Source organism: Bos grunniens, chromosome 6 (assembly GCF_055505025.1).
Source record: "Bos grunniens cultivar Pamir isolate PY7600 chromosome 6, Bosgru_T2T1.0, whole genome shotgun sequence".
In the NCBI taxonomy this organism is placed as follows: Eukaryota; Metazoa; Chordata; class Mammalia; order Artiodactyla; family Bovidae; genus Bos; species Bos grunniens.
In genome coordinates this window covers 8,792,951-8,936,280 of record NC_141170.1, presented here as the reverse complement: position 1 = coordinate 8,936,280, position 143,330 = coordinate 8,792,951, and the positions used below count along the sequence as shown (strand labels likewise).

The following is a 143,330-nucleotide window of genomic DNA, read 5'->3' as shown; positions in this document are numbered from 1 at the left end:
ACATATGCAATATAGAGATACGTAGTCTTTTCCACAGTTCTGAATACGTAAGCAGTGCTTTTCAACAGAGATAATGTAAATTAATTCCATTTATTGCAACACCCAAGACTATTTATTTCTATGCCAATCTACTTGTTCTTTACTAAATAATCCATCTCTAGGAATCTAACGGGCTTCCCTGGTGACTCAGATGGTAAAGAATCTGCCTGCAATGCAGGAGACCTGGCTTTGATCCCTGGGTTGGGAAGATCCCCTGGAAGAGGGCATGGCAACCCACTCCAGTATTCTTGCTGGGAGAACCTCAATGGACGGAAGAGCCTGGTGAGCTATGGTCCATGGGGCCGTAAACAGTCGGACACAACTGAGAGAGTAAGTACGCAGCACAATTATCCTATTAACATTATTTTCAATTTTATGATTGAGAATAAAGGCATATAGAAGCTCAGGTGAGAGTGACAGGTGGCTCACTGTGCAGAGAGAAGGGGTGAGAATTATTTCAAACTCATTTGTACAAAGAAAGAGGACAGGTACTCTGCTGAAGGAGCAGGACAGCTTCATTTCAGGTTTCATATTTGACAGGTAAACTTGGGAGAACAGCCTAGGCGAACCAATGGCAAAAACATAAAAACCTCCAAGATAATGATGGACTTATCATGTGGTCTCGGAAAAGACAATGAGTGGAACAAAGGCCCCAGGCCCAGTTCATGAGTCCAGGGCTTCCTTCTGTCCTGGGCCAGACACACTATGAAATGTGTCATACAGGCATAGAAAACAGCACATATGACAAGAAAGCTTACACTTAACCATACCACGTATGCCATTTCTTCTTGTCTCCCTCTATCCATGAAGGTGGGACTCTAGAAGTCAATGTGAGTTCAGGGCATGTGAGCATGTGCAAAGCAAGCCCATACAGCCCAACCAGGCCCATAAAAGCCAGGAAATGAACAAGTTCAAGTTCTCATAGTGTGTTAATGTGCCCACAAATGTACCTACTTTATGCATTTAACAGCTCATGTAGCAATGAAAAACTCCATGTAGAACACATAGCTGGCTGTGCTGAGGTGGGGTAATTAATATGCCTCTATGTGCTCCTTAATTGTTTCGTTCCCTGTATTTTTGGTTACTGTAACACTCTGCAAACTTTCATATAAATAGTTTCTATTTTATACGGAATTCCATGTAAAAGAACCAAGGGGGCAATGGCAAATAAGGGAAAATTCTAATGGTATTCTTGCTAAATGTCATTAGCTCGATAGCCTACACTTTTAAAATTTTCTATAAACTGCCAATATATTGACAAAACTTTCAGTTCTAGCATGGCCACTCAGCCAGCTGATAGTGGAATTAACCAGACAAAAAGAAGGGTTCCAAATCTGTTGAAATTACCATTTTATATTTTCAGTCATGTATCAGCCAAGCCATCTTTGCAAAAGAGCCAGATATCAAGCTTGACATTTTTAAGTCCAAACATGTTTGAGTTGTCAGTTTGGAAACTGGGGAAGCCTGGGATAAAGAGCTGAATTTTACAGTTTTCACTATTACTAGTGAGGTCTGGGTTTGGGTTGTTTTTCTAGGAGAACCCAAAGGCCACTGAAGATGTTTTTCCATCAATTTTTCATAAGCATTTAAACTTAAAGGGGAAAAAAAAAAAAGGTGGCAAGGTGGAAGACATGGTTTTCTTTGGAGGAAGGAAATTAGAAGTCACCGCAAATAATTCACCTGGATAGGTAAAGGGGAGGAAACACTGTTTGCTTGCGAATCTGTGACAACTTCATTGCCTTCAACCCCAGGGAGGGGCAGAGCCTCTCGCTTCATTTCAGACGGGCACGGAAAGGGCTTTGAGGAGGGAACTGCGGAGGGGGACGTTCCAGGTGTGGGCTCAGATCAAGTCTTCGCCCGCGGCCTCCGCAGGTGGCTCGCCTTGGCTGCAAGGCCGGGCGCAAACCCGACTGCCTGGAAAGCCTGACGTGACCCTCGCCGAGGCGGGCAGGAAGCGACGCTCCTGTTCTCATCGACTTGACTACAGCGGGGCCCAGTTTGCTCCTGTTCCTCAGGTTAGAAAGAAACAAAGTGAAGTCGCTCAGTCCTGTCCGCCCCTTTGTGACCCCGTGGACTGGAGCCCATCAGGCTCCTCCCTCCATGGGATTCTCCAGGCAAGAATACTGGAGTGGGTTGCTATTTCCTTCTCCAGGGGATCTTCCTGACCCAGGGATCGAACCCGGGTCTCCCTCATGGCAGGCAGATGCCTTACCCTCTGAGCCTAAACCGGCGCCAAGACCCAAAGTAGGGAAAATTTGACCCCCTCCAAGCTCCCCAGCCGCTTGATCACCCTCCCAGTTGGCAAAGGCCACGTCGCTCGCTGGACTGGGTCTGCAAAGATGCTCGTCTAAGTGCTCTGAGGTACCCCCATCCCGCAAAGCCTCAGTGGGGTCCCCAACCCCGTAGCCTCAACCGCACCAAGGCGGCCTGGAGGTACCGAGGATTCGGGGCAGAGGCGCGCGTGGCGCATCGGAGCTACAGGCGCACCGCAGCGCGGCGGCCTTGCTGGGGGAATAGGCTTAAACGCAGAGTTCTGGTCCCAGGCCTGACTTCACTGCTTCGCTCGCTGTCCCTTCCTCGAGCGCAGGTCTTTGACCGCCCCTGTGTCCCCAGTGCCCTCGGAGTCGAGGGTCCGAGGACAGGCCGATCCAGCCGAGGCCAGACTTCACCCCCCTCGCTTCTCCGCCCCGCAGGGCTGGCGTCTCCCTGTGAGGTCCCTGAACCGCGTGTACTGGGACCACCCGAGGGGTAAAAACAGATCCTGTCTCGCCCCCTCCCTCAGCCAGTTCCGGCCCTCAGGAAAACCAAGCACACTCCCCACTAAATGTTTACGCCTGCTGAAGTTGGAGGCAGGTTGGGCCTCGGACACCGATTGCAGCTTTTTTGTTACAGCTGTGTCCTTCTCCAGCTTCTCGACGAGGGGACATTCTCAGGTTTGTCTTAAGAGAAGGACCCGCTGCACCAAGAGGCCTGTTGGTACCCAAGGCCCCAGGAAGAAGCCACACGGAGGGGCGGGGGGCTCTCTCCGCATCCGGGCGGCGTCGGGTCGGCTCTGCGCTGCTGAGATTTGGGAGACTGACCCCTCGAGCTCCGAGTCCTAAACCGATTTCCCCCTCCACCTGCACCCCCAGCCGGGGCCTTGGACCCCCGGCGGTCCTGCGAACGCGGCTGCTGTTGCCGGGGTGGGGGAGGAGGGGTGGGGAAGGAGGGGCCCCACAGAGAGGGCAGAGGCAGATTACAGCCAGCTTCGCCCTGCTGAGACCCCCGCCAAGGGGGAGGTAGCCCGGGGGAGAGGGGGCCACTGGCTGGCCCGTACCTGCGCCTCTGGGCCAGGTGACCTCGCGAAGGGTCGGGGGCACCTCTCGACCCAACTCCTCCCAAACCACAGCTGCGCCTGCGGCCCCGGCCCCCATTGCATGCCACCCGCGTCCAGCCTCCGCCCCTAGCCCGGTTCCACTCCTTTCACGCCCGGCCTCAGCCACTCCCCACGCCTGCCACCCAGGCCAGCCGCTCCAGCCAGTCGCCCAGGATCCGATTCTCGGCCTGATTCTTTCTGTCCGCGGAGCCCGGGAAAATGATGGGATTATCTCATCCCCGCTCCAATCTCCCGATTTGAGCGCGCCGCTGGCCTCTAGCACCCCGGACCGGCCCAGGGTTGGGGGTCGCGGATTGAAGAAACTGTGAGTCCGCGGTGAGTCCCGGGGTAGCCTTTGGATGGGAGTTCTCAAAACATACTACTGACTCAGCGTCCTCTTCCCTCCAGGCCGAGACCTGCCTCACAGACCCACATGCTTCTCTGGGGAAGGAAGGACTCGGGTAATTGAAGGATGCATTAGGCTAACGGCCCTCTGACCATCGCCGAGGCCACCTGGACAGCAGGGGAGAAGACCACGACAAAGTGGCCTGGACTCTGTTCCCGGCCGGGTTTTTCTCTGCAGTTCTATTTGCATCATCGGTTAGGCGAGAATAACAATGCCTCCTTTCCCACCAATATTCAGAGAAGCCTACCGACGTCGGCCACCATTCTGGCCCCCGGCGACACAGGAAAAAGTAGAGAGGCGGCGTGGTTAGGGACATGAGTTGTCAAGGTTCAAAATCCGAGTTCCATTACTTGGTTACCTGTAGCACCTCAAAGAAATGCATTGCTTTGTATCTCAGTCCTCTTCACTGTAAATTCGGGATGATGAGGTTCCATCCATACCTCACAGAACAGATGTGACAAATGTTTTAACGGCCAGAAGTAGATAGCTTGTCATGATGACAAGGAAAGCTCAACAAATCATGAGCCGTCCCTCTCCTTGACCTTTCAAAATGCAACGTGATGTCCACCGGTCTTGCCAACAACCTTTCGGTAAGTTTCAGAGCAAATGGATGCAGACGTAGACGCACCGAGGAACCCGCAGCAAGCTGGGCGCTGAGCGGATGCCAACCCTCAGCCCCTGCCTACAGGACCAGAAAGCCCAAAGCACAGAGGCCTTGCTCACTCTCCCAGGCCTCGCAGTTCTGCCTATGAGTCAAGGCGATCCCCTAGGGCTCCGACCACAGGGCGTGGACAAGATGCCCCAGAACTAACCGCCGGTGCAGGCGCAGAGCGCACGAGTGGAGCTGCGCACTGTTCCCCCAAGCCTTCCCCCGGCGCGGGGCACTGGGGAGCCGCCGAGCAAGCGCCAAGAGACCCGCGTTGCGTCTCTTCTGAAATCTAGCCCTAGAACAGGTTTCCACCTGAGACTCCAATAGGAAAGGTCTCCAAACCTCAGGATGTCCTTAGGGAAATGCACAGAAGTCGCACGCACCATGGGCCTTGCAAAACTTCTTCCGGGAGGGCTTTAAAATGCATAGAATAGATCCCAGAAGGTCCTACTTAGGCCGTTTTATTTCAGGCATTTATGATCTGACTTAATAATAGGGGTTCCATTTTTCCAGTACTGCTTGCTAGGCACATCGCCAAGCATTTTACATGCTTTAATTCTAAATCTGCAAAATAGGCGCTGAAGCCTCTGAGCCTTTTAGCATCTTGCAGACACGCTGTAAGTGGTCTGTGTGTGTGTGTGTGTGTGTGTGTCCGATTTTGGCGATCCCGTGGACTGTAGCCTGCCAGGCTCCTCTGTCTATGGGATTTCCCAGGCAAGAATACTGGAGTGGGTTGCTATTCCCTTCTCCAGAAGTGGTCTATAAGATCTAGTAAGTAATCAGGATTTCTGATCAAGATTGTCTTCTAGAAGAAGAGTTTGTGAACCCCAAATGAATTCTGCCCTTCTCCTGGCATTTTAGGAAGGACTAAGCAGCAAGTCCCTCTACTTAATCAGACTTTAATCTGCCCTATCTGCCCCACCCACAGACCTGAGATGAGAACACTAGCTTAGCATTCTGTTCTCTTTGAATGGTCTGAGCAGCAAAGGGCACTCAGTCTCTCTTCCAGCGCATCACAAGCACACATCCAGTCTAGGTCAGGAGCCTGCCTGTTCTGCCAGAACAGCTTTAAGGCAATCTTCCAAAGCCCCTGGACCCTGTTAGAAAATTCTAGAGTCTCTGCTAAGTGAAAATCATCGTTATCCTCCTTGCAGAGGTGAGAGCTGGCTCAATGAGGCTGTGACTGGAGCAAGACCACCCACCTGTGAGTGGTCTTGTCAGCCTGGAGTTCAGATTTACCCCTAAAGTCCTTGGCCTTGAGCTGAGGGGTCACAGCCAGGTACCAGAGTATTCACCAGTTACGTTGTCTCCCTCTATGCTGGCAGTGTCTGTAAGGCAGCTTATATACCAACAAGGAATAAGAGCTAACAACGTTGAATTCTTATTGTCAGGCAGTGAGATAAATATTTTATACCTGTCTTTTAAAACACATTTTACAAAGAAGAAACTGATGCACAAATAGATTAAAGCCACCTGCCTAAGTGGCAGAGCTGAAATTGATATCCAGCGGTTTGGAAAGACCACCATCCAACTGCCCTTCTAGGCAATACTTGAAGCATCTCTTTGCAGATGTCTTTAGGCCCCATTGGTCTGTGATAGCTTATTTGTTAGTTTGCATGCATGCTAAGTTACTTCCGTCATGTCTGACTTCTTGCGATCTTATGGGCTGCAGCCCTCTAGGCTCCTCTGTCATGGGATTCTCCAGGCAAGAATACTGGAGTAGGTTGCCATGGTCTCTTCCAGGGGATCTTCCCAACCCAGGGATACAGCCCACGTCTCTTATATCTCCTGCATTGGCAGGCAGGTTCTTTACCACTAGCGCCACCTGGGAAGTCCATTTGTTTGTTTAAATCCAGGCAAAGACCTGAGAATCCTTCCCATGAGAGCCCTGGTGTCTTTGAAAACAGCTAACATATACTGGTAGCTTATTATACACCAGACACCAGAGACTAAGTACTTATGATTGAGTACCAGGCACTATTCTAAGCCATTTACAAGTTTCTTTACCATCTGAGCCACCAGGGCAGCCCAAAACACTTTCACAAATATCCTTTCGTTTGCACCCTCTGTTGAGAAGCGGGGTTGAGGAGCAATCTGTTGCTCTTTCATGTTTAGCAAGGAAGGGAAACCCAGAATTTCTGTCGAGGTGACCACTCGGGCTTCCAGCTGACCAAGGGCGTGAGCAAGGCTTCCTAGTTTATCCTGATAGCTAACTGTCTTCGACTTCCTTCTGTGGAAGCCTGCAACTTACCTGTATCTTAGAAAAACCTATTCTCAAGACATTTCTTTTTAATCACCAAAGGCGGACATCGAAGTAGGGTGGGTTAGGTATGGTGGAGAAGACAGTTGCTTTAGCATTTACACCCTACGGCTTCCCTGGGTGTCTCCGAAGACGCTGAGATGGAGACATCAATCGACGCTTTGGTAAGGACAGAGCGTGGTCCCAACAGACCTTGGATGCGGGAAAAGGGGCCCTGAGGGGTTGGATCCAAGGGGCGGGGGTGGGGGCCACGGGGCAGATGCCATCGAGATGCGCCGTGCTGAGCCATATGCGCCAGGGCCGGCTGTCTGTCTCCTGTCCTGGATGGCAGAGACCCACACCCAGAGTTCAGACCTCGGCGAGTGATTGCTCTTCTCCGGTTCTCAGTTCCCGGGGTGGGTGCCTGGCCTGGTTGACCCTGCTGGGTCGTCGCTGCTTCTGCACAAGGAGCTGCGTGCTTGGATGTGCAAACCCACGTGGTCACTCGCAGAGCGGACTTCACGGGGAGGGCGCCCGGGAGACTGCGCCCCTACCACCCTCGCCTCAGGGCCCCATACAGACGACAGAAAACCCTCAGGGGTTCACCGACAGAAAGCCTTTAGGAGTTCACCGCTCCCTCAAGGGAAGCTCGAGGCTTCCTTGACTGATCGGGGTGCGCCCCTTGGCACTGGCTGCGTTCCCCCACCCGCCACCATGGGAGTTGGCACCGGGGCTTCTCAGGCAGAGTGGGACAGGGTCCCTGCGAGGGTCCCCCGTGCCTAGACAGAGGGCCTCCCTAACCCCTCAGCCATTTCCGGAGGTGGGCATTTTCACCCTCTTCTTACAGAGGATGGTGAATCTGAGGTTCTGTGACGAATTCCCAAGGCAGGATTAGTAAATTCTGAGCAGACACTCCCTGCGCCCCGTGGACAATCGTACTTCTCTAGAACAAAGCGCACGGGCAGCTGTTAGGCCCCGTAGGTGTGCATGACCAACAGTTGTCACTGTGAAGCCCTGAGGGGGTTCTACCTGTTCCCTTATCTAGCCTCAGACCTGCTCTTGGAGTGGGGATTGTGGAAGGCGAAGAGGAAGTGACTCCTGAAGCAGGCTGGAGAGTGTTGGCTCATACGGAGGTTCCCTGCCAGGGCTCCCAGCCTCAAAAGTATGCAAGACCTGCGAGAGGACGTGGGAGTCTTGGCTTCAGCTCTTTGCCTGCTGGCCTCAACCTCCTCACACCTATGGTGGATGACTGGTCAAGGCACCTTGGTAAGAAGTTCAGAGCAGGGGTACTGGGCCCAATTCCACCTCCACCAGCGCTGTGATCTTGAGCAACTTACTTAACCTCTCTGTGCCTCAACTATTTCCTCTGCCCCAGCTCTCATCAGTTTCACCTCACAAGTTTTGCCTCACCCATGGTTTTGAGGCTTACAAGTAAAGGGACCAACCAGGTCTCCCTTTCCACGGCTGGTAAACTCCAGGAATGGTTCTGAGAAAAGTTGAGCCTACCATAATCAGTCGTGAGATCTTAAGACAACCCTGCCCTCCCCTCTTTGCCCCCTCTGCGTTCCCATCTGTAAAACGGGTCCCTGAAAACACATCAGTCTCCCAGGTCCCTTCCAAGTTCCGGCTTTTGTCGTTGGCGACTGAGCATCTCATGTTAGCGGGAGTGACCGGAAGGCCAAGCCGCCAGCAGAGACCCATCCATCCATCCCTAGGACCACTCCTGCTCCCCCACCCTCACTTTGGGTGCGGCTGAGGGGGCGGGGTGGAAGCACCAACCGCAGATCTCGGCTGGAGCAGGGAAGGGAGGACTGAGGGGCCCAGAGTTCCTGCTGCCACATATGGTCTGTGGATTTAGGTGTCAAAAACCGGAGAATTAGAAATGGTAATTTTCCGTCATTATGGCTGAAATGCGATCTGTCACAACAACTGGAACATGTCTCCCGGCTAGCGAAAATAATGTTCATGATTAGGAATCATTACGCATGTCAAGCCGAGTCCATTAAGTTGTAGGGAGAAATTAGCCTTGACGGGCGGAATCGAACTACAAATATACAGGCCTCGCCTTCGGGAGGCCGAGCTGCGGCCCCTGGGAAGAAGCCGGCCAGAGAGAGGTGTTTTCTTAATAGGAAACTGCCCAGAGAATTAATACCCCTTTCTTCATTCCCTGTGGGACTCCGCCTCCTCTGCCCACCACCAAGACCCCACCCTAGGAGTGGGACTGGGGCATGTGGATGTCCCAGGCAGTAGCTGGAAGCTTTGAAGTCCTATAGGTCCCCTGGGTGAGCTCCCTACAAGCTTTGTGACCCTGCCCTAGTCACTTGACCCTCCTGAACTTTGCTCCCTCATCTGTTAAGGAGAGATAATCCCACCCACTTCATGGGATTCTCCTGAGGATGAAATGAGATCAAATATGGCCAGAGCTGAGCAGCAGAGCCCCTTTGGACCCATGTGGCCCCTTTTCTCTTTCTGGAGTGCCCTGTCTCTGTTGCCGGGGACCCTGCTCACGGGGGCTGCAGTTGTGTGTTCAGAGGGGTTGGGGATCAGGGTTGAGTGACTGGTACTGAGAAGCTCTTGCCAATCAGGCCCTGAGAAAGGAAGAGAGGGAGGGCTGAATTCACAGCAACTGCTGTGCTTTCTGTACATCTTATCCACCTCTCCCCCTTCACAATATGGGAACGCAGAGGAAAAGGGGTGTGGAGTCTTCCACCCTGCTTATGGGGCCTGGGCCAGCCATCAGCCCACAAGGATCTATGATGTGTCAGGAACCACACTGTCACCAAGGAGAAGAACAAAGTAAATGGAGCCTGGATTAAGAAGGCTTCCTCCTCTACTGGCTGTGTCTCAGACCCCTCTGGAGTCAAAAAGGCAATTTACTATCCCCCTGATGCTTCCTTTAGGGACTTCCCAGGTGGCTTCGTAGTAAAGAATCCTCCTGTCAATGCAGAAGATTCAGGTTCAATCCCTCGGACGATCCCCTGGAGGGGGAAATAGCAACCCACTCCAGTATTCTTGCCTGGAAAGAGCTCATGGACAGAGGAGCCTGGTGGGCTACAGTTCATGCGGTCACAAAGAGGTCAGACAGGACTGAGTGCAAGCACCTATGTGCAATGCTTCCTTAATAAGGAGTTTGGGGAAAATTATTCCCTTTCTGTGGGTGGAAAGGAAAGGGGGAAAGACCAGGGAGAGGCTAGGAAGGCTGATTTCTGTTCAGCCTCCACCCTCATCACCACTGAGAACTTGTTTTGTGCCAGCACCAACTCCAAGGGCTTTGACTACGTCATCTTCTTTTTCTCCCAGCAAACCCATGTCCCATTGTTCCGATGGGGAAAATGAGAGCCAGAGGTTAGGGGACTCGTCCAAAGGTCAAGCATGAAGTGGGGAAAAAGCAAACGCTACAGCCAAGGCTGGCCGGGCCGCCAAAGCCTTAACACCAGGCTGCTATTTTGACCCGCACAGCCAAGGCCAGCTAACCACCCCGTATCTGGTTCTTTTCTCCTCCGCTGCTGGGTGCACGAATCCCGCCTCTTAGAAAGTGAAATGAGCTAAGCAGCATCAACCATCCAGCCCGGCGCTGGACATCGCTTACCCTCCCCTCATTTTCCTCCTCTGTAGGTGGGATCCTCATCACCGCGACTCTGCGGTGGGGAAGGGAACGGAAATGTGGCCGTCGCTGAGTGGTTTTGGAGCCAGACAATCTAGTTCGAACCCCAGCTCTGCCAGCGAGAGCCGCAGCATAGAGGTCGATCTCCAACGTCGGCGGAGCAGCCATCGAGCTCCGAGGAGGGATGAATGAAATAATTCACGGAAAGCACTTAAGGACAACGATTAAGCGCAAACTGATCAGACGCTAAATAAAGCGCGGGTACCGGGGTGGTGAATGCCCACGCAGGCTTGGAGGGCTCCTGTCGAGGAAGGCGAAGTGGCACGCCACCCCCCACCCCCGCCCGTGCTCCTCCAGAAACTTCTTGGCGTCTCCAGCCTCTCCGAGTGCGGGTGATTGGGACCCGGAGGCGCCCTCGGCGGCGCCTCCCAGACCCTCCCGCCGGCCTCCCGAGAAGGAGCGTGTGTTTAAAAGAGCGCTTAGAGCTCTCGGCCTGGTCGCCGCACCCGCAAAAAGGCTCAGTGAAGGACTGAAAAGAAGAGCCAGAGACTTGGCCCAGAATAGAGACCCTCTGATGGAGTCACGGAGGCAGCAACCCGGCCCTACGTCGGGCCTCGCCGAGAGCGCGCTTCCACACACTTGACACGCCAGTGACCTCCCTGGACTGGCCTCCCAAATAACACCCGGCACTCGCCCGCATGAACCCACAGCCCGCTGTATGGTCCTCTTGGCACTTTTATCTCTGTCTCCCACTAGATGGTCAACTCCACCAGGGCGGGGCCGTTTTGCCCTGTTACGCCAGCGCAGAGCAGGCACCTAACAAATAAACCTGAGTATCTGAAAAAATGAATAAAGGAGGACAAAACAGAGGGGAACAAGAAGGTCAGACAGCCTTTCCACAACAAAGATTTTCCTCGTCACCACCACTACCTCAAAACTCTGTTTAGGGCTCCCCTGGAGCTTTCTTTTGAGGTCCTTCCCTGGCTGAGCACCTGGGAAGGTAGGACTCCAGCTGGCCTTCTTGTGTATCTTGCCGCCATCTCCCCTACCTGTTCTGGGGGCTTATTCTCAGGACTGACCCACCGGAAGGCACAACACTGGCCTCCCACAAACACGGGGTACCAGCATGGTGTGGAAAACAGTTGCCACTAATCAATAAACAGTGCACATCTTAGGAAAGAATTATATCTAAAGAAACGCTTCTGCAGGTAAGTTCTTGTGCAGAAGGAATCCTCTGGAAAGCAGATTTCTTTTCTGAACCCTAAAAGTCTCCGAATTGAATTTATTTAAAAACTATAGTTGCAGTGTTAAAGGATGCAGAGAACCTCTTGTCTCAGAGATTCCCAGTTGGGGTTGACCGTTCTCACTCCTTTGGTGATTTTTACAATCTTTCAACATTCCCTGCCTGCCCCTTACCATCACCATAATTATTTTTAATGCTAAATGTCCTTTTATTAACTTTGCAAAACTTACTGAACTTTTCCTAGCACCTACTACCTAGGAAGTACAGGGTTTTTAAATTATTCTACGGCTGCCAAGGGTGGGATGGGGGGGTGATGATTCATATTTTCAGCACTGAAGCTTAAGCTGGATCTTCATGAAGGGCCGGGTTCCAAATCCACATTCTGTTCCTACAGGATTTTTCAGGCGGAAGCTCTCTGTCTTCTCTTCTTGTTCAGTCGCTAAGTCATGTCCGACTTTTTGCAACCCTGTGGACTGCAGCAGGCCAGGCTTCCCTGTCCTTCACTATCTCCCAAAGTTTGCTCCCCAGCTTAGCTGAGCCCTTCTGAACTCACCACCTTCTCCCACTCCCGCGCCTTCTCATGCAACCAGAACAGTCTTGAGACTCAACAGAAGTGGCCCAGAGAATCCATACTGGAAACATGAGTTGCAAGACAGCAGGAATCTAAAACGTTGGTGTGCTTACCGCGTGCCAGGCCCTGAGTTGGGAATCCAAAGACCTAGGGCAGTCGCTGGAAGGGGCAATCCCAGCTAGGAGACTGCCAGCTGTGCGGGAGGCCTGTCACCCCTCTGAGTCTGGAGAAGCCTCTCTGCCCAGAGTCGCTGAGGGTTCAGTCCTGCCATCTGACACACCGCCGCCCCAGGGTCTTGGCACAAGCCCGGCCTGGGTCTCAGCGCCCTGCCGGCTAGCAGCGGGCCCTCTCCATTCACAGCGTCTGTCCAATTCCAAAATTGGACCACCAGCAGCCCTCCCATATAAATCAGAGACGGGGAACGTTTATTCAGGGCCATGGTTCGCTCAGCCCTTAACTGGTCAGATTATATGTGCACTTGATGGGCTTTTAAAGAGGATCAAAACTGAGGTTGATGCGCTTCGTGGAGTTTGCTGTCGGCCACGCGGGCTGCCCAAGCGCCGGGAAGAACCTTGAGCCTGAGGCGAAATAACCTGACCCCCGAGGCACGCCCGGATCTCACACTCAGCCCTTCCTCAGGGCCTGCGCCGGACCAGCCGGGAGAAAAGAATTTGCCGAAGCTCGGGAAAGCTCCGCTGACCCTATTGATCTGTGCGCGCGTGCTCCTGTGACCAAGCACTCAAAGTCCGAGGTGCGAGTAGGGTGTGGGCGGGACAGGCAAGGAGAAACCCAGGATCTCGGTCCTCACTCATCGGTCCTGCCAGTTCGTACGTCCTGAACGACGAGGAGCGAGACTCCGCCCTGGGCGTTTAGTGCCACTGCGGGCCCTTCCTCCTTGGGGTCACGACACCAAGGGCCCAGTATCACTTATCCTCTCGTCCAGGGATACGGACCGGGACAGGGGGACAGATTTGGGATTTTTTTTTAATCGAAACGCGGCGGGGAGCGTTGCTAGGGAAAGGCCTGAGATCGCCTGAGACCTGGAAGGAGAGCGCTTCAGCGCCGGGGGAGGTCTTCCGTGAGCCCACCTTATCGCTCACCTGCCCTGTGTCCGCGTATCTCTTCTCCACTCTTTCTCACCACCTGTCTCTGCGTCTATAGTTTCGTTTCCCACGGTCCGCAGGGGCCAAAGACACGTCGCTCAGCTTCTCCCGGAGAGAGGAGGGACAGTGTCCCGGGCCTCCTTAAGGAGGAGGGATTCCCGGAAGTCAGTCACCCTGGTGACACCCGCACACCGAGTCCAGGATGCGCCGGCCCCCGCCAGCGGGAATACCAGCGATACCCGAGCAGGGAGGAACGCCAATCCCATCAGCACCCTTTGCAAAAACACAGCAGAAACGTGAGAAAGCAGGACCAACCCTCAGATCTGCCGGTCCTTCGAAGCTGTGGGCACAATTCAGGGTCAGAGCTAGGGTCACTCGAGCTCCCTTGCGCCCTCTGACCCTAGGCAACCCCTGTACCCTCCGATAGGCGCGGTCTTGCTAAGGGCGCGCAGCAAGGCGTGGACCAGTCGGGGACGCCCAAGTCCGGAGTTGGCACTGTGGGCCCCATCCGGCCAGCACTCCCCCCGCCCCCACCCAATCAGACCCCAGGTACCCAGAGCGGCAGCACCGGTGCGTGCTGCTATGCTTGTCCGTGCGTAAAAATCCCGACCGCCCAGCTCCGCCACGCCGCCGAGGGAGGCCTCGGAACACACAAGGGAAACCATTCAAAAATGTTAATAAGCTTATTAAAATAAGCGGCTTTACTGGCTCTTGTTTTACAGCGTGCCGCCCACCCTTGCTTTCTGGTGGACCACGGCAGAGAAAACACTTGCGCCATTAATTTTTTTTTTTTTTTTTTTCCTTAACACGTTGCGTTTTCCACCCAAGGATATGGGACTCGCTGGAGCTCAGCGCGGCCACAGAAGCGGAATGGCCGCAGATCTCCTCTCTCCCAAGCTTGGTGGGTGGGGAGAAATCTTCGCAGCAGAAAAGGCTGGACTTTTCAAAAGAGCTGACCACCCAGGCCGGGACAGCAGATAAAGGAGGCCCAAAGATAATGACCTTGGGGAGGCCCAGATTCTTCAAACTCCCTCCCCGAGGGGAAGAAACCCTGCTCCCAAAGGGGATGGCAGTTATTTACGGTAAAATATAAAAAGGCTTTGTCCTTCCTTCTACTTCTAGCTGTGGGTGAGTGTAGACCCTAAAGGCTATCCAGAAGCCTGAAGGAGCATCTCACAACTTTCTTTTCTCTATTTAATTTTTGAAATAGAGATTCAGAGAAAAGAAATTAATTTCATATGACTCAAGGGAGTGGCAGAGCTGCTTCTCACCTGTGGACTCCAGGTCGGAAGGAGAATCACTTTAAGCATCTATGAGGCGCAGGGTGGAGAGAGAAGCCCTCACCTTGTGCATCCCACACCTCCAGGACCCTGGTTGCCCTAGGTGCCGGGGCGCGGGTCCAAGTCCTAGGGAGGGTGGCTCAGCCCGAGGCCTGAAAATGTGGCTGCGGAAGGCACCCGGCCTGGATTCACCAACAAGCCCCGAGGCCTGGAGCAGCCCTTAAGCTGGATCCTCACGCCAGAATCTAAAGCTGCAATTGCAGAAACAGCAGGGAAGGCTGCAGGCGCTCGCTGGAGACGTGAGGCCTGTGCAGAGACCACGAGCTCTTGGCTCCGAGGGCGCATTAACGGCTGGGCTGCGGGCCGCACCCGGGACTGCGGGCGGGGCGCGGAACGAGAGAACCCCAGCGCCTGTAGTGGGGCGCGTGGGGCAGATCGCGGGCCTCGCCCGGGGGGAGTGTGTCACGCTCACTCACTCAGACTTGGAGGGAACGTGGAACCCAGCACCGAGCTTACCTCTCCAGAGGCTCCGGGGCGACGCCCCTATTCCCGCAGCTACCGAATGTTCCCTTTGAACTTAACATTCCAGCAGGAACAGAGAGGTGCTGTTCGCCAGTGCCGAGGTGCCGGGTCAGCTCCGGGCCGGTCCGAAGCCACGCTCCGGCCTTTCCCTGCCCGACTCCAAGCCAGAAAACTGCAACGGGAGCTGCCGCTTCGGGAGGGGTGCGGGGCCGCGGAATCAGCTGCCCAGTTCCTACGAATTGCCCTAAAAATGGGCTTTTTGATGCTTCCTTCCTTCCTAGGAAGTACAACTTCAGATACATCTAACAGGTTTGAAATAAGTTCATCGTTCTCCTTAACCTGGACTCCACACCAGACCACCTGGATTGTAATTTTAAAAACACAAATAAATACTCTAATAATTTGAACAACCCAATTTGTGTTGAATAACTTATATGTGTGACTACAGGGGGAAAAAACCCTAATTTATTACATGATGTAACCATTTACAATATAACACTTTTCTTTTTTGCAATCCTGTTTTGGCGTTTCTTCATTGCAAAAACATATTTATCAGGAGACTCCAAAACTGGAGGAGGTCCAGGGTCTCTACCCGTCTGTGGGCCCCTTCCCTGAGCACCACAGAGCACTCGGAACCCTGCGGAGGGTGCAGGAGTTCAAGTAAGATTGTTGCAGATCAGCCAACTCAGCATTGCCCAGAAGTTCATAAAAATATAATAATGGCAACAATAATAGCAGGTCCACACCAGCTGCACGGTGCTTAATGGATTTCAAAGCACACCCAGCCTCTTGTGAACCAACCACACCCGAGGCCAAACCTGGGGGATGCTGGCTCTGACTGCTGAAGGACAATTCACCCTGCTACCTTGAATCCTAAAATACACTTCTGAGCTTTGAATGACGCTGACTTGGCCTCTTGACGATCTGTGACTTTGGGAGGGTCAGTTTCCCCCTCTTTGAGCCTCAGTTTCCCCATCTGCAAAATGGGGAGGTGATGTCCACCCAGCTAAAAGGCGGCCTCGGGGAACTACTAGTGGAGGACGGGATGCAGGAAGCACTTATTCAATAATGATGCCCTGGACAAAAGGACTAGAATTAGAGGAATTGTTATGATTGTTGCTTCTGGTGTTGTGACTGTTTGGCTGCTCCTCCCAGCCGATACTCTTGCTTCCTTAGTGGCTCTGGGTGTGGCCTGACTTCTTCAGCAGCCTTGCAACACCCACAAGCGCCTGAATTTGCCCTGCCCACCCTCAGCGCTTTAAAGCTTTTGCTGTGCCCAGGCAGCTCGGTGTGGTTCCTAATGAAGCCTGTTAGCAGCGGGGAGCTGGTGGCCCGAAAGCCTGAAGCCCTGCAGTGCCTGCAGAGGCCTGAGCCCCAGCTCAGGTCTGTCTCCCTCCCTTCCTCATCCTCTGAGCCCAAGGGCTTCTCAGCCACTGCCCTGGTTGCCAGGAATGTGTGATTCTTCCAGCTTTCCCCAAGGCAAGAGACTTTCTATAAGGCAAGGTGAACTCCATGGAAAGCCAGATTCCAGCTTTCTTCTGGTGATGAAAGGCAAGTGGAGGCCATTGGAGTCCTCGCCGCGTGGACATCTGCAGGCCTGGGACGAGGTCCTGCCCCTGTGGGATGCTGGTGTGACTCTACCACGCTCGGCCAGTTTCCTGCTCCCCCAAACGCCACTCCTCCTCCGGCCCAGCCTCTTGGGGTTCAGGCATGACTACCATGACTCTCATTGATATAGACATTCGGTCGTAGCGTTTGAACTCTCCTCATCTTCTCCAGTGAAGTCAGATTCCCCGTCTTTTGCTAAAGTGGAGAAGTGGGGATTCGCCAAGGCCTGGGAACCCTTTATTTTCTGAAAAGCAATCCATCCCCAAACTCTCTCTACTGTTTGGAGATACTCTTGGGGGTCTGGGAACCCCGCGAATCAATCATTCGTCTGAGTGAGATGTTGCTTGGGACTGCCATAGTCAACAGGTCCTGGAGTTCAGGTTAAACACACATGTACACACTCACCAGTGACATCTAGTAGCCTACCATCCCAAATTTGCAGCCCTGAGCAAGATTTGTAGACCCAGCCTGATCCCTTGGGACTGATTTCAGCACAGGTCACAGAATGTTCTGCCTGCTTACCCAGCCACAGCTCCCATCTAAGTGTGTGGGTCAAACCCAGTGGTCTTTTTGCCAGCTCTGAAATTCACTAAAGGCTGAAAAGGACTGAGAAAGGTGAAGTCAAAAGGCTCCCGAACTCCAGCGACAGCTCTTGACGACCAGGCCCTGGCGAGGCCCAGAGGGTTCGGCAGGGCCCAGGGTCACAGGGAGTGGATGAGGGAAGATGCACTTGGACAGGAAGTAGGGCAGGCAGAAAGCAAGACTGACTTTCTCGCCTTTAAAGAAAGGGCCAGGGTGGGAGTCGAGAAGGAAAGGAAATAAAGTAATTCCGAAAATCTCCAACAGAAAAGCCGCGTCTGCGGCCTGGGGCCCAGGTAAAGACATCCATCTTGGGTCGTGAAATGTGGTGGGAAATTGTCGGAGGGCGGGCTGGACCCGGAGGCCGCCTCCGGCTCCTGGAATCAGATCTTACGGCCTCGCGCCAACACCAGCGGCGGGGCAGCTCAGAGTGAAACTGCAACAATTCGGGTCAAACTGAATTCGTTTGAGTCAGGTTTCCCAGGCGACTCGAGCCAGCCCAGTAGAACCGGCCCAGGCCAGGAGCCCCAAGGGGCTCAAGGAAGGGAAGGGGGCGACCCCGCCTGCCTAAGAGATCCCCAGTCCTCTGGACTCCAAATTCGCCAGGATGGAGAACAAAGTACAATCTCAGGACGTGGCCACAAACTACTGAGGTTTTCAGAAGGAGGGGGAAAAAAAACCTCCCCTCCTCTCCCAAGATCTCTGGAGAGCAGAGAGGAGATTCTAGCATTATCGGAAATGTTCTAATTTTATGTAAGGAAAAGGCATTCGGGATTAATGACGCGATTAAAATGGAATTTTAAAAGGTATCAAAAAGAAACCAAATGACCGACGGAACCCTTTGGAAGGGAGCCGGACTTGGGGGCCAGGGCGTGCATATGCTGAGGCCGTTTGCTTTTTCCTTGGCGTCTCCCCATTTCCAGAAGCAGGAATTGTTTTTGTAAAACCTTCCTTGGGAATCGCTGGCACCGCCGGGAGAGGGGTGGCAGAAGCCGAGGCTTGTGGGTGCCTAGGTCAGAGGGTCAGAGGCTGGGAAAGACCTCGGGCAGGGGAGGACAGCGCGCTGGCCTACCCGCTCCGGGTGAAATTGAAAGCTAGCCTGGCCTGGGTTTCAGTGTTTTCCCAGCTGGGCCTCGGACTGAAGGCCTCGGCGCCTGCAGTGTGGCATTAACTCTTCCTGACTCGCCCCGAACCCGACGTGAGGGGCGCGTAGTGGTGAGCGGTTGGCACCGGTGAGTCCTTGGCATCTGGAGAGTTATTCTGGGGAACGCTGGCTGGGCGCAGTTCATCTCTAAAATGGGGCAATTAAATAAGCAAAGTCGCCCTGCCCATCCTCTGCTCCCACGGTGGGCTTCTTTGCACAGCAAATGAAGACGTGTCCTTGGGGGAGTGAGTGGGAACGCTTTGGGATAAGGTGCAGAGTCATTTGCACCCGGCAGGGGTCAAAGTGCAGGAGACACCTTTTTAGCTCTTCCTTCACCCCTAATCGGTTCAGAATTCCAGCGAGAGTTTTTGCTAGCCTAGTCTGGAAACGAAATAATAATAGGATCACTTGGAGCAAACTCTCAGAAAATTGAAAGCAGAGAGGATACTGGCAGGTGGACAAGTGAACAGGTGGGATTGGGGGTGGGGGCATGGAAATTGGCAGCGGGTTCAGCTCTGGAGAAGGGAATGGCAATGGCAGCCCACTCCAGTATTCTTTCCTGGAGACTTCCATGGACAGAGGAGCCTGGCGGGCTACAGTCCCTGGGGTCGCCAAGAGTTGGACAGAACTGAGCGGCTTTCATTCAACTCGGGACGCTTCCTAGACTCTGACATACTAGTGCCCACGGAGGAGGCGGGGGGGGGGGGGCGGGGGAAGGGGAATCTTAGGCATTTGCTCCGGATTCACTGGGATTCCTCTGTGACTCCTGCTAAGTCCCAGAAATAGCGATTCCCTGAGCCGTGCGGGTTTAAACCCTTCCTGGAGGTGAGGAGCCAGGTGGCTTCTGTGGTGGGGGAGAGGACTCCTGGAGAGGACTGAATGGGAGACTGAGCCCACGATACCGGTTCCCCCAAAGCCAGACAGAGAGAGGCTCAGAGAACACATGGCGTCCAGGAGGGCATGTTAAACTAAAAGTTTATAAATTAAAAGGGGAAAAAAATACAACGAATAGAGCTTCCAAATTTCACAAATCTTTTTAAAGTTAATACTCTAGTTGAGTGCACAATGCCCTTAAGGAGGCGACAAGCGGCGAGGCTGACAGGGTCACCTGTCTTAGGGACAGGGATGGGAGAACCCGGGTCCGGAGGCAGGAGTCGCAGAGGGTGGAGAGGATATTCACATTGAATACAAAAATAACGGTCATTTGAATACAAACAACTGCAAAGTGCTACAAGTTTTAACCTCCTTAAAAAGAGAGAGAGAGAAAGAAAAAGAAAGGAAAGTTCTGTGGACTCCTGGTTTGCTCTCTCTCCTGGTTCAGGGGCTTCCAGGAGCTGCCTGGGTTGGTCGCAGCCCCGGGACTCCGAGACGGAAGACACCGGGCCATGCCCTGCTCAGTGCCCAGAGGCTCCCTTCCATACATTCAGCACCCAATCAGGCGCCCCCACCCAAGCTGCGACAGCGGGGAGGGATGGGGCAGAGGGCCGGCAAACCAAGCACTTCACGGTTCAATGAACCCCTAGCCTGGGGCTCCTTGGGGACTGCCCGTGTTCCGTACCCCTTTGTAACAAATGCGATTTCCAAAAATAATAGATATGTAGATATACATAGATCGGTAGCATGGATACCATGAACTAGTGTGGCCTAGCGCACGAAGCTCCCGCAGGCCTGACATGCTGGGATTCAGGCTTCCGTGGTCTCCAGGAGCTCTCTCCGCTCTGGGAAACGCCATCCCCAGGCAGACACAACCCAAATCCAACAGTGCGGTGGTAATAAATAGTGTCCGAGGGCTTCCCAGCAGGTGGGGACGAGGGGACGCCGGGTCCCTAGGCCATAGGATGCCTCTGTTCCAACTAGAAAAAAAGGCGCCCCCCTCTGGGTAGACCCCATCCCTGCGGCCAGGGCGCACGTCCTAGCGAGAGCAGCCGAGCTGGATTTCATCCTCCACCTGCCGCCCCCTCGGCGGGGCGCCCCTGTACCGGGCACAACCCTGCAGGGCCATCGGCGCCCGTCCGGAGCTGGGGCACTGGGATCCTTCGCGGCCTCACCGCAGGCCGGCTCACTGGGTGCCCGCGGCGGCCGCGCACGTGGAGAGCGCCCAGCCGGGGAGGCAGTAATAAGGGTAATAGTAGGAGGGCTGCAGGGGCAACAGCGAGGGTGGTCGCAGCACCTCTCCGGGCAGGTACTGTCTCTGATCGTCGCGGACCAGCACCTTCACCGCCACCTTCTTGGCGGCGGGCGCCGAGGCCAGCAGGTCGGCAGCCATCTGCCGGCGCTTGGTCTTGTAGCGACGGTTCTGGAACCAGATCTTCACCTGCGTCTCAGTGAGCTTCAGCGACGCGGCCAGGTCTGCGCGCTCCGGCCCGGACAGGTAGCGCTGGTGGTTGAAGCGGCGCTCCAGCTCGAAGACCTGCGCGTGCGAGAAGGCGGCGCGCGAACGCTTCTTGCGGGGCTTGGGCGCAGCGGGCCCCTCCTCCTCCTCCGCGCCGCCCGCCGGCCTGCCGCCGCCACCGCCGCTGCACAGCGTGGGCACGCGTGCGCCTCCCGGGCCAACCCCGTCGTCCTCGGCCCTCGGGCTGCGGTCGCCTGCGGACCCGGTGGGAACAGAAACAAGACAGTGTCAGCGCCGCCGAGGAGTGAGGTCCGGCCTCAACCGCTGGCGTGGGGGTTGGGGCTTGGGTTGGGAGGCGGATATACACTTTGATCCCGCCGGAGTGGTGGGGTGGGCCTGGAAGCCACGGTCCGGGAGGCGAGTCTTAAAACTCTGCCCCATTCGCTTCCTGCTTCTCTCTAGGCTTGTGAGCCGGCAAGGAACTCAGCCGCTGTATCAACGCTGTGCGGCCAAGATCCAGCTCCCTGCCTTCTCTGAGCTCCTCCGGGCTCTTCTCAGCAAATGGGGACATCGGGTCTGAGCGTCCCCCAAAACCTTCTCCGCTCTCAGTCCTAGAACCCCGGGACACTCTCCCTGGGTTCACCCGCCACCTCGCGCGCGCACACGCATCACACGCGGGCTGCGGCAACAGGCTACTGTCAAGGACGTGGGTAGGTTTCTCCCTCGCCCTTCGAAAGGATATAAAAGGAAGGCTGGGGATTGAGGGGTGTCCCCGCTTCGAATCCTTAGACCCTAATCCGATGCCTGCTCCTGGGTCCCTTCCTTGCTCCCCCCGGCTGCACCCTAGCAGAGGTCCAGCACTCTGGCCTGCAGCAGATACTGTTCGATTGGAGCCAACGCTGAGGCCTACACCGTCCAACCGAAAGGGAACGCACGGGGGTCTTTCTGACCAAAGCGCGTCCCGGCTCGTGGCTGAGGAGGGCCCTCTCCCTTTTGGGTCTGGGATGACCTAAATCGAGCCCGGCTGCCTTCTGCTGGCTGCGGGGTTACTCCAGCTCTTGGGTCTTCAGCCCAGCGCAGCTCTCTCTAGCCTGGGGTCTAAGAAAGCTACATAAACCCTCTTCCCAAAGCTCTGGCTTGGTTGGGTTCCGGCCCACTTGAATGTTATCCCTTGCTACCTATCTTTGAGCTGCCCGGTCCAGGCTCTGGGACCTCAGGCTGGGAGCATCTCTGATCTCTGGGCCTTGGAGAAGGAAATGGCAACCCACTCCAGTATTCTTGCCTGGAGGATCCCATGGACAGAGGAGCCTGGCGGGCTACAGTCCGTGGGGTCATAAAGAGTCCAACAGGACTTCAAAGAATAAACAATAACTGCTCTGTGGGCCAGGCCCAGGGTACTGGCTCCCCAAGGTCTCTGGTTCGCTGCCTCTTCCCTTTCCTTGATTTTGGGGATTTGGAGACAGACTCAACCCAAGGCACTGGCGATGGACTCAAGGCTAGGATGCAGTGGTTCCCTCCCACCCGGTTCTAAAGCACACTGCCCGAGATCGTCGTCTGAAACTTCACCCCATCCGCCCTCTCTGGGGTTCAGTGGCTGGAGGGTTAGAGCAGCCCTCGCCAGCGCGCGGAGCTAAGGGTCTTGGCCAACGCGGGGGGCCCAGGGCGCGGGGTGCTCACAGCGCGCCCACCTCACTCTGCGCGGTTGCCCTCCTTGCCCAGCCCCTCAGCCCGGCCCCCTTTCCCAGCGAAGCCTTGGCCGAACCTGAGACGCTGGCCGACATCTCACTGTCGCTCCGGCCTGCGGCTTCCTCCTCCAGGTCCTTGGCGGCGGGCAGCTCGCAGACCGGCTGGCCGAGGCCCAGGGTCGCCCCTGCACGGCAGGCGCCGCTGGCCCCCGGCGGCTCCGCGCAGCGCCGGCCGCCCTCGTTCTCCTCGCTCAGCGCCGAGTCCGAGTCCCAGCCGCCCGGGCTCTCCGCGGTCCGCCCCGCAGCCGTTCTGGTCCCCGCAGGCGACGCCAGCAGAGAGTCCTCGGCGCCCCCCAGCGCGCCCGCGTCTGTCTCCCCAAAAAGTCGCCAGCAACAGACAGCGGGCGCCGAAGCCACTGCCACCGCTGTGCCCCCGGGTACCGAGCGCCCCTCGGTCGCGGGCAGCCCGCCGCGCTCCTCTTTCTTGTTGAGGATCGCCTGGATGGAGAAGGGCGTCAAGGTGTTGGCGCCGCGCACAGCCATCAGCGCCGCGGGCCGGAGCGGCCGGGCGGGCGGGCGGCTGGGGCGCGCGGGCAGCTCCGAGCTGGATGGAGCGCGCGGGGGCCTCTGCAGCGCGAGTGAGCCCGGCGCGCGCGCGCGAGGCCCCTGCAGCCCACTCCTGCGCTGCCTAGCAGCCTCCGCCCCCCACGGGCCCCGGATCAGCGCCGACCCTCACCCCCACTTCCGAGGCCCACCCCACCCGGAGACCCCCCCTCCCCCCCAATCCAGCGCCAGAAGTTCTCCTTTTCGCAGCTCGGCTGGATTAATCTCCCTTAGGGGTGGGCCGGGGTCTGGCCCTCGGAGGACTTGGAGTGGGGAGGGGAGGATCGGCGAGGCCCCCCTCCGCGGCTGCAGTCCCCTCTCCAGCGCCTCCGCGGCGCACGGCCCGAGTCACTTTTTCTTTGCGCCTCTGGTCTCTTCCTTCCCCGCCTGCAGGATTTCGCTCCTCGGATCGTCGTCTCCGAGCCCTGCTGGGCCGGCTCTTCCGGAGCCCACCCCCGGCGGCGAAGGCGGCGGCGGCGACGGCCTCAGGATTCCGAGAGGCGCGGGGCACCTTGTTACCCCCGTCCCGGTTTTATCTGTTTCTTCTCTCTTTCCTTCCCCAGCGTTCCACCGTCCACCCCCCCTCCCGCCCGGGTGTCATTCCTCACTGCTGAGTGACAGCATCAGGCCACGCCCCTTCGGGGGGCGGTCCCGGGCCTTCCCGACCGCCCATTGGTTGGGTCCTCCTGGGCGACGTTGACTTGAACCGACAAAACTGGGCACGTTGCTCAGAGAAAGTCAGGGTCTGACTTAACCCCTTTTCTCCCAAGTCTGGTCCTCGAAGCATCATACTCTAGCCGCAGGGACGCTCAGCCACCTAGACCACGGCTTCTTACCTATTCTGGCACTTTTATGGAACGCGCGATATTTAGTTGAGTCCGATCTGGGAGAGAAACCCAAGTTAACGCAGTTCCTTAAGTCGTGCGCTTATTTTCTGTTCTCTAGGGAGGTTTATAGATTCGAAGAATAAATTGCTGCTTCTTTTCCCCTTCCAGTTTCGCGGCTTCCTCACGGCTCATTCTTTTCTCTGAAATAATGAATGAACCAAAAGTCACTCTAGAAATAGTTTTCTTTCCTCACCGGATTGTATTTGATTCAGTTTCTGGAGAGGCATGAAAAAAGAAAAGATGGGACAGATAGAGCTAAAGTCAGACAAGAAATTGGAGGGCATCTTTGGGAGTTTCTGGAAATTCAGCGATCATTTCCCTGGGCGGTCAATACTGAATGTACTTGAAGTTTGTACAATTTTACACGAGGAATAAAATTGAAGCTTTCTGTTTGTTCTTGAAATATTCTGCTACTTGTGAGTTGAAAAACATTTTTGTTTAAAAGAATATCTGGGAATTACCAAAGTAGAGATCCTGAACAGATGACTTTAATGCTGTTTTTAAAAATGAGTAGTGAATTGTTTTATGTAGTAGAAGCCAGGCTAAGAAACACAAATATTGTGGGTATGTCAAAACATTTGTTACTCTATTTTCATTATTAATTTTTAAATAAATACTTTACTCAAGGAACACACTTCATTGTTTTCTATAAATTTTTGCGGGAGGTTTAAAACCAAATACACAATTTGAACCATTAAATAAGCTTAAAGAGCTGTGATTTTAATTCAGTGATTTTAATTTAATTGAAATTGCTGGGATTGGTATTTTTGGTACTACTAAAACAAATAACATCCGCCCTTGTTAGCTTTCTTTTTTTGTGGTTCTTGTTCTGCACCGCAGGATGAAATCCACACACTGGTAGTTTGCAGGGCCAGTGGAGGGCTTCGAAGCATCTATACTTTGCAGCATTTCAGCCACGTGACGCTCTCTCGCATCCCAAACACACTCCAGTGCAGATCCTGTGGTGTTTGGGGAGGGAAGGGAGAAGAAAACCTTACCCTTGGAGAGGTCATTGCCCTTTAGTAGTACTATACGACTACTTCAGTTTTCTGGGAAAGGTGTTTCAATTTGGTGTCCGTTGGCGGCAAGTGTAAGGAACAGGACTCTCTTCAGGCCCCGAGGAAAACAGAACAGAAGGCACACGATGTTTCAAAAGAAAACCATTCTTTCCTTCCTCTCGCTGACCTTGATTTACCCTTTAAGTTACGCCCCCCCTCCCACCACCTTAGACAATTTGTTGTTCCTCTCTGGGGCGAGTTGAGGAGGAGATGGACAAGAGTGGCCCAGAAGCAGAGAAGCGAGCAGGTGTGAACTCTGTGTCGCAGACAACCATCCCTTTATGGGGTTAGGACTTGATGGAGACAAACACGCAGAGATGCTGGGGGGTTGAATGACCGAGTGTTAGAGTGAGTTTGGGAGCTATACAAAGACTTACTTGAATATATAACCACCTCTTGGTTCCCCCGCTCCCAATGTTTTTTTAAAGAGCCCCAAATCAAAGTAGCATATACCCCGTGCCACAGGCTTGGGTAGAGATTTTTCAAAGCTTAGAAAGTTGTAGTTCGGTGACTTTGAGCTGCCTGTTTTGTTTGTTTGTTTTTTGGTGTGTGCCCGGGGTATAAGAGTCTTCAGGAAGCGCGCAGCGAGGGACCGAGTCATCTCGGGCCACTGCGGCGGCCAGTTAACCTTTAGGTCTAGGGAATGCCTGCAGGCAGGGCCGGGAGTGTTGGCGGAGAGGAAGCTCGCGGGTCTGGAACTACAAATAGAAGCTGATGGTGGGGTTTGGTGGGAACCAGGAGGCTTTGGGGGCCGGTGAGCTGAGCTGGACGGATGCATAGAGGTTTCCCGGGTACATGCCCTGCAGAATCAAGGCCGGCGAGTGATGAGGGGTGTATGGCGAGGGCGCAGCAAGTCAGCGCTTGTCGCTGCGCTGGAGACTGGGGGACCAGGGCGCGTCGGCGCGGGCTCACAGGGGCCCCGCTCGCAGCCCAGAGAGGGCAACTTTCTGAGCACTTGACCGTGAGCTCCGGGGAATCCACGGCTGCCCGACAGCGCCCGAGGTTCGATCAGTTCCGAGCTCCGGGCCGACCCTGGGAATCTGTGGAGCCCAGGAGCCCCCGGCGGTCGGCCGGGCTTCGGGGAGGCGCTTGGCTCGCTCTGCGCCCTCCCGGGCCCCTTGCCCAGCTCTGTCTTCGTCTTCTCTCTCTCCTTTCCATCCTCATCCACCACCCTTCCTCCTTTGCAGTTTGGTTCCTGCACGCCGCTTGCGTGCCGTACCCTCCAACCCCGAGCCGCCGAAGCGCCGTCGGAGGGTGAGGCTTCCGCGGGACCGGGCGCCGCGCGCAATGAGGGTGGGAGAGCCGCAGGGTCGGCGATGGGGGAGAAACCCCAGCTCCCGGACAGGCGCGCGTCGCAAGCTGCCGCTCACGCCCCCGCGCTCCCCCGGGCCCGCGTCCGCCGGGATGCTCCCGCTGTGCCCCCGCGCGCCGCGCCCCTGCCGCTTTCCACCTGCGCCCCGGGCAGGATGCGGGGAGACGCGGCAGGCGCGATGGCCGGCGCGGGAGGCTGCTTCGCAGTGGGAGGCCACGCGGGTCTCTCAGACGCCAGTGGCCGTGGCTGGATTCACCTGCTGTCTCTGGTCCAGGGTTTCCAGTCCTTTAACCCGAGGGTTTGTACCCAGTCCTCTTCGAGGCCGATGCTAAGTTGCGCGGGCTGACGCGCAGGGAAAGGGCGCCGCGCAGGACTGCCTCGTTGGAGCCAGATCCAGGCAGCCTGAACCTGGGAATTACCCCCCTGTCCCCGTCCACAGGCTCTGGAGGTCACTCCACGCGACGGAGGCACCCTGGGCATCAAGCGACGGGCCACTTGCCAGCCAGCAGCCCCTGGCTCCTGGGTTCCTAAGTCATCCTCATTCAGGCCCCACAAGGATTTTTCACCCACGTGGTCCAGGTGTATCATCAGACCATTACTATAGGCCGAGGAAGTTTCATATTTAAGCAATTGCTGCCCTCCAACAATGTGCCAGGATCGCAGCTTATTGTTTAATCTACATTTCCCTGAGGGTGGAAAACATTATTATCCCTGTTTTACAGATAAGGAAACTGAGACTCATGGAGTGAGTTTAAATGACTTCACCATCACTAAGCAGTTAAGTCAAGATTCAGATCTGACTTTGTAATGCCAACCCAGTTGGGTTTTCTATTCTAACAGCTCTCCCCTCCCCGTAAACCTTCACGTTTATTCTCATTAAAGATTTTCCATCATCTTTCTTATTTATTTCTGTGCTACATTCATCAGGAAAGGAACTTCAAACTTAAGGAAATCAAAGAATTTAGGCAGTCAAATCTAACCTTTTTTTTTTGTTTGGTACTTTTGAAAATAAAGAATGCTAAGGTCTGTGGTGAAGTGAAGTGTTAGTCGCTGGCCCAGGTGCTCAGTCATGTGCTCAGTTCTGTCCGATGCTTTGCGACTCCATGGACTGTAGCCCGCCAGGCTCCTCTGTCCATGGGATTTTCCAGGTAAAAAGGAGGGAGTGGGTTGCCATTTCCTTCTCCAGGGGATCTTCCCGACCCAGGGATTGAACCTGGGTCTCTTTCATTGCAGGCAGATCTTTACCATCTGAGCCACCAGGGAAGCCCAAGGCCTGTGGATCTGAACCTAAACCTTGTTATGAAGAAAGAAAGAAACACGCCATTATTATCCTAATCAACAGACTAAATCATGTGTTGAGGGGAGACAGCCAGGTGATGAAAGTTCACTAAGTTCAAAAATATGGGGACCTGAGTTTTGCTCGAGGCTTTGAGATGATGCGATACGGCCTCATGAAAGGCGTGTTTCCTTTGGAGCTAGTCTGCTTAACTGTAAAAAGCTCGAGTTAGAAATCACCCCTCAATTTTACAAAGAAATGCACGCACTCCCGACCCGGCCTGGGTACAGTGGAGGACGAGCGCCATCTAGCGGACACCTCTGATGGATGTGCGGGTACCAATGTAGAGAAACGTGGTCGGTGCTGCTGCTGCTGCTAAGTCGCTTCAGTCGTGTCCGACTATGTGCGACCCCATAGACTGCAGCCTACCAGGCTTCTCCGTCCCTGGAATTCTCCAGGCAAGAACACTGGAGTGGGTTGCCATTGCTTTCTCCTAGAGAACTGTGGTTAAGTAGAGCCAAGAGAATGTTGGTTTCATTAACACGGAAAGTTTTTATGTTTACGCAGTCTCATGTTATCAGAGCTATAATAGCCGAGGTGCTGCACTTTAAAACTCACCCAGACACCATCTGGCACCCCACTGAAGACTCACACCTTCACGGGCAGGGGGAAAAGATGGGGGTGGGTCGGTTGCAGTAGGAACCGGAGACCTCTTGGCGTAACATCTGGATTCTTCTCTGCTGCCTCTCTTGCGAACTGGACCCGAGCACCCGCTGTATGGCGATTTAAGGTACACACAATCTATGTGATATACCGGAGTCATAGGCAGGTTTTTCTTTTTTCCCAGAACTTAACTTCTTCATGAGACTAATGGGGGTGTTTCACCCCAAACACCAGCAAGTTCAGGCATTGCAAATAAGCCCATCTTGTCTCTCGGATTATTTTTTGCATTTGGGTTATCAGACAGTGGATGGGTGATGGTGCTGTTTGGGCGAGGGTTAAGAAGGAGAAGCAGGTGATTGAATAAGCGGGATACTGCTTTGTGCTGATAATTGTGAAATACCAGGAAAGCCTTCTGAATCTGTAGTATTTCTGTCTCTAAGTAACTATTCTGGGGGCCTTCATGGTATTGTGTCGGGTTCCCCTTACAAAATTTTCCAACCCATTTCCCTTCCTGAAGTTTCTATCATTTAGTTAAGGTTAAACGAGTGTTTCCTGATTGCTTACTGTGTCTCAGCACTGTTCCAGGTGCTGGGGCTCACCACCCTGTAAGGTGCTACTCTTAATAGGCTAACATTTGAGTGGAGAAATACCATCAAGAAAACAGTGCCTGCATAAAGCAGTGCCTGCATAAAGATATGACAGAGGGTGATTTGGGCTATTCATTAAAATCTTTCTTTTCTCCTTTTTTTCTTTCTTTTTTAAACTCATGCCTTTTCATAAGTAGAGTCGTCGGTTTCAGGTGCATAACACAGTGATTTGGTATTTGTATATACTTTATTTAAAGTGATTACGAAATATTCATTCTATTTCCTGTGCTGTACATTACATTCTTCAGTTCAGTTCCGTCGCTCAGTTGTGTCCAACTCTTTGCAACCCCATGAACCGCAGCACACCAGGCCTCCCTGTCCATCACCAACTCCTGGAGTCCACCCAAACCCATGTCCATTGAGTCGGTGATGCCATCCAACCGTCTCATCCTCTGTTGTCCCCTTCTCCTCCTGTCGCCAATCCCTCCCAGCATCAGAGTCTTTTCAAATGAATCAGCTCTTCGCATCAAGTGGCCAAAGTATTGGAATTTCAGCTTCAACATCAGTCCTACCAATGAACACCCAGGACTGATCTCCTTTAGGATGGACTGGTTGGATCTCCTTGCAGTCCAAGGGACTCTCAAGAGTCTTCTCCAACACCACAGTTCAAAACCATCAATTCTTTGGAGCTCAGCTTTCTTCACAGTCCAACTCTCACATCCATACATGACCACTGGAAAAACCATAGCCTTGACTAGATGGACCTTTGTTGACAAAGTAATGTCTCTGCTTTTTAATATGCTGTCTAGGTTGGTCATAACTTTTCTTCCAAGGAGTAAGCGTCTTTTAATTTCATGGCTGCAGTCACCATCTGCAGTGATTTTGGAGCCCAGAAAAATAAAGTCAGCCACTGTTTCCACTGTTTCCTCATCTATTTCCCATGAAGTGATGGGACCAGATGCCATGATCTTACTTTTCTGAATGTTGAGCTTGAAGCCAACTTTTCACTCTCCTCTTTCACTTTCATCAAGAGGCTCTTTAGTTTTTCTTCACTTTCTGCCATAAGGGTGGTGTCATCTGCATATCTGAGGTTATTGATATTTCTCCCAGCAATCTTGATTCCAGCTTGTGCTTCCTCCAGCCCAGCGTTTCTCATGATGTACTCCTCATAGAAGTTAAATAAGCAGGGTGACAATATACAGCCTTTTCCTATCTGGAACCAGTCTGTTGTTCCATGTCCAGTTCTAACTGTTGCTTCCTGACCTGCATACAGGTTTCTCAAGAGGCAGGTCAGGTGGTCTGGTAGTCCCATCTCTTTCAGAATTTTCCACAGTTTATTGTGATCCACAGAGTCAAAGGCTTTGACATAGTCAGTAAAGCAGAATAGATGTTTTTCTGGAACTCTCTGGCTTTTTTGATGATCCGGCGATGTTGGCAATTTGATCTCTTGTTCCTCTGCCTTCTCTAAATCCAGCTTGAACATCACATTCTTCTGTCTTATTCTCTCCACCTCGTAGTTTGTACCTCTTGATGCCCTTCCCCGTCTTGTCCTCCCCCGTCCCTCCCCCACTGGTAACCACTTCATTGTTCTCCGTATCTGTGAGTCTGTTCCTGTTCTGCTATGCTCATGCGTTTATTTTCTAGATTCCACATATAAGTGAAAACTTATAGTATTTGTCTTTCTCTATCTGACTTACTTCACTGACCATAATACTCTCCAGGTTCATCTGTGTTGTTGCAAACGGCAAAACTTCATTCTTTTTTATGACGGAGTGATATTCGTGTGTTTGTGTGCAAGTGTATATCACGTCTTCCTTATCCATTCATCTGTTGATGGACACAGGTTGGTTACTTAGCTATTGTAAAAATGCTGCTTTGAAGATGTATCTTTTCAAATTAGGCTTTTTATGTTCTTCATTTGTATAGCCAGGAGTGGAATTACTGGATCATATGGTAACTATTTTTATTGTACTGGCCAAAAAGTTCAAGTTTTTCTATAAGATCTTATGGAAAAGATAGTTATTTGGGGATGTTTCCTGGTGGCCTAGCGGTTAAGATTCTGGGCTTTCACTTGCCATGGCCCAGGTTCAATTCCTGGTTGGATATCTGAGATCCTGCAAGCCAAAAAAAAAAAAAAAAAATCAATATATTTGAAGTTATTTGAGGAACCTCAACATAACTAATTATTTGTGCTTAGTTGCTCAGTCATGTCCAACTCTTTGTGACCCTCATGGACTGTAGCAGGTGGAGACCAGTATCTTGTTAAAATAGCACTGTCAGAATCAGTCAGTTCAGTCACTCAGTCATGTCCGACTCTTTGCGACCCCATGCACTGCAGCACGCCAGGCCTCCCTGTCCATCACCAATTCCTGGAGCTTACTCAAACTCATGTCCATCGAGTCTGTGATGCCATCCAACCGTCTCGTCCTCTGTCATCCCCCTCTCATCCCACCTTCAATCTTTCCCAGCATCAGGGTCTTTTCAAATGAGTCAGTTCTTCACATCAGGTGGCCAAAGTATTGGGAGTTTCAGAATGTCAAAATGGCCAGCACCAAAAAGACAGCAAATGACAAGTGTTGGCAGGTATGTGCAGAAAAGGAAACCCTCATACACTATTGGTGGGAATGTAAACTGGTGTAGCCACTGTGGAAAACAGTATGGAGGGTTCTCAAAAAAGCAAAAAATAGAGCTGCCATATGATCCAGCAGTCCCACTTTGGGATGTACATTCAGGCAAAACTATAATTTGAAAAGATACATGCACCCCGGTGTTCATTGCAACACTATTTATAATAGCCAGGATGTGAAGGCAACTTTGGTGTCCGCTGACAGATGAATGGATAAAGAAGATGTAGTACATATACAATAGAATATTACTCAGCCATTAAAAAGAATGAAATAATGCCATTTGCCACAACATGGATGTAGCTAGAGATGATCATACTAACTGAAGTAAGTTAGAAAAAGACAAGTGCCATATGATAGCACTTATATGTGGACTCTAAAATATAGCACAGGTGAACAAATCCACAAAACCAAACAGACTTACAGACGTGGTTGCCAAGGGGAAGGTAGGTGGGTGAGGGAAGGATTGGGAGTTTGGGATTAGTGGATGCAAACTATTATATATAAGATGGTATAGCACAGAGAACTATATTTCATGTCTTGTGATAAACCATAATGGAAAAGAATATAAAAAAAGAAGAATGTATACATGTGTATAACTGAATCACTTTTTTGTAAGCAGAAATTAACACAACATTGGAAATCGGCTAGACTTCAATAAAAAAATTTTTTTTAAATGCTTCTTTGTTTAATTCATTCAACAAAGATGAAGCAAGCTGATCACAGAGTGGGGCCAGGACGATTCAGGAGACAGAGGGAAGGTGTGAAAAGCCATTGCGACAATGGGCGGGGAAGAAATCAGGGTAGCGATGTGGAGCAGCTGAGCAGGAGCGAGGGTGTATTTGAGGTTCACGTCTGTGACCTTAAAGTGAGACTGGTCAGCGCAGGTGTGTGCATTTCTCCAGCGATGTCCCCCTGCTCAGGGAAACACAGACACACACACACAGCCCCAGCATAGGGTGGGCAGACACTTGAGCTACTCGGTGTCCAGCATTATGGGACCATTAACAAGAACAGCCAGGGAGTTAAGACTGTTGGCAGGAGAGGGTTTAGCATCATGGAATCTAAGCTGGATCAGAGCAAAAATAATGACTCAAGGAAAGTGACTGATCAATTCAGGATCAATGGGGTTAGAAGGTAGAAAGCGTACAGCACTTGCTGAATCTGTTGGGGACGTGAGTTGGAAGGAGGAGTGGTCAGCGATTTGGGCCAAGTTCCAAGAGGCCCACAGGTGAGTCTGAGGTCAAGGATGATGGCAGAGGCAGTGACTTTTGGAGGTGTCGAGCGACTCCCTGCTGTTCCTCTGAAACTTCTCAGAACCTTTGCTCCTGTTCCTCTTGCCTGCATGCTGTCCTATTCCTCATTGTCAAGACCCTACAGACCCACCAGGTCTGGCAAGGAAAATTGAAACAAGAAAATGTGCTATTTTTAACATAACACTGTTCTCCACCTGCCTGGCTCAGCTCGGACATTCCTTTTGTCCTAAGTCCTTCTGGGAGTTTCCCATTCCCTACCTGTTTTGACCTGTTCCTTCTCAAAATGAGGAAATCCACTATTTTTTTTTTTTTGTTTTAATTTTATATGGCCAAGAATCTGCCTGCAATGCAGGAGACCCAGGTTCGACCCCTGGGTTGGGAAGACCCCTGGAGAAGGGAATGGCAACCCACTCCAGTATTCTTGTCTGGGGAATCCCACAGACAGAGGAGCCTGGAGGGCTACAGTCCAAGGGGTCTCAAAGAGTCAGACATGACTGAGCGACTCACACACACAGATAGTTGATTAACAATGTGTTAGTTTCAGGTGTACAGAAGTGATTCAGTTATACATATATCTAATCTTTTTCAAATTCTTTTCCCATTTAGATTGTTACATAATATTGAGCAGAGAAAGAGTGGAAACCCATTATTTTAGAATGATATGTCTGTGTCCCCAACTCGAGCACTTGTCTTTAATTAAACTGACTCATCTGGGCAAGTTGCCACTCAGTGATGATAAAAAAAGGGTGTAATTCAAAAGAGTGACTTTTTTAGAGTAGCATTTCTTAAATTACAACCCTTTGCAACCTCTTTTCACGTTTTTGCCCTCTGCATGTATCCATCTATAAGCTGTATTTCCTTAGTGTGTATGCATATAAAGTTTTCTTCAGTCGTGTCCAACTCTTTGCAACCCTATGGACTGCAGCCCACCAGGCTCCTCTGTCCATGGGATTCTCCAGGCAAGAATACTGGAGTGGGTTGCCATGCCCTCCTCCAGGGGATCTTTCCAATCCAGGGACTGAACCCAAGTCTCTTACTTCTTCTGCATTGGGAGGTGGGTTCTTTACCACTATCGCCACTTGGGAAGCCTTTATTTATTTAATATCTTTATTTAAATGACTACTTAAAAAATGACTACTTTCTTTTTTAAATCATCTACAGTTGATTTACAATGTGTTAATTTCTGCTGTACAGAAAAATGATTAGTTATACATACATATGCATTTTTATATTATTTCCATTACAGCTGCTGCTGCTAAGTCACTTCAGTCATGTCTGACTCTGTGTGACCCCATAGACGGCAGCCCACCAGGCTCCCCTGTGCCTGGGATTCTCCAGGCAAGAACACTGGAGTGGGTTGCCATTTCCTTCTCCAATGCATGAAAGTGAAAAGTGAAAGTGAAGTCGTTCAGTCATGTCTGACTCTCAGCAACCCCATGGACTGCAGCCTACCAGGCTCCTCCGTCCATGGGATTTTCCAGGCAAGAGTACTGGAGTGGGGTGCCATTGCCTTCTCTGTCCATTACAGCTAATCATAGGATATTGAGTATAGATTTCAGTGCTGTATAGTAGGATCTCATTGTTTATCCATTCCATATATACTAGTTTGCACCTGCTAACACCAAACTTCCACTCCATCCTTCCCCTATCTCCCCTCCCCCTTGGCAACCACAGGTCTGTTCTGCGAGTCTGATTTTGTAGATAGGTTCATTTGGGTCCAAATGATGACTTTTTAAACTTTAAAACAACTCACAAAAAAAAAAGTTTGTATAAGTAACAAATAAATAGGTTTTTATATAAATAATATATACATACATGGGGAGAAGGCAATGGCACCCCACTCCAGTACTCTTGCCTGGAAAGTCCCATGGACGGAGGAGCCTGGTAGGCTGCAGTCCATGGGGTCACTAAGAGTCGGACACGACTGAGCAACTTCACTTTCACTTTTCACTTTCATGCATTGGAGAAGGAAATGGCAACCCACTCCAGTGTTCTTACCTGGAGAATCCCAGGGATGGCGGGGCCTGGTGGGCTGCCATCTATGGGGTTGCACAGAGTCGGACACAACTGAAGCGACTTAGCAGCAGCAGCAGCATACATACATGGTGCATTGACAATCTCTTACCAAATATCATCTTTCAAAAATATACGTATGTAATGCCAATAAAATGATGTTGGTAAACTGGCTTGAGATAATAGGATGCTGAAGGCTCTGGGCCTGGGCTCGGCAATCTGTCATAATGACGGATGGATGAGAGCTAGAGAGACATTACAGCACGCCAGCATCAGCCTGAGACTTTCTCTCTGGCACAGTTAGGAAGACGCAAAGGAAACTGACCCAACAGAAATGTGTAGGAAATTTCCCCAAAAGATGTGTGCTAAAATGCTTGTAGCCTCATTTTCTGGTTTCCAAAAACCCAGCAACTCTCCAGTGTTCATCAAGAGGCAGATAAGGCAGGTGTGGTACATTCACAGCATAGGATACGACTCAATCATGAGGATGAGCCACTCTGAGGCAGCTGTCGGGATGAACCTCTTGAACACTCACCCAAGCATTCCCAGTGCCTGGAATGGGCCTGGGATTGTGGGCTCTTCGTTGTTCAGTTGCTAAGTAGTGTCCGACTCTTTGCAACCCCATGGAATGCAGCATGCCAGGCTCCTCTGTCCTTCACTGTCTCCCAGAGTTTGTTCATTTTCACGTCCATTGTGTTTGTGATGATATCTCACCATCTTATCCCCTGCCACCCTCTTCTCCTCTTGACTTCAGTCTTTCCCAGCATCAGGGTCTTTTCCAAGGAGTTGGCTCTTCCCATTAGGTGGCCGAAGTATTGGCGCTTCAGCTTCAGCATCAGTTGTTCCAATGAATATTCAGGGTTACTTTCCTTTAGGATGGACTGCTTTGATCTTGCAGTCCAAGGAACTCTCAAGAGTCTTCTTCAGCACCACAATTTGAAAGCATTTCTTCGGCACTCAGCCTTCTTTATGGTCCAACTCTTAGCAGATATTTATTGAATGAGCAGTCTCCTTTTATCCTCACACAACCTGAGATCAGAGAGATAGGTATGAGAATTCCCATTTACAGATGAAGGCTCTGAGACACAGAGAGGCCGAGTGATTTACTCAAGGAAGTGGGCCCTGTGCTGGGATCCCTGCTAAGTCAGCCTGCTTGCCATCCTCCTCTCTTCCATAGCTGGTCCCTTAGCCTTTTAACACAAATAACATATTTCAGTTGCTTTTGTTGTTGTTAAATCATCTTCTGAGGCCTAACTTGGAGATGTTTATTTCCATCGTGGGATGTTTTGGACTGGGTTTTGAAGGGGAAAGGCCCAGAAGACTGTGCTTTCAGAGAAAGGGGGTTAGACTGGGGTGGGGGGAGATTTATGTCGAGGCATTACAGCAAGTTCTGTCATTCTGCCTAAGGGAGTGTGGCAAGAGACAGGAAGAGACGAACAGGATCCGGGGGCAGCCCTTGCGCTTAATGGAATGTCGAGTGAACAGATGGGCCCGAGCTGTCCTGGCGACTGTCAAAGGAAGAAGCAGTCCCTGAGCACATGCAGGAGAACCGGGGCTGGGGACACATGGGGACATTCAGAAAAGGGCTCCGAGTCCAGTTTCAAAAGCCCTCTCTCTAGAATCCATCCATGTTCAGCTTGGGAGGAAGTAGGAGTCCCGGAGGTGGAGGGTAGACAGATTTATTGGACTTGAATTTCACTTAAAGGCTAGATTTTCTTTTTAATTTTATATGAATGTATTTACAGAACTCACAGGAAGAGACTCACAGATTTATGAAAACAAATTGATGGTTACCAAAGGGGAAAGGTGGGGAGGGGAGAAAGGATAAATTAGGAGGTTGGATTAACATATACACACTACTATTATATATATACATATACATATAATTTATATATATACATGTATATAATTTATATTATATATACATATATAAAATTTATATTAATATATATAATTTTTTGGCCATGCTGCATGGCATGTGGAATCTTCTTTCCCTGACCAGGGATCAAATCTGTACCACCTAGAGTGGAAGAGTGGAGTTCCAACCATCGGATTACCAGGGAAGTCCCTACACTCTACTATATATAAAAGAGGTCATCAAGGACCTACTTGTAGCACAGGAAACTCTACTTAATATTCTGTAATAACATATATGGGAAAAGAATCTGAGAAAGAACAGATACATGCATGCTGCTGCTGCTGCTGATTAGTTACTAAGTCATGTCCAACTCTTTGCGACCCCATGGACTGTAGCCCTTCAGGCTCCTCTGTCCATGGGGTTTTTGTAGGCAAGACTACTGGAGTGGGTTGCCATTCCTTTATCCAAGGGATCTTCCTGACCCAGGAATGTGTATATGTCTAACTAAATCACTTTGCTATCCACTTGAAACTAACACAACATTATAAATCAACTATACTCCAATATAAAATAAAAGTTAAAAAAAAAAGAATCTGAAATGACCACTTATATGTCCTTTTAAATTCCAAGAATGTTTACTGGGGAAAGAATCTCTTTGAAGGACCAGAGGACCCCAAAATAACAGGGATGAAATGAATAACAGTGTTTGAGGGGAAACAGGGACACATGAGCCCAAAATAGGGAAAGGCAAATTCCTGATGAATACTTACTTTGGGATGAAACAAAAATGTTATTTGACTCTTTCAAGTAAGACTTGTTGAAGACTGACAAATTGGTTTCAGCAAATAAACACAACTTTGAGCCTTGATGATACACTTATTTTGAAAAGATGACATTTGAAAAAAAAAAAAAAAAAGCAAGGCACAAATTCTGCCAATGGTCACAGAGAGCACATTTATTAAAAGCTAATGGAGAGGCTGATCCTTCAGGAGATAAAAACTGAGTGGATGAGAACACAGATGGTTTCTGCAGAGAATCTGAAAAGTTAATATAGAGTTTCCACTTTAGAAAGTATGGCATATGAGGTATTTGTCAAGGCTCCACTGCAGCAAAGCATACCGATGTTAGATTAATTACGAACTTGAACTGCATCCTTAAACTGCAGTGCTGAGCTTGCTAGTGAATAAAGAAAATCCACAAGCCAGTTGTTCTTATATTGAAGCTGAAGTATGTGTAGAAGAGTGCTGGTTATTAAGCTATTGTCTCTTAATTCCAAATCTACCTTCTGTATTTCCCACTGTGGTGGTTGAACTGGGACTCTTGCAAACCCCACTTCTCCTTAGCCAGCTGGCCCTCTGGCTTCTTCTGGCCAACTGTGGGTACTAAGCACAGACTAGGAGGCTGAAGTAGGTGAAGGAACTTGCTTCCCCTTGTCTGGTCACTCTTGTTAGCCTCCCCCCAGCAGTGTTTCTGCACTCCAGCAGTAGCAGTCGATGGCAGCCACAGTGACTTCAGTTTCCCATTTTGTCTCCTGCTCTAGAAAGAGCCGTGATGTCCCATCTCGGGGGGCCCGGCCCCACCCTGACCACACTCCTCAGGGGTCTGCTCATCACCACTGCTTGGCTTCTCCTTCAGTTTCCTACCAAACTCTACCTTTCTGTTCCCCAAGCCGAGCGGGGATAATGGTTGCTTTCTGAAGTTACTCTGCATCATATCAGTATTACCCTTTTGTTTTAGAGTTCTCTAACTAATTAAAATCAGCTGCCAGTATTAATACTAATAAATAAGTGATATGGTTTCCAATAGCTGGACCATGACTTTAACAGGTCTGAAATTCTCTCTTGTCACATCGTAGGAAGAATATGGTTTACATCAGGCCTTCAAATCCAGCACTGAGGGGCTGCTTCAGAGAAAGACAGGTGATCTGAGGTTAAAAATTCTTATAAATTTGCTAGTGATTGGACTCCAGGCAAACAGTGAATGGTGTTTCCTAGTGGGAGAGCTGGTACTTAGGAAATGCTTTCAGCAGGATGTATCTGGTCTTTGCAGGGTTGCTTATAGCCACAGCACAACCCACACACACACAACCCTCTGAAATCCATTGATTTATGGGGCTTGGCTCCTGGGAAAACATCACACAGGCTGTGTAACCATCTAGGTAGAGATGCTCCATAACCAACATGGCTTTTTGCTGTGTAAGTACTGTAGGTGCAGGTATATTTTTAGAGGCTCCATGTGTTGATCTGTGCACATCAGTGTCCCAACGAGAAAGGGAAGTACACTGGGCTGTCCTCAATCCCTATGCTTCACTGGTGCTGAACAACTACTTATGTCCTTGAAACTGCTAGTAAAGATTGGTGCTGGCTAAGATCTCTGATGGGTCTGACTTGACAGTTGGTCCTTTATGTTAATAGAGAGGCCATTTCTCAGAAGATACTGTGGCTTCATCAAAATACAGCAGCAAACAAGCAAGAGGAAGATGTGGATACAGATCTAGGAGGATCCCAAAGATGAGAGTGCAGAAGGGCATCCCTGGGTCAGTGGTGAGGAGACCCAGGGCGAGACAGCAGCCAGCCCAGGACGGAGGAGCGACTCAGACAACTGATAGGCTGAGAGCTGTTTTCAGCCAGATCCTTCCGGCCTCGGAGTATCTTTTACAATCTAGCAGTGACTGCGAGAGTTTGGCCTGAATTCTTTTGTAGACTTGGCTTGCCTGGGTCATGGGCTGATACAGCTCTTGCTTTCTTCTCTGTAATCTAAACGTGGGAGGCAAAAACATCAAAACTTTTAGGAGGATAGCTAATTGCTGTTGAATCTTAAGACATCTGTTCAGTTCAGTTCAGTTCAGTCGCTCAGTTGTGTCCGACTCTGCAACCCCATGAACCGCAGCACGCCAGGCCTCCTGTCTATCACCAACTCCCAGAGTCCACCCAAACCCATCCATTGAGTTGGTGATGCCATCCAACCGTATCATCCTCTGTCGTCCCCTTCTCCTCCTGCCCTCAATCTTCCCAGCATCAGGGTCTTTTCAAACGAGTCAGCTCTTCATATCAGGTGGCCAAAGTATTGGAGTTTCAGCTTCAATATCAGTCCTACCAATGAACACCCAGGACTGATCTCCTTTAGGATAGACTGGTTGGATCTCCTTGCAGTCCAAGGGACTCTCAAGAGTCTTCTCCAATGGCATTGAAATACGTATAATATCATATATGAAATGAGTCGCCAGTCCAGGTTCGATGCACGATACTGGATGCTTGGGGCCGGTGCACTGGGATGACCCAGAGGGATGGTATGGGGAGGGAGGAGGGAGGAGGGTTCAGGATGGGGAACACATGTATACCTGTGGCGGATTCATTTCGATATTTGACAAAACCAATACAATATTGTAAAGTTTAAAAATAAAATAAAATTTAAAAAAAGAGTCTTCTCCAACACCACAGTTCAAAAGCATCAATTCTTCGGCACTGAGCTTTCTTTATAGTCCAACTCTCACATCCACACATGACCACTGGAAAAACCATAGCCTTGACTAGACGGATCTTTGTTGACAAAGTAATGTCTCTGCTTTTTAATATGCTGTCTAGGTTGGTCATAACTTTCCTCCAAGGAGTAAGCATCTTTTAATTTCATGGCTGCAGTCACCATCTACAGTGATTTTGGAGCCCCAAAAATAAAGTCAGCCACTGTTTCCACTGTTTCCTCATCTATTTGCCATGAGGTGATGGGACCGGATGCCATGATCTTAGTAGACATAACAAGATCTAATTACAAAATGAAATTTATATTCAATTACATTAAAATTAACCAAAAAGTATCATAAAGAAAGTGGCAAGATAAACCCTTGAGGTGTGTGTGTGTGTGTGTCTGTGTGTGTGTGTGTATGTGTATTTGGCAGAGTGGTATTTGCAACAGGTTTACATGAAGGTTTATTGTGCAATACATAAAGACATGGGCTTCCTTGGTAACTCAGTGGTAAAGAATCCGCCTGCCAAGGCAGGAGACGTGGGTTCAATCCCTGGGTCAGGAAGATCCCCTGGAGAGCCTGGTGGGCTACAGTCCACGGGGTTGCAGAGTCAGACACAACTTAGCGACTAAACAGTAGCAACAACAATATAAAGATATATTCAATATATTTATTATTTATTTTTTATTTTTTCTAATTTTATTTTATTTTTAAATTTTACATAATTGTATTAGTTTTGCCAAACATCAAAATGAATCCGCCACAGGTATACATGTGTTCCCCATTATAACTTTATATAAAATAGTGCATAAATATATATCTTTATATTAAATATATAAAGGGCTCCTACAAATCGGTAAGAAAAACACAAAGAACCAATTGGGAAAATGACATGAACAGGCCTATCACGAAAGAGGAAATAAGGATAGAAAAGAAACACATGAAAAGATGTTCATCCAGTGCAACTGGTTGTAAGCAATGCAAATAAAGACCACAAAGAGATATTTTATATCCACTCCATAGGCGAAAATCAGGAAGTCCGATCTCACCAAACATCAAGGGAAGGAAACACACTGCTGGTAGGAGTCCAACATAGTAAAAGCATTTGGGAAACAAACTGGCATTATCTTCTAGGAATCGGCTGTCAGACACTGAAGCAGAAAGCTGGGTGTGTCTCAGTGTGGAAAATGGGGACATATATTAACCCTTTAGCCTTTGAAGTGGCTGAGTGGCCTCTGGTTCACAGGCTAATGGTCGCCTCATGCAGCTGCCAGCCTGCTTTCTGCTTTCCTTGATGTGACAGCAAGTCATTTTCTATGTGTACAATGATTAGTTTGGGAGGTTCTGCCCACAAAATATCATAGAATATTCACAGAAGCAACCCAAAGGCCAGTAACAGGCAAATGAACAGCTTAGTATATTGTGATGTAGTCTTTCAAGGAATACTATACAGCCTTGAAGATATACTAACTGGAGCTATGCACATTACTATGGATGAATTTCAAAGCACAGCAAAGAAGAAAAAAGCAACTCAAATGACCCTTAAAATAGGATTCTATTTACATAGTTTAAAAATGTATTCAAAACTTAAAATATTGCTTACAGATGTGTGTGTGTGTGTATAGATAGATAGATAGATAGATAGTAATGTGACAAGCTTGTATTTAGAATGGTGGTAACCTTGGAGGCATGCAGGAAACTGCCAAGGTGGTAGTTAATAGTAGTATTGGCCTATGTTTTCAATGTGTTAGGGGCTGTAGCTGCTGTATTGAACTGCAGATATACAGATTACAACCTGCTGAAAGAGGTGGCGTAAATTATCCCCATGGGGTTAGCAGTAGCTCCCCCGCATTGGAGCTCCCACCCTGGGGAAGTGAAAACCCTTGGGTCCCCTTGATCGAACATGTCCTGCGGGGCGGGACAGCAGCCCAGTGCCCCACAGTTGTGTGCTGCATGTCTGGCCACCCTTGGAGTTCTGGCTCACACTTGTGGCCCCAGTGCTGGGCGAGGAGCAGCACAGAAGCGGATCTTCCCGCCCAGGGGGCCCAGTGGGAAGACGCTGCCTACACAACCATCTCCTTCCCCCGAGAAAAATGCCTCTGTTAGGGTACGGTCAAAAGTTCTTGATTTGGCTGCACACAAATAGCTCGGCAGCAGTTTAGGAAATATAAGATGCTCTTGCATGTGGGATGAACAGGGCATAAAAAACAAATGAAAATCAAACGATTGAGGGGAACTCCCTGGTGATCCAGTGGTTGATTTTGTGCTTCCAATGCAGGGGGCATGGGTTGGTTCAATCCCTGGTTGGGGAACTAAAAACCCACATGGTGTGTGGTGCATGAAAAGAAAAAGAAAGTAAAACACACACACACAAAACATTACTGGGCTGGAATCAGCTCCCACCCCATCTTAGATCAGGTAGGTTTTATCAGCGTGTTGTCTGGGAAACCTCCACTGTCTCATGGTCTGACCGTCTGTCAGTGAGCTGCTGTGGAGGTAGGAAGACCTGTCTTCCCTCCCGTGGGGCTTGGCAGAAAAGAACCCAGACCTGGGGTTAGAAGACAGGAGGGCTGTCCCAGCTTGGCTGTCACCGCGAGATCACCAGATGGCGGTTTCTAATGGGTGGCCTTGGCACGCCAGAGCTGGTAGTGTCTAGTCTCGAAGGGGTCCATGTGATGGCGGTCTAGCAGAATCACCCCAAGGAAGGAGGCCTGAAGCAGGGTGGCAAGGCCCAGCTTCCGCTGCAGGGGAATTGGCCACGTCACTTTCACTCTGGGACACACTGCCCCTTCGGGACGCCTCGCCGGATGGGCCCAGCCTCATGTCAGCTCCTCAGATGGGCCACTGTTCACGTTCTTTATGGAGGAGCAGGGAGGCATGGTGGTCGTCACTAAGCTGAGACCAGGGAAACGTGAGTTTGCAGTGGTGTGCTGTGCTTCTCAGGGGGCGCTCAGGGGGCAGCCCCTGGCATCTCGGGCTGTGGGGTCGGGGGCTGTCCTGTGTCTTGCAGGACACTCGGCACTTCAGACCTCCTCCTTTCTACAAATGTGGACCAGTGCTGCCAAACATCACGATGCCAAGAACCACTTGCGTGTATCTCTAGTGCCTCTCAGGGTGACCGCTCCCCTACACGGGCTGCGGAACTGCTGGGGCTGAAGCGGCCCAGCTGAGTTCTCCAGCAGACAAGTCCTTATGCAGCGCTGATGTTTGCTTTCAGCTTTGGTAAAACAGCTGCACCCCCTTACACCCCAGCTATGCCGTCTGGTAAGGCTGTGCCCAGGGCGGGCGGTCCTAAACTGAGTAACATGTGGAGAACACCTTGGATAAGCAATTCTGGTGAACCAACCTAGGACCATCGAGTGCCAAGATGGTTCACCTAGGAGTATGGAGTCTTGCAACCTGGTCTGGCTTCTTACCCTTAACTAACTTTAAGACAGATCACTTTAGAATTTTGAGCTTTGGTTAAATTCAAACATATCATGTTCCTTGTCTCTGAAGCCCCTTCCAGATATAACATTAACTCTACTGAGAGAGGCCATCGCCAACTCAAGTCTGAATGTGAAAATGGAATAAATAAGACCAATTATTTAAAGAGATGAAACAGCTTTCACAGGGAGACATTTTAAAATCGGGAAAAAAAAAATCTTAACACTCAAGTTTTGGGAAACATTTTATAATTTATATATAAAATCTCAGTAAGAAACAATGTAAAATGACAGAAATATCCACCTTACATTAAGAGTCAAAAAAAAATTCACACACATTGAATGTAAATTTTAATTATAAAACAAGAATATGAACAAAACACTTTAAAATAATCTCAATTATTTGGCAACTCATCACATCATTGCTAGAGACAAATTTGATCTTAAGAAAAGTTTAATTTTATGAAAAACTTAAGTTGGACAGTTTGCTCATATGGGAGTTAAAACATGTTTAAAAAAGAATCTGGCAATAAAGCCAGGTTCTATCTTGAAATAACTGTGTATAAAACAACATATAATCCTGAAGCTCAACAGACAGGGGTGACCTAATCTTCAATGCGTTTCTCTTCACTGAAAAAGACACTGTGGGAAGAATGTGCAGTAACACAGAGAGACATGGGTACCGACAGGGGGGTTTCTGCTGCGGTGACGGACCCAGAACCCCCGACGCCGGAGGGGCTGGTAGTAAAGTCACAGATTCGAGCATCACCTACAAACGAGTTACATTCTTAAAAAACAGTCACAACTGTGAAAGGAAAAGCAATGGAGACCCTTTCTTGAGCTAACCTACTTTACTCGGATACATGCGAGAAGCGTCTGTATTTCCTGCCAGATGAGATTCAGATATTTACGGGGGAGGCAGAGTCCTAAAACATCTCTACTGATGACTGCATAGCATTTAAAACCCCCCTTTTTTTTTATTAAAAAAACAATAATAATAAAATAAAATAAACAGATATATAGTAAAGTTCACAGATAAGTTTTCTCTGTAAAATAAATAAAGTGTTCATTGATTAGCATCATACATAGAGTAAAATACAACCTATTTTTACATGTTTATATACTGTACACAGATTACCAGTGGGCAGCCTGGTGTCTGATGGGCTGGAAGGGTTTACATGAGTGACGTGTCACATCCGGAAATCCCAATTTCGAATGTTAAAATATACAACTACTTTGTTTTGAGTTCAGATACAAAGTAAACTTATTTTCCTTTATCTGAAATTAATGTACATAATACCTCTATGAACAACAGTTTATAAAGCTGCTTAGAACGTAACACCTAGGTACTTGGCACACATGCACGGCCTTCCCCCGGTTAAATGCTGCGGCCCGTGGCCCCGAGGCGCGCCCCTCTCCTCGGCCCCGTGGCCCCTGGGGACCGGCCGGGGTGGCCGCGGCCCCGTTACCGCTTTGCCTTCTTCACCAGGATCTCCTCCACCCTCTGCTGGCCTCTGGTGCGTGCCCCGGGGGGGCTGGCTTCTCTTTTGCGCTTGGCAGAAGGGGAGAGCTGTGCCTTTGATCTGCAGGAAACAGAGGTCAAGGCTGTGATTAAGACTCGACGAAAAGGACCTGCTTCAAATTATTTGGGAGATCTTCAAACACTGGAAGGTTTTTGAACTTGAGAGCCAAGAAGAGGAAAGCTGGATAAGGGCTACACGGGAAAAGGGGACCCTGGAAGAGCCTGCGCTGACTGCTGTCTACCGACAGCCTCACTCCTAACAGGCCATGAGGAGGAGTCAGGAAGCCCCAGCTGAGGTTCTGGGTGGGTGCTGACCCAGGTCAAGTCCACTTTCTTCTCGAGCACCTAGTTCTGGTATCTATACAGAAGAGACATCAACAGCCAGTCCCACGTGAAACAATTATGAACACAGCAGGATGGCATGATCTGAGCACACGAACACCGGTGCTCGCAGGATGCTCCCAGAGGAGAGCTGGCAGTCTTAGAGAGGGTGTGGGAACTCAAGAAGAGCTCTCCATCCCGTCTCCCGGCTAGCAGCCCAGCCCAGGCTGTTCTCTGTCCTGCCTGCAGAATGACTTGTCGGAAATGTCAAGTTAATCACGTCCACGTCACGATCTCGTTTATCTCCATCCTCAGGATCTCTGATGCCTTCAGCACAGAACCATCCGGAGCCCAACAGAGTCCCTTACCACCTGCCCGGGATGCCCTCCTGGACTGCAGCCCTGACAAAGCAGCCTTGTTTCCTAACGCACAGTGTTCTTTCACATTGTCTGCTTGGGCAGGTAATTTTTTTTGGCTTCCCCATGACTCAGTAGTAAAGAATCCACCTGCAGGGCAGGAGACACAGTAGACACAGGTTCGATCCCTGGGTCGGGAAGATCCCCTGAAGAAGGGCATGGCAATCCACTCCAGTATTCCTGCCTGGAGAATCCCCACGGACAGAGGAGCCTGGCGGGCTACAGTCCATGGGGTCACAAAGAGTCGGACACGACTGAAGCAACTGAGCACACACGCAATTTTTAAAAATACCCCACACCTCCTATCTAGCAAACTTCATTCTGGAGCCTCAGTTCAAGAACAATTCCTTCTGGGAACTCTTTCTCATCACAGAGCAACCTGCCCTTTGGGAACCCGCAGACAGCACTTTCTGTCTCCACCAGTACACTTCTGGTTGTTTGTTTGTCCACTAGGGTTTTTCAAATTACAGGTTACAGCCTTTATTTTAAAACAAAGTATTAATAGAACACAATAGAAAATACCATTGATGTCATGTCTATTCAGTTTGGGCATGAAAATTTTGTTTCAGTGACGGAGGCAGTATTGCAAAAGACAATCTTCCTGTGAGCCGCCTGCTGTAAAGAGAGTTTGAAAACCAGCTACACACACGTCCTCCCAGTTAAGACAGGATGTTTCTCCAGGGCAGCTGCGGAGGTTATTCATTTTCCTCTCTCCAAGGCCTAGTACAAAGCCCGATCTGTGTACACGAGCAATAAATGTTATACCAAAGAATGAAGATGCTTGGATAACTAAAATGACAGGAGATGGAGAAATGGGACTTCACTGATGTGAAGACCTGTCTGCTCACTGTTCCTTTGACAGCAGAGGTAAATACGCTCAAACTGACTCAGATAAAGTTGAGTCAGGTACTGTTGTATACCATGCAGTTCAAGCAGTTGCTTGTCAATATCCCATTTCAAGCCGTGTCTGGGGAGAGCCACCAGCCAGAGTGACCAGCTGTTTACCCAGGAGTGGGTGTGTTGCCAGCACAGTGCTGACGCCATGCAGTGGAGAACAGAAGCTTGGCGCAGCGGCTTCTGCCCAGGGGCGTGAGGTCAGCCAGGCAGGCCCTCTCTTCCCGCCCAGAGGGTGGCCTGTGCCCAGAAGCCCTGGCAGCACCTGGGAGCTCATCAGCAATGCAGACTCTCAGGCCTTGCCCCAACACTACAGAAGTGGAGCCTGCGTCTCAGCAAGAGCCTCTGTGACTGGCCTGCACACTTGAGTTTGAGAAATAATGAACCAGACCTTTGTGAGATTCTTCTCCTCAAATACACAATAAAGATAAATACTATGTTTTATTTACTGAGGAATAATGGGAGAGAATCCACGTGAAAGGTGCCTGGCACTCCAGTTTGCTTCCCTTTCTATCATGGGGGAATAATAGTGTGCGTGCACACACACACACACGCGTATGCTGTGAAGACCTAATGTGATTCGACGTACCTAAACAGCCATTGTATATTGGGAAGTCTTATTTTTTGATGCTATCATGTACGGAAGGTAAGTCAAGTCCCTGACCTCAAGGAAGAAGCTTACAGACCAGGGAGGAAGACAAAATGAACACCCCCAAAGCAATGGCACATGCCACTGCACACCACACACACTGGGCCGGAAGGGCAGAGGACGGGGATGTGGCCGGGCGGAAGCAGGCAGGGCGTGTGTGTGCAGGACGGAAGGATCTGGTGATGGGGGGGCTGGTGGCGAGGGTGCTCCTCAAGGAAAAACTGGCACAAACTGCAGGATGCGGGAAGGTGACTCGGGCGGCATGAAGGTGCCCGCTGGCCCACGGCTGTACCTCAGGCGGGTGCCCTTCTGCTACCTCATCGTCTCTCCAGTGGTCTGTGCAAAAGAGAGCTGGCTCTGGGCTGTAACCCACTCAACCACGCTGCACTGCTTTAATCCAGCACCCGGCGCTGTGCCCAGCTGGGGAGAAACAAGGCGTGCCTTTGGTCCTGGGGGGCAGGAGCTGATGGCAAGGAGCACAGGATAAAGCCAGTGCAGGAGTGCTGTGAGGCAGGGAGGACTGAGGCTCCCTCTGGGAGTCCTTCCCGCTCTGTCTAGAGTAGGTTTCCACTTGGCAAGCCGAGGACCCCCAAAGATAGCTGTGCGGCAAGACTCTTAAACTTAGGGAGAAAGTATCAGTGCACCACAAAAAGCTTCAGGGGGCTAGAGATGACTTCAAGTGTCAGCAGGGACTTTCCTTCCTAATGGGGGGAAATTTACTAACTTCTTCACTGGCAGATAATTTTTCTTTTGCTAAGTTTTGGTGATATCTAGTAGAAACTACTCCTGGGCTCCCAAGTTTGGATGCTGCGTGTATAGACAGCTCTCCATGCTTCTTTCTGAAACAGCTGACAGAAACCCTGGGCGATGGCAGCACTGAATGCCCCAGCCCCTGAGACTAGAAAGGGTGAGGCTCCTCGTGGGCAGGGCAGAGGTGGGGACAAAAAGTAGGAAAATGCCTGGTTCTCTGGGTCTTGGCTGATGAGCAGAACTTCATGTCACCAAGACTAACTCTGCTTCCCTGACTCCAGCTCTGCTTTTACCATGTGGATACTTGACCATGACTGAGAGAAAGATGAACCTGTGATCAACAGAAAACATACTGGCTGATAAAGTGAGATCCCAAAGTGCTCACCAGGGCAGAAGGTGGACCAGATGGATGAAAGCACAGTGTGAAGGCCCGGTGACCGGGTCTAAGCAGTGGGGCCCGCACAGGCAGCAGGTGAAAGAAGGGGTGCCTCACAGGACAAGGGATGCGCTGAGCTGCTGTGCAGCCCAGGCTGGGGGAGCCCAGCAAGCTGGATGCAGGCTGAGCTTGGTCTCTAGGAAACAAGGCGGACAGTCCTCTTCTGGATCCGTCAGCGCACACCTGGAGTCTACATTTGCTTCTTAAAGAGAATAATCAATAGATAAACTGATGAGAACAAACAGGAGGACGAGGGGGCCCAGTGCAAGAGGAGACCGGGAAGCTGCCCTCCGGTGTTTAAGCGAAAGCTGTACAGGAGGCTCTGAGAGCAGAAGCTATGGGGAGGCCAGTGCCCACTGCACACGGAAGAAAATCTTTCCCACCCAAGGTAACACGCAGAAGCAGAAAGACTCTTCCAGAGCAGCTGGGGCACCGTGATCGAGACCCTGATGGGCCCATAGAGACCCCAGGCGACCCTGAGAACCTGGGAGATGACACAGGCGCCATAGCCCTAGAGCCAAAGCACTGGCGCCGAGGCATCTGAGGTGAGAAGAGCCCACGTGGAGACCACAGGCTGCTGCAGTGCACGGAGGAGAAGTATCGATAATCCGGGTGATCACAGAACCATAACATAATTTACTTTTGAAGAATGGATTTGAAAAGGCACACGTCTCAGCTACTGCAGATGCTCACTGGAAGGTGCCTTGGCGGCCCGCGTCGGGCCCTACTCCACTGGGTGATCTCCCCGTGATGCACAGGAGGGCACGGTGGTGCTGGGGGTCGGCATCTAGACGTGCCCCCACCCTCTCGGTGCATGGTGAGCTGCACTTCTCAGTCAGCAGGTTATCTTGGTTTTCTGATTTCTAGTCATCCAAGCTGCCCTACCTGGAAAACCTTACCTTTAGCCCTGTGAGCTCCTAACGTCTTTTGGCTCTAAAAATCTGACCAGGGCACAGATAGCTAATGATGTCCAATTTTAGAGAAATTAGAAATTGGCTGATTTTAAATCTTTACATAAACACGTAAGTGTCAATGTATGGCAAAAACCACTACAATAAAGTAATTAGCCTCCAATTAAATTTAAAAAAAGGCAGGCAAATAAATAAACACATCAGAACTACTATACTGCAGTGACAGATGTTAATAAGTGATACTCTTGAAATTAATATTCCTCAACTTTCTAATCTTGGATAATGAAATTATAGAAGATGATACTAAGATTAACAGCTTGTGAATCACATTAAAGATGGAAAATATTCATGCTTCAGAAGTTACAAAACTATAAAGTGATAACACATTTCTCAAACTGTGCTGTAGGAAAGGTACCCTGATTGATGCTACCAGGTATAATGACACAGGGAGGGGGCTGGCAAAGTAAAACTGACAAAGTTGGACAGGCTTCCTTCCTCAGGACCACGACTAGTGCGTTACAGTGGACACTGGCTCAGAAGGAGAGGGAACTCACGGGCACTCCCCAGACTCACGTGAGCCCGGCCTTCTTTTCTCCAGAGGCTTCCGGCTACGTGAGGGCTTGGGAGCATGCCCCGTGGGAAGCGTAGGACATCCCCAGCCATGTGCGTGGAGAATGGGGCACTCGGATGGTCTCCTGTGACGGACCCATGACATGGTGCTGGGAGGGGCACCGACGATGGGGACGGGTCCGAGCCTTCTCCCTCACTGCAGCTAAGCACGCTGCGCACGCGGATCATGCTGTATGCGTCCGTTTCCACCGACCGTGCTCAGCAGGCCTCTGAGATCTAACTGTACTTGATAAGTATTCATAAAGGAACCGAATAGGTTCCACAAAACAGGCATCGAAGCCTGGCAATGATTCTAAAGGGCTCCTGGAAAATGGTTTAAGATGGAGAACGGGTTTCCCCGGGGGGGAACTGAGATGTCAGAGGGCTGGGAACACGTGCTCTCTCTCTGCTGGGGCTTGCGTTTTGTGCAAGGAGAGGGCTCACTCTGTGGCACGAGTGAGGCAAAGAGATGGAGCCCTCGCTGTGGTCTGATGGAGAGCTGGGGGAAGGTTCTGGAAGCTCCTCGTGGCCCCATTACCTCTGAGCCTCTGATCTGGTGCTGGACCTTGTGGTGGCTCCGGATGGCTCCTCGTCCTCGTCCTCCTCCTCCTCCTCCTCAGACTCCTGGTCTTTCTTGTCCTCAGTCGCTTCAGAAACTGATTTCTGACGTTTGCGCTCTGGCTCTGAGGATTCTGTTCAGACAGAAGGGAAACATCTGGACTGTACAATTCCCAAAGACACTTCCAGAGGACAGAGTCGCAGAGTTTAGAACAAAGGATATTAGGGACTTGGAGGCAGAAGAAGTGGTTTTCCACTTCCTTTTTGTTTCAGCACTTGCAATTCACAACTGTTTAACTTAATCTCAAACACATTTGGGATAGTTTACTTAGGCGGTTCACAGCCAGCATTTGCGAAAAATTCACATGTGCTCAGAAAAGCATCTGGAATGTGCCATTTCTGACACGGGATTACAGCCATTTCACACATATTTATGTAGCATTAATACTAGCTGGACCCCACTGGATTTTTCCTCATCCAAAGAAAAAGTCTTAAAAAGGTGACTCTGACATGTAAGACCTTGCCAGTAACATACCAGCATCATCTGACAGAGTGAGCGAACGCTTGGGCTTTCTTCCTCTCCGACGCACATTTGCCACAGATTTTTCTTCACTATCATCCTAGAAGAAATAAAGTTAAAGTGGAAAGGATGGTCACTTGAGCATTTACTAAGTTTTATTTCTATAGGACATGTCTTGATCAGAAAATTAACACTTACGTTGCTTCCACTTCGCTCTTGAAGGTTAGGTGTTTCTTTATTGGTTTCATCTTTAAGAAAAGAAAGATTTCTACATTAATAGTTTATTAGTGTCAAATTAAATTTCAACAGTTTGTTGTCTGTGAATGTACCTAATTAGTGCTAATTAAGGTATCGTTACACAATTCATCATTGCTTTTTTGTATCAGCCAAACAAAGATTGAGATGGAAAACCTAAGCAGAGAACACATCAGAATCGAAGTCAGGACACCCAGGTTTGCATCTCAGACCTGGCGTGAATAAGCTATGTGATCTGGGCCAATTACTTAAATTCCTAGAGCCTTGGTTTTTTATCAGTGAGAAGGAGTTGGGTTAGAACGCCTTCATGGTCTCTCTCTTTCAGCTCAAATATCTGAATCTGGAAAGGGAGGAGGAAGAGGGTATCCAGGGAGCCCCCGACATAGCAGGAGCTGCAGTTCAGGATTACAGACTTCACTCAAATCGTAACACAGCTCTCTAAATAGTTTTTCCAGAGTCATGTACAGATGTAAGTTGGACCATTAAGAAGGCTGAGGGCCGAAGAATTGATGCTTTTGAATTGTGGTGTTGGAGAAGACTCTTGAGAGTCCCTTGGACTGCAAGGAGATCCAACCAGTCCATCCTAAAGGAAATCAACCCTGAATATTCATTAGAAGGACTGATACTGAGGCTGAAACTCCAATCCTTTGGCCACCTGATGTGAAGAGCTGACTCATTTGAAAAGACCCTGATGCTGGGAAGGATTGAGGGCAGGAGGAGAAGGGGACCACAGAGGATGAGACGGTTGGATGTTGTCACTAACACAATGGACATGACCTTGAGACGGGAAGCTTGGAGTGCTGCAGTACGTGGGGCTGCAGAGTCAGACGTGAGGTAGGGACTGAACAACAACACAGAGCACAGGCGCCGTTTGACAGGGAGGAAAACGAGGCCTGAGCAGGTTGGCAGGTGCTTTGCTCAGAGTTCCGCAAGCAGCACGTGGGGTGGGGACTGGATTCTTAGGACCATACACTTCCATGATGGGATCTAGAAAAGTATACTGGATAAGTCTATCTTAGGTTCTGTATACCTATTCTTTATGTATTGGTTTCCTGTAGACGTTACCATTTTCTGAGAATGTATCTGGTAAGAAAAGTGAAATTTATTTCAATGCACTTAGACGCCAAAATTATGAACATGTTGATTAGACAACTCAACAGCTCAGAGGCGAACTTATCAGTAACGAAGACTGTATAGCTGCCATTTCTGAAAGTTCACTATACAAACGATGCCAGAGTTAAAAACCCAGAAAAAGGCCCACAAAGAAGAATCTAGTCTTAAACTGGTCATTGTACCCAGATTCAGAAAACTACTGCTGAGCAACAGCATTAAAACAATCACGCAGCTTAAAATAGAGTCTTTAAAGGGCATTTAACTTATGGAGATTTCTCCTTGTGCGGATTTAAAAATACAATTATGGATAAAAAGATGGTTAAAAACAAAACATTCTTTTTTTTTTGTTAAAAAGAAAACCTTAACTTTCAAAGAGATAAGAAAAAGTAAAGTATGATCATAAGATCCCACACATAGCTAAATGTGAAAAATTCTCAAATTACACATTTGCTCTTATCTTGCTGATCAGAATATATATTTCATGATATCACCATGCTATTTATTTGATCCAAAATAGCTGTCATTCTTTTTTTTTTCCCTAATCAACACTTAAAGTCCACCAATGTCTCTTTCTGCTTGTATGTAAAAAGAAAAATTTAAACCATGAAATTAAAATATACACATGGTAAAAATTCTGGAAAATGTAGGCACTAGTGAAAACATGAAATCTTCCTATTATCTCACCAAGGTGGCTCAGACGGTAAAGAATCTGCCTGCAATGTGGGAGACCTGGGTTCAATCCCTGGGTTGGGAAGATCCCCTGGAGGAAGGCCTGGCAGCCCACTCCAGTATTCTTGCCTGGAGAATCCCCATGGAGAGAGGAGCCTGGCAGGCTACAGTTCATGGGGTCACAAACAGTCAGACATGACTGAGCGACTAAGCACAGCACAGAGCTAATCATTATCAACATTTTGGAATATTTTTTTCTCTCTGGACTGAGGACAAAAATACCTCATCGAAGCAACTTTATTATCTCTTGCATCCTAGCTCTGTAAGCAGTACCAGCTGCTTTCAAAATTCTTCTGCTGAAAACAACAGGCTCTTGGGCTGAAATCTTATCTTCCTGATAAGAGCTCTCAGTCCCCAGGTTCATCTGTTTTTCCCTTAAACAAGTCCAGGAAAGTAGGGTCTGGACGTGGCCATGCCGCCCCCCTCCTCTTTGAGGCTTCCTGGACTGACAAAGACAAGAATGACTCAGATCACAGGAAAAACCAGCTACTAGAATCTCTCATGGCTACAAGGGCAGCTGCTTTTACCAAGGAAGCCACTCACTTCATTGAGAAACAAGGACATCCTAAACCCTCCCCAGCCTGCGGTTCCCCCCGGGCCGCCCCCTTCCTTAGGTCACACACAGAGCAATGCTTTCAGGCACACACCCGTTTGCATGACTTTCAGCTTGCCGCCAGGTGGAGACTGTTCTACCTAAGTTTAAACAAGGAAAAAAGAGAAGTCACTGGTTTGTCATCATCACACAGGAAGTCAATCAACAATGTGAAGAAGGTTCAGGACCTCTGTTTATTATGTAGATAGAATATCTGTAATCTACTTCCTGAAGTGGATTAAATACACCCAGAAAATATGGATACGGCTTCCCTGGTGGCTCAGAGGTTAAAGCCTCTCTGCCTACAATGCGGGAGACCTGGGTTCGATCCCTGGGTCGGGAAGATCCCTGGAGAAGGAAATGGCAACCCACTCCAGTATTTTTGCCTGGAGAATCCCATGGAGGAGCCTGGAGGGCTACAGTCCACAGGGTCGCAAAAAGTCAAACACAACTGAGCGACTTCACTTTCACTTTTCACTTTCAAACATGGATGGCTACGAATCTGAACTCACGGGTCTTTCCACAAGGATTAGGGCTGCCACACGCCTCTTCCCGTCATGCTACTGCTGCTGTGAGCACTGGAGGTGACAGAGGGCTGCTGTTAACATCCCCCAAACCGGCAAACCATCTTCTGTGTGCTGGTAAAGGCACTCACACCTTTATATGTGGCTCTTTGGTTTAGCTGTCTTGTAAGAATTCTAGTGAGGTAATGATTTCTTCATATCCAGGGAAATGGGAATCTGGAGAGGGTCATGTGACTGGCCCCGTGTCACAGCATCTGGGAGCAAGTCGTCAGTGAAGACATGTCTGTTCTCTTAATAATGCTATCACTGAAACTCATGCATTGAAGTCTTGGTGCAATAATTTTGTTGGGTACATACTTCAGGGTCAAAGATAAAGAACGGTAAAAAAGATCAAGTATTACTACAAACTTTCCTGCACTGAAATTAGTGTCCATTCTAATAAAAAAGGAACTCCATTCAAAGTAGTAAGACAGACACTTTGGAGGGTTCCATAAAGAAGCTGTTATCTAAAAATCACATAAAACAGGTATTTTCTATGTTTTAATCAAGGATGACAAGAAAATAAGTCCCTAGATAATTTTTATACAGCTGATGTGACAGGTGAGGATAGAGTCAAACTAAATTACAATGAATATAATTATGTTTATATGACGTTATTACTAATTAAAATACTATCTGAATGGTTATTTGAGGTTTTATTTTAAAAAGTTTCTTTAAAGCTTTTCAAATATTTAAAAAAAAAAAGCTAGTTGAAAATACTAATATTGCAGTGTACTCTTTCAGGTCAAGAACAGCCAGTTGAAGAGTTCTCATCTTTCGCAGTTACTTACAGTGACAAGGCCAGCATCTGTTTTGCAGTCATCTTCTGAAAAACAGGAAATAGAAATCCCACTTAGAAAATCAGTTTGAAAATATCTTGTGTGTGAACTGAAAGCACACCAATACCTACTTGTTTTTAATGATGTTTCTACAGGGTGTTTACGAGGTCTTCCTCTTTTCCTTTTAATAATTACTGGCTGATCTTCCTAAGGGGGAAAGGGGGGAAAAAAAAGGGAATAAAAAAGTTCTATCATCTATTACACAAATAGGTTGCTTTCTCAAAATGGAATTTAGAGTTCCCTCCCAAGAGGGTTCAAATCCCAGCTCTGTCTCTTAAGAAAACACGTGACCTGGGGCTCAGTGGTTCATTTTTCTCAGTGCAGTCGCCTCACCGGAGAAACACCTGTAACTGCGGTTTGAATTCACAGAGCCCTGAGGACTATGAGATAATGAGGTACTGGGAGTGCTCAATGACGGCTTTTACTCTTGTAATAAACATGCGCGTCCACTTCGTGTGCATTTATTCCTAGTCACTTGTGATCAAATGCCATCCCTTACAAAACATAAAGGAGGCCAGTGAGGACAAACATAACTATTAAAAAGCTGTATCAAGACAGGCAAACTTGGCGACGGCTATCTAGAGGATCTGGCTGGGGCACAGCTTGTCTCCCCTGATTTATGGGCCTGCACCTCAGGTCACTGCGTCCTCTGCAAATCCCGAGGGGCCTGGAGTGGCAGAACTGGAGGTCTGCCTCTCCTGCAGCCTCTCAGGAGTCCCTGACCTCGCCCCGTCAGGCTGGGTCCTGGCTGGCACCCGCGGCCGGCGCTCCGCACAGCCTGCCGCTGCTCCCGTTTCATCCCGTGGGACCCCAGGGCTCGGCAGCCCCGTTCTCTGCGCTGAGCTGGAGCCTGGCTTGGCTGTGCGAAGCTTCCCGGTCAGGAAGGGACATGGACACTGAGGTACAGATCTGGGCTGAACCCATGGGGCTGACAGAAGGAGGTCTCATACAAATGTTGGGAGAAGATGAAGACACTGAGGACAAAATACATCAAAATGACACTGATAAAGTGCTCTGCGTGAAATGCTGTCCGCGGTACTAAAAAAAGAGCTACTTCACAAGCATTTAAGAACAACTCTGGGTAAGAGCACACTGATGCACTCTGTTTTCAGTACTTGAAAAAACCTGAACAAATAAATATGAAAAACATCTCTACCTGAGATTTTACGGTGTCATCGTCATTCTGCTCTGTCTTTTCACCGGCAGCTTCACTGCTGCTGGATTCGTCTGCAGAAAGAGCAGAGCTCGTTCACTGCCGGGGCCACACTCAGCCTCAGCGCCAGGACACCCACCAAGGTGACCTAAGTCACCCGCATGCACACAGACTCCGTTCTCAGGTGGACACACTAAAGTTCATAAGCCAGAGTCTGGTTAACCAATAAGCAGCACACTTAGTGTAGAACAGGACCTTGACTAAAAACAATCTCCAAGCCCTGTTATACTCAGCACGACCACTGTGCTATATGGAGGGAAGAAAGACCAGCAAACCACAGTTTCAGCTGGCGAAGCCTGGTGAGAGAGGTGCTGACTGCTTTGAAGGATTAGTCTCTTTCAAAACAGTTTAACTGAGGAGATGTCTTACTCACCTTTTTCTTCCATGGCCCTTGAAGCAGTGCTGTCTATCTTAGAACTTGCTTTAGATAACTCTTCCAAATCTCCAGAGTTCTCTTCCTATGGAGAAGTTGAACGGGACAAGAAGCTCCCTTCTCATACCCATTTCAATATAATTACTTCAAAAGTAATTTCCTAGCCTGTTTGTTGGACTTTTTTTTTTAAAGTAACTATTTTGCTGCTTGGCAGACTATACAAAAGGATTCAAATTCTGAAGGCAGAAAAACACAAGATAAGGTTATAAAGCAACAAGGCCATTATTTTTCCTGCAAAACAGAAACTGCTCTTTTTGCTGACCCTGGACTTTTCAAGAGAAGCTCCAAAGAAAGAACTTAAAGGAATTTCCAAGAGATATTTTTCTCTTTGTTGGTCGAGGGGAGGGACCAGAAGAAAGGGATAAAGGAGAAGGAGCCAAAGAGAACTTCTGGTGTCCAACTGGGCTGGTTTAGATAAATGGTCTATCAATGGTTATATTATCTGTCCTTAGTTGCAAAAAAGTTTTGAGCATGAAATAACCAGTTGTTTATACTACAGTATTAATATAATGTATACACAAAATTATACAAACTAAATTTAAAATCAGAGGACCGTTTTATACATGGAATTTTTAAATAAAAATAATTAAGTCAGAATATATTTAAACTTAACATTAAAAACCTTACATGAAGTTAAAAGTGAAGTGAAAGTCGCTCAGTCGTGTCCGACTCTTTGCGACCCCATGGACTGTAGCCCACCAGGCTCCTCCGTCCATGGAATTCTCCAGGCAAGAATACTGAGTGGGTTGCCATTCCCTTCTCCAAGGGATCTTCCCAACCCAGGGATGGAACCCGGGTCTCCCGCATTGCAGGCAGGTCTTTTACTGTCTGAGCCACCAGGGAAGCCCTACGTGAAGTTTAAGAAAAACTTAAAAGCTACCCTTTAATCTGCCTTGCTCCAAATTAAGGAGTATTGTCTCAAGATTTTTGTTCTCAATAGGTCAGGGGAAGGAGTGGGCTTTTGAAAACCTGTTTCTCTCCTTGGCCATGACCAGCTGAAATTCCTGACAACGTATGACTTCACCTCTTCGGTTGTTAAACTTCCTTTACTGCTTTTTATTTAGTACATCAGTTACGGGGGAAAGAAGATTATAAACTGGCTTCAGTGGGCTGGCAGTCAGCTGAAGATATTTTTGGAAGCTGACTTAATACTTTTGGAACAAGCTGGAAAGAAACAGATTAGGAAAAGAGGGAGAAAGAGAAGATAGAGCAGACTGGAACAGTCAGTAAGCACTGAGTCTCAGCAATGTAAGAATGTCTAGAAGAGGAGAAACCTGGCCTAGAACAAAAGACAGGATAAGAACAGAAATAAATATTTGTGAGTTACTTCCCCAAGACACAAGACGAAAATAAGACCACAGGAAAAAGGACGATGAGTGAGCCGCACCCTCGGACAGTCTGTGTATTAGGGGCTGGAGGTGAGGCAAAGAGAAGCCCGTGTATTACAAATTTACATCACATGTATCACTGTATTTCACTGCTCTGATACAAGTATATCTGTAATAAAGCTTATTATACTTGGGAACAAAGGACCTCAAAGTCTAAAGAAGTCAATAATACCACTGAAAAAGAACCTAAGCAATGATTATATCTAAACTGTGACAGTAATAGAATCTTGCAGTTTATGATTATAAAGTGTAACATTTTTCTTTGAGAGAGTCTAAAAACTATACACCTTTTGCAATAAATACACAGAATACATACACACAGTGATGTAAACAGGCTACCCCTAAAACTTAAATTTAATATGTGGAAAAATTACCTTTGTATCTTGTGGCTCAGTTCCAGAACACTGCCTCTGTGCTGTTTCTATTTTGGAATCCAGGACATCTGGGGTATCGTCTGAAAATCAGTTTAAACAGAATCACAAAGGAATAAAAGCTAAATGAAAAATGAAATGCACAGTTCTATTTCAAGACAGTTTGAGACTTCTTTCTTAGGCTTATGATACAGTGAAGCCAAAGCGATCCTAAATGTATTTATAATGTCATGTGACACAAGCACTGGGCACTGGCCTGGGCCCTAGCAAAGCCGAAAAATAAAAAATCTACAAATGCTTAAATGACTCCAACAAAACAGCAGGTTCTGTGGAGAGGGCTTAGGGCACAGAGTTTCTAGACATACTTTTTAACTTCCTGAACAACTTACTCTCTAAGTGGTATGGCTTAGTGATGAAGACCATGATCTTGGGAATCAGATTTACTTGGTAGAGAAAAAGTCACAATTTCTCAAAATCTTTATTTCTATATTTACAAAATGGCAATAATATCTGACTCACATAGTGATTGGGAATGTGTATGAAGTACTAGAGATAGTACCTAGGTTTGGTATGAACTCAATAATTACAAAACATGTTCCCAACCAAAAAAGTAAAGTATGTAACTATCCATTTTTTCCTCACATATTATTTGTTATTTAATGAGTTTGCATTTTATGTCAGGTATTAAACTATAAAAGTCTCTGCACTGTCCAAAATGGGAGCCACTAGCCACAATGGCTCCTGAAATTTAATTAAAAATTCAAATACAATGAAAAACTCAGCCTTTCATTCACAGTGACTACATTCAAGTGCTCAACAGTCGTGCGCCTTGTAGCTGCCAGTAGACAAAACAAATACGGAACATTTCCACCTCAGTGCAAATTCTATGGGCTGGCATTGTTACAGACTGAGAGAAAATCAACAGCATGAAGCACAGAAGGGTTATTATTACAGGCATGTTACTAGAGTGCTTCACTAGCTCTGTGTGAGGCCTCTGTTTATGACATAAAATAAGGAACTCAGTGGCACCTGGAGCCCAGGTGACAGAGGGAGCCTGGGTTTCTGTGATTTCCAAGGGCTGGGTCTTCGCCGGGAACAATCTAGCTTCTAGATCAAGTCCAGAAAAGACCCTGGAGGGGTCAGGCTGGTCGGGAAACACACGAGACTCAACAGTTATAAACGATTCCTACCCTCAAGAATTTTCTATGCTACTGGCCCACTATTTGGATGTGGAAATTATATGATTTTCAGAGACATTTAAAACAGGAACATGTATATTCTAGATACCTAGTTCATCTTCTGAAGAGAGGTACTGCTTCTTTGTTTTTCTTTTAGGTATGTGCCTTTCTTCCTCTTCAACCTGGAATTACGAGTGACTGTATTAAAGGCAGCAGAACCTGGAACCAATTCTACTTAAATGGGAGCACACTGTATTAGTTTCTAGTCCTTGAGACAAATTTTTTAAAAATCTAGAATGATACTTCTGTCATCTAGATTGAGACTAGACTCATTTCGCAAGCTTGAGTCTTTTTAAAGATTTGAATATAAACCCATAAAAAATATCCAAATCTATTTTTCATTTCATAATGTACTTCAACAATTCTAAAATATGTTAAAAATATCCTCATTTTACCACCTTTGAAGTCAATCTATGTTTTGCAATTGATGGCACGTCATAAATTAATTGGCAGCATTTTTCTGCTCTCTTGGTGGCTCATTAAAAGGCTGATGAAAGGAAGTATATAAGAAAACAGTATCACTTCAGCTCAGTTCAGTTCAGTCGCTCAGTCGGGTCCGACTCTTTTCGACCCCATGAATCCCAGCACTCCAGGCCTCCCTGTCCATCACCAGCTCCCGGAGTTCACTGAGACTCACGTCCATCGAGTCAGTGATGCCATCCAGCCATCTTATCCTCTGTCATCCCCTTCTCCTCTTGCCCCCAATCCCTTGCAGCATCACAGTCTTTCCCAATGAGTCAACTCTTCGAATGAGGTGGCCAAAGTACTGGAGTTTCAGCTTTAGCATCAGTCCTTCCAAAGAACACCTAGGACTGATCTCCTTTAGAATGGACTGCTTGAATCTCCTTGCAGTCCAAGGGACTCTCAAGAGTCTTCTCCAACACCACAGTTCAAAACCATCAATTCTTCGGCGCTCAGCTTTCTTCACAGTCGAACTATCACATCCATACATGACCACTGGAAAAATCATAGCCTTGACTAGATGGACCTTTGTTGGCAAAGTAATGTCTCTGCTTTTTAATATGCTATTTAGGTTGGTCATAACTTTCCTTCCAAGGAGTAAGCGTCTTTTAATTTCATGGCTGCAATCACCATCTGCAGTGATTTTGGAGCCCAAAAAAATAAAGTCTGACACTGTTTCCACTGTTTCCCCATCTATTTCCCATGAAGTGATGGGACCAGATGCCATGATCTTGTTTTCTGCATGTTGAGCTTTAAGCCAACTTTTTCACTCTTCTCTTTCACTTTCATCAAGAGGCTTTTGAGTTCCTCTTCACTTTCTTCCATAAGGGTGGTGGTGTCTGCATATCTGAGCTTATTGATATTTCTCCCAGCAATCTTTATTCCAGCTTGTGCTTCCTCCAGCCCAGCGTTTCTCATGATGTACTCTGCATATAAGTTAAATAAGCAGGGTGACAATATACAGCCTTAACGTACTCCCTTTCCTATTTGGAACCAATCTGTTGTTCCATGTCCAGTTCTAACTGTTGCTTCCTGACCTGCATATAGGTTTCTTGAGGCAGATCAGGTGGCCTGGTATGCCCATCTCTTTCAGAATTTTCCACAGTTTATTGTGATCTACCCAGTCAAAGGCTTTGGCAAAGTCAAAAAGGCAGAAATAGATGTTTTCCTGGAACTCTTGCTTTTTCCATGATCCAGCGGATATTGGCAATTTGCTCTCTAGTTCCTCTGCCTTTTCTAAATCAGCTTGAACATCTGGAAGTTCACAGTTCATGTATTGCTGAAGCCTGGCTTGGAGAATTTTAAGCATTACTTTACTAGCCTGTGAGATGAGTGCAATTGTATGGTAGTTTGAGCATTCTTTGGCATTGCCTTTCTTTGGGATTGGAATGAAAACTGACCTTTTCCAGTCCTGTGGCCACTGCTGAGTTTTCCAAATTTGCTGGCATATTGAGTGCAGCACTTTCACAGCATCACCTTCCAGGATTTGGAATAGCTCAACTGGAATGCCATCACCTCCACTAGCTTTGTTCGTAGTGATGCTTTCTGAGGCCCACTTGACTTCACATTCTAGGATGTCTGGCTCTAGGTCAGTGATCACGCCATCAGGATTATCTGGGTCGTGAAGATCTTTTTTGTACAGTTCTTCTGTGTATTCTTGCCATCTCTTCTTAGTATCTTCTGCTTCTGTTAGGTCCATATCATTTCTGTCCTTTATTGAGCCCATCTTTGCATGAAATGTTCCTTTGGTATCTCTGATTTTCTTGAAGAGATCTCTAGTCTTTCCCATTCTGTTGTTTTCCTCTATTTCTTTGCATTGATTGCTGAGGAAGGCTTTCTTATCTCTCCTTGCTATTCTTTGGAACTCTGCATTCAGATGTTTATATCTTTCTTTTTCTCCTTTGCTTTTTGCTTCTCTTCTTTTCACAGCTATTTGTAAGGCCTCCTTAGACAGTCTTTTTGCTTTTTTGCATTTCTTTTCCATGGGGATGGTCTTGATCCCTGTCTCCTGTACAATGTCACAACCTCCATCCATAGTTCATCAGGCACTCTATCTATCATATCTAGTCCCTTAAATCTATTTCTCACTTCCACCGTATAATCATAAGGGATTTGATTTAGGTCATACCTGAACTGGACATGGAACAACAGACTGGTTTCAAATAGGAAAAGAAGTACGTCAAGGCTGTATATTGTCACCCTGGTTATTTAACTTACATGCAGAGTACATCATGAGAAATGCTGGGCTGGAAGAAGCAAAAGCTGGAATCAAGATTGCCGGGAGAAATATCAATAACCTCAGATATGCAGATGACACCACCCTTATGGAAGAAAGTGAAGAGGAACAAAAGAGCCTCTTGATGAAAGTGAAAGTGGAGAGTGAAAAAGTTAGCTTAAAGCTCAAGATTCAGAAAACGAAGATCATGGCATATGCTCCCATCACTTCATGGGAAATAGATGGGGAAACAGTGGAAATAGTGTCAGACTTTATTTTTTTGGGCTCCAAAATCACTGCAGATGGTGATTGCAGCCATGAAATTAAAAGACGCTTACTCCTTGGAAGAAAAGTTATGGCCAACCTAGATAGCATATTGAAAAACAGAGACATTACTTTGCCAACAAAGGTCCATCTAGTCAAGGCTATGGTTTTTCCAGTGGTCATATATGGATGTGAGAGTTGGACTGTGAAGAAAGCTGAGGGCCAAAGAATTGATGCTTTTGAACTGTGGTGTTGGAAAAGACTCCTGAGAGTCCCTTGGACTGCAAGGAGATCCAACCAGTCCATTCTAAAGGAGATCAGTCCTGGGTGTTCCTTGGAAGGAATGATGCTAAAGCTGAAACTCCAGCACTTTGGCCACCTCTTGCGAAGAGCTGACTCACTGGAAAAACTCTGATGCTGGGAGGGATTGGCGACAGGAGGAAAAGGGGACGACAGAGGATGAGATGGCTGGATGGCATCACCGACTCGATGGACATTGAGTGTGAGTGAACTCCAGGAGTTGGTGATGGACAAGGAGGCCTGGCGTGCTGCGATTCATGGGGTCGCAAAGAGTCAGACATGACTCAGTGACTGAACTGAACTGAATGGTCTAGTGGTTTTCCCTACTTACTTCAATTTAAGTCTGAATTTGGCAATAAGGAGTTCATGATCTGAGCCACAGAGAGTTCCCGGTCTTATTTCTGCTGACTGTATAGAGCTTCTCCATCTTTGGCTGCAAAGAATATAATCAATCTGATTTTGGTGTGGACCATCTGGTGATGTCCATGGGTAGAGTCTTCTCTTGTGTTGCTGGAAGAGGGTGTTTGCTATGACCAGTGTGTTCTCTTGGCAAAACTCGATTAGCCTTTGCCCTGCTTCATTCTGTACTCCAAGGCCAAATATGCCTGTTACTCCAGGTGTTTCTTGACTTCCTACTTTTGCATTCCAGTCCCCTATAATGAAAAGGACATCTTTTTTGGGTGTTAGTTCTAAAAGGTCTTGTAGGTCTTTATAGAACCGTTCCACTTCAGCTTCTTCAGTATTACTGGTTGGGGCATAGACTTGGATTACTGTGATATTGAATGGTTTGCCTTGGAAATGAACAGAGATCATTCTGTCATTTTTGAGACTGTATCCAAGTAGTGCATTTCAGACTCTTCTGTTGACCATGATGGCTATTCCATTTCTTCTGAGGGATTCCTGCCCGCAGTAGTAGATATAATGGTCATCTGAGTTAAATTCACCCATTCCAGTCCATTTTAGTTCGCTGATTCCTAGAATGTCGACGTTCACTCTTGCCATCTCCTGTTTGACCACTTCCAATTTGCCTTGATTCATGGACCTGACATTCCAGGTTCCTATGCAATATTGCTCCTTACAGCATCGGACCTTACTTCTATCACCAGTCACATCCACAACTGGGCATTATTTTTGCCCTTCATTCTTTCTGGAGTTATTTCTCCACTGATCTCCAGTAGCATATTGGGCACCTACCGACCTGGGGAGTTCCTCTTTCAGTACCCTATCATTTTGCCTTTTCATACTGTTCATGGGGTTCTCAAGGCAAGAATACTGAAGTGGTTTGCCATTCCCTTCTCCAGTGGACCACATTCTGTCAGAGCTCTCCACCATGACCCGCCTGTCTTGGGTGGACCCACGGGCATGGCTTAGTTTCATTGAGTTAGACAAGGCTGTGGCCCGTGTGATAGATTGGCTAGTTTCCTGTGAGTATGGTTTCAGTGTGTCTGCCCCCTGATGCCCTCTTGCAACACCTACCGCCTTACTTGGGTTAGAAAACAGTATGGACATGTCCAAATAATCCTGCAACCTGCTAAATTACCTAATCTTACAAAAGCATAAACAAGTAACACAGACACAGAGAACTCTTAATACCTATTAATACATTTAATTTCTCATCTATACAGAGAGCTAAAAGCCCTTTGCACAAGAGAAAGCACTATTCGTAAAACATGAAGTGCTTGAGTTTCCTACAAAAACCCACCTCTTTAGGATTTGCTTCAGCGCTATGACATCTTATGGCTTCTGTGTTGTCTTTTCCACCATTGGATATCTCTGAGTAAGAAATACAAAAGAAAAAAGAAAAAACAAACCCCCTTAAGTATTCACTCCAATACTTACTTTAGGCACATGTGTAGAATGGGAAAGGAAAAGAGGAAGGCACTTGACAAGTGATTGTGGTGTGATCCTTACACAACTACGTCAGGTTAAGTTCCATGATTTCTATTTCTAGAATGAGTGAGCGGGGTTCAAGGAGGGGACAGACTCACTGGCATTTACACGGCAGACCTCAAGGCCACTTTCCCCCAGCTCCTGAGCAGCAGAGCATGAGCAAGTGTCCAAGGAACACAGCACACCATGCATGCAGCTCTCTCTGGAAGTCGTGGACAAGTCACACTTGCACACTAAATGTCCACTAACAGAAGAAGCAATACAAATAAAAAATAACTGTACAGGGGATTAAGACCGCTTTCCCCATTCTTGGAACAGGGAACGAACAAAATCAGTAGGAATAAATACAACTCTGTACTTTGTTCTCAGAACAGAATTATCCCTCTGGAGCTGGCAGTCTCTCCAGCTTGCATGGAGTAAGGCCTGACTCCCGGGCAATGAGCACGTTAAGTGTGAGGGCCCTGGTCTGCTATCACACTGAGGCTGCTTGTCGGAAGGCAGCACAGTTTACGCAGCACAGAACCTCCCCTATAAGCAAACCACAGAGGACTATACATTTTGTAGTCACACTGGACAAACCCATTGTGAGGTTCCTGGCAAACTGTAATTGTTATTTAAGTCCAGGGACCATTTATAAGGTTCATGACCTTGAACGAGCCACTGGCCCACTCTCTATGTCTGTTACCTCAACTACAGGTGTGATGCTGTGAACACTCACTTTACTGGATTATATGAGTTACATGATTAAAAATTTGCCAAGTAATTATAATTAGCACAGGGCCTGCCACATAAAAGGCACTTGACAAATGACAATTACAATTAATATTAAAATTATACTACGAAATTTATTAACTTACCTTCTTTGCTATAAAATTTCCCATGAATTTCAGTTGTTTCTGAGCCTGCATTTTCGACCTAAACACACAACAGAAAAGGCTATTTATAGATATTCTTAAAAATCTTGAATATCTAGAAAATACTCTGGCTGTTTGAAGAACACTTAAAGGGACTGGCGAACGTGTTCTTTTAAATTTCACCCAGTTCAAGAGCAGAGGACACCTTCTTTTTGAAGAAGTTTCAGTTTAACAAATTAGCATCCTATTGTAGTTTATTCTCCTTGTCGTTAAAGCAGTTATGGTAAGAGTAAGAAATAAAGAGAGAAAAAACTTTAGAAATTCTCTTCCCATCCAATGATCCTTCATGATTTTCTTTTTAAAAAATGTTGAGGGATTTTGTCAATCTGTTATAAGGTTTCCCTCAGGCAAGCCTTGTCAATTTTACTTTTTTTTGAGGGAAAGCCTCTGAATATCTCTCATGCACACTCAGTCACTTTAGTCGTATCCCACTCTCTGCGACCACATAGACTGTGCCCGCCGGGCTCCTCTGTCCATGGGGTTCTCCAGGCAAGGACACTAGAGTGGGTTGCCATTCCCTTCTCCAGGGATCTTCCCCATCCAGGGACTGAACCTGAGTTTCTCATGTCTCCTGCACTGGCAGTTGAGTTCTTTACCACACTAGTGCCACCTGGGAAGCCCCCAGAATATCCTACAACATTCTAAGCCCCAGCTGCAGAATTTCCTGTTTGGAAAGGACAGACACTCTCAGAAAGGAAAAAGGCAGCTGCTGGGGGCGTCAGGGAAACAAGGCAGAACGCAGCACACGGTGGGGCAGGCCTGGAGATACAGCCACATTTCGAATCCTTTGAGCTCTTGGAGGGTAAACCCGAACAGAACCAAGTGGGGCTCTTCTCCTTCACTCAGCAGACTGGGTGTGAGGGTCTAGATACAGCCTGGGATGTCTCAACAGAGGGAGGTAAGCCCCCTGACACCATGGGTGTTTGGTGGGAAGCAGGGCTCTTCTGAGTCTTCTAGTGACACTGGAAAGAATGTGACTATCTGTGATTCACAAGCATTTTACAAAATGTACACTTCTCTATGCATTAAGACGGACCAAAAAAAAAAAAAATCCTTCAAAGACAAAAGGGATTATGAGAGCCACAGCTAGGAAAAAATATGCATTTATGGCAATTGCAATTTAGTACACTCACAAACACTTTCTAAAGATACACAGTGAAGTTCTTAAAGTCAGTTTGGTCTACGGCACCAGGATAATTTAAAACACCACAGTCCAATTTGCAGTCCCATTACAGTAATAAAAAATAGAAAGCTCCCAATTCTTCAAAGAATTTCATTAAGATTACCAGGGGAGCTCCCGAGTCTGAGGGATCTGGACCTTCTTCTATTTCCTTGGTTCTGTCTCATGATATTGGCCTAAAAAGCCACTAGAACACAGGGCTGCTGAATTCAGAGTGACTCCTTTTTTCTGAGAAAAGCAACTAAGTTTCCTGACATCAGTGGATAAAGCTGAACATGAAATTAAAGATGTGAGTAGGTTGAACTTCAATGGAGCGCACACTACAAATGGCCTCATCTCCTAAAGAAACGTGTGGCCAGCCCCTCCCCTAAATGTAATCACTTTCAAAACCTCAAACCAAAATAATCCCAAGTGATAACAACAAAATCCAAACAATTACGGTGACTTACATTTGGTGAGTCAATCGCCAGCGAAGGCTCCCTCTGCAGTTCAACTGTTCAAAGACAAAAATGAGAAATAAGGAAACTGAAAACTGGTTATGAACAACAGAGAAACCAATTGAGAGCTTTTTAGTTAAGTGGGGCTATGTCACTAAGGGGCCTAAGTGCCTTTGTGAATTATACATTTTGGACCAATTATTTTCTATCAATACCATCTATGTTCTGTCACACGACCAGAAAAACAACAAAATACCGTTCCCTGCATTTTTAGAGTAAAGGCAGCAATCCATTGGATCACTACAGTGATTTAACCATGTCAGCAATCTGAGGCTTGGAAGGAAGGTGGGGAAGGCCTGTGCTATAACTGTTAGGTGACAGGGTAACACTGGTTCATTTAAAAATAATCCCATCAAATGAAGAGTTAGAGCCTATCCCCTCAAACAGCAAAGGGCTATTTATATTCTTTGGAAGCCTCAAGTACAAGCCTACTGTTTCTACTCAACAATGACAGAACACACATTTTTCTTTTAAACAACTTCCTTTTACGTAAGTAGATCTCTTATTGAACTGTACCTAAACACAGTCTGAAATACAACTCTGGGAACAAAGAACTTCAGAATCCAAAAATGTTACCTTCTTGACAATTAACAAATGGGATATTAATTATGTGTACTGTAACATATACACAGGAATTTTAACTACCATCTATCCAAGTTTTGGGAAGATTATTCATCGTTAGGGTTTTAACATGTCAGGACGAGTGGCTTACCAGGTCTTGGGGTGGTCTTCCAGGAAGCCCTGGTATTTCTGCTTATAAGGTTCCTGTGGTCACGTACTTTGAAGGCTGCCCTTTCAGAAGGTTTGCTTTGGAAGGTCCCCACCCTGACAGCCCAGATAGCCCTGGTTGAGGATTTATACACACTACTCCTCACACACTGCCTTTCTCTTTGCCTGGTCCACCAAATACACACCTACTTGTTCTTCAATATTTATCTCCAAATTAGGGGGAATAGCAAGCGCTTGAAGTGAAAATTTAAACGTGTGTGTTCTTTGACCTCTCGGTTCACTTTTTCAAAAAAAATTGGAAAAGTACATGATTATACACATATGGAAGCTCCCTGCAGCGTTACATGTAACAGTAAAAACTACACACACAGGAGGGCACTAAGAGACCCAACAACAGGGGGACCGTGTGCTGCAGACCACTACTGAAACAAATGCAGCTGATCTGCATATGCTGACAAAGAAGGACGCCCACAACATATGGCCGAGTTTAAAAAAGAATTCTAGAGAATGTAACTCAGGCACCGAAACTGAATCACAAGTCTCAGCACTTCGCCCACGAATGACAGCACAAGGTATCTTCCTAGAGGCCAAGGGTGGGAAAGCGATTACTTCTGCTGGGGATTAAGAGAGAAGGTAAGAAATTGGGCCTTTGAAAGATGTCTCTGCTCCTGGATCATGCTTTGCCTGAACTTTTCAGTGTTTTGCATGCTACAGACTGGATGTTTGTGTCCCCTTCACACTGAATATACTGCCACCCACCCCATATATTAAAAATGTAATCCCCAATGTGATGGTGTTGTAGTGAGGGTCTCTGGTGGGTGGTCAGATTTAGACGAGGTCATGTGTAAAGTGGTCCTGAGACCGAAGTGTTTGAGAGCTGCTGTCCTAACTCTGTCTGAGGCTGAGACCTTCCCTTCACACCTTTAGTGGACACTGAAGACTGGTGCAGAGAGAGACTGAGAAGAGGCTCTGCAAGTGGGGAGGAGCTTCAGTGACGCAGCAACGGCCAGAGCCCAGGGGTCAAGAGCATGAGGTTAAAAGAAGTGGGCAGACGGGCGAAGACTAGCCTTCTGGAAATGCGCTTGTGATGGCATCTGGAAGGACAGGGAGGGCCACAGAGACACGCTTGTGGGCAAGAGCAAGGGTCTGCTCCAAGGCAGCTGGTTTGGACACAGTTATTCAGAGGCATCAGATTTAAACACAACCTTACGTGATTCTGACTGATGTTAACGCTTCATGAAGAAAAAGTATAAGTTAAAAATGAAATAGCAAAGAGTTTTTTCTCTAATCTATGTTAAAAAATGATAGGTAAATCCATATAGCCTGTCAATGTTTTATTACATATTAGCTATAAATTTTAAGTGGTGATAAAAGGTAAACCCACATGTAAGGAAAAAAGAATGTGAACAACCGCTAAAAGGAGTTTACCTGTTCCACTCAGCTTTCTCCCACTTGGACTTGCTGGTGGTGCTGGCATTTCATGATTTTTCTCTTCTTCTGATGGCACAAATACCTAAAAAGTCCAAGGCACCATAATAAGGTTATGAGGTTTTTGAAATAAGAAGGTAAGTTTAATTTACCTGAAGGGAATTAAACAAAACACTCAGCATCCTGTCAACCTTTAGGAACAAAAAGGTGAAACTAATCTCGTATTTCATCCATCAATGGCTCTCCTATTGCGCTAAAGTAAAATGCTGAGTACAACACACAAGCCCTTCCTGATCTGGTCTCATTTCTTCAAGAGGCTTGAGGTTTCAGCGCAGCTCACCCCTGAAACACTGCAATGCCCAGGACTCACGAATGGCTCTTCCCTTTCTGTGTCCTCGGGTACACTTCCAATGTTTGCAGAAGTCCACTCCAAAGTCCTCCTGCAAGCCGCCCCCCTCCACCCACTGGCCCTGCTGTGAGTCGAGGCTCCTCTGCACTGCGTTCACAGCCCCCATGTTTGCCACTATCTTGTCACGTGGACTCGGAGGCGCCAGGAGATCAGGCTGGAAGGGGGCACGGAGACTAAACTGCGTAGAGCACACAGGCTGTGACAGAGGAACAAGAAAACCTCCTCCCAAACTAGATTTTATTCTAAATCCAATGAGAAGTCATTGGAAATTTCAAGCAGAGCAATGACATGACCTAATTTATGTTTTTCAAGCTAACTCTCAGGGCTGAGTGAAGACTGGAGGAGGGGCTGGAGAGGAAGCAGAATGGGGACACTACCTACCGGGGTAGAGGCTTAGACTAGGTGGTAGCCGTAGAAACAGAAATAGGTGGACTCAAGGTACATTTTGGGAATGGAAACTATGAGAACCAGCAATAGATGAAACGTGGGGTGACTGAGGGTGACCCTTGGCTTTCTGGTTTGAGTGGATGGAATTGATGATGGTGCTATCAGCTGAGACTATTCAGGTTCTGAACTCTTCCCTCACACGACGTGTCAGTAACAGAACTGAAATAGCTTTGGTACAGTGAGAGCTGGGGCTGCATTCTGCTCGTGTACATGTATCTGTACATGGTGAAAAGGTACATACACCACTGACAGTTCAGCATAACTGAATGATCAGCCATACCTCAGGTTTCAAGTTGGTTTTCAGTCCCAATCTTCCCACAGCATTTGATGGAGACTCTTTTCTGCCTAAAGAAATGCAAATCATTCAATCAGTTTAAGAATTTGCTTGCAAAATACACCTTGAGTCAAAAGGTAACAGGATGTTGTCTAGCTGTCATCTAGACACGCTATGCCCTCCTCCATCATGTTTAGTTTCCTGTCAGTAGAAAACAATAAAGGGGAATACGCCCGAAAATTCTCAGATAAAAGGCAAGGGGTCATTCACTCATTTCGGGGGGATGGGATGTGTATAAAAATGTTTCTGGCTGTTATGCTGGCTGGCCACGAAGAATGATACTCTATCATTTGTGAGGACGTCTTATTTCCAAGTATTTTCCTATAGATATCTGTATCAAGCTTGTCCCTAAAAGAAAACATTCAAGGCCACTGAGATATATTCCTAATAAAGATGGTGATTTGTGAACAGACTCATTTTACTTGCTTGTGCTAACACAGCAAAGTTGAACATAAAGTTAAAAACTGTGAAACAGATAAAAAGGGAACAGAATTTTCCCTGGTAGACTCAAACCTATCCCTTTCTTTCCTTCTCTCCTCTGTCCTGAGACTTGTTCCTCTCACTTGCCCACATGGACGCCTCCCAAGAAAACCCTTCCTTTCTCCAGGAGGCTGTGGGCTTATTCCTTGCTAAAAGTCCTTCTATTTCTGCTCCTTCAGAGGGAAGGAGAGGCAGGAGGCAGGAGGAATAACAGACTGTAGCAATGGCTGAGTCATAGAAACTTCCAGAACATTCAACTCACCCTAAGTTAAAGTCAACAGAAAAATTTTAAGTCATTTATTTCAATCCTTGGAACATCTCTTAGTGTCTCCTAAGTCCCTATAAGAAACAGGACTAAATCTACTGGCCTCAGCCTCCAGAGTAGCACTTAGGTGATATTTCAGCTTAAAAGTGCAGCTTGCTCCCATTTACACAGAGTAGCGAGGAAGACAGCATCCCTGCTCGCTTCCTGTCCAGCCCACGTACCCCCTTCGAGTTCTCATAGCATCCTGTTAAGCCTGTCCTAAGCACCTGTCACAGTGCCATGTCACAGCCTAAACACAATATGTGGCTGGATTCACAACCATCTTCCCATCATCTCTGAATCCACAGTGGTACCTGGTATAACATGTCTGAAGTGGGTGGGTGAGTGGTAATCAATGACTGAGCTCCAAGCTTACAGCTTTGAAAAGTACCAACAAGTTTCCAATAAGACCGGCACTCTCTGGAATCTAGCAGGAGGGAACACGATTCTTCTTCAAATACTAAGCCAGAAACTAGCCCACATGAACAATAAACGCTGCTAAATAAAACATAATGTGCTTCCTCAATGAGAAGCAGCCAGCTAGACTAAACTGACACGTACCTGGAACCTGTAATAAGTCACATGAGGGCTGGGACGGGGCTTGTTTTGTGCTATCATCCCCTTCTGACACAACAGAAAGCTGAGGCTCAGATGTGATTTTTTTTTTCCTAAGAGGCATCCAAGTACCATGCAAGTTATTTAAACTCTTCGAACGTTCATTTGTAAAATGAGGTGATTAAAAAAAATGCTCATCTCATACACTGCTGTAAGGTGCCTTCATTTTGACTACTAAGAAGCCTGAAGGCCAAAGATGTTTAGTAACTTGCAACAGTCCTGTGGACTACACTTGTCCAGCCGATGAGACAGCTGGAAGCCTCCTAACTGCCCACGTCGCACATGAGAAGTGGGTCTAAGACTAACCATTTAAACGTGATTTTAGAGAAGCCTGGCTCTCAACTTGGATGACAGTGATTTTGCTATATTCTAAAACCAAAACCTCCCTGGTGGCTCAGACGGTAAAGTGTCCGCCTACAATGTGGGAGACCCAGGTTCAATCCCTGGGACAAGAAGATCTCCTGGAGATGGAAATGGCAATCCACTCCAGTGTTCTTGCCTGGAAAATCCCATGGATGGAGGAGCCTGGTGGGCTACGGTCCATGGGGTTGCAAAGAGTAGGACACGACTGAGCGACTTCACTTTCACTTTCAGAACCAAAACCATCTTAAATATCCTCTACATACAATTATCTTTATAAAACACAAAAATTTGCACTTAAGAGTCTCACCTCGATCACGCAAATTTTCTTCAGAAGAAACAGTGACTTGAAGACCTTCTTGCTGGCAGGATTTGGTCACACTGTTATCTTCTCCTGTTTTCTTAGTGGATGCTGGGACAGTGCACTGGCCACGGTGGTCACTCCTGCTCGTCAAGTTCTGCTCCTGTTTAGCAGCTGAGAGAGCTACATTGTAGGCGGTGGGAAGGGCTGCTGTGTGGGAAGGAGCCATTTCTGACTCCTGGCCATTAATACATTCAGCGGTGGTGGTTTTCAAGTGCCCCTCAGGACCCCACTGGTCATCAGCTTTTTTAGCACCAGGATTGACTGCTGTCAAACAGCGCACACTGATGGTGCCCTCGGGAGCCTGCTCTAGTCCTTTCGGGTTGACAGGCGAGTCCCCACTCCCCCCTGCTGGGCATCTCGCTGGCGTGCTGCCCCCTGATGTCCCTGCCTCAGGCCTTTCATCTTCTCTCTGAACTCTGTCTGCACAGTCCTTGCCAAGCCTCTCGCTCTCTGCCACAATCCCGACACCTGCAGAAAGCATACTGACCGACACCCAGTCATGCTCTTCCCCAGTGCCCCCTGCCACCACAGGGCCCACTTCTTTTCCCCCTGTGGAGGGCCCAGGACACTGACACTTGTCCTCGGCCATTAGGCTGGACAGAGGGGCCTCAGGCTTGCTCATCATCGTGGCTGATGGGGCATCCTTTCCTTTGGGGCTGTCTGCACTCAAATGAACCTCTTCATGCCTGTCGAGACCAGCAGGGGCCAGCAGGCATTCGGCCGTGCTGGTGGAGATGATAGCGGCATCGCTCACGTCCTCTGTGCCAGTGCCCGCGGGCAGCTCCTCCTCCTGCGGGACGGCGCCCGCCATGACCGCCTCACAGCCTTCCGAGGTGCTGGTGGAAATCATGGCCATGTCGCTCGCCTCTTCCGCCGGCCTGACCGAGGCCTGGGCATCCTCTCGAGCGACAGCACTGGACACGGGGCCCTCGCAGTCCTCTCCTGAGCTTGTGGAGATGATAGCGCTGCCGTCCTTCTCTTCCAGGACGGGTTGCTCATGTTCCCTTTCCCTAGACACACCGCACACAGAGGCTTCGCAATCTTCTGCGATGCTGGTGGAAATGAGCGCACATTCGTCCTTCTCCTCCTTGCTGGTTGAAGCAAGGGGGCTCTCGGCTTGCGCAGGCGCACTGGGCGTGGGCCCCTCAAAGTCATCGGCGCTCACCAGGGCCAGCGCTTTGGCTCTGTCTTCCACGGCTGCCACGGGCTGCGGACTCTGGGCACCATGGAGGGCTGTCGCGCTGGAAATGGGCACTTCGAATTCCTCCCCGATGCTTGTGGAAATCATGGCACACTCGTCTTTCTCCTCGTTTCTCGCAGCCGTGAGTTGGCTCCCGTCACCTGATGCTGCGCTGGGCATGGGGGCCTCGAACTCCTCCATGTTCACTCTGGGGCCCTCCGCGCTCTCTTCAGGTCTCAAGGCACTTGAATGGCCAGCCCTCATGTCTACCACAGTGCTGAGCTGTGGGGTGAGATCGTCTGTTGTGCTGGTGGAGATCACCAAGCCCTTCCCTTCACCTGAACCCCCAGCCACACCAGCCTGGTTGACGACACTGTCAATGGCCGTGGCGACCGCAAGGCCATCACAGTCTTCGTTCTCTACGGAGGTGATGTCACCCTCATCTTTTTCGCCCGGTGACGTGTGAGGAGGCTCATGTTCTGGCACAGCAGCGGACACGAGGGCCTCGTAACTGTCCCCCACCAGGCCAGTGGAGGGCGTGGTATCGTCGGCTTTTTCGTTTCTGCTGAGCTCACCGTCCCTGCGGTCTAAAGCTGCGCTGGTCATGGGCCCCTGGCGACCTTCAGAAGCGGGAGCCGCCATGCCCTCCCCTGCAGCCCCGCTGCTCACGCTGCTCTCCACGACCCCTTTGGCGCTGGAGCAGATCTCTGCGTCTTTAGTGTCCTTCTCAGCGCCGCTCACGCTGTCCACGGTACTCTCGTACGCATGCGGGACGGTGCCACCGGCCTCGGCGTCCACACGCCCTGCCACAGGGCCAAGCTGAGCGTCTCCGCCTGCGCTCTCGCAGACCGACATCCCTTCGCTCTCCTCTTCCATCCCTGTGCACGTGGACGCGTGCCCGACCTCATTCCCCCGGCCCGTGCTGGTCACCACGCCCTCCCCTTCATCCTCGTCCTCCTTGGCGCCCGTGCTGGTCACCACGCCCTCATCGTCGCAGGGGCCGGGGGCCACCACCGGCGCATCAGTGGGGTCTTTGGCTACCGTGCTATCCATGGCACTCTCTTCGTTTTCTTCGGATTCGGAACTCAGGGCGAAGCCTTCCCTGCTCTCCTCTGAACCTGTGCAGCTCGCCAGGCCCTCCCCGTCCTCCTCGGTTATCCCGGTGCTGGTGACGGCACTTTCACCCTCCGGGCCGTCCATCACAGAACCGCTTTCCTCCTGGGCGGCGCTGGCTGCCGTGGGGGTGGGGGTGTCTATGGGGCCCCCAGGGGCCCCCGTCACCCTGCGCTCCTCCTGAGGCTCCACCCCAGCTGCGGAGCACAGGACACTGCCGTCTCTTCTACCCCCTGCCCCTGTGCACGTCACCGTCCCCTCGCTTTCCTTCTTGGGCCCTGCTCTCGGTGGGCTTCTCTGGAATCCATCCAACTCTTCGTTGCTTAGGGACCCCTCCCTGATGTCCATCCCCGCACTTGTTACTGCTCCGTCGCTCTCAACCTCACTGATAAACCTGACCGTTCCTTCCACGAGTTCCGAGTCTCCACCTGAAGACCCATCGCACTTGCCCTCAGAACCCGCACTGGTCACAGCGTCATCCTTCTCCTCGGTCGCTGCGCTCCTGGCGTCAGCCTCGGTGGTCCCCGTGGGGGCCGTCACGGGGTCAGCTGCTCTTTCTTCAGGCTCGGCCAGGGCGCATTCCCCACTTTCTCCCTCTTTGGTGCTTGTGAGGAACGTTTCGCTTTCTGCAAATCCTTCTGTGACGACACCCCCACCTTCCTCGGCTGCAGCAAAGATGGTGCCTTCTCTGGCTTCCTCCCCGACGTGAAGAGGGTGGTTTTCGGAGCACGTGCCCGTTGTGAGGCCTTCGTCTGCCTCGATGCTTGTGCAAGGCATGGCCACCCCACCCTCCACCGTCTCTGCAGATGTGGTTGTGGCAGTCCCCGCCTTCACCAGGTTTAGGGGAACACCACTGTCCTTCCCCTCAGTGCTGCTGGCGATGGAAGCCTTTTCTCCTCTACTAGGCCTGGCTGTCGGAATCTCAGCTTTCCCGCTCCTTTGATGTAGAACAGAGGACACGGCATTGCTCTCAGCACTGGTGTCCACCTCACTGTGTCCGTGCCTTCTGTCAGCATCGGCTGGTATGTTTTCAACTTCAGCTGGGCCTCTGCTCTGCTTAAGTCCAATAGTATCTGTTTTTGTACTCATGCCTACCACCTGATCAACAGCAACACCAACCTTGTGGCCATTTTCTACAGAAGCCCTAACTGTCTGCTTCGAACTTGAGTTACTTCCTTTCCCATCCACATCCATCAAGCCACCTTCTTTGTCAATGTTCTCCTTTTCCACTGTCCTGTCCCCTGACTCACTGCCAACAGGCGTGTCTACTTTCCCTTGTCTGCTGTGCAGTATGAAGGCCTGTGCACCTTCTGGAATGTGTCTTCTGCTCTCCACGCTGGCTTCTGCTGGTGTATCTACTGTGGAAACGGCATTGCCTTTTCTGCTGTCACTTGTCCTAGGGACTTCTGATTCCTCATCAGTCCAGCTTTGCTTAGGGATTTCAGAGTGGTGGATGAGCGAGGTGCTGGCTGTGGTACCTTCTGACCCACTTCTTCTGTCAACTAAAGGAAGCACCCCTGAATCGTGGGACTGTTTCTGAGGCCCAGCAGTCATGGAGCCTAAGGACGGGGCGGGATCTACCTTTGTGGAATGTTTAAGAGTGGGGTCTCCTGGAGCAAGGCGTTCTTCGGTGGGCCTGGTGGTGTTTTTCAAATTCTTCTGTGCCCTGTCACTTTCTGATGGGGCACGGGGTAACAAACAGTGACTCATTTCGGAGTCTACATTCATTTCCTGAGTTTCTTGTTGAGCAGACTCCTTTTCCTCGGAGTTAGGTTTGGACACAGAGCTTTGGAGATGCATTTTCTTGGTCAGGGTGCTTCTGTGGTCAGCGTGCTTTTCGGAATTACCAACAGCTCCTGTTCCACGCCCCGATTTACAGGCCGGAGATGCTGTTTTTGACTCTCCCATGGGAGTCTGTAACTCCTCCTTTAGGACTGCAGCGGTAGTTTTTTGTTTTGTAACATTTTCTGAGTCAAGTTCTTGCTGAGAGCTACTGCTGCCGTCTTGGGTTTTGCGGACTTCCACTGCATTTTCCATGGCTGGCTCGGGATCAATTTCCATTGGCTCTTGTTCGGGCATCAGGGCAGGATCACCACTTTTTTTGGGTCTCTGAAGGGAGGAACTACTGGGAGCACCTGAAGGGTTTGCTGCTGGTTTTTCTTCTCCTTTAGCCATTTCTTGGGATACGCTGCCTCTTCGATTTTCACACAACCTTCTACTTAACTTCTTCTCTACGACTGAACTACTTCCTCTGGGCTTCTCATGACTGCCGTCAACTTCTTTTCCATCCTTGTCCTCTGTTTTGTTGTCTTCCTTCTTTTTCACGTCCTTACTACTGTGCTTTAAGCTCCTGCTTTTGTGCCCGTCTGACAACTTTCTCTCGAGTCTGGTGGAGCTTGACTCTTTCTCACCCTTGCACCTCTCCTTTGCTAGTGGCAACTTTGCTCTGTGACTAGACTCTCTCTGCACACTATGCGCTGAAGGGGCCACACTCTCTGACGTGGGCTCCACACCGCTTTCCTCAGAAGGTCTGTCTTCAACTCTGGACTTCCGCTGTCTCTCTGGCTCACCTTCTTCAGTGTTCTTCTCCTTCTCTGGTTTTGGAGTGGTTGCCAGTTTTGTGGTATTTTCTTGTGATTCTGTTTCAGATGCTTTCAACTGTTTGCCTTGGCTTCTGGACTTAGACTTCAACACAAGTTTATCTTCCAACAAGCTCTTGGTTCTTCGCCTCTCCTTGTGAATCGCCTCCTCTGGTTTTGAATTACTATCTGCGTTAGTCAAGTCATTATCACATTTATCCTCGGAGTAACTTTCGCTTCTTCTCTGTACTGTGCTTCCATGTTGCCTGGAGCTCAGAGAGTCCTTCTGAATTTTAGAATCACTTGATCTTCTTGATTTGTGCTCTGCCTTGGTTTTGTCTGCTGACCCGTGTCTCTCTTTCTTATTTTCTTTACGAACATTCTCGTCACTTTTTATAATATACTCAGAAACTGGTTTACCATCTTTGCCCAAAACTGACAACTTCCTTTCATTCCGGTGTTTACCTCTTCGTTCAGCTTTATCATCTGACGACAGTTTTGCTTGTTGAGTCGTCTTCTGAACGTTTTCATCTCTCGAGCCTCTCTCGGAAGAGTGAGGCTCGGGCTCATCTCCTGCTTTATGAGCACTGTCACCTCTGTACTTGTGTTTTGTAGACGGTTTGTCTTCTGACAGAGTTTTCTCCTTTTCAGGCTTCTCCTTGGAGGATTTCGCCTCTTTCTTAGGCAGGCTTTTTAAATGTGGTGTTTCTGAATCATCTTTCTTTAGATGCTTTTCGTTTTTAAGCGTGCTCTTCTGTTTCTGGGGTTCTTCTGTGCCACTTTCTGAGCGTTCCAGTGGCCTTTTTCCGTCCCTCGTGTCAGTCTCTTCCTGCACCCCTTCCACCACAACAGGGGTAGAAGTCCGTCTTTTGTGTTCCCTTTCTATTTTGGATTCGTTTTTGTTTTCATCAGCTGGATGCAAAGACTCTGAAAGTCTTCGAGCAGGTTTACTTGGTTCACTCTTTGCATGGACATGCTTTAGATCCTTTGAAGAAGATGCTTTTTCCTTTTCACAATGCTGTAAGAAAATAAAAGTTAAAATATAAGATCTAGTTTTTATATTCAAATCTAAAATTTGGGTGCATTTAGTATGTTGAACGTTGTAACATGCTTGTTGTTGTTGTTTAAGTTCCTAAGCCATGCGACTCTTTGTGACCCCATTTACTGTAGCCTGCCAGGCTCCCCTGTCCGTGGGATTTCCCAGGCAAGAATACTGGAGTGGTGTGCCATTTCCTTCTCCAGGCAATCTTCCTGACCCAGGGATCGAACCCGCGTCTCCTGCATTGCCAGGTGAATTCTTTACCACATGCTACACCTTACTTATTTCACCTCTGCCAATAGCTGGTAGGTATTATTAACTTATTTCTATGCATCAGGAACCTGAAACTCAGGATGGTTCAATAATGTGACATCTTGCAACGAGTTCAGATAATTTCATTCTGGGTCTAATACTCTTCCCACTATATAGCAGCATCTTTATAGAGAGTAGTTCTTTCTCCTGAGATGCGTCCAGGCATTTGGAGGCATTCTCAGACTTTAAATTGCTAAAGCCCACTAATGCCCAGTGGTCACTAATAAATAGAAGCTGAAAGAATGACATTAGTTCTTTTTAGTCCAAAGACTTAATACCTAATGAAGGCAATTAAAAATTTTATAATGAAATAAAGTTTTCTTACATTTTAATTTAGAAATACAAATTATCAATGGGAACTTCATGAATTTAGGTTACCTGTAAGACAGTTTATTTAGGAAGCTTCAAATGCACATAGAAACTCATGGTAACTAATAGTAATCATATCATATACATCTGATGCACATGTTCATACCCAAGGGAAGATACCAATACACCAAAGCAGCCAAACCTTCCTCCTGACCCACAGTCTGGCGCTGACTGGACTAATGTTAATGACCAATGACACTTTATAATAAGGACTCATGAACTAGTTATAATTATTCTTATTCAAACAATGGGCTGAAGTCCTCAGAAAGCCCTTTGTGTCTCTGGGTCAGTTTATCACTGCACCTTTTTTACACTTTAACATGAAGATTAATACACTATTACTATAGGGACTGGGACATAGCAAGATCTTACTTTGAAATTAAATTCCACAAATAAAGAACTAACAGGGATGCCATCAACCTAATTTTACAATAAGTTCTAACCAATTAATGTGAATACAATCTTATAAGATCATTTTCCAAAGGGATTTCTCATAAAAAAAGTTAAATATTAATAATATGACATTAGAATATCAGAATATACTAAATGACTCTAATTTCTACATAAAGACATCAAGAATATTTACCGGCTATGAATAAATAATTACTAAACTATTACTGCTTCCTTTAGAAGTGTTAAGATATTCAATAGTTCAGCTATAGAATTATAAATATAAAAGTATACAGAAAGATTAAAACCCAGTGAAAACAAGTTTATCACAAGTAAAAAGGAGAAAAAATGTACTTACTGAACATTTTGAGGGTATTTTTATCTACATATTTTTACTATTTAAAATGATCACATCTTAGAAAACAGTCCAAGTGCTCAACTATAAGAAAATGCTTAAATTACAGTATATTCATTCAATGTAAGCTATATAATTATCAGAATGTATTAATTAGGAAGTTACAGTGAAATGAGTATGGGGGGGATGTTAAAAACACTATGCAAGGTTACATTTGCTCTACAAAATTATGGACATATGTGGGTGAGAAATGGAAGACAATGATAATTTGTTAGTGGAAGGATTTTAGCTTTTTCCTCCTTTTCTTTTTCATTATTATTCCTGGCTATTTTATTATCGTCAATTTAAGAAACAAGAGGTGGGGGAGTTGGGGGAAGAGAGAGGAGAAGAAAAGTAACTATTATCCAGATAAAAGATCTTAAGAATCAACTTGCCAAAATGAAGAATTTAGGCCATAATAGGATGGGGGTGTTGGAATGTTGAATGTGACAGACTTTCTATTCAAGGTAGAAAAAAAAAAAAAAAACCAGACTGTATTCTAAGTTTTACTACAAATAACTGAATGGCTTAACAGAAGAGCATTTAAAGTGGGGTTTTACTAATTAAGACATACCTCACTTGTTTTGAGTGTTTCTCTGGAATCTTCTTCAGATTGCTGTTTCTTTTTAGAATTCTCATCAATGTTCCTAGGTGGGGCAAAATGTGAAATAAGAACTTTGGACCAAAAAATGTGATTTAAATTTCTCAGGAAGATTTTTTAAAAAGCTTAGCTTTTCTTCACTATAAAACACTTAATTTGTACCTAGAGACTTGTGCACTTCAAATTAAATCCTATTCTTGGTTGACAGTGAAGAGCTAAATCCCGAATGTGAAGTGGACCACTCTTGGTCCTAGAGGAAAGTATTCTTGAAACAAAAATTTGTGATTTGTTGCTTGAAGAAGAATATGACATGGGCTACAATTTCATTTTGAAAGTCTTATCTTCTGAATAAACAGAGTAGTTCTATTTATTCAGATAGAGAAGGCTGAAGTCTGTAAGAAAAATGAGAGCCTCCTTCTCTCACTTAGTTCTGCAGATTGACTCAGCTAAAATCACTGACGTAGTTACCTTCAAGTCTAAGATAAACTTACAGAACTGCATGTTGCCGGTACAGCAATGCTATAGCCCACGCCTACACAGCCACCTTCAGTCTCTTCAGCTTTGTAATTCTTACAGAATTAACCATGATCATGAGGTGCTAAAAACAATGTTTGGCTTGGAATGCTGGTTTACGGGGAGAAGCATGAGATACTAGTGAAGTGTGTGGAAAGACTAGAGAATGGAGGCAGCGCCGTCAGTAAGAGGTAACTGAATGTCCAGAAGGGGAACGGCTCCTGAGTGCTTCAGAGGGTCTACACACTCTCTGAGACTATGGACAACTGTGTGCTTATGCACTTGCATTTCTCTGGGCAAAGAGTCCAATGGTTCCATGAGATTATCAAATAAAGTCTGCTCCCACCCCCACAAAAGAAAAAGATTAGTACACACTGTTTTGAAATATCATAGATATTAACATAATGAATTATGATACTGAAAAGAAAACCCTATTCCATGTTATTTCATAAACACGGAATAATATACACACTCAAGGTCTGACTCTTTCCTGTCATTTTCAATGCCTCTCTTCTGAAAGCTTGTTGAGAGAATATTATAATGTGAATGTGGCCAAATAAATACGTACCTGGAGTCCTTTTTCCTCTTTTTGCTTAAGGCTACCTTTTTCTCTAAAACTTTCCGTTCTTTAAGGACTTCTTTAATTCTGGGGGCTTTGGGTTCCAAACCTTTTGTTGATGATTCTTCTAAGTCCACACTACTTTTGCCTGGGGAAGAAGCAATCAACAAACTATGTTTCAGAACACAGTTTTATAAACAGTGTAATCTTTATTCTTCATTAAGATTTTCTAATCACTGTAAAAATAAAAAATGGCTTCAATATCTCTAAGTTGTATTGGAATAAAAATATTTTATGTAGATGGAGAAGTCTTATATTTTTTATCTTAAGTGCTCATATATGTACATGTGTGTATTTTACATCAAACAAGATCAGTGTCCAGAGGAAGTTCAATTCTGTCCAATGAAATATTCCAGATAAATGTTCGACATTTTAGTTAACATAAAGTATAGATGAATTCCATTAATATCACTGCAAGGCTTGAGGACTCACAGGTTAACAATAAATTTTTCAGTGATAATTCATTCCATAATCACTGGAAAATAAACTGCTATTATGTGAGTTGTATAATCTGGTATGTGATAGAATGTTTAACTTAGATATAGAAATATAATAAACATGTGACTAAATACATCAGATTAAAAAGGAAATCTTAAACATCTTAAAATACATAGTTTTAAAAATCTAAGATACAATTTTTATCACTTTATTTTATAATCATACCTCACAAGCTATCTTAATATCTAGAAGTCAATGGGGTAAGTACATAGCTTAAAATATTAAATGTTAAGATCTCTTATACCTTGACTCTTAGCTTTTGAATACTTTGTCTTTTCTGCTTTCTGTTTTCGTTTTTCTTCAAGTTTTTCTCTATTAATTTGCCTTCTTAAAAGTCTCTCTTCTTTTTCTTTAGCCTAAAACCACAAAATATTCATAATTATGCTGACAGATTCTCAAGTAAGAGCAAAAACACCCTGAAAAAAAATATGCTTGCCCTTCAGATGTTCTTACAGATTAATGGGCTCTGTAAAAGTGCCTACATACCACTATAAACACATCTATGTGTGCGCATGGGTTTCAAAAGAGACAGAAGGTGACATTTTTCCCTTACTAACTTTCAGAATGCCATCAATTTCAAGGTATCATTTGGGGAAACGGTGGTTTAATAAACTGTTATTCCAATTAAAAGGCTACCTATAAAAATGTCTATGAGCATCACGTGTAGAGGTAGGTCTTTATAATTATCTGATTTTCTCAAAGAAAGATGAACTGCAGATTCCAGTGACAGGGTGGTCCTACAACAAATGTTACTTGCTGGCTATACTCTTAGGACCCAGGGTTTGGATGTGGGACTTCCTGTAGTTGTATTTTAAACCAGGGAGGATCCAGTCATTGTGTTACTCTACCATCTCTTTCCTGCCCAGAATTCAAAGCCTCAAAGTGTCAAATACTCTAAGCATGAGCATAACTCCTGATCAACTAATCTCTTAAGAGAGAGGCTACTATTAACATTTTGGTGCGCTTCCTTCAAATCATTTTTTATGGAGTAGTATTTCCTTATTCTTTGATGCACAACTTTTCATATTTTAATGTTTCTGAAATTGTAAGCCAACTTATTAAAACTGATGTATACATACAATGAGGTAGCAGTTTCTCTAAAAAGCTGTTAATAATTCAGTGGTACATCTTAGAAGTACTATCAAATGAAGGAAATATGTGGACGACTATGCTTCCCTCTTAATAATATGTTAATGGCTGATGCCATCTCTCTTTATGGCTGGATCCATACTCGGGTCAAACATTTCCATACTATGAAACACCGAGGGTGTTAGCAGTTTTTCACCAATCATGATGATATGAACAGCTCCATCACGTTTTTATCTATTCTGCCTAAATGACAAGGTTCCTGAAGGTGGAACCTATAAGTCACCGTTTCAAATGCTCACCAGTAGCCTGTGAACAGACTAGTCAAGTATGCCAACCTGATTTAATAGGTTAACATAACAAGAGCTCAAATCTGACTTACAATAGACTGCCGCCGTTGTTCCACAGTAAGTTCGTCATCAGAATCACTATAATACTTTGAGTAAAGATATGGTTTGTGAACATAAGCATGCCGCACATTTTTTGCTTTTCCTTCACTGGGATCACTGGTTTGAGTTTTTGTTTTGTTTTGCTTGTTCTTCTCTTCATCTGGAAGAAAGTCAGTAGAAAGAAGAGCATTTCTGTCAATCAGCAATTAACATCAACATCAAGTGGCAAAAGCTGTATCAAAGTAGTTTAAGGGTATTTGTAGGTCCAACAGGAGAAATATCAGTATGTGAAAATTCAGAAAATTTTAAAGGCTATCATTCATATCTTTATTTATTTAAATTTTTTTTTTTGTTTGCTTCTTTGGCCGTGCCGCATGGCACGCAGAATTTCTCAGGGCAGGGATCAAACTCATGCCCCCTGAACAGGAAGGGCAGAGTCTTAACCAATGGACCACCAGGGACATCCTCCTGATTCACATACTGTTTCTTTCTTTCAGCTTCTCACATATCAAAAAGAAAAATTAGACCTTAAGAGTTACTTATGTTTCCTGGACAAATAGTTAATCCTCATTTGTATATCAACAGACTTGGCATGAATACTTTACCAGTATCAAGTTGAACAAATTCCCTTCAAGCCACACTTTAAACTTGAGATTTTAGTGACCATTTATGGTCTTTCGTTTATGGAAGGGGCAAGAACCAATAACTGGCCCTACAGCAAGTATACAGTAAAACCCTTCTGCCCTAGGAAGGGAGAAAAGTTCCCCATGCACAGCAAGAAGCAGTGAGTGCTACTAAGTATTGCTTTGTACTCTCAAAAGAGCAGTTTTCTTACTTTGGATCCCATACACAGAAAATCTAGCCCTGTCCAGGAAAAACCTTGAACAGATCCAATACAGCATCTAGAAATAAGATTTCCGTTTGGTCAGAGAAAGTGGAATGTTCACAGGATAAGAGCATTCTTCTCCCGTCGGTGCTCAGAAACGACCTCATGAGGATAATTATGAAGAGTGAGGAGTGCTACCCTTGCATTTTGGAGGCTGCTAATTCAGTTTTTTTAATGGATACTAAGAAAATAATGAAAAATGGGAGCAACTGAAAAATATTCATACACCTACAGCATTAAAACTTTCTACTTTTTTCTTGCCTGTGACTTTCTCTACAGATATTCTAATTCAAGTATGTGTTAAGTCGCTTCAGTTGTGTCCGACTCTGTGCAACCCCATGGACTGTAGCCCACCAGGCTCCTCTGTCCATGGGATTCTCCAGGCAAGAATACTGGAGTGGGTTACTATGCCCTCCTCCAGGGGATCTTCCTGATCCAAGGATTGAACCCATGTCTCTTACGTCTCCTGCATTGGCAGGTGGGTTCAATCCAAGAGTCAGTGGCAAATTTACCAGATGCTATCTGCAGGCAATTGCAAATAACGTTCAACATTTTTGACTTTTCAAAAAATCATAAAAAATATTTAATCACATGTTAAAGAGCAATGTAAGGTATTAGTTAGAAGCCCGGACTGGGTTTGAAATGGTGCTGTGCTCACTAGCTACGTGACTCCTGGTGACAGACTATATAGCCTACTGCCTCTTCCCTTGGCTGATTTTAATGTGTCCCTTAGCTGAAAGAAACCATAACCATGAGTTTAATAGCTTTCAATGAGTCCTTCTAGTGAATTACCAAACCTGAGAGTGGTCTTGGGATCTTGAATTTGCAATTGGTCCCAGAAATGAGGGCAGTCTTGTGGACTGTCCCTCCAAACACTACCAAAACATGGCATGTTCAAACAGGATCTCATCCAAGTCTTCTAAGAATCCTAGGGAGTGGAGGTAAGAGAAGGAGAACCTAGACTTGTTGAGGTTTAGTAACTTACCAAGCTCACTCAGATAGACAGTCTTGGAGCTGGGACTCAGAAACAAATCTTCCAACTAAGAGTCCCAAGCTCCTGCCACGGCGCCACACTGCCTTTCACGACACAGCCATCTGAACTTACAAACACTGCTCAACAGGAAGCTTCCCAGAGGCTTTACTAAGTAAAATGCTTTACCATCTGATGTAATCTCTCCTTCTTCCATGCTCTCAGACATCACAGCCTCCTCCTCAGTGTCTTCTTCAAAAGATGAAAGGTCACTGGTGTGGACGGAGCTAACTGTGATGTCTGTAAGTCCATCCACATCAGAATCTATCATAGAGATATCTACAAGAAAATGAAACACAGAAAACAAATTGTCTTGTGGTAAGAACAAAAACAGCACAAGATTCCTAAATTACATTAACATTTTTCTGCTTTAACTGCTCAAAGAACTTCAACTTCAGAAATAATCTCTCACCATTAGTAACCAATATCAAATAAGGTAGAGCTATTTTCAGCAAACAGAAAGCACGGTTAGCCTATAAAATGAATAAAACTGATAATCCATGATGTGAATGATATATAAAAAGCAAATCTTATGTAAATGAATTATTCACTAGTATTTTAAAGATTAGGATATACAACAATTAACTGGCTTGGAATAATGTACGTGAATAAATTATGAGTTAAATTTATAAGGCTTAGAGTGTCTCTGTTCATTTGCATTGTCAACTGGCACATGAGAATGAAAGGAAATATACAAATGCTTAATGCTCATCTTTTAGCAAAGAGAATATGAGTTTTCAGGATTTTAAAACACAAGTAGCAAATATAGTTATAAAACTTTGAAGGCAAGTGTGATGTGCCCTCAAGGACACTGTGTTCTTTAAACTGTTGTAGACTTTTCCAAGTTTTTACCTTCTTTTGTTCCTTCACTGGTTTTAGCTTTACTATTGGTTTTTTCCGAAGGAAGTTTTGAACATTCTACTTCTTTATCCTTTGCTTGTTTTTCATCTTTTACTCTTTGTACATCTTCGCTCCTTTTTGAGTGATCAGTTTTCTTTTCAGTCTTTTCCTTCTTCTCTTTCTTTCTTTCTGCCTTTTCATTGCTGTCTGGCTTCTTTTCACCTTTATCTGCTGATTTGCTTTTTTGGTCACTGCTTTCTTGTTGAGCATCCTTATTTAGCAGAACTGAACTAGTACTTTCTCTTGCGTGATTCTTCATTTCTTCAGCTGGACAAGGGGGATCACTAAGTTCTTCAGAGCGAGGGGCAGCTTCCTGCCCTTCCCCTGCAGAGTCGGCTGTAGGTTTTTCTTTATCAGCTGTGTCCTCTGAAGTCCTCTCTTTCTCAGCACTAGTGTCAGTGCTTGCCTGAGACGGGGTTTTTTTGGACATTCTCTCACTGGTCTTGGCATTCGACGTCTCTGTTGAAGCCCTGGCAGCACTAGCTTCTTGGTTGAGAGAAGTGATGGTTTCCAAGATGGACATGGCATCACTGGCCACGTTTGCACTGGGCCCGGGGGCAGGGACACCTTGGAGGGAAAGACATGTTTTAGAATAAATTTGTGCAGAAGGTAAAGCCCTCTGCAGACTCAAGGCCGCCTGCCACTGTCAGTGTTACGTGACACACGCACATACACTTTCAGTCTTTCAGGCACTGGTGCTGAGACTCAACACACTCTAAATTCTCTACCTCTGTAACACAGACTCAGGCATTATGCAAACGTGAGAACAGTCTAGTTCCCAGAAAAAGAATATGTTCTCTAATTACTGTAATTATTGCCTCTACTGAAACACACACACACCCATCCACTACATTATTAAAGTAACTATTATTAAAAAAAAAAAAAAAAAACAACTGTTATGCCAGTTCAAGAATCTGGGTGATAATTAAAATAACTACAATTTCATGAGAGTGGCCAAAAAGAGAAATATTTTAATGAACTAAATACCCCTAACTTGGTAATCAGCGTAAGAAGAAAAGCAACGGGACTGACCAAGAATGAAAGCAAAGCACCTTGTGTGATGGTGGAGGAGTCTGGTTTCTCATCCTCGGGGGCTGTGCTGCCGCTCGTGTCCTCCTTATGACTGAGCGTGGCCAGAAACTCGTGCACAGCTTTCTCCACCTGAGGTCTGAATGTGTGGTTGATCTTCGGATCCACAACCTGAGAAATAATTCGGTCAATACCAGACTCCAACATTCCTGATCTGAAACACAGGATAATTTACAGAAAGGTGAAAAACAAAAACAAAAATTAATGTAGTATTAAACAAACTCCTTTTAAGTAAAGCTGTATCAATTACATATATGTTCTTCAACTGCCCCCTCTCCACTCTCCTTGGGTTACAAGAAAAATACACAATAGAAAATAAGTTTCACACTACAGTGGCATTTAACAAAGGATACTGCAAAAAAAAAAACTACATAAAATATGTCACATCTCCACTGTGTCACCAGTGGAGATACTAAAGCAGACAGAACAAGAGCAAAACAAAATACCTTTAGAACTAGACAGAGCACGTTATCTAAAGGCCAGGCTTGTAGGTGACGCTTCTCTTACCTCAATCCTGCCCATGGCAGACAGGGATAAATGACCATTAAAGCGGAATTCTGGGTACAAAATAAACCTATAGATTCTACAACTTTTTTTTTAAACAGAAAGATATAAGTCTGTTTTAAGTATTAGTGTGCCCACGAACACTGAAGAATGCACACAAAGTGCAATTTCCCTAAACTTACAAAAAAGAAAAAAAAAGGAAAACTTTAGAAGAACAAAAACAAAGCTTAAAACTTTTGGCCATCTTATTATCTTCTTGCTTTAAAGACTAAATGATTTATTCATTCTACAATCACGTTCTAAGTGCCTTATACACAACAGGCACCACACTAGCTACTGAGCCACTGCAAATCACACCTGGTCTCTGTTCTGCTGGGGGTGAGAGACACAAAATACAACGTGACAGCTGCTAGGACATACAATGCACTATGAGAAAAGAATATTATCATTATTAGCCATCCCTGAGATGATTTGCGAATGCTTTACAAAGGAGAAGACATTTAACCTGAGTCCTGATTTCCAGAGAAGAGAAGGGAACAAAGTGTTCAAAGAAATATCACACGTAAGAGACAGAGGAGCAAAGGGCCAACAAAGCCTGAAACACGAAGAAAACCGCAGAGGCCTCTGAACAAAATAGGAGGACATGCATTTATTTGAAGAATCGCACTTCAACCTTGTTTCTTTCTAACAGAGAACCTGAGCAGTCACAGTTCCCTGGACAGTGTTGGGACAGCAGTTTGAGGCCTCTGGCTGTCCCTGCACAGGGCTGAGGTGTCTCTCTCTACGCCCTGCAGGGCTATGTCTGAGTGCCGTGCTGTCTGGAGTGGAGGATGGATGCGATTCGCCTTTCCCGAGGCACCTCGCAGCCCTGAGATACTACAATTCCATTTATGTGGGCCATAGAGAAAAATGAGACACCACTGCACAAAGTAGGTAACCTGCTTTCTAAAGTTCTAAGACTATTAAAAAAAAAAAAAGCTAATCCTCTGAACACTGTTACATCTTGGAGGTGTCTTTAAAATGTGGCAGGTGGAAAAGAGGCGAAGACAAGTCATCTGAAAAACGTTCTAAGGTGCAAGCACAAAGGCACGAAATGAAACACACCCTTCAGGTGGCTGCCTCAGTCTCTTTCCCTGAGGCCCACACGCCGGCCTCCGTGTACTTAGGTCCTCGCTCTCTCAGAGGCCCGCTCTGATCTCAGAAACGGAGGCCCACGCTAACAAGCACACTGTTCCTCGTGGGTTCATTCCAGTGACGTGTGGGTGCAGCCGGGGCTGCCTCACCAGAGGAGGGGAGAGGTCATAGCTCCAGGTTCAAGGGCAAAGCCAAAATGCCAGCAGCTGGCACTGTCTTGGTTAAAGCTACTTTCTTGTCTTCCTTTAAACAGTGTACAGTTCAGGTCATCACTTCTGAGCTCCCTTGCATTTTAAGGTTCTGTTGTACAAATGAATGCATAAACAGAGTAAAACTTTTTTTAAACCACTGAGCTGGCAGATTGGTTACTGAACCATGCAAAATTGCAGATATTGAACTATCTTGTCTTATGAAAATGGCAACTGTAAACAGTTCAATCTGAGACAAGTGAGTATTTCTCAAAGTATATGCAAAAAAACGATCTGAAATTGTATTTACAGGTGCAAATACGTTCCTATACCATTGGTAGTTGTCGTCGTTTAGTTGTTAAATCGCGTCTGACTCTGTTGCAATCCCATGAACTGTAGACGCCATGCTCCTCTGTCCATGGGATTTCCTGGGAGGAATACTGAAGTGGGTTGCCATTTCCTTCTCAAGGGGATCTTCCTGACCCAGGGATCAAACCCACATCTCCTGCACTGGCAGGCGGATTCTTACACACTGAGCCACCAGGGAGGCCCTATACCATTAGTTAGACACAACTAAAAGTTACTCTTTCTTTAGAGTAACTTAGAAATGTTATTTAAGAGACATAAGTTTACTAATGTAATTTAAATGAAAGAACAGTTCAATTAAAAATAAGTAAAGTAGCTAGAAGAAAATGTCCAGATTTCCCAGTAAGAGCAATGCCTAAACTACCCAAGAGATGACAATTGGCCCGCTCTAGTCCACAGAGGAGGGTCCTCGTCACCCACAGGCAGACTGCTCTAGTGTTAACTGCCGACAGTCACAAGCACCCCCTACTGCAGCGTCCAGCAATCCCTCACCAAACAAGGTTCTGTGAAAACGTCATATGTTGGTACAACAATTTTAAGTGCTTGATTTTACATGGGCAAGACTGAGTTTAGCTCTCTTTAAAGAACAGAACAAATGACCGCTTCCCGGCTGTAAAGGTGTTGCGTGCCAAGAAGTCAATTTCAAGAAATGTGCCTTCCATTTAGTCTCTTAACATATGAAGAAAAAGACAAAAAGAATCTAAGACCCTCCCCTTTCCAAACACGCTTTTAAAACAATGTTATTCTTTGTGAAAAAGGAGGCAGCTATGCACACTGTTGCGGGCTGGTGCTCTGTAACTGTGGGTAATGTCTGTAAGTCTCCTGCCCCCACCCCCCAACCCGGCCTACCCTTGGCCCCCGACCGACCCCTAGCCTCCAACTTGACCCCTAGCGCTCTACCCCCTATTTTGGTTACTGTTCTCCTGAAGGTCTGGAAATGAGGAAGCCCCTAGGCCTGCTGCCCAACAGGAAAGGCCTTGACTTCTCCCCAGAAGCTATCAGATGCAGCCCTCTAATGGCATCTTGTGATCTCACCTGGACTCTTTCACAGGTTCCTGAATATCTTTTAAAATGTAGACAACAAACCTACTGTCAAATTTCCCTCTTCCCTTCTCTTATTTTCTAGGACACGCAGTCTGAGCCCCAGGTTCCTGGTTTCTAGGATTACCTGCAGCTAAATGGGTCTTTGAATCAGAGTGTAAAGTTTTATTTGTGGGGCTTCCTGTGGGTGAACTATCAAGGGAGCAATACACTAGGTAGGTTTGCAAGGTTCCTGAGGGACAAGAGGGAATTGAGGGGCAACAGCTATAAATTATGCTTCCTGGTGGCTCAGGCGGTAAAGATCCGCCTGGAATGCAGAAGATCTGGGTTCGATCCCTGGGTTGGGAAGATCCCCTGGAGGAGGGCATGGCAACCCACTCCAGCATTCTTGCCTAGAGAATCCCCATGGACAGAGGAGCCTGGCAGGCTACAGTCCATGAGGTCTCGAAGAGTCAGACACGACTGAGGGACTAAGCACCCAGCACACAGCTATAAATCAGATTTGTTTACCTGTTTAAAAAGCCACATTTCGTCCCAGTAGATGAACTTGGACATAAATATTTGTCAAGGCAGGAAGAATAAAGCATTTTTAAAATAAAGTGGTCAGCTTTTCTAGGGTGTGAGGCAGGGAGAGAGGGTTCAAGTCTTCTAATCTTGGTGAATACTTATATTCATGAACAATATTGTAAATCTGCTCTTTGGGGGAACAAATATGATCTTTTTAGGGCCATCTAAACATTCCGGCTTTTCTCACTCTCTTCGTGTTTGCCAAGAAAAGGACCCTGACAGGCCCAAATGCACCACCACTCCCTTTCTGGTTATATTGTCACTAAAACCCACAAGCAAAATCACAGTTAAATTAAAAACAAAACCAAAACAAACACAAACCAGGAGAGCCCCTGGTGGCCCAGGGGTTAGGACGCAGCACTTTCACGGCCAGGGCCAGGCTTAAGTGCTGACCAGGGAGCTAAGACCTGACAGCCTGCTAGGGCCAGGCTTAACTGCTGACCGGGGAGCTAAGATCCGACAGACTGCTAGGGCCAGGCTTAACTGCTGACCGGGGAGCTAAGACCTGACAGCACACTCAGCCAGGAAAAAGAAAAGGAAAAAAGCAAGCAGTTGTACCAGAACATAGAAGACATGGTCTCAAATCAGGAGAAAATGCTTCCATTTCAGTCATCTTTAATGTCTTTATTTGTAAACCAGGAATAATAAAGCCTACTCTCTCAGGGCCAAAAAGTAACTGTAAACGTAACCGTATGTGACACACTAACCAATCTGGCATTTGCCATCTATTCACGGCAGATCTAGAGGGCTTTTTTTTTGAAGTCACATAGTCATTCCTTTCACTCCAGTGTTCTTGCCTGGAGAATCCCAGGAACAGAGGAGCCTAGTGGGCTAGTGTCTACGGGGTCGCACAGAGTCGGACACGACTGAAGTGACTTAGCAGCAGCAGCAGTCATTCCTTCAATATTTCCAAAGGTCTATGGGAACAATCAGACTGTCAAATTTATGAGGGAAATGTGAGGCGATTTAGAGTCTACTCTAAAATTACACTGTATCATTGTATGAAGTAGCCACACCAGACCTGACAAAATCATCACAAGGTGAACAAACTTCTGCAAATGTCTCTGCTTTCAGGCAAGGCACACTGGGACAGTCTCAAACCTTCCTAGGAACGCTGCAATTCTGACTTACTTGAGCACTTGCTGTCGAATATTGTTTCTAAGCTGGTTCTTGTTGAGGTGGGGACTCCATGTATGAGTTGCTAAGTGGTTTGCAACAAAGTTGTCAACACGCTGTCTCAGATTCTGATAGGCAGGCTAGAGAGAAAGAAAGAGATATCAATGTTAAAAACCTCACTGCTACACAATATCAACCCTAATATCCATAGTCTCAGGAATCCTTGTATCTTTAGCAGTGTTAACATTTCTTAGGGCATCAATATGGCAACAAAGTTTCATAGTTTGACAACCCTGTATTATCCTCCTGCTTCAGGATAAAACAAGACTCATTCAAATACCATTTATCTAAAACAAAATGTTTATAGATGAATACAAAGACAGATATACCTAATTATAGACAAGGGACTAGAACATAAGAAGTGTTACTTTTAGATGATTTGAAGGGAAGAAATGGAGAAGAGCAGACAGGAAATGAGCCTTCATTGAGAATGCTGCTGCTAAGTCATGTCAGTCATGTCCGACTCTGTGCGACCCCATAGACGGCAGCCCACCAGGCTCTGCCGTCCCTGGGATTCTCCAGGTAAGAACACTGGAGTGGGTTGCCATTTCCTTGTCCAATGCATGAAAGTGAAAAGTGAAAGTGAAGTCGCTCAGTCCTGTCTGACTCTTAGTGACCCCATGGACTGCAGCCTACCAGGCTCCTCCGTCCATGGGATTTTCCAGGCAAGAGTACTGGAGTGGGGTGCCATTGTCTTCTCCATTAGCACTCTACTTGCCCATAAAACAACCTTCAATTTGAACTATAAAAGTTAAATCCCTTGGTTTCTAAGTTCTCGTTTAGGTAAAAAAGCCTAGTGACTACGATAATATTTTGGGCTCCATTACTCTTCCGGGAAGAGCTATGTCCTTTTCCCAGTGCTCCTGGCCAAAAGCCTTCACATCATCATGACTCCTTCTCTTCCACCCCTCACCCGAACCCGCAGGAAATCCCGCCGGCTTTAGCCTCAGAATGCAGCCAGAACCTGAGCACCTCCCATGCCCTCCACTGCTACCACTCCTGTCCGGAGCATTCTCCTCTCCTGCCTAGATCACAGTTGCCGACTGGCCTGCATCTAGTCTCCCCCTGCTGCCTGAAGTCTGTTTTCCACGGTGCAGAGAGCGCCGATCTTCTAAAGTTAAGGGGACCATGTCGTTCACTGTCCAAACCACATCACGATGAAGTAAGGGGGGACTGTGAATGACTCCACGAGGTCAAGCCGTCTGAGGTGGAAGCAGATCGCATCCCTCTTCTGCTCTAACACCTGCCAGGGGCGTCTCAGCTCCAGTGAGCGCCAAACTCACCAGGGCTCCGGCAGCTCTGTAAAGGGAGGGTGGCGGGGGGCTCCTACCTCAGCTCCTAGCCCTTTCTCCCTCAGCAGGTTCTGCCTTAGGCCTCCTGCACTTGCTGTGCTCCCCAGTTGGCATGCTCAGCCCCCCACAGCTGGAGAGCTCCTTCAGCGATGGCTCAAATGTCATCTCATTCAATCTTCCCTGAATAACTTACGCAAAACACACCACCAACCCTTTCCACCTTCATCCTGCTTTCTCTCTCCCACAGAACCTCTCACGAGTGAGATTTACTTTCTCTGATGGGCTTCGAGCTTCACATCAGCAGGGACTTTCTGTTCACTGCTGTGTCCCTGGTACCTAAAACAATGCCTGGTGTGTAAGTATTTGTTGGGTGAATAAACTTACATTATTTCTGTCTCTGATTTTTCTTTTAAATCTGAAAAGAGACAATAATTATGGCAACGAGGAGCCATTTCCAGCCGAGGAAGTATCCAAAAATTGGCCTTTACGGCCTGGAGTGAAAGGGGCCACAGTCACTTGGTCAGGGAGCACCTGCCGAGTCCCTAGAGGTGAGCCTGCCTTGATTTTTCCTCCTCACGTGCTACTCGGTGCACAGGGGTCGGAATGGCTTTGAAGCCTGGCTCCCGGATCTGGAGACCACAGCAGAGGAGCCCCAGCATTAGCCGGATCTTGGGCTGCATGTTCATGTGAACCTGTGTACCTGTCCTAGTTATCATCAGATTGTCAAACCAATGGTGCTTCCTTCTTTCGCCCCAAGAAATCTTTTAGGAGTCTACTTTGAGAGGCTCTGGCAGGAACATTACAGGCACAACAACAATATTCGGAGGGAATGTGGATGCAGAAAAAGTTGAGCCTTAAATAGTATAGCTCCCCACCCCCAACTGCTGGTGTATTTGAATTTTCATCTGCATACACAAATGATGACACATGGATTTGTAGGTTTCTAAGGACAGCAAAGTGAAATCTCTACTTGCCAAAAAAAAAAAAAAAAAAACAGAACAGCTTTACTTTTTGATAGTTGGGTAACATTTACTTCCCCATGTCCTGTGGAAAAAAAAAAGTATGGAAGGAAGGGAGAGAGGGAGGAAGAAAGTCAACTGGCATCATTGTCAAACAGGCTTGTGCATATTCCCTAAAATGAAGTGAGCAAACTACATACTACCTACATAAATAAATATCCCCAAGAAAACTGAATTTCATGTGGTTCAGAAACTCCAACACCCCCAAAAGGCACCTTCTATTTCTGGTCTACAAGGTGGGCCAGAGTTCTTAAAAGGGAAGATGTCCCCAGACTGTCAGAAAGGTTTCCCCAGAGGAGACAAGGGAATGGTGTGTGCTTCACCTCAAAGCCCTTTCCTCAAAGAAACAAGCTTCTTTAGAAGAGCTGAACATGCTATGGAAAAACCCTGACCCCACTGAAACTCTGAACCAATGAACCAAACCAGATCTCAGTTAAAAAAAAAGTTTCCCCCCAACAGTTTCCAACCAAAGCTTCCTGCTTCACTTGCTTCTAGACCTACTAGGTTTCCATCCATCTACTAAATGCACCTTCCCGTTTTCTCTACTCAGCCTTTGCAGAACCACCCAAGTTGACCCGCTCCTGCCAACCCCTCTTCACTTTGGCACTTGGTACATACTCCCTTTTCCTTCCCAGCCCCGCTCTTTTTGTACAGGGAACCTTTCCCCATAAACCCCGTACTCTCCCAACTCATTCTTCTGTCCTGTCCTTCTTCCACTTCAGTACCTGCCGTCACCTCGCCTCCGTCTTTTCCTCAGTTTCCTCTACCTCTCCCCTCTCACCCCTCCTCCCTTCTCACTATAGAGACAGGACTTGGCCTGAGCGATTAAATCAGAGTCCCTGGGGGGAAACAAAGCCCCATCTCCGTACCTCACCTTTCCATCGACCAGCTCTGCGCCCCTCACCAAGTCCAGCATTGCAACACTGCAAACAATTCGATTCATCACCACTTAGTCCTTTCTCCGAAGGACAAAGACCTGACCCTTACCAGCAATCTTCAAGAGAGACGGCAAAAATAACTTGGGACACGAAGTAAACCGGGGGGCGGAGGTGGGGGGCGGTGAGTGGAAATCACAGGTGAAAGCGCCGTTAGCCTTAGTACAGACGAGTCTCCAAAAGAACAGTAACTTGGTGTGGCTCACCCCTATATTCCCAGCACCTAAGCAGTGCCTGGAACGTAGGAGATGCTTGGCTAGTCTGTTAAGCCAACGAAAGGCTGAGCGAATGAATGAACACAGCGAGCCACGAACAGCGCCGGGCACGAAGCGGCCCCTCAGAGAGGAAGCGGCTGCGCAGGGAACTCCGGGGTGGGGAGGTGGAGCGCTCCAGAGCGGCCCCGGGGCTGGGGACGCCGAGGCAGCCGCCGGCCCACCGACCGATGGCGGGCCACCGATGGCCTGCCCGGCAAGGCGGCGGCCCGCGGGGTCGTCCCCGGTCCCCGCCCGCCCGCAGCTCCCCCGCGCGCCCCGCACCTTGGTGTCCACGTCGGCCAAGCAGTCCCTGCGGAACTGGTCGAAGAGCCCCTGGCTCTTGAGATGGTTCACGATCATGGCCACGAGCTGCGGGTCCCCGGCGCCGGCGCCCGCTCCCCCGGCCCCGCCCGCGCCTGGGCCAGTCCCTGGGCCAGGCGGCGGCGGCGGCGGCTGCGGCTGCGGCGGGGGAGGCGGCGGCGCGGGAGGAGGTGGCTGTGGCTGCGGGTTGGTGGCCATGGCGGCCTGGGCCCGGAGAGGAGCGCGGTGAGCCCCGGGCGGGCGGCGCTCCTAGGAGGCGGCGCTGCACGGGTCCCGCCGCCTGAGGGAAGCCAACTGGATGTTGTTACGGAACCAACGGATCCAGAGCGACCCCGGAAGTGAAAGGGAACTCCGGTGGGGGAGGAAGGAGGAAGGAGGGTCGGGGGAAGCGGTGACAATGGCAACAGAGGTGCGTCTACGGCGGCCGCGAGGGGCCAGTTCCGGTCTTCGCGGGGCGCGGGCACCCTCGCCAGGCTGGGCTGCGTGGGAGGCGGCGGCCTGAAGCCCGGCTTCTCCGGCAGCGAGCAGCGGGCGGCCGCCTGGGGCCTAGGTCTGGAGTCCTGGGCGGTCGGGCGTTCGACTGGCGCAACGCCCCGGGGCCCGAGGGCCGATTGGGCACCGGCACGCGGGGCCGGGCCGGCCAGGGGCGGGGAGCGAAACCTAGGACGGGTTCCAATCGCGGTGGCTTTCAGGCCTGACGCTCTTGTTCCTGTTTTCCAGAGCGGTTGAGATCCGTAGACATTCCCGTGCAAACGCGTGGGTAGAACTGCTTACTCTTAACTCTCCCAGACCTCCTCGTTCTCAGCCTGTGACCTCCCAGCTGCCCGCCCCATCCCCTTTTTCCCTGGAGCATCCTCCGTTGGATCTGTGGCCAAGAAACCGATCCCTCCAGCGCCTCCCTGCTACGCGGGAAGACAGACCCCTTCCCCCCCGGGTGTTACTTTTGATTAGTTTGATCATTTGGTAATACTTATAAAGCACGCTCGCTAGGTGCCAGGCGTGGCATTTACTTTAGATGCATGAATTCACCCAGTCTTCGGAACAGCGGTAAACTAGCTCTCAGTTCTGTTCAGTCGCTCAGTCGTGTCCGACTCTTTGTGACCCCATGGACCGCAGCACGCCAGGCCTCCCTGTCCATCATCAACTCCCGGAGTTTACTGAAACTCATGTCCGTCAAGTCGGTGATGCCATCCAACCATCTCATCCACGGTCGTCCGCTTCTCCCGCCTTCAATCTTTCCCAGCACCAGGGTCTTTTCAAATGAGTCACTTTTTCTCATTAAAGTGAAAGTGAAGTTGCTCCGTCGTGCCGACTCTTTGCGACCCCATGGACTGTAGCCTACCACGCTCCTCCGTCCACGGGATTTTCCAGGCAAGAGTACTGGAGTGGGTTGCCATTTCCTCCTCATCAAGTGGCCAAAGTATTGGAGTTGCAGCTTCACCATCAGTCCTTCCAATGAACACCCAGGACTGATCTTTAGGATGGACTGGTTGTATCTCCTTGCAGTCCAAGGGACTCTCAAGAGTCTTCTCCAACACCCCGGTTCAAAAGCATCAATTCTTCAGCACTCAGCTTTCTTTATAGTCCAATTCTCATATCTATACATGACTACTGGAAAAACCATAGCCTTGACGGACCTTTGTTGACAAAGTAATGTCTCTGCTTTTTAGTATGCTGTCTATGTTGGTCATTACTTTCCTTCCAAGGAGTAAGTGTCTTATACTTTCATGGCTGTAGGCACCATCTGCAGTGATTTTGGAGCCCCCCAAAATAAACTAGCTCTAAACTAGCACGAAACTGCTATCACTCATTTGCACATCAGGAAACTGAGATCCGAGAAAGATTAATAGTCCAAGGTTACATAGCAAACCAACTGATTCTGGACTGAGTCTTTTAATCTTTAAAATAATTATTAGTATGTGATGGAGTGCAGAAGGAGAAAAGGACGACAGAGGATGTGATGGTTGGATGGCATCACCGACTCAGTGGATGAGACACATGGGTTTGGGTGAACTCCGGGAGTTGGTGATGGACAGGGAGGCCTGGTGTGCTGCGGTTCATGGGGTCGCAAAGAGTCGGACATGACTGAGCGACTGAACTGAAAGCAAAGTGAATATTGTACATGTTTATAATTAGTTGATAAAATGTTAAAGTTATGGGAAAGTACATCTTTTGGTGAAATGGATATTGTTGCTTTTTAAAACCCATAAGTCTATGGATGAATATGTCTTACTGCTAGAATGGGAAGGACTGAGCAACAGTTTTCTTCATATTTCTAGTTTCTGTAGCTGTGTGACCTGAGAAATTGAGTTCATATAAACATGTACTGTACCTGGAAACAAAGTTTTATTATAGTGGTATCACTCAGTTCTTGATCTCAACAAATTAAATTTGATGATCTTTGCGAGCTTTTTCAGTTAGGCCCTATTTCAATTTTGCTGAAAGTCAAGACTTGAAAACCACCCAACTTGCCAAAGGGTTACCTAGTCCTTATTTTGTCCATTTTTTCAGTTTCTGGAAAATATACCAGATAGGCTTTATCAATACATCAAATGACAAGCAGTTTAAAAAGCAGCAAGCAGTTAAAAAAAACAAAAAACAAAAAGTGACATGAAGTGACTATGAATTAGACATTTTTAAGAAATGAGATGTATGTGCCTTGTTTAACCTGATAATAGTCAAACTGGGAAATATCTAAACATGGCTCATTTGCATAAGTAGTTCTGGATAAAATGCTTTTTTTTTTGGTTACAGGTGGTTCAGTTTTGTTTTTGTCAGAACTTTGCAGCTAATAAAACAGTTCATTAAAGTTGAAACTGTCAAATATAGGAAATATTTGTTATTATAACCTAGTAACTGTTTTCATCATCAGACTAGCCAAATCAGCCCCATTGGATTTACTTTCTGTCAGAAACAGTTTGACTTCATTGTTTCAATTCAAATAAAATGTTCATTTTGAGGAGTATAATGAAGACTTGTTGTTTAATGGCTAAGTCTGTCTGACTCTTGTAACCCCATGTACTGTAGCCAGCCAGTCTCCTGTGTCCATGGGATTCTCCAGGCAAGAATACTGAAGTGGGTTGCCATTCTCTTTTCCAGGAGATCTTCCTGACCCAGGGATCAAATCCATATCTCCTGCTTAGCAGGCAGATTCTTTACCCCTGAGCTACCAGGGAAGCCCATACAGAGTATGCTGCTGCTGCTGCTAAGTTGCTTCAGTCGTGTCCGACTCTGTGCGACCCCAGATACGGCAGCCCACCAGGCTCCCCCATCCCTGGGATTCTCCAGCCAAGAACACTGGAGTGGGTTGCCATTTCCTTGTCCAGTGCATGAAAGTAAAAAGTGAAAGTGAAGTCGCTCAGTCATGTCCAACTCTTAGCGACCCCATGGACTGCAGCCCACCAGGCTCCTCTGTCCATGGAATTTTCCAGGCAAGAGTACTGGAGTGGGTTGCCATTGCCTTCTCCGCATACAGAGTATAGAAAATGCTAAATATTCTATAATATAATAAAGTGAGAATTAACTATAGTTTAAATAGATAATTCACATTTGGTCTTATAAAATGTATGTTAGCTATCTTATTGAGTAACTCACACTTAATCTAAAAGAAATAAGAATATTTGTATTGCACTGGGTACACACATACTGGATACAGCGTAACTTTGAACAATTTTTTAGCCTTGGAAAACATTCTAGTTACATTGGAAAGAATCAGGGTCACTGACTGTACTGTCTTAGCTGTTCCAGCCTGCTTTTCTTTCCACTTGAAGATAGGTCCTAGGGATGAGTACTGTGAATACATGAAGTGGAAGTGGAGTGACATGTAAATCTTAAAAAAAAAAAAGATTTTAAAAATCTTAAAAAGATCTTAAAATCTTTAAAAAAAAAAAAAAAGATCATTTCTTACCAATGGCCTTGTTGTTTTGTTCTCTACTATTACAATTTCTTTAGAAACAGTAATATAATTTTTGATAATAGTGGGGGGTGTATGACCTCTTGGTGAGGTCTTCAGAATAATTTGCAATTGCTCTCCTACCCCACTGTATGTATGTCTGAATTCAGAGCATCTCAACTAGAATCAAATCCCTGAGTATGACTGAGCTTTCGTTTGGTTTCCCATGTCTGATGCTCAGGTGACAGTTAAACAGATTTTGCAAACACTTTGGGAAAGAGAGGAACCATGGTGGGTTATTGGGCAGTCCTTTGTATCCTTGGGCACCAGATGGCTGCCTACTATCCAAGAGAGAGTGGTTTCTTCTCTTTTTTACAGTTTAGCCGGCCCCGCTACATACCCCTACCCAATCCCCCAAACCCTGTTTCTAGGGGCTAATCCTGTGAAAGTCAGACATTGCTTACAGTGGTGATCTCCTAACCCCATGGAGTCTACCTACTTATTCGGCAGACTGGCTTGTTCCCTTGCCCTCACATCCCCAGGCCCCACTCCCAGCTAGGCCCCAGGTCTTGCCTTCTTCCATGATCAAAAGGCCAGTGAATATCATTTCCTAAATGACTTTCCATCAGCTCAAAGTTCAGTTGAAATCTTGAAAGCTTGAGAACTTTCACCTGATCTGGGATGAGCCTCCCAGTGCCGTGGGACAAACAAACTCTCAAATATTGGTCAAATTTCGGGCCATGGAGAGGGGCTGTGAAACGGACTATTTCCTGCCATATCAGTAAACAAGGGTGTCACAGTTGTCAGTGAGTGCAGCCCTAAGGGAATTCAGGAAAGAGAAGAATACCTGCTATGTAACAGTCACCACACTGTAGCCACTCCCTATGGTGAGCCCTGAGGTAAGGAAACTCAGGATGTGAAGACAGGATACTGGTCCCAGACAGGTGAGGTACACATGAAAGGAATGATTTCAGTGAGCCCAGACTCTTGCCTCTACACATACACAGAAAAGCACTAAATTCCTTAACTTGAAATACCTGGTTTTCCTTAATTAGAATATTTTGATGTTCAGACTACCTACCCCTGATTGCAAACTTTCACATAAGCTATCTGCTCCCCCTACCTCCTCAGAACAGTTCCCTCAGGGTCACTTAAGATGCTATCTCCCAGGCCTGAAGCCCTAAAAATTCCCACCAAATAAGACGTAACCCTCAACTTCTAGGTCATGACTAGTTTTTAAGGCAACACCTTTTTCAATGATAACAAAACACATTTTAAGGTGGGATTCAAAACACTCCCATTGATGGTTTTTGTAAAAGGAAGCAGAGAGGATGATATGTATCATTAATATTTGTCTTTCCAGAGTGAACCCTGTGGTCACAGCTAATCTTTTATTTCTGTTGCAGTATATAATACTCAGTGAAGGTGGAGTAACATTAATAGTTGGGAAGAGCATTATCAAGTGTTAATTTGATGGAGAATTCTTTTTTTTTTTTTCTTCTGAAAGAACTTGAATTGTCATGACTTGTGAAACAGGAGGGAAGGAGGCAGGGCACACTCTTTAATAGAATGATATAGCCATAGGACTTGAAAAATCTTGGTTAGAGGGAATTCTCTTGTCCAGCAGTTAAGAATCCCTACTGCAATGAAGGGGGCACATTGATCCCTGGTCAGGCAACTAAGATCCCACATACTGGGGAACAACTGGGTGCCTATGCCACAGCTGGAGAGTCCATGTACCTGCAGTGAAAGATTGGGCATGATGCAATGAGGATCCTGTGTGCTGCAAGTAAGACTTGATCAAGCAAAAAAAAAAAAAAAAAATTGGTTAGAACCAATCAGATCCAGGATGGTGGACTATTCACCTTCCAGTGGGCCATGAGCCAAATCAAATGCCCCTTGTAATACACTGACATAAGCTAAGTGACACATCCACCAGGGCCAGGACAGTTCTGAGACTAACAGCAAAATGCCCCAAAGTGGGTGGTGGCCCAATCTTTGCCTATTCCTCCAAATAATTGGAATAACCCACTCATTAGCCTATGAAATCACCTAGCCTGTAAAAACTAACCACACCATATTTTGAGGCTGCTCTTACCTTTTGAGATGGCCCAAACTTTGTTTGTGGATTTGTGTGTGTGTGTGTTTGGGTGTGTATCTGTGTTCAGTCATTTCTGACTCTTTGCGACCCCGTGGACAGTAGCCCTCCAGGCTCCTTTTTCCATGAAATTTTCCAGCCAAGAATACTGGAGTGGGTTGCCATTTTCTCCTCCAGGGGATCTTCCTGACCTAGGGATTGAACTCGTGTCTCTTGTGTCCCCTGCATCTGACAGGTGGACTCTTTACCACTCACACCACCTGGGAAGTCTGTGGAGTGTGTGTCTCTCTAAATAAATCCACGTCTTACCTATCACTTTGTCTCTGACTGAATCCTCTGCAACAAGACACCAGGAACCTCAAATTCACCAGAAACACTTGGGAGTGAGAGTGGCACAGGTGGATGGCAAGGTGGAGAGGAGGAAGGACAGTTTGGGGGCATCATTCAGCAGAGGTTGGAAAGCCCCTCATTCCCTGCCAGGCTAGGAGTGGCCAGGAGTACCTGGATGAGCTGCAGGATTAAGAGGGCAACTGAGTTCTAGCAGGTGGGAGGACAGGAGATGGGTTTGGGACAGCAAGATAGCAATAATGACAACAAAGAATGAGGATTGGATTACAGAAGCCTCTGGGACTTTGGAGCAGGAAACCCAGAGGAGCAGAAAATTCACGATTTGGGGGTAGAGTGTGAGTGATTTGGGGGAAGAGGGGGAGAGAAGTTTTCTGGTGAAATGGGACATACTGATCACCTTAGTTATTCATACTCGGTGTGGGAGAGTCCTGTATGAATCATCAGGACGGTTAGCAGTGGCTCTCAAACTTTCAGTTCAGTTGCTCAGTCATGTCCAACTCTTTGCGACAGCATGCCAGGCTTCCCTGTCCATCACCAACTCCCAGAGCTTACTCAAACTCATGTCCATCAAGTCAAGATGCCATCCAACCATCTCATCCTCTGTCGTCCCCTTCTTCTCCTGCCTTCAATCTTTCCCATCATCAGGCTCTTTTCAAATGAGTCAGTTCTTCACATCAGGTGGCCGAAGTATTGAAGTTTCAGCCTTAGCATCAGTCCTTCCAATGAACATTCAAGACTGATTTCCTTTAGGATTGACTGGTTTGATCTCCTTGCAGTCCAACGGACTCTCAAGAATTTTCTCCAACACCACAGTTCAAACTTTAGTGAGCATTAATGTCTCTCTGGGAGGACTTTTAAAACTGCTGCCCCGACCCTCAGAACCTCACTTTTGATAGGTGTAGGCCAGGGCCTGTTGTTCAGTTGCTAAGTCATGTCCCCATGGACTGCAGCACACCAGGCTTCCCTGTACTTCACTCTCTTGGAGTTTGCTCAAATACATGTCCGATGAGTTGGTGATGCCATCCAACCATCTTACCCTCTGCTGCCCCTTCTTTTTTGCCATCAATCTTTGCCAGCATCAGGGTCTTTTCCAATGAGTCGGCTCCTCGCATCAGGAGGTCAAAGTATTGGAGCTTCAGCTTCAGCAACAGTGCTTGCAGTGAATATTCAGTGTTGATTTCCTTAAAGATTGACTGGTTTGATCTCTTCAATAGTTAACAAATGCCCATGGATCACCATTTGAAAAACAAGGAACTAGACTATGTCCCACAGGCCTTTATCTGTTTTACCTGTTTTTAGAAATAAAGTTTTATTTAAACCCCATTCAGTTTGCTCCCCCCCACCCCCCACCCCCCGACTCCCCCACCCCCCACCCCCTCACTCCTCCCCCCACCCCCCACCCCGGCCCATGGTCTGTGTCTGCTTTTGCTGCAAGGCCAGGGCTGAGACAACAACTGCATGGCTTGCAGCACTGAGAAGATTTACCATCTGGCTTTTTATAGAAAAGGTTTGCCAACTCCTGGAATAAAAGGAGGCAGCAAAGGTGTGATTGTGACCCTTCAGAGTTGGGAAGCCTGTATTCAAGAACTTCTGCCTGTCACTAGATAACAAGTTGCTTCTCTGAACAATGGAGATAATGCCTAGTTCACAGGGCTGTTGTACGGCCAAGCCAACTCACACAAATACAAGGACATATATCATTTTGTCACAGGACAGTTCGTCATATGCTGCCCAGATGAAACGGATTATTGAGAATGAGTGGAGAGACTTCCCTGGTGGGCCAGTGGCTAAAACTCTGTGCTCCCAATGCAGGGGGCCTGGGTTCAGTCTTTGGCCAGGGGACTAGACCCCATGTGCTGCAACTAAGATCCTGCACAGCCAATCAGATACTAAATAAATAAATAAATAAAAAGAGCAGGTGGAATTTGGACAAAGAGAGGGGAAATTCTGCATACTGAGGAAGGAGCACGTTAAAGAAAAGTGTCCAAGTTTGCCTTTATTATATGGTACTGGGTGCACATGGAGAAGGCAATGGCACCCCACTCCAGTACTCGTGCCTGGAAAATCCCATGGACAGAGGAGCCTGGTGGGCTGCAGACCATGGGGTCGCTGAGGGTCGGACAGGACTGAGCGACTTCACTTTCACTTTTCCCTTTCATGCATTGGAGAAGGAAATGGCAACCCACTCCAGTGTTCTTGCCTGGAGAATCCCAGGGTAGCCTGGTGGGCCACCGTCTATGGGGTCGCACAGAGTCGGACACGACTGAAGCGACTTAGCAGCAGCAGCAGGGTGCACAAGATGTGCTCACTAAATGCTCATTGAGTTAGTATCATATATTTATTTCATTTTTGTCAGAAATGTTCTGTGACGTAGCCCAGTCAGTCAGTGCTCAGTTGCTCAGTTGTGTCTGACTCTTTGAGACCCTGTGGACTGTAGCCTGCCAGACTCCTCTGTCCATGGGGGTTTTCCAGGCAAGAATACTGCAGTGGGATCTTTTCGACCCAGGGATCGAATCTGTGTCTCCTGTATTGAAAGGCGGATTCTTTACTGCTGAGCAACCAGGGATGGAGCCCATCAATTATCTGAACTGTCTGTGAATGTACAGGCAGCTTTGCTACAGCGTGAAGAAACTGCTTGTCGCTTTGGGGGAGGAGGTATGGCAGGAATGTGTACCCGCAGGCTCAGTTGCTCGGTCGTGTCTGACTCTTTTCGACCTCAAGGACTGTAGCCCACCAGGCTCCTCTGTCCATGGGATTCTCCAGGCAAGAGTACTGTAGTGGGTTGCCATTTTCTTCTCCATGACAGGTATACTTAGACAAAATTCTAAAATACAAATTTTCTCATCAAGGTTTGGGAAACTCTGAAGGCCATTTGTAGCCCCCTTATGTGATTGTTGACCTTTTTGTCCCATTTTTATTCCATGTTTTCTAGTTTTAATGTGTTTTTGTTTTCAGAAGGTAACATTACTTTTTATGCAGGTAACATTACTTTTTTCGTATTTCTTTGCTTTCAAGATTTAAACTTCTAGCAGCTATAGCAACAAATATATAAAAGTAAGATTTATTATGAAGTTAAGCAGCCGTTGTCTATTAAAGTTACTGAATTGCTAGCTGTTTTGACAACTGGAATGGCAGTTTATCAAATGGCTTGAAATAAAAGGTACTCCTTTACATGCTTATAAAAATGGAAAGGAATTTTGCATTTAGAAGAGTTAGTCTTCAATATTGTTGTTTTAATTTAAAAAATAGCCTTAAGGGGTTTGTGTGTGCATTTCATGAATATTCTAAATAATAGTTGGCTCCCTGAACACTGAAAGTCACACCTCCTGGAATGAAATTAGAAAAAAGTAGAAATGAAATAAGATCTGTAGAAACGATGTAATATTATCTGAATCACCTAATTCCAATCTAGGTCTTCTGGGTAGAAATTCTGAGAGGAATGAGAAAACAGTGATTATAACCAAGAAATTGTATACCTAAGTGATGAAAGCACTCTACCTCTGAATAAAGAATCTTTTCAGAGGGGAAATGGCTGGAATATCATCTATGAAAGTGACAGATCCAAAGTGTCTAGAACTGACCTTGTTTCTACAGAAAGCATGCATTTGCTAAAGGGTACTCGCCATTGAGATCATCTAATTCATTCCTCTTCTGACTCTGTGATCATTAGACAACCTTTGAGTCAAATTTGGCTTTATATTTAACTTTGCCTCTAGGAAGAAAAATTGCTGATCAGCAAATATAGTAAGCTCTTCACTTGGTGCTTATAACACTTCCCAGGAATATTTTTTTTTAATTTATTTTTAATTGGAAGATAGTTGCTTTACTATGTTGTGTTGGTTTCTGCCATACAACAAGATGATTCAGCCATAAGTATACACATATTCCCTCCCTCTTGAACCTCTCTCTTAGCTGCCCCAATCCCACCTCTCTTGGTTGTCACAGAGCGTGAGGTTGAGCTCCCTGTGTTATATAGCACAGTAGCTGTCTATTTCACACACAGTGATGTTTCAATTCTACTCTCTCAATTCATCCCACCCTCTCCTTCCTCTGCTGTGTCCACAAGTCTGTTCTGTGTGTCTCTGTCTCTCTTCCTGCTCTGTAAACAAGGTTCATCAGTACCGTCTTTCTGGATTCCATATATATGTGTTAATAGATGCATTTGTTTTTCTCTTTCTGACTTACTTCACTCTGAAAAGGCTCTAGGTTCATCCAACTCAGTTCAGCTGACTCATATCTGTCCCTTTCTTTGGCTGAGTAATATTCCGTTGTATATGTGTACCACAACTTCTTTATCCATTCATCTGTTGATTCATGAATGACTTTTATGCATAAAACTCTAAGAGCTTGGTTAATGGTGAAACTATGTGGGATTCAGGTCCATTCTTCGTGTACTGAGAGCCAACTTCTGACCCTGCAGAACAGAAGACAGGACCCCACACTGTGGTGAACAAATTGAGGTGTTGCTGAGGAACCGTTCTGGATGTGCCTGTCTCAGAGGTTACTCAAATTTTCTTGGCTACATTTTAAGTTTAAACTCCACAGGTTCCTTGTAGAAAATGAGGGCAACACAGTTTACTGACAACAGGTAATCGTCTAGAAATAAACCCTTGATATTAGCTGCGTCAATTAGAATGTTGACTAAAAGAAGATGCACAACACTGAGAGTGTGAGTTAAGTTTTATTTGGGGCAAAATGAGGACTGTAGCCCGGAAGACAGCACCTCAGAGAGCTCGGAGAGACTGCTCCAAAGAGGTAGAGGGGGAAGGTCGATATATGTGATTTTGGTGAAGGGGGAGTTCACGCAATCAAACACTCATCTTAACCAAAGGTTTTCTGCTAGCCACAAGGAACTGGTGTCACCATGAAGGGATTTAGTGCTTTTCTGGACGGGGGATAATGCAAGGATTGGGGTCAAGAAATCAGTTTCTGAAAATATCTAACTATCTAAAGACCTGTTCCACCAGTTTTCTTGGAGCAGAGTGTCTCACTCTCCACGCTGAACTCCCTTCGGGGTGTGTCGAAGGTCAACAGCTGCAGCAGAACAGGGCTCAATCTCTGGAAGAGGCAGATGGCAAATGCCCTTGGCAAGTGCCCATTTGTAGTTGACTAGACCTATGCCTGAAGTTTTTGAGGTCTCCTTCTCTGGTGGCCACATCGTAAGCAGATGTCTGGAGCTGTCAACCACCAGGCACTCTGCCGTATGGATAGAGCCAGTCTGCAGAAGAAAAAAAAAAAAAAAAAAATCTGACGACCTGCAGAGCAAAGCATGGGTAAGAGATGCTCTGTCCTCCTGAAGGGGAAAGGTTAAAATTTTACATAACCTCCTGCTCCTTCTGCCTCCGTAACTCAGCTTGCTCTTCGTAAGGTCTGGATCACGTAGATCGCGTAGTCTCAGAAAGTGGAAATTCATAATACTCTGAACTGGAGTTTATCTCACTCACCCTTGTCCTGCTCTTTGCAATCGCCCAGCCCCTGCAAACTCACAAACCCGCTTAATCATGGCTGTCCGTGTATATAAACTCTGTAACCCCTTTGTTCAGGGCTCAGAGCTTGGAGAGTTAACTCCTCTGGACCCACTAGTGTAATAAACCTGAGTTCTCCAACTCTCCGGGTGTGGTGCTTGGTTTCTCGAGGACTGGTTTCTGCAATACTCCACTTGTTCCTGAGGCCCAGCTGTACTTATTCTTATCCATTGTTCGATTGTGTGAAACAAATACCACAAATTCAAAGTCCTATAGCTTAATATGGAATATACCTTGTTGCGATGATGAGGAGGGACCCAAATGGAAAGGGATTGTGAAAAATGATGGCATGTGCTTGGAAGCCTGGTGAATACCAGCATTTGTCATCACGTGCCCCCTTGGTGCACTTCCTACGTGGCTCAGTGGTAAAGAATATGCCTGCCAATGAAGGAGGTGCAAGAGACGTGGGTTTGATTCCTGGGTCAGGAAGATCCCCTAGAGAAGGAAATGGCAACCCACTGCAGTGCTCTTGCATGGAAAATCCCATGGACAGAGGAGCCTGGCAGGTGCAGTTTATGCGGTTGCAAAGAGTTGGACCCAACTGAGCACGCACACCCTCTTCGTAAACTGATTGGCTTGACCCTTACTACTAATCCACGCTGGCCTACATCAAAACATCAATACAAATCTGATATTCTTCAAGCCAAATGGCTTGCTTTTTTTCATATTCATGTCTCGTTACATCAGGGAGACCATGGATCCGGTGGGGACAATTCTTTAAAAGTGTTGCGAAATGCCAAGTTCATGTGCCCAATGCAAGGTGAGGCCAGACAAATGGAAACATCAGACTGTGGAGCAAAGAAAGGTTTATTGCGAGGGCCAAGCAAGAAGGATGAGTGGCTTGAGTTCAAAAAACCTAAACTCCCTGATGGTTTTCAGGGAAGAGGTTTATAGGCAAAATTTGGGGTGAGGGGGCTTCCCTGGTTGTCCTGCCAGTGCAGGGGACGTGGGTTTGATCCCTGGTCCAGGACGATCCCGCATGCCATGAAGCAACTGAGCCTGTGCACCACAAGTACTGAGCCCCCGGCTACAACCACTGAAGCCCCCGTGCCTAGAGCCCATGCTCTACAACAAGAGAAGCCACTGCAATGAGAGGCCCACACACCACAACTAGAGAAAGCCCTGGCATATCAGTGAAGACCCAGCACAGCCCGTAAATAAATAAATGGAAATGTTGTTTAAAAGACTTTCTACTGATTGGCTGGTGCTGAGGTTAACAGGGTGTTGTTCCAGGAATCTTGGGCTTAGCCTATAGCTATCATCCTCCATTTGGGGTCGGGGTGGGGGGCTTAGTTCCTGCGAGAGAACTCAAGGATATATTTTATGTATACTCCTTGGAGAGGAGCCAGGACCCAGCTTTATCGCTACACCATTGTTTCTTGACTGCTCCTCCGTTGTTTCGGCATTCTGTCCAGTCCCTAGTTGGTTACCATTTGAATCTGCCCTTTGGAACTCAGGGAAGGTCTAGGAGGCCTAGACCTTTTCTCTACAAAAAAGAAACAAGACATGGAAAGAGAGCCCCTGCAGAGTCCTCCTTGATTTCAAAAGTGGGAGCTTTTTTATTAGAAAGATCTGACTCAAGAATGATGCCCACGACTTCCCTGGTGGTCCAGTGATTAAAAATCTGCCTTGCAAGGCAAGGGACGCAGGTTAGACTCCTGGTGAGGGAATCCTATGTGCTACGGGGTGAATCCAGAAAAAGAAAAACAGGAAGGATGAGGGAAGAAGCTTGTGTTTGCAGGCATGATGATCAAGAGATAGAATGTGGGGCATTTGGAGCCACAGCTGGGTTTGTATTCCAGCTTTGCTGTTTTCTCGCTTCAGGATTCTGGACAAATCCATCAGCTTCTCTGTGCCTTGTTGTTTTATTTGTAAAATACAAAGAGTAATAGACCTGCCGTAGGGTTTTAGGGAAGATTGATAGAGAACATTCATTCATTCACTGCAAGGAGATCCAACCAGTTCATCTTAAAGGAAATCAGTGCTGAATATTCATTGGAAGGACTGAGACTGAAGCTGAAACTCCAATACTTTGGCCACCTGATGCGAAGACTGACTCACTGGAAAAGACACTGATGCCGGGAAAGATTGAAGGCGGGAGGAGAAGGGGATGACAGAGGAGAGATGGTTGGATGACATCACTGACTCTATGGACATGAATTTGAGTAAACTCTGGGAGTTGGTGATGGACAGGGAAGCCTGGTGTGCTGCAGTTCATGGGGTTGCAAAGAGTTCGACACGACTGAGTGACTGAACTAAACTCATTCCTTAACCAGATATTCAAAGGGACAGTGCTCTTTAAGCCACGTGATTTCCCAATGACTTTTAAACCAGGCATTCCTCTTCTAAAACTTTAGTTGAGTGGTGTTTAAGTCACTTTTGGTTTCTCCTCCAAAGAAAATCTTTGAATTAGCTTCTCTTTCTAAAAATCTTTCCTACTGGCAACAAGCTTGGGCTCCTACTCGGTTCAGTTCAGTTCAGTCTCTCAGTCGTGTCCGACTCTTTGCGACCCCATGAACTGCAGCATGCCAGGCATCCCTGTCCATCACCAACTCCTGGAGTTCACCCAAACCATGCCCATTGAGTCAGTGATGCCATCCAACCATCTCATCCTCTGTCATCCCCTTCTCCTCCTGCCCTCAATCTTTCCCAGCATGAGGGTCTTTTCAAATGAGTCAACTGTATCAGGTGGCTGAAGTATTGGAGTTGCAGCTTCAGCATTAGTCCTTCCAATGAACACCCAGGGCTGATCTCCTTCAGAATGGACTGGTTGGATCTCCTTACAGTCCAAGGGACTCTCAAGACTCTTCTCCAACACCACGGCTCAAAAGCATCAATTCTTCAGCACTCAGCTTTCCTTATAGTCCACTCACATCCATACATGACCACTGGAAAAACCATAGCCTTAACTAGATAGACCTTTGTTGACAAAATAATGTCTCTGCTTTTCAATATACTGTCTAGGTTGGTCATAACTTTCCTTCCAAGAAGTAAGCGTCTTTTAATTTCATGGCTGTAGTCACCATCTGCAGTGATTTTGGAGCCCAGAAAAAGAAAGTCTGACACTGTTTCTACTGTTTCCCCATCTATTTGCTATGAAGTGATGGGAGTGGATGCCGTGATCTTAGATTTCTGAATGTTAAGTTTTAAGCCAACTTTTTCACTCTTTTCTTGCACCTTCATCAAGAAGCTCTTTAGTTCTTCTTCCCTTTCTTCCATAAGGGTGGTGTCATCTGCATATCTGAGGTTTTTGATATTTCTCTCAGCAATCTTGATTCCAGCCTGTGCTTCCTCCAGCCCAGCGTTTTCCACAATGTACTCTGCATAGAAGTTAAATAAGCAGAGTGACAATATACAGCCTCGACGAACTCCTTTTCCTATTTGGATCCAGTCTGTTGTTCCATGTCCAGTTCTAACTCTTGCTTCCTGACCTGCATACAGCTTTCTCAAGAGGCAGGTCAGGTGGTCTGGTGTTCCCATCTCTTTCAGAATTGTCCACAATTATTGTGATCCACACAGTCAAAGGCTTTGGCATAGTCAATAAAGCAGAAATAGATGTTTTTTTCTGGAACTCTCTTGCTTTTTCCATGATCCAGCAGATGTTGGCAATTTGATCTCTGGTTCCTCTGCCTTTTCTAAAACCAGCTTGAACATCAGCTAGTTCACAGTTCATGTATTGCTGGAGCTTGGCTTGGAGAATTTTGAGCATTACTTTACTAGTGTATGAGATAGAAGTGCAATTGTGTGGTAGTTTGAGCATTCTTTGGCATTGCCTTTCTTTGGGATTGGAATGAAAACTGACCTTTTCTGGTCCTGTGGCCACTGCTGAGTTTTCCAATGTGCCAGGAAATGTTCTGGGTGTGGGAAAGGATGCAGGTGAGCTGGATAGATGAAACCTTGCCATCAGCTCTTCCATTCTAGTGGAACTAGGTGATCAACAAACAAATGCATGACTAACATATCAAGCAAAGATAAGTATTCTGCCTAAGATGAAGTAGAGGGATAGAGTGAGGTTGACTGGACAGCAGCTCACAGGTTAGGGAAGGTCATTCTCAGATCTGAATGTCACAGTGAAGCCAGCCATGAGGAAATAAGGAGTAGCTGGTGCAGGGAGAACAGCTAATGCTGGAGTCCTCAGGCAGGAATCAGTGTGATGCATTTGAGGAACAGAAATATGGTCATTGGAGCTGGAGGATATTGGGAGAGAGTAGTCAAGAAACACCTGGAGTAGCAGGCAAATTTGGCATTGAAGTATGGAATGAAGCAGGGCAAAGACTAATAGAGTTTTGCCAAGAAAATGCACCAGTCATAACAAACACCCTCTTCCAACAACACAAGAGAAGACTCTATACATGGACATCACCAGATGGTCAACACCAAAATCAGATTGATTATATTCTTTGCAGCCAAAGATGGAGAAGCTCTATACAGTTAGCAAAAACAAGACCAGGATCTGATTGTGGCTCAGACCATGAACTCCTTATTGCCAAATTCAGACTTAAATTGAAGAAAATAGGGAAAACCACTAGACCATTCAGGTATGACCTAAATCAAATCCCTTATGATTATACAGTGGAAGTGAGAAATAGATTTTAGGGCCTCGATCTGATAGATAGAGTGCCTGATGAACTATGGAATGAGGTTCATGACATTGTACAGGAGACAGGGATCAAGACCATCCCCATGGAAAAGAAATGCAAAAAAGCAAAAAGACTGTCTAAGGAGGCCTTACAAATAGCTGTGAAAAGAAGAGAAGCAAAAAGCAAAGGAGAAAAGGAAAGATATAAACATCTGAATGCAGAGTGCCAAAGAATAGCAAGAAGAGATAAGAAAGCCTTCGTCAGCGATCAGTGCAAAGAAATAGAGGAAAACAACAGAATGGGAAAGACTAGAGATCTCTTCAAGAAAATCAGAGATACCAAAGGAACATTTCAGGCAAAGACGAGCTTGATAAAGGACAGAAATGGTATGGACCTAACAGAAGCAGAAGATATTAAGAAGAGATGGCAAGAATACACAGAAGAACTGTACAAAAAAGATCTTCACGACCCAGATAATCACGATGGTGTGATCACTGACCTAGAGCCAGACATCCTAGAATGTGAAGTCAAGTGGGCCTTAGAAAGCATCACTACGAACAAAGCTAGTGGAGGTGATGGAATTCCAGTTGAACTATTCCAAATCCTGAAAGATGATGTGAAAGTGCTGCACTCAATATGCCAGCAAGTGTGGAAAACTCAGCAGTGGCCACAGGACTGGAAAAGGTCAGTTTTCATTCCAATCCCAAAGAAAGGCAATGCCAAAGAATGCTCAAACTACTGCACAATTGCACTCATCTCACATGCTAGTAAAGTAATGCTCAAAATTCTCCAAGCCAGGCTTCAGCAATATGTGAACCATGAACTTCCAGATGTTCAAGCTGGTTTTAGAAAAGGCAGAGGAACCAGAGATCAAATTGCCAACATCTGCTGGATCATGGAAAAAGCAAGAGAGCTCCAGAAAAACATCTATTTCTGCTTTACTGACTATGCCAAAGCCTTTGACTGTGTGGATCACAATAATTGTGGACAATTCTGAAAGAGATGGGAATACCAGACCACCTGATCTGCCTCTTGAGAAATTTGTATGCAGGTCAGGAAGCAAGAGTTAGAACTGGACATGGAACAACAGACTGGTTCCAAATAGGAAAAGGAGTTCGTCAAGGCTGTATATTGTCACCCTGTTTATTTAACTTACATGCAGAGTACATCATGAGAAACGCTGGGCTGGAAGAAACACAAACTGGAATCAAGATTGCTGGGAGAAATATCAATAACCTCAGATATGCAGATGACACCACCGTTATGGCAGAAAGTGAAGAGGAACTCAAAAGCCTCCTGATGAAAGTGAAAGTGGAGAGTGACAAAGTTGGCTTAAAGCTCAACGTTCAGAAAACAAAGATCATGGCATCCGGTCCCATCACTTCATGGGAAACAGATGGGGAAACAGTGGAAACAGTGTCAGACTTTCTTTTTCTGGGCTCCAAAATCACTGCAGATGGTGACTACAGCCATGAAATTAAAAGACCCTTACTCCTTGGAAGGAAAGTTATGACCAACCTAGATAGCATATTAAAAAGCAGAGACATTACTTTGCCAACAAAGGTTCGTCTAGTCAAGGCTATGGTTTTTCCTGTGGTCATGTATGGATGTGGGAGTTGGACTGTGAAGAAGGCTGAGCGCCGAAGAATTGATGCTTTTGAACACGTGTTTGAGAAGACTCTTGAGAGTCCCTTGGACTGCAAGGAGATCCAACCAGTCCATTCTGAAGGAGATCAGCCCTGGGATTTCTTTGGAAGGAATGATGCTAAAGCTGAAACTCCAGTACTCTGGCCACCTCATGAGAAGAGTTGACTCATTGGAAAAGACTCTGATGCTGGGAGGGATTGGGGGCAGGAGGAGAAGGGGACGACAGAGGATGAGATGGCTGGATGGCATCTCTAACTCAATGGACGTGAGTCTCAGTGAACTCCGGGAGTTGGTGATGGACAGGAAGGCCTGGCGTGCTTCGATTCATGGGGTCGCAAAGAGTCAGACAAGACTGAATGACTGATATGATCTGAGTCACAGATGGAATCAGATCATGTGGGGCTTTGACCAGGAAGAGAGGAAATGTGTTTTGTCCTAAGTGCAATCAAAAGCTTGTGGAAAATTTTGAATTGGCAGATAACATGATTTCATAAGGGATGTAATATGTTTACCACTGGTTCTGGCACGGGAAAAACACTGAGTGTGTTAGCTGCTGTTACTGTTTTATTTAATCCTCACACCACCCTAGGTGATGGTCACTGTGACAGGAAATCATTCCAAACCTCAACCGGGGCAGAATTTTGTGGGCTGGTGTGATTTTCAGCCTCTTTGGGAAGGATCTAGGATTCCTAATAGAGCTCCGGACTATTTTTCTGATGGACTTGAAAGAAATTAAGCTTCCTTCTGGGAAGTTAGATCGACTCCACTCTGCTCTTGCTGTTTAGGTGGGCCCGGTAACCCTTGATCAGATACTCAAAGGTGCATGGTTCTTCAAGTTGCATGACTTCCTAATAACCTTCAAATGACATTCCTCTTCTAAAACTTTAGTTGAGTGGTGTTTAAGTCACTTTAGTTTTTCCCCCAAAGAAAAATCTTTGAATTAGCTTTTTTTTTTTTTTTTAAAGTCTTTCCTGTTGGCAACAAGCTTGAAATGAAATGTGGATAAATGTTTATACTCAGTTCATCCCCAAAACTGCTTTGACAGTATCATTAGTATCATCATTCCATAGACAAGGAAACTGAGCCTGAGAAATGTTAAGTAACTTGGCCAATGCCACAGATTTCCACCCAAATGTTAGGCATTTAAGCACTCTACCGTGCTCCTCACAAGGAAGACCAAACTCCACTTAAGCAATTCTGAACCTGAAGGGCGATCTGGTCCCCAGTCATCATATTTTCTTTTATTGCAATTCCATTGCTATCTGTTTTATTTTATATTAATTTTTAAAGGTATTCTGTGATTCATTGTGACCTCTCTTTACTCCCCCAAGATATATATGTGTAGTTCATCTCCATTCCCACTCTGCTTTGCTTTTTAATTTTTAAGTTTTAATTTGCTATTTTTTTTGTCTGTTCCATGTGGCATGTGAGATCTTGGTTCCCTAACCAGGGATCAAACCCATGACCCTTGCAGTGGAAGCATGGAGTCTTAACCACTGGACCACTCGGGAAGTCCTAATTTGTTCTTTCCCTAATTGAACCCAATCCTAACCAGAATGGAAACTTTTCTCCTGTTTGTCAAGATTCACAAAATCTGTTATTCTGGTTTAGGATGTCTCTTATTAGAGTCTTCTGTTTATCCAAGCCCAGAGGTGCAAATCATTAGTGTCTATGATTCACGCCAAACATACAACCTGATTGTATGTCTGCCAAGCTGAAGTAAACAATGCAGTAGCCCTGGAGAGAAAAGTCCTGAATGAGATCACTGAAGGATGCTGAAACCCTCCAGATCATTTTGGGCTGGAGGACGGGGGAAGTCCTGATGTCTAGCCAATGAGCCTCATTCTCTTAGAATGAAATTGATTCCATGGATGTACTGGAACCAGTCTAAATAAGCTCATGTTAAATTTTCAGGAAATTTGTGGAGTAGTTGGTGCCAAGTTGGTAGCTTGAAATTGGCCACAGAGGGAGTATTTATACCAGAGAAATTGGCAAAAGCCACAAATCAGGGCTTTCATACCCCATATAGCCAGTTTTTAAACACTCAGCTGTACACCACTGCAAGCGCCCTTCTGGCTCCTGTTTTGTCCTGCCTAGTTATAGAACAAGAGGATGTGGAGAAACAGTGGGACAGTTTCCAGGACAGGTTTGTGCTGGCATCTGTGTTCCTGCCTGCATGTTTCCTTCTCATACTACTGGCAAGAGATCTGTAGTCAAACAGACCCCTAGCAGAAACGCAGTCCACTGTTATTTCCCGTCAGTTCAATCCCGGATCCCTTACTACTTGCTCTGTGACTTGGGCTGGTCAGTTATCCACAACTCCGGACCCCTTTCCTCATGGCTATAACAAGGATAATATCTCAACCTCATAGTGTGCAAGTTATACCTGATGGACAAGAGTACTGAGGAAAGGCTCTGCTTAGAACTTGGTGCATTCTAAGCCTTCAATAAACAATGCTGCTGCTGCTGCTAAGTCGTGTCCAACTCTGTGTGACCCCATAGACAGCAGCCCACCAGGCTCCTCCGTCCCTGGGATTCTCCAGGCAAGAACACTGGGGTGGGTTGCCATTTCCTTCTCCAATGCTTGCATACATGCTAAGTCTCTTTGGTCATGTCCAACTCTGTGCGACCCTATGGACAGCAGCCCACCAGGCTCCTCTGTCCACGGGATTCTCTAAGCAAGAATGCTGGAATGGGTTGCCATTTCCTTCTCCCCAATAAACAATAGCTCTAATTAAGAGTGTTATTACTTACTAGGTATTCACAGACACTCAAAGGACTCCTGCCCCCTTTGCTGTTATTGCTGTTGTTCAGTTGCTCAGTTGTGTCTGACTCTTTGTGACCCCATGGACAGCAGCATCCCAGGCTCCTATATCTTCCACCATCTCCTGAAGCTTGCTCAAATTCATGTCCATTGAATTGGTGATGCTATCCAACCATCTGATCCTCTGTCTCTCCCTTCTCCTCCTGCCCTCAATCTTTTCCAGCATCAGGGGCTTTTCCTGAGTTGGCCAACGTACTGGAGCTTCAACTTCTAGAGTCTAGACCTCACATCTCTGGTCCAGAGCCCTTAACCAGCCTGGCTTGCACCAACTCCCCCCACAAGGTGGCGCTCTCCTCCTGCCTGTGCTAGATAAGGCTGGGAGCCCCTCAGAGCTGAGATTCCCTTGTCATCCAAGCCACACCAGCTACACACATTTTCTCCTTTTCATTCAGTGCCTGCCTCCCAGTGATGCCTCAAGTGCATCGAACTTGACAAGCTTCTTGGCCAGAAAGAAGTGGGAGAGAGAAACCTCTCTTGAAACATGTTGATTTGGCCTGGATGGCTTTTCATTGACATAAAGAAGAAATTTTGTGACTCTGTGCAAAATCTTGATTCACTGCAAGGGTGTTTTTACCTGGTAAGAAGCTGAAGTCTTTGGGGGATTCTTTGTTATTTTTTTGGCTGTGCTGGGTCTTTACTGCGGCACACGGCTTTTCTCTTCACCGCTGCGCACTGCTAACGTGCAGCGATGCATTAGTCTCGTTGAGGTGAGCAGGGGCTCCTCCCCAGTTGTGGTGTGTGGTTTCTTGTTGTGGAGCAGGATCGAGGGCCCCAGCGTGCGGCCTCAGGAGTTGGGGCGCATGGGCTTAGTTGCTCCAGGGCATGTGGGATCTTCCCATACCAGGGATTGAACCGGTGTCCCCTGCATTGCAAGGCGGATTCTTAACCCCTGGTGGAAACCCAGGGATTCTTTCTGCCCTCTTTTGTCTGTCTTGGTTCCCTTATCCTCATTCTCCAGAATCCTTAAGGCCACAAGATACAGTGGCGTCAATATGGCTTCAGCAATATTGCGTCAGCAATCAGACAGACTTAGATTTGACATATGTTTCTGATATATGTTTGGAGAAGGAAATGGCAACCCACTCCAGTATTCTTGCCTGGAGAATCCCATGGATGGAGGAGCCTGGTGGGCTACAGTCCACAGGGTCGCAAAGAGTCGGACACGACTGAGCGACTTCACTCACTTCTGAGGCTTATCCGTTGAATGACCTTGGGGTACTTACTTGAATTTCTAACCTTCAGCTTCCTCATCCACAAAATGGGGATATCTATCTATCTTATCTACTATCTATCTATCTTATCTCTCTCTCTCTCTCTGTCTTTCTATCATCCATCTGTCTTGGGCTAGTCCTGTACTTTACAACTGCTAACACATTAGATTCACCTACAGAACTTCTCAAAAATAGTTGCTTCCTTGGCTCTAATCCAAAAGACCAATTCAACCGGGCTGTTTTGGAACTTCCTGGGGGATTCTATGTGCAGTGAGGAGGGTTCAGAAGGGTCGAGATCCTGTTATGAAAACTCTCTAAGCCTCAGCGGGCTCACATGCTCAGAACCTGCAAGTCCCAGACCTCAACAGCTCACACAAACACAAAATGAGTCTCTTGGCCAACAGCCACTTTGTGCATGCTGTCCTTCACCTGTTCAGATTAGCAGGCAGTGCAGTCTCTTTGACACCCACCCTTTGTCTTCAGCAGCCTTTCCTGGGAAGCCTAAGAACCTTTGTCGCTGCTCTTCAGGTGAGAAGAACAATACTTGGGGTCCTTGGCCCCCACTGAAGCTGGGCAGAACCTGTAGTCAGGATAAATGTCAGCTCTTGCTGTGGTTCGACAGAGAACAGTTGGCGATGCCTCTTCTCCTGGGCTACCCTTGGTCACGAATACTCTTCTCTCCAATTGGCCCGGGTAGCTGGGGATGTGGCCAATCAGAGGTCTACTCTTTCATTTCATATCAAAAGCAACCATAAGGCACAGCCCATCACCCAAGAGCAGTATCATGAATTGAACAGCATCCACTCACTGCCCAGAACAAGCTGCTCTGTCAAAGTTTGCCCAGTTGCCTGGTCATACTCCTCCTTCTTGATGAATTTCCTCTTGGAGGTCCTTCTTTTTCTTCCCACCATCTGGCCGCAGGTAGGTCCACAGACATGTTCTAATAAATACAAGAAGTAGATAAATACGGACTCCTTTCTCCCAGAAGGCTCCTTGGCCCACCGTGTAGGTTCACATATGTAAACAGTCCATGAGAAAGGATTCGCTATCGATTTCCTTATCAGCCTCTTTTAAACTCAGGCCCTTTCAAAGCCCATCTCTACTAAAAAAAAAAGTCCCTTTCCCCAAACCAGTGGGTGGGAATGCACTTACTTTGCACATGTGTAACTCAAGGGAACTATTGAAACAATTGTTTCCAAGATAAAGGACAACTTGCCTCAAAAGTAAATTCAGATTTTCACCCTGGAGCCCACAAAATAACCAAGATGGTAGTTTTCTTTTCTTTTCTTTTTTAAATAAATATTTATTTGTTTACTTTTGGCTGTGCTGGGTCTTCATTGCTGAGCAGGCTTTTTCTCTAGTTGTGGCAAGTGGGGATCACTCCATAGTGGTGGTGAACGGGCTTCTCATTGCGGTGTCTTCTCTCGTTATGGAGCACAGGCTCTAGGGCCCCATAGGCTCAGTAGCTGTGACTCCCAGGCTCTAGAGCGCAGGCTCAGTAGCTGTGGCTCATGGGCTTAGTTACTCTGTGGCACGTGGGATCTTCCCTGATCAGGGATCAAACCCATGTCTCCTGAGTTGGCAGATGGATTCTTTACCACTGAGCCACCAGGGAAGCCCCAAGATAGTAGCCTTCTTAGTTTCAGCTAATTCTAGAATTTAAACTCCTCTGGGAAGCCCATGGCATGGACAGATAGTAGATATGAATGGCAACCTTGCAGGGTGGCTGAGAATGACAAGTGAGATGAAATGTAGAAAAAGCTATTAATAATGGGTTATTATTACCCCTGTTTCTGTTACGCTCATCAGCATCTATGCAGAGTTGCCCCTTAATGGTGGGTACCCCAGGACCAAGTTATCCCTGCTCTTCTTCCTGTCTTCTTACAGTAGTCAGTGTAGGGTTCCAGAGCCCTGACCAATACAACTCAGGCGTCCCAGGTTCTCACCCCTATCGCCAGTTTGCCAGTAAGATAATTTCAGTAATACAGCCTGTCCTCTTTTTTTTTTTTTTTTAAGCCTGTCCTCTTAAATGCAGAGCTGTGGGCCCAAGTGTTACTTGCTGTCTTTCCCTTCTATTGCAAGAATTCAAGAAAGCAACTTTTGGTCAGAAGTTGGTTTGAGTTGGTTTTTGAGCTTTCCTTCTCAATGGCAACCCACTTCAGTATTCTTGCCTGGAGAATCCCATGGACAGAGGAGCTTTGTGGGCTACAGTCCACGGGTCGCAAAGAGTCGGACACGACTGAGCGACTTCACTTTCACTTCTGCTCCAAATAGACCCAAATGTCTGCAAGGGGTTAGGAGAAAATTGAGGAAGGCCTGGTTTGAGCCATGTTATCCAACGTGGCAAATCCAATGCCCTAAATATGGAAGTTTCCCTGATAGCTCAGTTGATAAAGAATCCACCTGCAATGCAAGAGAGACCAGTTTGATTCCTGGGTTGGGAAGATCCCTTGGAGAAGGGATAGGCTACCCACTCCAGTATTCTTGGGCTTCCCTTGTGGCTTAGGTGGTAACGAATCCACTTGCAATGTGGGAGACCTGGGTTCAATCCCTGGGTTGGGAAGATCCCCTGGAAAAGGGAAAGGCTACCCACTCCAGTATTCTGGCCTGGAGAAATCCATGGACTTGGGGTCGCAAAGAGTTGGACACGACTGAGCAACTTTCACTTGCAAATATGGAAGCTATCTGGTACTTACCTGACCTTTTAGGAGAGTACAGTCCTGGATCTTGAGTCTCATGTGGTTCCTTGGGTCTGCTGCCCATTTCTCAGGAATCTGCAAGTGAGGAGGCTTGCAATGAGCTCCCGTAAACCTACAAGAATTCTCTTGTTTGGAAGGCTAAACACTTCTACCCCAGGGTTTTAGTGCCTGCTGACGTTTTAAGAAATGTATGCTTGTCTGTCAAAGGAAGGTCGATTTGGGGTCTTGCTGCAGTTGCTTGCTATGGCTGATGTGGGCTTGGTTACCTAAGAGGCTGGCCTTGCCTCTCTTGTGGATGGTCATGAGACGTATTCTGGGAATGGTGCTGACTTGGCTCAGTGGTTGACTGGATGAAGCAGGAAGGGAGAGGAGGTTCAGGTGGATAAGTTTCCTCTAGAATAAGTATTAGCCAACTATAGCCCAAGTGGCAGTACTGGTAAAGAATCTGCTTGTCAATTCAGGAGATGTGGGTTTGATTCCAGGGTCAGGAAGATCCCCTGGAGTAGGAAATAACCCACTCCAGTATTCTTGCCTAGAAAATCCCATGGACAGAGGAGCCTGGTGGGCTACAGTCCACGGGGTCCCAAAGAGTTGGACACGATTGAGTATGAACATGCAGCTATAGGCAATAGGTCAAATCTAGCCTGCTGCCAATTTCTGTTTTTACCTTTTTATTTTGAAATAAGCTAAGACTTAATGGCCGCCTATTTTGTAAATGAAGTCTTGTTGGAATGTTACCACACTCATTTGTTTACAGACCATCTATGGATGCTTTCCTGATATTGCAGAATTGAGTCATCTCAATAAACAACATAGGACTTGGAAAGCCTAAAGCCTGTGCCAGCCAGCTCTTTGCACAGAGAGCTTGATGATCTCTGTGCTGGAGTCAAAGATGCTTCTCACAGAACTGCCTCGAATTTCCTCCTTGCCACCAAAGGCCTCAAGATCCCTGTCGAATCAGAGAACTCTAGAGTAGGCAGGGGGCATTAGTGGGCAGCCAGTGCAATTTCTCCTCTGAGACTGGAATCTCCCAAGGATATCTTCTCAAGAGATCCCTTGGGGATCAGACACACCATTGCCTGAAGGGGTTAACTCACCCTCTTTGGGAAGTTGTGGTGGTGGGAAAATGATTCCTTATATTGAGCTAAAATCTGGAGGAAAGAAAAGTTGTTGAAGCTGTATTATTTATGATGCCATCTGCTGCTTTGGAGGAAGAAGGAAGACTATTTTCAGCAAGATGGGCTGCAATGCCTGTCTTGTGTGGAGTGGTCTGATGGGTGTGGAGGAGATGTGTGGAAGTTGGGGTGCTCTGACCGGGAAAAGATGCTGGCAGCTTCTATTAATAGAGAGTAGGATCGGAGAACGGATGCTGGAGGGGCATGGCTGGACAGTGGCGGTTCCGCCTGGTTCTCCAGGAAGACTTCTGTTTTGTCAGAGGACAGCTCTGTTTTCCCACTTCTGGTCTCTGATGAGATACACGAAACCAGCAGGAAAGCAGACCAAACTGAAAGCAAGAGAACAAGCAGGACTGCAGAGAGTGGGCTGCTGCTCTTCATGGGATTAGCGAAGGCGATCTGTTCCATTCGTGGAATACCTAACAGGCCCATGCTTGAAAAAAGCACATCTGCAGAATTAGCAGCCAGTAAATTGTTAGTCTTGCACACTGTAGGTTCTGTCTTGCTGCTTTTAAACCATCTGAGTTCACTTATTTTTATTTACTTTTTGACATGAGATCACTTTTTTATATTCTCTTTTTAACTCACTCCTAACAGTATAACGCGTGTCTTCTTTCGCGTTCTGGATTCTGGATAATTCATCCACAGTTATCTGTTTTCTGATGTTAGATGTGCATTGCATGTCCAAGTTGATGAAGTATGGCATGCTATGGTAGACAGACCTTGGGCATTAGATGGGCAGACCTGGGTTTGAACCTAGTTTAGCCACCTCTGATCTGTGGGTTGGTATTCCTTGCCTAAATTAGTTTGGTTCTTAATCTCTTTGATTACTCAAGAATTGTGGTTCTTTCATGTAGGAGTTTAAGAGGTACTATTAAAAAACCAGACCAGAGACTTCCCTGGTGGTCCAGTGGTTAAGATTCTGCATTTACAATGCAGGAGGCATGGGTTCGATCCTTGGTGGGGGAACTAAAATCCCACATGCTGCTGCTGCTGCTAAGTCGCTTCAGTCATGCCCGACTCTGTGTGACCCCATAGACAGCAGCCCACCAGGCTGCCCCGTCCCTGGGATTCTCCAGGCAAGAGCACTGGAGCGGGTTGCCATTTCCTTCTCCAATGCATGAAAGTGAAAAGTGAAAGTGAAGTCACTCAGTCATGCCCGACTCTTAGCAACCCCATAGACTGCAGCCCACCAGGCTCCTCCATCCATAGGATTTGCCAGGCAAGAGTACTGGAGTGGAACATACCTGTGGTCAAAAAACAGAAAACAAACAACACATAATAATAAAGTGTTGCTTAAAAAAAAATCAAACAAAACACCTGGTTGAGTGTGTTCAGTTTTAGAAGCTATAATAACTAAATATCGATTCTTTTCCCATTTTTTACAAGCTTGACCAGTCTTTGTACAAGATGCTCCAGACAAGGCAAAGATGAATGTGATGAGGGTCAGGTTAGCAACTAGGTTTTATTTCATACGCTAGCTCTCACGGAGAGCACTGCTTCAGGCAGAGCTGTGTGGAGATGGATTTTAAGGGTCAGTAGGAAGAGTGTCATAGTTGATTAGCCATGTCCTTGGGCTCGGGAGGGGGCAGAAGGGGACATGAACGTCGCTGACACAAGCCCTGCTTTGGGGAAGTCAGAGCTAATGGAGTGTGAAATTCCTGGAGAAGCCTAAGAGCAATGCTAGCACTTCTACATATGTTATGTCTGGAGCCCTCTCGTGAATTATTATTCTCATTTTACACGTGAGAACATGGAGGCTCAGATAGGCTGAGTAATTTTCTTACTATGTAGAAAATGCTGGCAATGAGATCTAAACTCAAATCTGTCTGACCTCAGCGGCTTTTGTTTGCAGCTACTAACTTTTTAAACTGGGGTGTTAAAATTGAACTTCTTTTTGAAAAATGAGGTCAACTTTGGATACTGTAAGATTTGTCAAAGTGTGGTCATCTTGTGCCCAGCTTGATGAATTTTGATTACACCTGGATCATCTAAATACCCGAGTGAAACCATCAATTAGTGTATTTGGCTCTGTCTGGTCTCAGTTGTGACATGTGGGATCTTTTGTGGTGGTGCACTGAAAAATTTAGTGTATATTAAAAGTGAGTAAGAATGACTTATTTTTGTATAGGAAATGGTGTTGGGGTCTAGGTTGAGATAACCTTTTCAACAAGAAGAATCTTTTGTGGGATAGACAGGACATGAAGCCTATTCTTCATTGGACAGGATTCTCTCAAGCATCGTTTAGGATGTCTGCTCTTCTTGGTGCTCAACCCTGAAATCCCTTTGTGCATCCTCTCACCATAGTGCCAACTAGTCCTGTAAATTTCCACGCTATCCTTGAGGATGGTATCACTCCCATGAGAATCACGGGTCTAACTCGACTCCCTCATTTTACAGATGAGCGAATCCCTTTCTTGAAAAAGGAGGAACTTCTTCCCAATTCTCACAGGGACTTAGAGATTAATCATGAAGTGCAATCTCCTGACTCTTTAGTCTAAATCAGGAACCCATCCATCCACAGCAGGTACAGCTTGAGCTTCGAGTCAAACAGATTTGGGTTCAAATTCTGGCTCTGCTTTTAGGCAAATGGCTTCATCTTTCTGAGCCTCTGTTTCATCTTTTGCAAAAATTGGGATTAAAAATAGCATTTCCCTTAGAGACTTGATGTGAGGATTCAGCAGGGTTATTTCTATACATTCCTGGCACATAGTGAGATCTCAATATATGTAGCTATTATTTGTTGTTATTCAGCTGCTAAGTCATGTCCAACTCTTTGCAACTGTAGCCCCAGGCTCCTCTGTCCGTGGGGTTCTCCAGGTGACAATGCTGGAGGGGGTTGCAATTTCCTTCTCCAGGGGATTGTCCTGGATGAAGCATCAAACCTGTGTCTTCTGCATTGACAGGCAGATTCTTAACTACTGAGCCATCAGGGAAGCCCAGTAGAGAGTATATTACTCCTTTAAAGCTCATTTATCTAAGTGCCCGCAGAAAATGGTGTATTGTATTCTGGGAGAATTTCTCCATTTGAACTTTCCTCTGCAGAGAAACATTTGTCTTTATCCTTTGTTTCCAAAGCTTCAAATCATCCTTTTCCAGAGCAAAGCATCCTTCTAATCACCTCCTACCACAGCTTAAGACACAGTTAAGGACAAAGTATCTTGGCCTAAGTAGCTCAGAGCATTCTGACAACTTAGCCCCATACTTCAAGAGTGAAAGAAGGAACTTTGGAGCTGCAGCTGATGTGAAAAGAATGAAGAAAGAGAATGAAATTTGTGACGGGTGCACAGTGAAAGGTCGAGTTTTCTCATTTTACCAACACCCCATGAGGCGGGAATTGTTTATTATCACCTCCACTTTCAGTTCAATTCAGTCGCTCAGTCGTGTCCGACTCTTTGCGACCCCATGGACTGCAGCACACCAGGCTTCCCTGTCCATCACTAGCTCCTGGAGCTTTCTCAAACTCATGTCCATCGAGTCGGTGATGCCATCCAACCATCTCATCCTCTGTCGTCCCCTTCTCCACTTTACACCTGAGAAAATGAGGACTTGAGCTGTTAGGGCCTTTTGTTGAAGTCACACAGAGACAAGACAGAATCAGGTTTGCTCTTCGTTCTCTTGATGCCGATGCTTTCAAAAGCAGATCCTGAAATAAAGATTTGGTTGCAAACATTCTCTTTGGGAGAGGTTTTTGTGATCGACTTATTGCCTCTCAGCCCTGATGCACCCTTCAATATGTGGGGGAAGATCCCCTGGAGAAGGAAATGGCAACCCACTCCAGTACTCTTGCCTGGAAAATTCCATGGATGGAGGAGGAGCCTGGTAGGCTATAGTCCATGGGATCGCAAAGAGTCGGACACGACTGAACAACTTCACTGCTGATAAAGGAATTTTCTTTTAACTATTTCTTCTTTAACAGGAACTTGTTGCCGAGCTTTCTCAGACAAGGAGGCTGGAGGGTTGTTGCTGGAGGGAGAGGGTCTCCTGCCATTTTTGTGCTGTGTGGGGCTCAGTTATGGGTGCGGGGGCATTCAGCGGAATCTGCCCATGGGTCAAAATGTGGTCCTTCTGCAACTTTGCAGCCTCGGTGTGTGGATAACCTTTGTGCAACCCTCTCGGTCTGGAAACTAGAGTCAGAAGCACAGCTCACGTGCTCTGAAGGACTCGTGTCCCCACTGACCCGCACGCTCCACATCCCCACAGATCAGGTGGTGCTTGACTCCTCCCCCAAAAGGACTCTGGAGGGTGTTTTCTTGCTTGCAGCCCCTCCAGACCAGCTCCAGCCTAGCCAGAGCCACAGCCTTCTCTACTATCCTGTGGGCTTTCCCAAAGACGCCTGAATGCCCCCCATCTTTGCCTGTGGGTGCTCAGCCTAAGCCATAGGGTGCCTTATACAGTTACCCTTTATCACAGATAATGGTTCTTTGTGTTACACTTCCTCTGGTTAAGTCACGGTGTATTCTGTCTCCTGGTCACTGTCATAGCAAGTGATCACTGGAAGAAGGCGAAAAGAGTAGGGAAGGGAAAAAAGCCAACAAGGAAAGTGTTAATGAGTGGATCACTGTTATCGGTACTTGGGATACAATCACACTTGTGTCCTTTGAGACTCTAAGTGCCCCCACAAGAGGCAAGAGGACTGCATATTTATCTACCAACTCCTGTCTCTCATTGATCGAGGGTTGCTTTTGGGAACTTTAATTCCCTGGCACTTTGGTCCTGCCCTGCATGCCTGAACTTCTGAAGGCCTATTTTACTTGTGTAGTTAGAAAAACCCCTCAGGCAGAGAGAAACAGAAACAGGTCCTTGATGGTAATATCCCTGTGAGCGTGGGAACTTCCTGTGATGCTACAGGTGACCTGTAGGGTGGACCAAGGTGATGGGGCAGCCCTGATGTAGCTACTACAGACTTGTTGGGGGAAGCTGGGTGGCAGATGAATGGCTCAGACTGATTCAGGGTGAAGTTTCTGGAAAAGTCCAGTGGTAGAAGATCAAATGGTTTCCTGACTGGTATAATTTAATTGTATGGTCAGTGTTTGCTCTGGATAATTGGGTTTTCCTTTGACAATATCACTGGCTTGCTAGCTGCCGTGGAAGACACTGTTTTCTAACCATTTCGCATACAAAAAGCCGGACCTGGCTTCCATCAAGAGCTGGCAGCCCTGCCATTTTCAGGAGGTGCTGATGGTTGTGGCATCCAGGAGGAAAAAGGCAGTGGTGTTTGTATTTTCCATTTTGCCCTTTACAAGAACATTTCAGCTGAAGCGGAAGGCTTTTTTTTTTCCCCTTCACCCTGGGTGTTTTAATAGAATTCTTGGTGACATTAAGCCCTTTTAATTCTGAGTACCAGCTTCTAAAGTTCAGTGATGACGGAGGTCTGTTCAGCTGTGGAATGCAGTGGATACCAAGGTGAGAGATTTTAATCACCAGGAGGGCCAGAGTGAAAAATACGGCCAGGAGGCAAGGTTATTACAAAAGGCCACAGATAGTGTTTGTCTGTGGCAAAGTGTGGGCTGAAGGAGGCTACTTTTATATTGAGAATTTTAAATTATTCACATTTTGCAAGAAGGTAATCAATGCAGAGGGTTTCAAAACTGGCAATGTGTTCTTTCTACATGTAAAATAGTCAGTGAAGAAAAAAACAAGGAAACTTACTCTATCCTGAAATGAAAAGATCTCTGAGACATGTGACAAAAGCAGGAAAATACTGAATAGTTAATTACTGCATGAGAAAGAAAGGGGAAAAATTATACAGTCACGTTTGCTTGTATTTATACGAAAATCTAATGAAAGTATCTAGGTATGGTTTAGGAGGGCAAAACAAAGTGAATTTTTTTCGGTTTATAACTTTTATATCATTTTCTTTTAAAAATCACATCAAAGTATTTTCTGTCCAGATAAATGAAACCGAAGCCCAGTGAAGAACACGATCATTGGAGAACATGTCTCTGTTCTTTGATCATTTGTAAAAACTTTGAAGGCAGCTTTGCATGGGAAAATGCATTCCACAAAGTCAAATATCTGTGCATCAGTTCGGTTCAGTTGCTCAGTCATGGCCGACTCTTTGAGACCCTATGGACTGCAGCACCCCAGGCTTCCCTGTCCATCACCAACTCCTGGAGCCTACTCAAACTCATGTCCATCGCATCACTGATGCCATCCAACCATCTCATCCTCTGTCGCCCCCTTTTCCTCCTGCCTTCAATCTTTCCCAGCATCAGGGTATTTTCAAATGAGTCAGCTCTTTGCCACTGGTGGGTGAAGTATTGGAGTTTCAGTTTCAGTATCAGTCCTTCCAATGAATATTCAGGACTGATTTCCTTTAGGATGGACTGGTTGGATCTTCTTGCAGTCCAAGGGACTCTCAAGAGTCTTCTCCAACACCACAGTTCAAAAGCATCAGTTCTTCGGCGCTCAGCTTTCTTTATAGTCCAAGTCTCACATCCATACATGACTACTGGAAAAACCGTAGCTTTGACTAGACGGACCATTGTTGGTAAAGTAATGTCTCAGCTTTTTAATATGCTGTCTAGGTTGGTCATAGTGATTCCTTTGCAAACATTGTGGGCGTGTGTGTTTTTACTTGATCTTGGAAATTTTTTTGCGTCTATGCTGCGATTTACCACAAAGGCAGCAGGGGGCAGTGTTTCCCTGTTTTCCTTTGTGCTTTTCCCCATTTCCACAGCCTGAGGCAAAACCAACCAAGATTTATCTAATGCAAATCTACGATAAAATGTACCACATTTTCTAGGTTTGTGTTGTTACTCTCTCAGCCCCCACATCTTTCGGGGACTTGAAGCTTCCAATAGGCTGCTTAATGATTATTCAAAAGGGGTTGGTGATTGGGTTTGCTGGGGTGGTTTTTCTTCTCTCTTGTCTTTCTCCCCTTCTGTCATTGCACTCAGCTCCCATCCATCTCTTTCCATAATCAAGTCATAGAAAAAGACCCTTAGATTGTGAAAATTCGCAGCCATCTCTCTCTCCCTCTCTCTTTTACTTTGCAGATAAGACTCGGAATTTGGAAGGCAAAACAAACAAATAAAAAGAGAGAATTTTGGACTTCCATAAATAGTGCTGACGTTGTGGGGAAACAAGAAAGCTAAAAGGGGACGAGCCTAAGCCCTGGCTGAGTGGTTACCTGTGTGCCTGGCTGGGAGTGTTCCTGGGGTGAGTTCTCACATTCACTACAACGAGAATGTGCATGAGCCATTTTGAAAAGGAAATGAAAGCTCATAGGTGATGAACAACTTGCCCAAATTCATGTTGCTGTAAAAAGATAGAATTGGGAGGCAGATTGCATCCAAAGCTGGGCAACTGACATGTTTTTTCCCTGCACCATCCTAAGCAGACCGAAGGTGTTGTAGCCACGCGTTCTGGCAAACAAACTCACTCAGAAGGACAGTGCAGATAGTGGAGTACTGTTTATTACAACGGCAGGCCCAGGGCAGAGTCTCCTCTTAGCCAAGGACTCCGACCAGTTTTTGTGAAAACCTTATATACCCTAAGTGTATGTGCTCAAACCCATCTCCCCAAATTCTCTGAAGCTAGTCTGAACATAGGAAAAGAAAGATACAATCAAAGTTAACCCGTGATTCGTCTGCCTTGAGCCTAGGTAGTTAACAGTGGACAATTATCAGAAGGCCTGTGGTCATACCATGATTTATGACCATAATGCATGATTGATTCTATGCGGTTACAGAGATAATTAGGGTATTCTTTTAGGCGATGGGAGAGTCTAGGTACGAGCCCTGGGGCTCTCCCTTCTGGGGGCCTGGTTTTCCTGTTGGTATGTCGTTTCCATAGATACTGAGTATAGAGCTCAAAGTCCACAGTCCAGCCCAAGATGGAGTCCTGATTTCAAGATGGAGTTTGTTCTGTTTCCTTCTTCAAAGGCAGTGCTGGCCCTTCGGCTCTCTCTCTGCTCCCCCCACCCCCCACCGTCTTCCCTAGGGCTCTGTACTTGACTCTGACATGAGCGTGCACCATCCCTTCCACACAGTGTCTGGAAGGAGACAAAAGGGAGAAGGGGAAACCTCAGGAGCTCCCCTGTTTTCAGCGGACAATGGTCTTTGTTGTACCCGGGCAGAGGTTCCTTCGGCAAAGGCAGCAACATTAGACAGCCCAAGGCCGGAGATTCCTTGAGCTGTGTGATGCTGTGAACTTGGGGAAGTCTTGTGTTGAGTAACACCAGCTCCCCTGGAGACTGGTGGCCCTTGCCCATGCCGAGTGGGACAAGGAGAAGGTCTCCCTGGGGGTAAGCATGGCTTTTGCAGGTTTTTTATTTATTTTTTATTGTTTTGGCATGCTGCTGTGGCATGCGGGGGGTCTTAGTTCCCTGACCAGGGACTGTACCTGCGCCCCTTACAGTGGGGGTGAGGGTAACTGCAGTGTTTCCAAATTGTTCTGGAATAGTTTGTGTGTGTGTGTGTGTGTTTGTAATGAAAACCATGGTAGCAGGACCCTTTGGGGCCTTCCTCCATATCCTTCGATTTAACTTCTCTCCTAAGCACTAGATAATAGTATTCGATGCAAATTTCCTAAGTTGTTTTGCAGGTGTGACAACTGGAAGAGGTTAACTACTTGATGACTTGAGCACAGGTCAAGCCCTGGGGCTCGTGGAGCCTAAGGACTGATAAAGTTAACCCCTGTGACACCACCTGTTCCCTTACCATCTGTCAATCAGAGAACTGTGCACGGTCTGATCTCTTACTCTGCGACCCTCTTCCCTCACCCAGCTTTTAGAAATGCTTTGCTAAACACCTGCAGGGAGCTCGAGGCTCTCTAGGGCCTGAGTCACCCGCTCTACTTGCTCGCCCTGCAGTGAAGCATTCTGGACTCTGAACTCTAATGTTGCCGTTTGGCCTCACTGTGAGAGGGGTACACGATCCCGGTTAACACGGTTTCTAAGTGCTCCTGCTTTGTCATCCCAACTTCCTGGAAAATGCCCGCAGTTGAAGGTGATGGTGAAGATGCAGAAATGGACGGTTTGGAGCAGTTGTTGTTGCTGTTCAGTCGCTCAGTCGTGCACCTCTGCGGCCCCATGGACTGCAGCAAGCCAGGCCTCCCTGTCCTTCACTATCTCCCAGAGTTTGCTCAAACTCGCATCTGTTGATTGAGTCAGCTTTGGATGGACTAATTACAATAGCAAACAAAGGACAGTGGTGAAGTGCATTTTACCCGTAGTGAAGGTCTTTGGAATAGTCTTGGGTGGCGTCCATCCCCTGTTTTAGTAACACCAGCTCTCCTGGAGACTTGTGACCAGTGCTAAGTAGGATAAGGAGAAGGCCTCCTTGGGGGTAAGCATGGCTTCTTCATGGTTTATTTTATTTTTTTTGGCCTCACTGCTGTTGCATGTGGGGTCTTAGTTCCCTGAGCAGGGATTGAACCTGCACTCCCTACAGTGGACGTGTGGAGTCTTAACCACTGGACAGCCAGGGAAGTCCCCTCTTTCCCATGTTTTAACACTTGCTATGTTGCGTTTCAACAGAGAGGAGCAAACAGCAGACTGAGGTCCCTGTGGCGACAACAGCAGGCAGCTAGAATATTTTTAGGTTGACTTCTTAGTTATAATTCTGTTTATGGCAAATGATTATGATTTTCTGTTTACAGAAGTAAAACGTATCCTTTGAAATACATTTTGATTAAAAAGTTAACCTAAAAATAGTTGAGCCCATATAGGGTACCTGGCATGTACGTGTAGCAAAAGTGATGAAAGGGTTTGAAAGTAAAATATGGAGATGTTGGACAGATTATTTCTAAAGTGTCTTCGATCTTAGGCTACCGATGACTTTGCATCATTAGAGAATCATGGGAAAATCGGAATTGGGCAATTTCAGAGCAGAAAGGGATCATCTAACCCAGTTTTCTTGTTTTATAGTTGATGAGACGGAAGCTCAGAGGGACGGGACTGGCTCAAGGTCACCCGGCGCTCTGTTGGCTGATAATCTGTGTGCAGGGTGTGTGTGTAGGGTTGGGGGCGGCTGGATGATAGTATAGACAAAGGGCTGCTGTAAGTAACTCAGGTTGTCTTGGTATCAGGGCGGGAAAAAGGGTAGAGGAAGGGGAGGCAAAACCGCTAGATAACAAGCGGGAAGATCCTTAACATCTCTGTTTTTTCAACTTGCTGCAGGAGCAGCAACAAAAGCTGGCTGGTTTCCCCTCAGTAGACGCAGCAGTAGTTTTTTTTTTTTTTTTGCTGCGGAATGTGGCGTTAAACGCAATAGGTCAGCACTAAGCTTGAACAAAATGTGATGACCGATTAGGAAATGAACGGTAAGTCATGGCCCGCGAGTCCTGATTACGATATTGCTTATCAACACGCTCCCCCACCTCACCCCCCCTTACCCGGAACCAAAAAAAGTGCGGCTTGCAGGAGAAACTGAACCCAGAGGTCCTTGTCCTGAGGACACGTTAACTCTCACTACGACAGTCATGTGTGAGGAAATCCGGTGTTGCAGGAGAACAGCTTCAAGCGAGCTGTGGGCGCTCTGTCGGGTGGGCGTCACGGTCCCCTGCGCCCTCCTTGCTGTGCATCTTGCTTTCCTGCAGATGCATTGAGATGATCAAAGAGGGATGTAGTCAAGGATTAAAGACAGCTCTCCCTCGTGGATGGGCCTGGGAAGCGCAGGACATGGTCCAGAGCAGGCATTGAGCATATATTCGCTCTGAATGTTCCAGAAGGCTGGATCAACAGGCCTTGCATGGTGCCTGGCTTGGAGCCAGCTTGCTCCTCACCCACATTCCTGGGTGGACAAATCACTCTATTTTTTTCCTCTGTCACTATTTCTTCATGCCTCATGTTTAGATAAGGCACTGTGTCCTACAAATATGTGCTTGAGATATGAAGTGATGAGTCGAATGAACGTGGTGGTTGCCTTTTGACCGATTCACTCACTAAATCGTTTATGCATTAAGCACTTAGAGGGAGGATAACTCAGGCCTCACCTTGTAGATTAAGATCTAACTGGGGACTTCCCTGGTAGTCCAGTGGTTAAGAATCCGCTTGCCGATAAGGGGACACAGGGTCCATTCCTGGTCAGGGAAGATTCCACATACCACAACTAAGGGGCAGCTAAGCCTGTGCCCCACAACTACTGAAGCCTGTGGGCCCTACAGCCCACGCTCTGCAGCAAAAGAAGCCACCGCAATGAGAGACCTGAACACTGCAGCTAGAATTAGCCCCTGCTCGATGCAACTAGAGAAAGTCTGTGTGCAGCAAAGAAGACCCAGTACAGGCACAAATATAAATTAAATTAAAAAAAAAAAAGATCTATTGGGGAGGCCAGACAACAATTTTGTAAATAAGTAGGTTACCAAAAGAATGCTTTCTAGAATATCACACATGCTAGCAGGCACTGGCAGAGAAGGCAATGGCACCCCACTCCAGTACTCTTGCCTGGAAAATCCCATGGACAGAGGAGCCTGGTAGGCTGCAGTCCATGGGGTCGCTAAGCGTCGGGCACGACTGAGCAACTTCACTTTCAGTTTTTACTTTCATGCATTGGAGAAGGAAATGGCAACCCATTCCAGTGTTCTTGTCTGGAGAATCCCAGGAATGGGGAGCCTGGTGGGCTGCTGTCTATAGGGTCGCACAGAGTTGGACACGACTGAAGCGACTTAGCAGCAGCAACAGCAGGCACTAGTGGTAAAGAGCCTGCCTGCAATGCAGAAGACCCCTGGGTTTGATCCCTGGGTCAGGAAGATCCCCTGGAGAAGGGAATGGCCATCCACTCTTGTCTAGGAAATCCCATGGACAGAGGAGCCTGGTGGGCTACAGTCCATGTGGTCGCAGAGAGTCAGACATGACTGAGCGAGTAACACGTAACACTATATGATTGTGTTTCTGAGTAAAGGTAAACTGAAGTCCAGATAGGTTAAATAACTTGTCCCAATCACCTGTCAGCAAACACTGGGGCTGCGATTTGAAGGCAGACCCCGTGGTCGTGGGGTTTCTCTCGTCATGCATAATGCAGGCGCGTAACTGCCTCATGGATGGGTCCCCAGTGCCCTGGTGTGTGTTGTGGGCAGTGCATAGACTCCTGCAACTTGTCTCTGACAACACGTACAGTTTGTGCCATTTTTCATTGCATTACCATCCAAAGCCATTTCGGCCTTAGGACCTCAGCACTGTGAGCCTGTGGGCTCCCCGCACCCCCAGCTGACTCCCGGTCCCTCCCCCACAGCCCCCTTCTCCCGCTCCTCCCTCCAGCCACTCCCCCACCCCTCCAGGGTTCTCCTCTAGAACCCATTAACCCCTCAAGAGGTACTGAGGGATGAGGTTTTTTTTTTTCCTTTTCATGCCTTAAGGGTATGTGTTTCTTAGAGGGTAGGCTCTCATTTCTATGAATACAGTTGGATTTGAAATTCAAGTTGTAAAGGTTTCCTGTTTTGTATTTTGCCAAATGTTCATACATAAAGCTCTTTCCTAAGGAGACAAAGTCTTGGCCCTCCCCCATCTCTGTGCCAAGCTGTAGCTTTTCGTTCACTTTGCTTCAGTGCAAAAAGAATTTGTATGTGTGTGGCCTTGTGCTTAGCGACAGGGAAAAGGCAGGTTGGGAGGGATTCAGGTTCTGTTTCCAGGTCCCTGGGATGTGACAGAGGAGGGACAAATGATGCTTAGTGGAAGTTTTCATCAAGGAGGTAGAATTTTGGCCAACCTTTGAAAGATGTTTGGATTTTGATAGATGAAGAAGAAAGGCAAGTGCATGAATCTGATAAGCGGTTAAGCCACAAAATATACAAGGAACTCAAATAACCTCCCTGATGGCTCAGCGGATAAAGAATCCACCTGCATTGCAGGAGACACAGGAGACTCAGCTTTGATCCCTCGGTTGGGAAGATCCCCTGGAGTAGGAAATGGCAACCCACTCCAGTATTTTTGCCAAGAAAATCCCATGGACAGAGGAGCCTGGCAGGCTACTGTCTAAAGGGATGCAAAGAGTCAGACATGACTGAATGACTAAGCATGCGCACAAACAACTCAGCAGCAGAAAAGCACATAACCTGGTTAAAAAATGGATGAAGGATATGGATAAACATTTCTCCAAAGAAGACATACAAATGGCCAACAAGTATACGGAAAGGTGCTCAGCATGACTAGTCATTAAGGAAGTACATATCAAGACCACAATGAACTATCACCTCACACCTGTTACAATGGCCATTATCAAAAAGACAAGAGATAACAAGAACTGGCAAGGATGTAGAGAAAAGGGAGCCCGCTGCACTGTTGGTGGGAATGTAAATTGGTAGAGTCCCTCTGGAAAACAGTGGGAAGATGTCTCAAAAAATTAAAAATAGAGAGAAAAAGAATCTGAGTTTAATTAAGAGTTAGAAGAAACTTTGTTATGTGGATGACAAATACAGTCTTAGCCCTGAGCTTTAGGCACCAACTCCAGTTTGTTTCACATTATTTAATATAAATACACATAATATACAATCTCATGAAGTAAAACAAAAGAGAAATATTAAAAGAATACCTATAGGTTAATAGAAGCATTGGGGCTTCCCTGGTGGCTCAGAGGGTAAAGAATCTGCCTGCAAGAGGGGAGACATGGGTTCAATTCCTGGGTTGGGAAGATCCCCTGGAGAAGGAAATGACAACCCATTCCAGTATTCTTGCCTGGAGAATTCCATGAACAGAGGTGCCTGGTGGGCGAAAGTCCATGGAGTTTCCAAGAGTCGGACATGATTGAGCGACTAACATTTTCACTTTCAAACAATATATAAAATTTCCTTTTTGTGAACATAATGGTTGTCTGAATTGAATATTGTATTGTGATTACAAAAAAAAAAGTAGAACTACCATGTATAATCCAGCAATTTCATTTCTAGGTTAATATATTAAAAGAAAATGAAATTAGTATCTTGAGTAAAGACCTGTCCCTCCATGTTCATTGTGGCAGTGCAATAGTCAAGATAGGAAAATAATCTAAGTGTCTGTTGATGGATGAATGGATAAAGAAAATGTGACACACACAGACACACACACACGTATATATATGTCACATATCATTGTGTGTGTGTATATATATATATATATGTATATATATATGTATATGTGTATATATATATATTTCAAGTATAAAAGCAAGAGAGTTGCAGAAAAACATCTACTTCTATTTTATTGACTACTCCAAAGCCTTTGTGTGGATCACAGCACAAATTTCACACTGCACAAAGCACACATTTCACACTGGAAAATTCTTCAAGAGAAAGGAATACCAGACCACCTGATATGCCTCCTGAGAAATCTGTATGCAGATCAGGAAGCAACAGTTAGAACTGGACATGGAACAACAGGGTGGTTCCAAATCAGAAAAGGAGTATGTCAAGACTGTATATTGTCACCCTGCTTATTTAACTTATATGCAGAGTACATCATGAGAAATGCTGGGCTGGATGAAGCACAAGCTGGAATCAAGATCACCAGGAAAAATATCAATAACCTCGGATATGCAGATAACACCATCCTTATGGCAGAAAGCGAAGAACTAAAGAGCCTCTTGATGAAAGTGAAAGAGGAGAGTGAAAAAGTTGACTTAAAACTCAACATTCAGAAAACTGAGATCATGGCATCTGGTCTCATCACTTCATGGCAAACAGATGGGGAAACAATGGAAGCAGTGAGAGACTTTATTTTCTTGGGCTCCAAAATCACTTCAGATTGTGACTGCAGGCATGAGATTAAAAGACATTTGCTCCTTGGAAGAAAAGGTATTATCAACCTAGACAGCATATTAAAAAGCAGAGACATTACTTTGCCTACAGAGGTCCATCTAGTCAAAGCTATGGTTTTTCCAGTAGTTATATATGAATGTGAGAGTTGGACTATAAAGAAAGCTGAGCACCAAAGAATTGATGCTTTTGAACTGTGGTGTTGGAGAAGACTCTTGAAAGTCCATTGGACTGCAAGGAGATCCAACCAGTCCATCCTAAAGGAAATCAGTCCTGAATATTCACTGGAAGGACTGCTACTGAATCTGAAACTCCAATACTTTGGCCACCTAATGCAAAGAACTGAGCCATTGGAAAAGACCCTGATGCTGGGAAATATTGAAGACAGGAGGAGAAGGGGATGACAGAGGTTGAGATGGTTAGATAGCATCACTGACTCGATGATCATGAGTTTGAGCAAGCTCTGGGAGTTGGTAATGGACAGGGAAGCCTGGCCTGCTGCAGTCCATGGGGACACAAAAGAGTTGGACACAACTAAGCAACTGAATTGATACATTCTCATGTTACATATATACACACACACATTGGAATATTATTCAACCTTAAACAAGAAAGAAATCTTGACATTAGTGATAATATGGATGAATCTGGAGAACATTATGCTAAGTGAAATAAGCCAGTAACAGAAAGACAAATAGTACATGATCTCACTAATATGTGGAAACTAAAACTGTCAAATTTATAGAGGCAGAGAATAAAATGGGTTGTTGCCAGGGTCTAGGATATGGGAGAAAAAGGGAGATACTCCTCAATGGATACAAAGTGTCAGTTATGCAGGATAAATTCTGGAGATCTAATGTATAGTGAACTCCGGGAGTTGGTGATAGACAGGGAAGCCTGGCGTGCTGCGATTCATGGGGTTGCACAGAGTTGGACACGACTGAGCGACTGAACTGAACTGAACTGAATATATAGTATAAATCCCTGATAGTTCAGTTGGTAAAGAATCCACCTGCAATGCAGGAGACACAGGTCCAGTCTCTGGGTGGGGAAGATCCCCTGGAGGAAGAAAGGGTAACTCACCCCAGTATTCTTGTCTGGAAAAATCCCATGGACAGAGGAGCCTGACAGCCTACATTCCATGGGCCACAAAGAGTCTGGACATGACTGAGCAACTAAACTGCACCATCACATCATGTGGTGTGGTGTCCACAGTTAATGACATGGTTCTGTATACATGAAATTTTCTAAGAGAATAAATCTTGAGTATTCTCATCACACATACACAAGAATAACTCTGAGCATAATTGGCTTGATTGCGAAAATCATTTCACAGTGTATACATATATAAACACATCACATTATACACTTTATATACAATTGAAAAAATTTAACTTCAATAAAGGTAGATGGGAAAAAAAAAACAAAACCAAAATACCTTAGACTGAGTGGCTTAAACAATAGAAATTTATTTTCTCACCATTCTGGAGGCTGGATATTCAAGATGAAAGTGTGGTCTGTTTGGGTCCTGGTTTGTGGATGCCCGTCTTCTCTCTGTGTTCTCATGTAGCCTTTTCTCTGTGTGCCTGCAACCTTTGTGTCTCTTTGTGCCTCCAAATTTCCTCTTCTTATAAGAACTGTAGTCAGATTTGTTGGGGGTCCATTCAAGAGCCTTGTTTTAACTTAATCACTTCTTTAAAGGCCCTTTAAAGGCATATTAAAAAGCAGAGACATTACTTTGTCAATGAAGGTCCATCTAGTCAAGGCTATGGTTTTTCCAGTAGTCATGTATGGATGTGAGAGTTGAACTATAAAGAAAGCTGAGTGCTGAAGAATTGATGTTTTTGAACTGCGGTGTTGGAAAAGACTCTTGAGAGTCCCTTGGACTGCAAGAATATTCAACCAGTCCATTCTAAAGGAGATCAGTCCTGGGTGCTCATTGGTAGGACTGATTTTGAAGCTGAAACTCCAATTCTTTGGCCACCCAATGTGAAGAACTGACTCATTTGAAAAGACCCTGATTCTGGGAAAGATTGAGGGCAGGAGGAGAAGGGGATGACAGAAGATGAGATGGTTGGATGGCATCACCGACTCAATGGATATGGGTTTGGGTGGACTCTGGGAGTTGGTGATGGACAGGGAGGCCTGGCATGCTGCAGTTCATGGATCACAAACAGTCAGACACGACTGAGTGACTGAACTGAACTGAAAGGCCCTTTCTCCAAATACAGTCTCATACTGAAGTCCTGGGGGGCAAGTTAGTGCTTCAGTGTATGACTTTGCAAAAGACACCATGCAGTTCATCACACAGACATCAAGCTAGATTTTTTTCCCCATCTTGAACACTGCTAAAGCTTTTATTTTAAACTTAAAAAAAATTTTTTTAAATTTTATATTGGGGCATAGTTGACAAACATTTTAAACACTTTGATATCCATGATAATTCGATGACTAGTCTTACCACCCTGGCCACACAGAACAGGACTGCCTTCATGATGGGTATATTTGGTGTGTGGCCAAGGACCCTTGCTGTCAATTCCTCCTGGTTATGTGTGGAAGAATAACATCATCAGGGCATCAGGGAAAGGTCTCCATAAAGATGGAGAGCCTGAGAGCATGAGCAAGGTTTCATTGTTTCCAGAGAGACATTTCTTAAAATTTCATTTTTAATTGGAGGCTAATTGCTTTACAGTATTGTGTTGACTTCTGCCACACAACAGCCTGAGTCAGCCATTAAGTACACATATGTCCCCTTGCTCTTGAATCTGCCCCCCTCACCCTTTACCCCAGAGCAACCCTCTAGATTGTCACAGAGTACTGCTGCTGCTGCTGCTAAGTCGCTTCATTCGTGTCCGACTCTGTGCAACACCATAGACTGCAGCCCACCAGGCTCCCCCGTCCCTGGGATTCTCCAGGCAAGAACAGTGGAGTGGGTTGTCATTTCCTTCTCCAATGCATGAAAGTGAAAAGTGAAAGTGAAGTTGCTCAGTTGTGTCCGACTCCTAGCAACCCCATGGACTGCAGCCTACCAGCCTCTTCAATCCATGAGATTTTCCAGGCAAGAGTACTGGAGTGGATTGCCATTGCCTTCTCTGGTCACAGAGTACTACTCAGCCACAAAAAGGAATGCATTTGAGTCGGTTCTGGTGAGGTTGATGAACTTACAGCCTGTTCTACAGAGTGGAGTCAGTCTAGATACACATTTTGCTCTTGGGAGGGAGTAGCAGATTAGGGAGAGGTCAGGTCAGCTGTATAGATTGGGTTGAATAATGAGAAAGGCATCCTGAGCTAAAGAGGCGACAAGGATGGTTATTTTTTTTTAGAGTTGCCAAGCCTTTTATTTACTTCCTGATGGCTACAGATAACATATGTGCTCTATCGTGTCCAACTCTTTTGCGACCCCATGGGCTGTAGCCCACCAGGTTCCTCTTTCCATGGGATTTCCTAGGCAAGAATACTGGAGTGGGTTGCCTTTCCTTCTCCAGGGGATCTTCCCGACCCAGGGAATGAACCCAAGTCTCCTGCATTGGTAGGCAGATTCTTTACCATAGAGCCACCTGGGAAGCCTACATTTTGTTATTATTCTGTCACTAAGTCTAGTCTGACTCTTTGCAGCCCCATGGACTGCAGTGTGACAGTCTCCTCTGTCTTTCACTATCTCTCAGAGTTTGCTCAAATTCATGTCCATTGAGTGAAAATGAAAGTGAAAGTCACTCCGCGTGTCTGACTCTTTGTGACCCTATGGACTTTACAGTTCTTGGAATTCTCTGGGCCAGAATACTGGAGTGGGTAGCCTTTTCCTTCTCCAGGGCATCTTCCCAACCCAGGGATCAAACCCAGGCCTCCTGCATTGCAGGCAGATTCTTTATCAGCTGAGCCACAAGGGAAGCCCAAGAATACTGGAGTGGGTAACCTATCTTTTTTCCAGGGGATCTTCCTGACTCAGGAATTGAACCCAAGTCTCCTGCATTGTAGGTGGATTCTTTACCAACTGAGCTGTGAGGGAAGCCAATTGAGTGGGTGATGCTGTTTAACCATCTCATCCTCTGTCATCCCCTTCTCCTTCTGCCCTCAGTCTTCCCCAGCATCAGGATCTTTGTCAATGAGTCAGCTCTTCACATTGGGAGGCCAAAGATTTGGAGCCTCAGCTTCAGTCCTTGCAGTGAACAGTCAGAGTTGATTTCCTTGAGAATTGACTGGTTTGATCTTCTTGTAGTCCAAGGGAATCAAGAGTCTTCTCCAGCACCACAATTTGAAAGCATCAATTTCTTGGTGCTCAGCCTTCTTTATGGTTCAACTCTTGCATCTGTACATGACTACTGGAAAAACCATAGCTTTGAATACGTGGAATGAAGCCTACAATGCCTACCCTAAATGCTGCCCACCATATGCAGCTCACTGAGCAAACTCAGCTACTCTTTTTCCCCAGGTGTAGTTTTTGTTTTCATCCTTAATTGTCCTTCTTGCTATCCTGGTTGGCCTGGGAGACAGGGAGTCCACAGTATTTTAAAAAATTATCCATTTGAGAACATTTATATTTTATACTTACATTATTTGTTTTCATCAACAGGAAATAATTTCTTGTGGAGTCTACTTGTTGACAATTTAGTCACTCAGTTTTAGTCTGAGGAAGTTTTTATTTCTCTTTCATTTTTGTCTGTGCAACTCCAGGTCATCAGTCCATTGTCTTGGCTTATTGTTGTTATTTTTGTTATAACAACAAAATTGTTGTTGTTATTTTTGTTATAAGCCACTCATTTTCCCTAATGATAGATTATGTCTTATTCCAAATTACATGTGTGTGTGTGCACGAGAGAGAGAGAAATGGCTGAAAAGTTTCTAAAGTATTGACAAATGTCAAAACATATGATGAAAAAGCTCAGACAGAGAAAACAAGCATGGGGAAAAATTATTTATTTATTTTGGCCATGGCTTGTGGCTTGTGGGGTCTTAGTTCTCCAACCAAGGATTGAACCTTGGCCATGGCAGTGAAAGCACCAAGTCCTAGCCACTGGACTGCCAAAGACTGCCAAGGGATTCTTTGGGTTGGCTTTATTCTTGAGCATGAAGAACAGGTTATTTGTTCCCAAGTGCAATTCCATGGAAGGAACCTAGCAGAACCTGGCAGGCTACAGTCCATGTGATCACAAAGAGTCAAGCTTGACTGAGTGACTCTTTCCTTTTGGTCTCCCCAGATGTCGCAGTGGTGAAGAATCTGCCTGCCAATGCAGGAGACACAAGAGACCCAGGTTCAATCCCTGGGTTGGGGAGATCTCCTGGAGGAGGAAAAGCAACCTACTTCAGTATTCTTGACTGGAAAATTCCACGGACAGAGGAGCCTGGTGGGTTACAGTCATTGGGGTCACAAAGAGTTAGACTGCATGCTTTGCAATACCCTAGCAGCTGACTGAAGCTCAGGATGCAAAGTGAATATCAATTGTGTTGTGGGGTTGAATTGTATCTCCTCAAAAAGGCATGTGGAAGTCTTAACCCTGGTACCTGTGAGTGTTACTTTACTTGGAAATAGTATGGTTGCAGATGTATTTAGTTAAGGTGAGGCCATACTGAGAAGCTTCCCTGGTGGCTCAGATGGTAAAGAAACTGCTTGCAATGCTGGAGACCTGGGTTTGATCCCTGAGTCAGGAAGATCCCGTGCAGCAGGAAATGGCAACCCACTCCAGTATTCTTGCCTGGAGGATTCCAAGGGAGAGGAGCCTGGCTGGCTACAGTCCGTGGGATCAAAAGAGTTAGACATGAGTAAGTGAATAACACATACTGAGTTATTCATACATCTAACGAACCATAACCTTAGAGGAAGGCCATTTGTAGACACAGAGAGACACAGAGGGAAAAGGTGGCTATGTGAAGATGGAGACAGAGACTGGAGTGATGCTTCTGCAAGCCAAGGAACGCCGGTAGTACCAGAAGCCAGGAGAGAGGCATGGGACAGACTCTGCTCCATAGCCTGCCAAGGAACC

At 46.7% G+C, this 143,330-nt stretch overlaps 2 protein-coding genes and 1 long non-coding RNA gene across 5 annotated transcripts; 1 reads left to right on the top strand and 2 right to left on the bottom strand.

The window, feature by feature from the left end:
* Positions 1-19,300: 19,300 nt before the first annotated feature.
* On the bottom strand, positions 19,301-23,533 carry NKX3-2 (NK3 homeobox 2). The gene is made up of 2 exons (XM_086407482.1): positions 22,437-23,533; positions 19,301-20,928 (listed from the first exon to the last, which is right to left on the bottom strand). Exons 1-2 carry the CDS (start codon positions 22,900-22,902, stop codon positions 20,402-20,404), a joined length of 993 nt encoding a protein of 330 aa, XP_086263608.1. The 5' UTR covers positions 22,903-23,533; the 3' UTR covers positions 19,301-20,401.
* Positions 23,534-43,616: 20,083 nt separating this feature from the next.
* BOD1L1 (biorientation of chromosomes in cell division 1 like 1) lies at positions 43,617-97,021 on the bottom strand. 3 transcript variants are annotated; one of them, XM_086407485.1, is made up of 27 exons: positions 96,642-97,021; positions 92,815-92,939; positions 87,847-88,037; positions 86,747-87,361; positions 86,024-86,173; positions 83,972-84,138; positions 82,748-82,859; positions 81,955-82,093; positions 80,847-80,919; positions 72,843-78,786; positions 70,720-70,784; positions 69,584-69,668; positions 67,379-67,422; positions 65,693-65,750; positions 64,648-64,718; positions 59,754-59,826; positions 58,470-58,549; positions 56,648-56,732; positions 56,218-56,288; positions 55,133-55,208; positions 55,014-55,048; positions 53,715-53,760; positions 51,169-51,218; positions 50,986-51,070; positions 50,431-50,584; positions 47,889-48,025; positions 43,617-44,971 (listed from the first exon to the last, which is right to left on the bottom strand). In XM_086407485.1, exons 1-27 carry the CDS (start codon positions 96,876-96,878, stop codon positions 44,850-44,852), a joined length of 9,090 nt encoding a protein of 3,029 aa, XP_086263611.1. In that variant the 5' UTR covers positions 96,879-97,021; the 3' UTR covers positions 43,617-44,849. The 3 variants fall into 3 exon arrangements, with proteins under 3 accessions (XP_086263611.1, XP_086263609.1, XP_086263610.1); XM_086407483.1 differs by lacking the exon at positions 47,889-48,025 and having other exon boundaries at positions 43,617-44,967; XM_086407484.1 differs by lacking the exon at positions 47,889-48,025 and having other exon boundaries at positions 43,617-44,967; positions 87,847-87,994; positions 96,642-97,014.
* On the top strand, positions 96,950-99,648 carry LOC147370260 (uncharacterized). Its single transcript, XR_015166084.1, has 2 exons — positions 96,950-97,089; positions 97,401-99,648. It is a non-coding gene; the product is annotated as an uncharacterized LOC147370260 (long non-coding RNA).
* The last annotated feature ends 43,682 nt before the right edge of the window (positions 99,649-143,330 follow it).

Bases quoted from the DNA above. Each gene is read 5' to 3' on its own strand.
- BOD1L1 (XM_086407485.1), bottom strand. From the start codon at position 96,878: ATGGCCACCAACCCGCAGCCACAGCCACCTCCTCCCGCGCCGCCGCCT. The intron at 92,940-96,641 runs GTGCGGGGCGCG...CTTTCTCTCTAG, and splicing joins TGGCCGACGTGGACACCAAG to CCTGCCTATCAGAATCTGAG. The intron at 64,719-65,692 runs GTAAGTTAATAA...TTTCTTACTCAG, and splicing joins GAAATTTTATAGCAAAGAAG to AGATATCCAATGGTGGAAAA.
- NKX3-2 (XM_086407482.1), bottom strand. From the start codon at position 22,902: ATGGCTGTGCGCGGCGCCAACACCTTGACGCCCTTCTCCATCCAGGCG. The intron at 20,929-22,436 runs GTTCGGCCAAGG...CCGGGTCCGCAG, and splicing joins GATGTCGGCCAGCGTCTCAG to GCGACCGCAGCCCGAGGGCC.